This window comes from Archocentrus centrarchus, chromosome 12, assembly GCF_007364275.1.
Source record: "Archocentrus centrarchus isolate MPI-CPG fArcCen1 chromosome 12, fArcCen1, whole genome shotgun sequence".
NCBI classification, from domain to species: domain Eukaryota; kingdom Metazoa; phylum Chordata; class Actinopteri; order Cichliformes; family Cichlidae; genus Archocentrus; species Archocentrus centrarchus.
The window spans coordinates 2,693,951-2,806,016 of record NC_044357.1 but is presented as its reverse complement, the minus strand read 5'-3'; the positions used below and the strand labels follow the sequence as shown (position 1 = coordinate 2,806,016).

The 112,066-nt window shown below is 40.6% G+C and overlaps 5 protein-coding genes, 1 long non-coding RNA gene and 2 pseudogenes across 6 annotated transcripts in view; 2 read left to right on the top strand and 6 right to left on the bottom strand.

Annotated features, from left to right (window-relative positions):
• Positions 1–23,168: 23,168 nt before the first annotated feature.
• Positions 23,169–24,833, bottom strand: LOC115789699 (proteinase-activated receptor 1-like; annotated as a pseudogene).
• A 6,916-nt stretch (positions 24,834–31,749) lies between these two features.
• Positions 31,750–32,872, bottom strand: LOC115789698 (proteinase-activated receptor 1-like). The gene is given in 2 exon segments (XM_030743216.1): positions 31,750–31,798; positions 31,800–32,872. Coding segments are annotated over 2 exon segments (1,122 nt in total).
• A 16,778-nt stretch (positions 32,873–49,650) lies between these two features.
• Positions 49,651–51,074, bottom strand: LOC115788924 (uncharacterized). The gene is made up of 2 exons (XR_004020651.1): positions 50,982–51,074; positions 49,651–50,155 (listed from the first exon to the last, which is right to left on the bottom strand). It is a non-coding gene; the product is annotated as an uncharacterized LOC115788924 (long non-coding RNA).
• Positions 51,075–60,986: 9,912 nt separating this feature from the next.
• On the bottom strand, positions 60,987–64,828 carry LOC115789697 (proteinase-activated receptor 1-like). Its single transcript, XM_030743215.1, has 2 exons — positions 64,822–64,828; positions 60,987–62,155 (listed from the first exon to the last, which is right to left on the bottom strand). The coding sequence occupies exons 1-2, from the start codon at positions 64,826–64,828 to the stop codon at positions 61,062–61,064; spliced, it is 1,101 nt and encodes a 366-aa protein (XP_030599075.1). The 3' UTR covers positions 60,987–61,061.
• Positions 64,829–68,832: 4,004 nt separating this feature from the next.
• Positions 68,833–78,373, top strand: LOC115789696 (piggyBac transposable element-derived protein 4-like). The gene is made up of 5 exons (XM_030743214.1): positions 68,833–69,484; positions 69,586–70,421; positions 77,175–77,236; positions 77,991–78,141; positions 78,257–78,373. Exons 1-5 carry the CDS (start codon positions 68,833–68,835, stop codon positions 78,371–78,373), a joined length of 1,818 nt encoding a protein of 605 aa, XP_030599074.1.
• A 1,943-nt stretch (positions 78,374–80,316) lies between these two features.
• Positions 80,317–82,909, bottom strand: LOC115789667 (proteinase-activated receptor 1-like). The gene is made up of 2 exons (XM_030743174.1): positions 82,690–82,909; positions 80,317–82,244 (listed from the first exon to the last, which is right to left on the bottom strand). Exons 1-2 carry the CDS (start codon positions 82,763–82,765, stop codon positions 81,052–81,054), a joined length of 1,269 nt encoding a protein of 422 aa, XP_030599034.1. The 5' UTR covers positions 82,766–82,909; the 3' UTR covers positions 80,317–81,051.
• A 7,260-nt stretch (positions 82,910–90,169) lies between these two features.
• LOC115789695 (craniofacial development protein 2-like) lies at positions 90,170–104,020 on the bottom strand (annotated as a pseudogene).
• Positions 104,021–110,250: 6,230 nt separating this feature from the next.
• The window catches only part of LOC115789486 (proteinase-activated receptor 3), a 3,035-nt gene continuing 1,219 nt past the window's right edge, over positions 110,251–112,066 (top strand). Inside the window, exons 1-3 of the mRNA XM_030742922.1 lie at positions 110,251–110,411; positions 110,620–110,804; positions 111,301–112,066. The exon at positions 111,301–112,066 is cut by the window's right edge and continues 1,219 nt beyond it. Of these exons, the coding sequence (XP_030598782.1) occupies positions 110,738–110,804; positions 111,301–112,066 (833 nt within the window). The 5' untranslated portion in view covers positions 110,251–110,411; positions 110,620–110,737. The remainder of the gene's footprint in view (positions 110,412–110,619; positions 110,805–111,300) is intronic.

Genomic DNA, 112,066 nt, shown 5'->3' with positions numbered 1-112,066 from the left:
CCGATTGATCAGTGATCAGCGGATAAAACATCGGTCAGCACTTTTTACAGTGACATTTAAGCTGCCTGACTCCCCAAAAATGACCAAACGAAAAGTGGAAACAGGGATTTTACAAACAGGTGGGAGGCAAAAGACCTGAACGCTGACATCGGAGGTAAACCATCTGTCTCTTTGCCTCACTTGCGCTGCGGGGAAAGAGCGGATTGGTGGGACAGATACGGAAAAGATGAAGAGGGAGACCTGCACAGGTGAGCTGACAGTGCAGGACTGCGTCACACAGCAGGAAACGCTGCTGCAAAGTCCTGAAGACAGAACGCGTCATAAACACCGAAACACAGACAGGGAACTTTGTAAGAGGCAGTTTCAGTCTTTTCTGGAGTAAATAGTTTCTGAATTTGGTGACGCGCCTTATTACACAGGTGCGATGAGCTGCCTGAGGAAATCTGTCAGTTCATAGAAAGTGAAGGAAAAGCCTCAGCAGGGCTCCGGGATGAAAGGTGGCTGAGAGTCGACTTTTCTCATGAAGCATCATAATGTGTCCCTGCAGCTTTGGGGACTGGACCGCGTGATAACTTGTCTCCACCGCTGTGTTTGCAGCTGCGCTATTTGCTGATAAAGTGGACACACTGCGCAGTTTATGCAGCGTTTTTCCGACTGTGAAGCGCAGAAATTCACATTACAGTTTTTACCTGAAAAATTTGCAACTTTTCATCAGTTTGAAATATATTCATTTTTCCTAATGTGATTTTTGAAGGATAATATAATTTTATATTTTATTTAATGTGTTGAGGAAAAAAGCTGCTGTATTCTGGCCATTGAAATTTATTTTACTGATTTAAATAAATCCTGTTTGCTAAATGCAGTGACAGCAGAGATCCGAAAGTGAAGCGTCTCAGCCTGGCGCGGCGCCTTGCGATCAACCGCTAGCTAGAACACCACACACACACACACACACACACACACACACACACACACACACACACACACACACACACACACACACACACACACACACACACACACAAAACGCACCATCCGCATCCTCTCAACGTTTACTGTGTTCATGTGTGCAGATCACTTATTCATGGACTTATAAAATACAAGACTTCTATGACATAATTTACCGACTGTCTTTAAATGGGACAGGAGGAGGGGAGGTGAAGGAGCGCAGGGGCGCCTAATCAGCGCAGCGCCTCTGTTATTGATCATGTCATATGCACAGCTGTTAAATACAGAAAATGCAACTAGAGAAATATTTTCCCACATCGTTTTGGCGCCCCCCTCTTGTGCGGCACCCCTATGCATTGCATATAGTGCATACCCCCTTTTTGCGCCACTGGCTGTGGTAAATGAGCAGCAGGAGAAGGAGGCTCGGAAATGCACGTATGCTGTATAGTGTAGTTGGTCCTATGATGAGAACTGGATGGAATTTTATTTTCATATATAAAAATATATAAATTAATATTAATTAAAACTAGAGACAACAAAATCTGCAGTGTTACAGTGGTTACCACTCTCACCTCACAGGTAGAAGGTTTCTGATAACATTCGAAGCTGGTGACTTTTTTGAATGGAAGTATTGAAATAAATCAACCTTTTCATGACATTCTAATATGACCTGCACCTGTATATATTAATGCATGTATCTATGCATGTATGACTATTATGTATGTATATATATGAGTGTGTATATATATACATGTATGTGTATATGTGTGTATATGTATATTTAACAGTTAAAATGGTTTCTTTTAAATCCTGCTAAAATGCACCATCTGCTGGTCAAAAGTTATACTGCATTCACCCTTAGGAGCAAGCTATTTTGGGTAATCATCAGAGCCGCGAGGATCACTGATGAGGTAACATATCTGTCTATGTCTGATAAAGAAATATGATTATCGTACTTGTAAATTATCTTTATATTTTTCACTTATGAATATTTTTGGAACTATGTTTATTGTAGTTCACGATAGTTCTGCCATTCTGTCATTAATGTCGTGCTTTAGAAGTGTTTAGTTTGTGTTAAAACATGGTGGGAAATTCCCACTGCAGTAACGCTATGGCTCCTCCTTGCAGAAGGAGCGCTTGTTTTTCTCAAAGGAGACACCTTACCTTTGTGCTCATTGTGTGAAAATGCAGATGCAGATGGAGAATTGAAGACGACTGGCAGAAACACAGGTTTCCAAATTCAATTTTTCCAAATTATTACATTGTTGTTGATTTGTTAATAAAGATATATATGATGCAATTATCTAATCCAGAATTATCCTTTATGTTCAGAGCACAGCAGAGCAGGCTCGAGTCCGGCCTGTCACCGATTTGCTCGCCTGTCTTCCCCGTATCCTTACCCCATTTCCTGTCTATCTCCACTTGATAGAAAAAGCCGCTGTGGCCAAAAACAGGAAAAGAAAAAAAATAACAATCAAACAACCCCCTGTGAGCAAATACTTTGTGGCAAGGAAAAACTCCCTTTTAACAGGAAGAAACCTTCAGCAGAACCAGGCTCAGGGAGAACTTTAAAATAACAGCTAAGAATCAGTTAAAATGTTAATATGCTCAGTGTGACACTCAGTAAAAACAATAGTTACTTCCTTTGGCTGTTGCGCTTTGCTTGGAAATCCACTCTAGAAGTTTGTGTACGGCTGGATTTCAACATTGATTTTTTGCTGGATTTCCATGAATCAGATAGTAAATTATTGAATTTATTGCTCTTTTTAGCCTTATGACACTTCAGCATATTGGACGGTCGTCTCTGGCATTGAGATGATCCAAAGTAGTAGAGCAGGGGATCCAGGAGGCAGTTCAGACTTCCCAAACACAGGAACACCAAATAGAGCGTGTAGGAGCTATCCGGATGCATCCCTGTCATTTAATTGCAGGTAGTGTGCAAACAGTAGACAGTTTGTGGGCATGAAAGACAGCACAAATATCACCAGCACAGTCAAAGCCATCAACACTTGCATCTTGATAATGGAGGTGGTTTGGGTCACACATTGTACACTCCAATTATTAATAGTACTGTAGCGCTACCTGCTGGAAAGAAAGTTGCATAGACACTGGTGCAGAGTCCTCTTTGGTAAGTGAATTGTTTATTTCCAACATTTCTGAGTGGCTGGATTTCAGCACTGGTCTGGTGCGGGATCGCTGTCAATCAGATGAAGAGTGCTCTTTGTCATCTTATCTACTACATCCTTAGCATGTAGTAGTATAGCTGTCTCTGGCATTGGGAGGATCAGGATTACTAGAGGAGAGGAGGATCCAGGAGGCAGCTCAGACTTTCCAAATACAGTAACACCAGATCCGGTGCTTCCTGGTCCTCTTTGAGTTCCTAAATTGCAGGTAGCGGGCATGAAACACAGCACAGTTATCACCGGCACTGTCAAAACCATCACTGTTGGTTTTGTCCTTTTGTGTGAGCTTCCAGAACCGTGTTGGAAGAGGACACAGTAGAAGGTGAGGAAGTAGCTCTTTAGAAAGATGATCTTTTCTGAGGACTGGACATCATTGCAGGTGATTATGGTCAAGGTGAGCACCAAGACAACAAAGGATAATACTCACGTAACCCTGCCCCACCAAAACATCACTTTATTACACTGTGCTCTCACAAACCCCTAAACATGATACTCATCATGCCAATGAGTGACAAGGTATACATTTAACAAGATTTAAAAAATACACACACTAAGCATCAAGGTGCAATCTGTTTAAGATCACTGCATTAAATCATGGTGACTCCATTTAAAGATTTCACATGGGGAGCAAATGCATGAAGTACTGTAAGCAGCTCCCCAGGGAACCTAAAACTGAACCTAATTTACCTGAACACCCTGCTTAACGTATACTGAGTGGCCCAAACACAACATGCTTACTGCTGCTTGTGAAGAAGAAAACAAAACAAAACCCACACTTATTATTATTTCTCCTCTTTCAGCATAAAAGAGAAAGTTTCATTATTTCTCATGTAAAAATGGTCTGGAATGAATTTGCTTCAAGAACTGAACAATTTTCATAGAAATCACAGAAATAATAAAATAAACAAACGTCCTGTTTTCATCTCTGTCTAAAAAAAACAAACCAAAAAGCTGCTTTAGGGTTTTTAATGCTTCACTGTGCATGATACAGTTTCAAAAGCAACTTAGTCATGTTTTCTTACCATTACTGATGCCAAAGAAGGAAACGCACATAACAGAGCACACAGACAAGCTCTCAGAAAAATATGGTCAAAAGAAAGCTGGTGTTAAATGCTGTTAATCTCCATGCATATTCCTACTGTTACAGTAAGTGCCTGTTTCCGCTGCTGCTCACTGTCCAGCCAGCAGCGCATGTAATCATGCATTTTTGTTTCCTCCCAGCCTGTCAAAGACCCCACCCCCTACCCTCACATCATTCAAGAGCAGTTTGCACTTGGAGGCACATTCTTATGGGCTCATTTCACCCTTCTCATCACAGCAAGGGCCAGATCCACAGGAAGATGAGTCAGAATAATAGCTGTTATGCTTAAGACTGTTTTTTTTTTTTTGTTTTTGGACATGTTGATATATTAAATCCATATCTACATAAATATAAACAATAAACTATGCAGGTTATATATTTGGCATTTAGCCTGTGCAGGGCAAATCTATTTTATTTGTCTGCAACTTTCCCAACTAGTAAACACAATACAGATAAAAGGAAACTGAAGCTGCTCTTGTGTTTTTATGCTTATTTACACTTGTATTTCTTTTTTCTGTCTCAGTAATGATTAAAATGGTTGAAAACTGTTATTTTGACATGCTGTTCTGCCTGATTGTCATTTTTCAGCTGCATGCAACCATGAACTGGTACATCTCTTTTCAACCACATCTGAAAATATGAACAATTTTGAGCCCGTTTGGAGAATCACTGAACACCATATTTTCCTTTTGTGTGAAATTGAACAATAAGCAGGAAATCATAAAAATGATTTCAAAAACTTGAAGGGATTTCGCAGTATTTTTTTCCTTCATGGTTTCCATCATATTTTAGAAAAATCTGTAAAATCTTATCCACGAGGCGCTCAGCTCGGTCTTTACCACAGCAGACTGGAACAGCATCTGCACTAATATAGACAAGGCTGAAATACTTTACTCCCAAAGCACCCTCATCAGACAGCCTAAGGAACTGCTGGATGTCTTCTCTAAGTCCACAAAACACATGTAGGCTGGTGAAAAAACTCCTAGGTGCCCGCAAATATCCCTGAGAGGATCAAGAGCTGGTCCAGTGTGCCGTGACCAGGAAGGAAAACCACACTGTTCCTCCTGAATCCAACCTTCAATTAACAGACAGACTCTCCAGAAAGACCTTCCCAGGTAGGCTGAGGAGTGTGATCCACCTCAAGTTTTAACACACTATGGTGCATCTTCTTTAAAAGAGCGGGACCACTACTCCCTAACTACAGTCAGGGTATGTTCCCTGTCACAATCACAGAGATGCATCCCTCTCGTCCACTGGGGAAAACCCTAACTTATATGCACTTTGCTGCCACTTTCCCCACCATGTCCCTAAAGCCAGTCTCAGTCACAAAGGACCTTAATTGGCTGCTCCCAGATCCACAAAGCACTAGTTAAGGAAAATGTGTCATCATTTCAAATATACAAAGCTATAAATACAAAAAATGAAATCATCCATCCATCCATCCATCCAGCCACCCATCCATCCATTCTTATCCTGTTGAGGGTCACGGGGGGCTGGAGCCAATCCTGTTTGTGTTTGTTTGTGTGAGTGCGAATGTTTGTGTCACGAAATGTAACTTAACCTTTTAAAATTTTTAAGTAGTCATTAATGCAATTTATGCTCCTGCTCTACTGTACCTGCTCTATTGTCCTTACAAGTGGAAAGTAACTAAAGATTAAAGCACTTGCAGCGTTATTCAAAAGAGTCTAACTTCTCCTGTCAGTCCAGGAAAGGCGGCCCGCGCTGCAGCAGTGTGGTCTTTCTTTTAGAAACAGCACTTTGTTGTTACAGCACTGAACCATTATCCATGCATCTATTTCTTCCACTTATTCAAGCCATTCATTATCTGATGCACGTCCCACTCATCTGACTCTAACAACTCTGACATTTTTACCTTTGTCAGAACTAGAATGTCTTATGTTGCATGATTGTTTTCAGTCAAATCCCTTTGAACTTATTTTAAAAATGTATGGAAGACCAAGGCCAGTCACTGCAGTGGTGTAGGATTGCTTTTCAACTGAAAGCAAATATGTTTTCAGAAAACAAAAAAAATTGATACACACACACACACACACACACACACACACACACACACACACACACACACACACACACACACACACACACACACACACACACACACGAATCAGCTTGCTGAAAAAAAAAATCAGCCAAGCAATCCTAAATGCCAGTGAAACATTTAAGGTTTCTAAAAGTATAACTGTATTATACTGGAAGCAGCCATGTGGTATCCAAGTGTATATACACATACAACACAGGATTCAATACATAACACTGTGGGTGACCAGTGTGGTAGCTGCTAACAGCAGACCACACAGAGGAGGAAGCCACTGATGAATTACAGGTACTTACTGTGACAGGTTGCGGGTTCTCCAGTCACAGGCCGTCTCAGGCTATGCCACCCTCTTAGTGTGCATCTGTGCGCAGTGGCTCTTTGTGATATTATTGGTTGTGTGACTCACCCTGAACACAACAGCAGCACAGGGTGCACTAGCGTGTGGCTGTTAATTACATAAATAGTCCTGTTTCAGCCACAACTTTATGCACAGTGATGGATCTGGGCCTCAGGACTCTGTCTGGGAGGTGCATGAAGCTGTGTGCACAAGAAGAGTGTTTACCGCTTTGCTTTGCATCTGCATCTGCACGCTAAAAATAATCCACCAATCCAGTCAGGACAGCATTTTTTTGAATGTAAAATATTTTTATTTGACCTTCTCAAAATGTGTTTCAATAACAGAAATTGTCATCATGGTGAGTTGGAATACTATTCACAAATAGGAATTCATTCAACATTATAATTTTCAAAATCAAAATCAGCATGTCATCATAATCCGAGAAAGCAACAAGCCTCTTTCACAGTCTGTCCGCTTGGCCACGATCAAGCAACCTTAGAGACAGATTTTTGTACATATTTGGGTGTTGAAATTTCAACAAGCAGTCATCCATTAGTGATACGAAACTGAGTCTGAGATGTTAAGCCTGATGTGACCAAACAACAACCGTCGTACATCATACCGAAATACATTGAAAGTAAAGCATAACAGAAAGGAAAGAGTCTGTAGTTAACACATAAAACAAAGATCTCTTCAGAAATACTCGACAAATATCAGTATATCATTCTTTTGTTATACAAACCAAAACCGATTGTTTCTCTTTTTTAATTTTTTTTTCATGGTAACACATGATCGTTGATGGTATTTTGGCAACATGTGCATTTCAGGAGTTAACAGAACTATTATCATAACATAAGTCACTGGACATTACGCATCCTTGCCCCCACCCCACCCCACCCCCATCCCATCCCACCCCCAACACGATGTCTTTATACATGATGTTACATGATAAAAAGATGATGAAATCATTGACATATCAATGGCATTTACATAGTCCGCAAACTCTTTGTTTGCGGCTAGAGATCGGAAATGACTTCTCACTGACTCTTTTATTAGCTTTTCATTCTTTTCCATGCCTTTAGATGATCCTGCAATTCAAGACTGAGGTGAATTCAGTCCAATCACACGCTGAAAAAACAAAAACAAAAAGTTTTAAATATCAAAATGTTTCCCCAAAGCAAGGTAAATAACTGGGGAAAAAAAACTAGCTGTTATTATTTTAGCTATAATACTTTGACTTGAAACTGAATTGACCTCAAATCGGCAATAAAACCCACCTAGCTTCAGAGCTCAGTCTGAGTATGTAGTCTTCAGTAGAAAAAACTACAGTGTCACTACTTGTTTTGCTGGTTCTGCACCACATCTGAATTAAATCAAGAGTTCTTAGAGGCACCTGAAGTGGTACAAATATGTGCTCATCAGGGTTAAGGTATCGTCAGTTCCTTATTAAGGTATATTTTCAGTTCATCGTCAAGTTCTCAGGAACAGAGTACCCGGAGAAGAGACCAGACCATTGATCACGCAGGTAATGATGCTTGGAAGCCCGACTCGACCACTTAGGCCTCAGGACTTTTTTTTTTCCTTGTTCTTTTTCTTTATGTAGATTTGTCGTAACATACATCCTGGGCCTGCGAAAGTATTCCCAAATGAGAGATGCACGCTATAGGAGATATTTAAATCCCAACATATACTGCATGAGAGACATTACTAGCTTTATGCAAACTTTAGATACAAAAAGAGCATACTGTTTCTCTCAAATAATCACACACATATAAAAAGCAAATAATAATTCAGCAATGCATCGAATCCTTCTTGGTAAAGCCCTCATATTGCAACAGACAAACACTGATATAAGCTGTCTTAATAGAGACATTTACCATTGGATCAGCAGTTTGCTGCAGTATGGTCAATGTATGATGGCTGATTGTTTGGCGGAAACATAACTATTGATCTCAGAATGACTGAATTTTTGCGCATGTGCCTGACGTGTCCTCGGACTGTGTGGTAGGTCGAGGTCAACAGATTCAGCAGAGTGAAGCTGACTGTGGTAGGTTGGATTCTAGTAAGTGAAAGAGATTTTGCATCTGGACTGCGGTAAGTCCACACAGGCTGCTGTCAGAAGCAGAACCCCGGTGGAAAGACCACACAGATGTTCGAACAACAGTTTAAGAACCAAGCAGCATGACACTAGTGTCATTTCCTAGAGGTTACCTCAGTGGGTCTATCAAAGGTTAAATGACAAACATGAACTGCACTGTCTATACATAGTGTCCCAGCTGTAAATGCCTAAAATGCCCCCCAAAGTAAAAAGAAATTGTGCAGCATTATTCTGTAGTTCTATAGTCACATACATATTTTGCACCAGCTGTCCTGGCTTTGTAGATGCACGACGGCTCTATGTACACAGCAGACGGTGACCGTGGAGAGTTTTGCTACTGTAGTCGCTGTGCTAATGTGCCTGCTAATGTTTCCTTGTTTCGCTAATCCCATGTTCAACATGACCCTGCGCCCCACAGTTTGAGAAACACTGCCCTAACCTAAGATGGAAAGCATGACAATCGTTATACCGCAATGCTACCATGTTAAACATAACATCTCTGATAAACGTGAGGTCTGCTGTAGCATGGCTGTAATCAAGTCCATTCCCTCCTGCTAAATTGGACCTTTACTTGTTCTCAGTTGTAATTGTTACAATGACTCAGATACAGCAAATATTTGGTTATTGTTTAGATAAGTGTAACCCTGATGTCATAAATAGGCTGCCAAGGACATTCTGGTTTTAGGGATTTAGTGAGGCCCATTCACACACCTATCAGGTCATAGTGTTTGTGGGATCCATGGTAACTAAATTATATCACTTTAATTTAATTACATTTATTTATATATAAAAAGCATATATAACATGTCCCTGAACACGAGCTCAGTCCCCTTCTTACCAATCATTTCAGCTTTAGGCCACAGGCTGAGAACAATAAAGGTTTAGTTTGGCAGGAGGAAACTGACCTGTGACCCAGAGCTGAAATGACTGCAGGAAGACAGGCTGAGCTGATGTTCAGTGACACGTGTCACACATGGTGTTTCATAGGTTCACGGGCTGAACAGATGCAATAAATGCCATTAAATATGTGCATATGATTCAGTTACCGGGGTCCCCCACAAACACATCAGACCTGACAGGTGTGTGAAGCCAGATGACACACATCAATTAATTAAACTGCAGGAATGTCTTAAAGACATTAAGGCCTGGATGACCTCTAACTTCCTGCTTCTAAATTCAGATAAAACTGAAATTCTTGTTCTCGGCCCCACAAATCTTAGAAACATGGTTTCTAACCAGATACTTACTCTGGATGGCATTACTTTGGCCTGCAGTAACACTGTGAGAAATCTTGGAGTCATTTTTGACCAGGATATGTCCTTCAATGCACATATTAAACAAATATGTAGGACCGCTTTTTTGCATTTGCGCAATATTTCTAAAATTAGAAACATCCTTTCTCAGAGTGATGCTGAAAAGCTAATTCATGCATTTATTACTTCGAGGGTGGACTATTGTAATTCGTTATTATCAGGCTGTCCTAAAAGCTCCCTGAAAAGCCTTCAGCTGATCCAAAATGCTGCAGCTAGAGTACTGACAGGGACTAGAAAGAGAGAGCAGATTTCTCCCATACTGGCTTCTCTTCATTGGCTCCCTGTTAAATCTAGAATAGAATTTAAAATCCTTCTCCTCACATACAAGGTCCTGAATAATCAGGCCCCATCTTATCTGAAAGACCTCATAGTACCATATCACCCCAACAGAGCACTTCGCTCTCAGACTGCTGGCTTACTTGTGGTTCCTCGGATACTTAAGAGTAGAATGGGAGGCAGAGCCTTCAGCTTTCAGGCCCCTCTTCTGTGGAACCAGCTTCCAGCTTGGATTCGGGAGACAGACACCCTCTCTATTTTTAAGATTAGGCTTAAAACTTTCCTTTATGATCAAGCTTATAGTTAGGGCTGGATCAGGTGACCCTGAACCATCCCTTAGTTATGCTGCTATAGGCCTAGTCTGCTGGGGGGTTCACATAATGCACTGTTTCTTCTCATTCACCTTAGTTGCTTTGTTTATACTCCACTCTGCATTTAATCATTAATTGATATTAATCTCTGGCTCTCTTCCACAGCATGTCTTTCTCTCCCCTCAGCCCAACCGGTCGCGGCAGATGACCCCCCCTCCCTGAGCCTGGTTCTGCTGGAGGTTTCTTCCTGTTAAAAGGGAGTTTTTCCTTTCCACTGTCGCCAAGTGCTGCTCATAGGGGGTCGTTTTGACTGTTGGGTTTTCTCTGTATTATTGTAGGGTCTTTACCCACAATACAAAGCACCTTGAGGCAACTGTTTGTTGTGATTTGGCGCTATATAAATAAAATTGAATTGAATTGAATTGTATGACCGCAACTCATTAAATCACTAAAAGCAGGAAGTGCTTGGCAGCCTGTTCATGTTTTATTGTTCTCAACAAATCCAACATGTACAGTGATGTGAAAAAGTATTTGCCCCCTTCCTGATTTCTTTTTTTTTAATCATATGTATCACAGTCACATGTTTCATTAGCAAAATAAGCCAAGAGCAAAAACCACTGGTTCCTAACTTTACAACAGGCATTAGTGCTGTGATAACACACATTTATTTAATGAGGTGGCCTGTTTCATATTCAGGTGCTGGTTTTCATCACGTGCTGTGTTTCACTGACTCAGTCCTTCAGACTGACTCGGTCACTGAAGTCGATGGTCATCCATTAAGAGTTTACCTGTCAGTACCTGCACAAACAGTACCTGCAGAAACAGTACCTGCACAAACAGTACCTGCAGAAACAGTACCTGCATGGCAGTGTCCATTGGTCAGTAAGAGCTGTTGTTGCTAGGCAACATGAGCATCTGACAATACTGTTCTATGTAGGCGGGGCTTGTTACAAATTTCAAAACACAATGTTCAGTAGAACTCTGATGTCATCACATCGCTTAGTTTCAGCATTTTTAAACAAGACAGACAACACAACACAGCAGCCAGCAGACAACACAGCAGCCAGCAGACAACACAGCAGCCAGCAGACAACACAGCAGCCCAACAGACAATACAGCAGACAACAGACAACACAGCAGACAACAGACAACACAGCAGCCAGCAGCCAACAGACAACACAGCAGACAACAGACAACACAGCAGCCAACAGACAACACAGCAGGACAACAGACAACACAAGCAGAAAAGACACATCTCAGCATCTCAAATAAAACAGAAATTAATCACAGTGAACGCACAACAACAAAATACTGGAAGAACACAGCTTCGACTGTGAACACCTGAAAGGTAGCTTCATTTCCTCTTTTACAAATTTCTTCCTTTGATTAAAACTTTTCTCAGTTGATTTGGCCCAATTCTCACAGCACAAAAGTGATTTTCACCACTCTTAATGCAGTTCTCCAAACAGTTAAAGCATTTTTCATAACTTATACTCACCTGTGCAAAAGGCAACATGGCGTCAACTACTATATAGTCCATAAAGACATGCTACATACATTCAGCAGCCACTTTATTAGGTACACTTGTTGGTTGCTCGACCTCAAAAAATGTTTGAGGTCATTTGATTGAAACACTAACACAATGCTGGACAGTATTTAGGAAAATGAGAGCTTTAGAGTTGTGAGTGACAAAAGTGTGAGAATTGCTCCAAATCGATTGAGAAGAAACTGTAACAGCACTTTAAAAAAAAAGAGATTTTCATGGGAGGCTAATAATTCTGTCCTGATCTGTTGCTTCATTTCTTGGTGGAAAAGACGCAATGAACAGGCCAAACTCCAGAGCAGGACTGGTGAGCACCTCGCCCTTCACAACCGTCTCAGAGCTTATCGTGCTGCGCGAAGCCTTTTATTCCCTGCAGGTGGAAAACTACAAGCTCAAAGAAGATGTGCAACGAGTTCAACATCAACTTAAAGAGGAAGAAAAAGGGAAAATGGAGGCAAAGATGGAAGTAGAGAACATGAAAGAAGGAACTGAGAGCAGTAAAGAAAGAATTAGAAGAAGAAAGAAAAGGAAAAGAGCATGTGGAGAAGGATGCAGATGATCTCAAAAAGAAGCTACAGGAAGTGGAAGAAGCCCTAGAAGAGGAAGTCAAAGGAAGACTGGAGGCTGAAAATGAAAATGGGAAAATAAAGGAGGACTTGTTAGAATTATTCAAAGCAGTTGAAGAGGAGGAAAGGGAGGTGCAAAAAACAAAACATGACTGTGAAAATGCAAAGAACGAAGAGTTAAAGGTGAAGAACACATTAGAAAAAGAGAGAAGAGAAAGAGAGTGGGCAGAGCACAAAAAAGCCCTAGAAGAGGAAGTCAAAGGAAGACTGGAGGCTGAAAATGAAAATGGGAACATAAAGGATTACTTGTCCGAATTATTCAAAACATTTGAAGAGGAGGAAAGGGAGCAGGCAGAGGACGAAACCACAACTGCGAAGCGGAAACTGCGGGAAGTGCAGTGTGTGCTCCAAGAAGAAATTAAAGAAAAGCTGATGGCCAAAAAAGACTCAGAAGATCTAAAAAAGGAATTATTGGCCACAAAACAAAAACTAGAGGAGGAAAAAATAGAAGTTTCTATAAATACAAACATGCCCAAGACTGAAATGACAGCAAAAGACTGTAAAACAGCTCTCAGACAGCTCAAACTAGAACACAAAGCAGCCAAGAAGAATGTGAAAGTGAAAGCAAAAGAGGCCAAAAAGAAACTGAAAGGAAAAGTGAAAGAGGCCGAGCAGCAGCTGCTGAACACAATGAAAGAGCTGAAGAAGCAGAAGAAATCCACTAAGACATGAGTCCACTTCCTCCTTCTCCTCCTTCCCTCTGTCTCCTCACCCCCCCCCCCCCCCCTCATCCTTCCCTCTGTCTCCTCATCCTCCCCCCCCTCTCCTCATCCTTCCCTCTGTCTCCTCATCCTCCCCCCCTCATCCTTCCCTCTGTCTCCTCACCCCCCCCCCCTCTCCTCATCCTTCCCTCTGTCTCCTCATCCTCCCCCCCTCATCCTTCCCTCTGTCTCCTCATCCTCACCCCCCCCTCCTTCCCTCTGTCTCCTCATCCTCCCCCCCTCATCCTTCCCTCTGTCTCCTCATCCCCCCCCTCCTCATCCTTCCCTCTGTCTCCTCACCCCCCTCCTCATCCTTCCCTCTGTCTCCTCATCCTCACCCCCTCTCCTCATCCTTCCCTCTGTCTCCTCATCCTCCCCCCTCTCCTCATCCTTTCCTCTGTCTCCTCAACCCCCCTTCATCCTTCCCTCTGTCTCCTCACCCCCCCTCATCCTTCCCTCTGTCTCCTCATCCTCCCCCCTCTCCTCATCCTTCCCTCTGTCTCCTCACCCCCCCCCATCCTTCCCTCTGTCTCCTCATCCTCCCCCCTCTCTTCATCCTTCCCTCTGTCCCCTCACCCCCCCTCATCCTTCCCTCTGTCTCCTCATCCTCCCCCCTCTCCTCCCACCACACCTTTCTCTTTAACACCCCTAACCTTCCATTTTTCCTCCCTCCCATTCCCTCTATCTTTCCCATCTCCTTTTTGACTTGTTTCAAGTTATATTTCCTCCCATATTTTAGTTATTAAGTTTCCTTTTTTAGTGATTGAGTTTCCTAAATTTTAATTGTTTAGTTTCCTTTTTTAGTGATTGAGTTTCCTAAACTTTAGTTGTTAAGTTTCCTTTTTTAGTTGTTAAGTTTCCTTTTTTAGTTGTTAAGTTTCCTTTTTTAGTTGTTAAGTTTCCTTTTTAGTTATTAAGTTTCCTTTTTTAGTGGTTAAGTTTCCTTTCTTAGTTGTTAAGTGTGATTGAACTGTGTTGTGTTTTGATGTCTTCATATAATAAATGAATACAAAGTAAACAAAAGAGGTTTCTGTCAGTATGTACAACAGGACGAGAGGAAGCACTAACTCATGTTTTTGTGTGTATGTCCTCATGGCTTCATTAATGGTGTACAACTCATTTTATTCACAGTTGTGTATCACAGAAGTTACATGTAGAGTGCCCCACAAAAACTTTTGAAATTGCATTTTTTCACACAAACATCATTTAATTCTTCTGCTTCATTTTCAAACACATTCATCATAAACCACCTCAGATAGTAAAGAGACTCGGGACCGGATCCATCCTGATGTATCACAGACTCTGTAATGGATCTGCAAACTGGGTCCGGATGGGAGTCCATTCGCACAGCGGGATGAATCCAGAATGGACCAGATTTATGGATCAGGATCGCTCCTTGTAGTTTGCTGCACAGCTGGTTATAAGCTACCGTTATGGCAGCTAACGTTAGGCTCGAGTGTCCTAAAAACCCGCTTTGTCTCCGATACAGTTTGATTAAATCATCACTTTGTGTTACACGACAGGTCACTTGGGAAAACAACAGATTTGTGTTCACTCAAAGTTTTTGTTTTATAAAGAAATCTTTATTTCACATCATTTCATTCAGGAGTAAGAATAAAACTCCCCACTCCACAGAGTAGGTCTGGGGACAATTTCACTGCAGCCAATCAAAGCATACGAGGTGAATAAACCCCTTCAATGATATTTAACTCTAATTAGCATCACACTAAATCTCCAAAAACAATTCTCCACGGCAAGAGCAGCTAGAGGCTCACAGGTGTGCTGCAGGGAGACAAATTTACAATATTAAAGGTTTTATTAAAGAGACATTTAAAAACAATTGTAAACAGTTTTACTGATACACACTAAAATACCTGGTACCTCGATCTGCCCCTCTATTGACTACCAGCTTCCTCTACTACTGCCTCTACACAGATCTGAAATTAGGTCATCTATAAATACACAATTTCACAAAAACATCTGTAAGACATAAAACTTGAAACCTTCAAATATTCATGCCCAGGATTATGCCGCTCACATGGAGTGAGGTGTGCACCCGCCTCACGCCACTGGCCTGATCCCACTCGTAAAACTGTTTCTACGTGCAGTTGATTGTATATTTACCCCTGGAAGCACTAATTAAAGGCACAACCCCCCCTTTTTCCTTCAGTACCAACTGCCACGTTCGTATGAGTTTATTCTCCAAGTGTCGCAGGTCAGTGATGATGGATCTTCTTCACCGCTAACAGCAGCAGAAACACCAGGGCTCACTGACAGAGAGGTCAGGATGTCCTCAGCAGCTCACCTCAGTATCACTGGCACTGCTCAGCAGAGCTTCACTCACTTGTATTGAACTCCTTTTCCAAAGTTTTCCAGCCTCCTCCAGAGTAACATCTGGAAGCTTCTCACCGGCTCACTGACAGCTGAGTTACTGACAGCAGCACTGACTACACACAACATTTAAAGGAGCTTGTTGCAGCCCATCAGTGTGATGTTCACTGAACAATGACTTCATAAAGGAAATGGTCATAAACTGTGGCAAAAGCTTCACCTTAAGCATTTGAACTTCAGCAACAGTTGAAGACATTCAGACATCAGTTTTAGGCAATTAAGCTCAAACTCATTATTTACATGAACCAAACTAAGGAAACCAGTCAGACTGTCTTAAATTCAAGTTTGGAGTTATGAAACATCCTCATAACTCCAAACACAAAAAGAGTGCAAATGTGCGGGAACCACTGAGAACTGTGTTTGACTCACCGAGTAAGCTTCTGTTTGGATGTTTCTAATTTTGAAAATATTGCACAAATGCAAAAAAAGCGGTCCTACATATTTGTTTAATATGTGCATTGAAGGACAAAAATGACTCCAAGATTTCTCACAGTGTCCCTGGAGGCCAAAGTAATGCCATCCAGATCAATCAATCAATCAGTTTTATTAAGTCTAAAATGACCCCTTTCAGGGAATGAGAGTACAGTTAACAAATGTTTTAACCTTTAACCTCTCTTCTGCCTCTCTCCTCCTCCTTCTTCCATCTTTCTCCATCTCTGAGTGAACTTCTCTCTCTCTTTTCTCTCCCTGGAAACACAGCAGCTGTTCTTTAAGCTAGCAGACACACTGTGTGACAAACTGCACACAAACAGTTTTTGTGTTTGCTGATATTTGAAATTACCTGCAACACGTTACTTGGGTCAATGTCACCAAAAAGTGCGTTTGGGACTTTGTAAATCGCCCCCAAAAAAGTTTCAATTTCCCAACTAATTTCATATCCATTGTATCAAGTTGACCTTTGGCTGTTGTAAATACATTTGGGCCAAAAGTGGCCCAAATGTGTTTGGCAAAGGTGGGCCATGTGCGTTTTTTCATATGTGGGCCACTTCAGGCTCACATCTATTTTGTGCGGGCCGGAAGAATGCCTACAGTGCCAGATTATTGCCTGAAGTGGGCCACTTCCGTATGCTATCTGGGTGGTAGCTGTGGACTGTGGATGTGGTACAGATGGGTGAAAAATGAAAGGAAATTTAAATGTTTTACTACTATACTGAGGGTGGCCCTGTTATACTGTATACTGTACATTTGCCAGCATAGCACAGTTCATGTCCACTTATTCAATTAGAAGGACAAGTCAGTGCAAACAGTTCTTCTCAGTGAGCATGCAGTATTCCTGTAAGGAAACATTTCTATCCTGATGTGAGTTGTCTGTTTCAGGAGGACACACCGGAGTCACTAAATCGTTTGATGGCCTTTGTTACTAATTCTCGACCCATGTGAATGACTCATGAACTCAAGTGGTTCTTTGCTGTCACCATGTGAAATTGGGCGCAAAGAGGGAAGAAAAATCTCCCTGCGATTGCTCAGGTTGCTAGCAGGCTGCTGGAGTCAACTTTGCCACTGACTCACTCGCTTTATTTGCTAAGCAGTAGTGAAAGTGTAAAAAGAGCAATGCAAACCAGAAATGTGGACCATTTGGTTTCACAGTAAAAGTTGAGCCTCTTGACACGTGTTGGTTTCAGTGGTAAGGAGTGACTTTTACTTTGAACGCTCTCTGTTTCTGGTTTCCATTCTTTTTCAGGTTTTACTACTGCTTGTTGATGAATAGTTGATGAATGTTTTCAGACAGTCAGCACCTGCCATGCAAACTACAGGTGACCAAGGAAATCTGCATCCAACCAAAGCAATTACAGAACACTTTTGGTGCAACACCCTCTTTATGGCAATTTCACCCAGTGACAACCAGCTGCCTCCAGTAACTACTTGCCAACCAGTCAGCTAATACACATTTTTCCCTAGCAACCAGACGCTTCCAGGGGGTCACCGATTGGTCTCTAGGTCTGTGTGACTGATGCTTAAACTGTTCTAGAAGTGGTGGCTCACACACACACACACACACACACACACACACACACACACACACACACACACACACACACACACACACACACACACACACACACACACACACAGGTGTCAAATTCCAAAAACAGTAGTGAACGTTTTAATTCACTGGTCACAGACTTGAAATCTACTTGTTTGCATGTTTTGACACAAAAACATTTCGTTTGTTTTGGTGTCATTTGCACAGGTGAGTCTGTGCCATGAGAAACTGTTCTGAGGTCTGCATTAAGAGTGGTTAAAATGTTCCTGATGTGAGGATGGCATTAACTGTTTGAGGAAAAGAACTGTAAAACATCCAGCAGCAAATTGCAGAGGGTGTAGGAGTGACGATGTGCAGGAACTCATCCCTGGAGCTGCATAAATGCTTCCTCTGTTTTGGGCACTCAGATAATTGGATGATGACTTAAAGTCTACAAGATTATCACTTTTGGAATAAATTAGTTTCAGATAATGAAAAGCATGCTTTGTTTGACCCTGTGGGGATAGTTTGGAGAGAAAGCATTATTGTTTTTACTTCAGTTATATTAATACAGCTACTTCTCTCTGCATACTAAAATCTTCCTTCCTCATACAGGACAAACCTGCCTTTCACTTTGCTGTTTTGAAGTGCCGTCCTCTGTCCTCATTCCAGCACCTTACTAATACAGAAGCACATACATGGATATTAAACTCCCACGACTTTAACTTGTATTATCATCATTGTCAGCAGAAGCAGTGGGAAATGTCAGGGTCATGTGATCTCCTGGATAGGCAGATGATTACAATCTAAACAACGAGCTCACACAAGCAATTAAACAAACACTTTAAACACATGGAGACAAAAAAATAAAGTCAGCTTCTGTCAGAAGCTGAGAACATGAGGACACTTTCATTATTTTACCTGCAACTTTTTGAATATGTCTGAAACAAGAAATAATATCTGATCTCATCCCAAAGGTTCAAAAACAGTCTGGCTTTTATCTGAAAATGGAATCTGTTCCAAAACCAATGATCCTGAAGACCTTTCCATTTTCTCACTGCCACAAACACAGGAAGCTGGATGTTTACATCCCAACATCAGAAAAGTGATTTAATGTTCAATAAAATGTGTTCAGATTTGGCAAATTGATCATTCACCTCATAAAACAGGACACACAGCTCTCCTCTATGTGAGCTACCTTGATAAGTAAAAGGTATGTGTATCGGTATTGGCAATACTGCCCCTGTATTCACTTGCCATCAGATAGATACCAAAATTTGCAGTCTGACATACCACCACACACCAGACCACAGGAATGTGTCTCTGAGAGCAGACTGCTCTGATTGGTGGGCGGGGGGTTCACATCTGGATGTGACCAGCAGGAATTTTGAGCAGAAAAAAAACACATTATACTCGCTGTGGTCAGGGGCGCAGCTATATACTTTCTGAGGTGTATGCGGACACATTTTTAGGCCTGTAGTTACATTTCTCGAAGTGCATGTCATTTTTCTTAAAGGCCTTTCACAGCTCCACTGGTGCTGAAAACTAATGTTTGACTATGGCTTTCTGAATACAGCTATCGATTATTTTCAGAATCGAGTATTGTATCGATTATTCCATCAATTATTCAAGTAATTGGATAAGAAATAATTTTTCGTACTAACAATTCATCTGCCCATTTTAACGTACTGCAGTTTTTCTCTATGTCACGTGTCAGACTCAAGGTCTAAGGGCCACTTCCGGTCCACGATCTAATTTTATACGGCCAGCAAGATGATGTCATAGCTATTATTAATAGGCCGCGGGTAAATGTGCTCCCACCACTTATACTACAAATTCCACGCACTGCAGCAGCTGCAGGCAGGCCAACAACTGTGCGCTAACCCGTTTTCCCTATTGCCTATTGATCAGTGATCAGCGGATAAAACATCGGTCAGCACTTTTTACAGTGACATTTAAGCTGCCTGACTCCCCCAAAAATGACCAAACGAAAAGTGGAAACAGGGATTTTCCAAACAGGTGGGAGGCAAAAGACCTGAACGCTGACATCGGAGGTAAACCATCTGTCTCTTTTCCTCACTTGCGCTGCAGGGAAAGAGCAGATTGGTGGGACAGATACGGAAAAGATGAAGAGGGAGACCTGCACAGGTGAGCTGACAGTGCATCACTGCGTCACACAGCAGGAAACATTGCAGCAAAGTCCTGAAGACAGAACGCGTCATAAACACCGTAACACAGACAGGGAACTTTGTAAGAGGCAGTTTCAGTCTTTTCTGGAGTAAATAGTTTCTGAATTTGGTGACGCGCCTTATTACACAGGTGCGATGAACTGCCTGAGGAAATCTGTCAGTTCATAGAAAGTGAAGGAAAAGCCTCAGCAGGGCTCCGGGATGAAAGGTGGCTGAGAGTCGACTTTTCTCATGAAGCATCATAATGTGTCCCTGCAGCTTTGGGGACTGGACCGCGTGATAACTTGTCTCCACCGCTGTGTTTGCAGCTGCGCTATTTGCTGATAAACTGGACACACTGCGCAGTTTATGCAGCGTTTTTCCGACTGTGAAGCGCAGAAATTCACATTACAGTTTTTACCTGAAAAATTTGCAACTTTTCATCAGTTTGAAATATATTCATTTTTCCTAATGTGATTTTTGAAGGATAATATCATTTTATATTTTATTTAATGTGTTGAGGAAAAAAGCTGCTGTATTCTGGCCATTGAAATTTATTTTACTGATTTAAATAAATCCTGTTTGCTAAATGCAGTGACAGCAGAGATCCGAAAGTGAAGCGTCTCAGCCTGGCGCGGCGCCTTGCGATCAACCGCTAGCTAGAACACCACACACACACACACACACACACACACACACACACACACACACACACACACACACACACACACACACACAAAACGCACCATCCGCATCCTCTCAACGTTTACTGTGTTCATGTGTGCAGATCACTTATTCATGGACTTATAAAATACAAGACTTCTATGACATAATTTACCGACTGTCTTTAAATGGGACAGGAGGAGGGGAGGTGAAGGAGCACAGGGGCGCCTAATCAGCGCAGCGCCTCTGTTATTGATCATGTCATATGCACAGCTGTTAAATACAGAAAATGCAACTAGAGAAATATTTTCCCACATCGTTTTGGCGCCCCCCTCTTGTGCGGCACCCCTATGCATTGCATATAGTGCATACCCCCTTTTTGCGCCACTGGCTGTGGTAAATGAGCAGCAGGAGAAGGAGGCTCGGAAATGCACGGTCAACAGTGGGAACGTGTGGAGAGACTGATGACCTTTAACATTTTTCTCGTTTATTCACTTCAGTTTTCACCAGCAAGCAGAATGTTTCCAGTGTTTGTGACAGCTTCTCTGTGCGTTGTGTTGTGTGCTACAAAAAATAGCAGTAAGAAAACTTTCTATTACAGTTGAAACTGGCATTCACTCCACAATGTTTAAAACCTTTATTGGGTATAATGGAGATTAAAAATGGGCATTTGTTCATTTTATTTTGTCAACAGAAAAAAATTATTCAGTTTCTAAAAAACAAAAAATATATCAGATGCTTTTTTTTTCTCTTTTGCAGTGAAAACTGTATTTACATAGAGTAAAAGACTATGTAAATACAGTTTGCAAAAGACTTGAGCCACCCCTCTTTCTTTATATCTTTCAAGCGAAATGGATAATAGGTACATAATGTATTAAAACGTGCAAACATATATGACACTAGAGTACATAAAGCAAGACAGAGCTGAAGGAGATCCCACAGCTCTTCTTTGGCTGCCTTTTGTTCCATTTGTTGTCAAGATGCTCCCACACTGCTTCCATAATGTTGAGGTACGGGTTCTAGAATTCAAATATGGATTCATCACTCAATAAGTTGCCATTGATTTTCAGTCCAGTCCTTGTGTAATTGGAAAATTTAATTATTTTCTCTCCATTTTCCTTGCTTGAGAATAGCTTCTTGACAGCCAACCTTCCACTGAGACTATTTATGATATTCAGCAAACGGTAGATAAGCTGAAGGGCCATTGTTTTCTGAAGAGCTACGGCTCGAGATGACTTTAAAAATGAAAAGAAAGTCTGACTCCTTGGAAGCAAAATCTAAAGAAATGAAGGCTGGCTCAAGATTTTTGCAAAATGCTGTATAGTGTAGTTGGTCCTATGATGAGAACTGGATGGAATTTTATTTTCATATATAAAAATATATAAATTAATATTAATTAAAACTAGAGACAACAAAATCTGCAGTGTTACAGTGGTTACCACTCTCACCTCACAGGTAGAAGGTTTCTGATAACATTCGAAGCTGGTGACTTTTTTGAATGGAAGTATTGAAATAAATCAACTTTTTCATGACATTCTAATATGACCTGCACCTGTATATATTAATGCATGTATCTATGCATGTATGACTATTATGTATGTATATATATGAGTGTGTATATATATACATGTATGTGTATATGTGTGTATATGTATATTTAACAGTTAAAATGGTTTCTTTTAAATCCTGCTAAAATGCACCATCTGCTGGTCAAAAGTTATACTGCATTCACCCTTAGGAGCAAGCTATTTTGGGTAATCATCAGAGCCGCGAGGATCACTGATGAGGTAACATCTGTCTATGTCTGATAAAGAAATATGATTATGGTACTTGTAAATTATCTTTATATTTTTCACTTATGAATATTTTTGGAACTATGTTTATTGTAGTTCACGATAGTTCTGCCATTCTGTCATTAATGTCGTGCTTTAGAAGTGTTTAGTTTGTGTTAAAACATGGTGGGAAATTCCCACGCAGTAACGCTATGGCTCCTCCTTGCAGAAGGAGCGCTTGTTTTTCTCAAAGGAGACACCTTACCTTTGTGCTCATTGTGTGAAAATGCAGATGCAGATGGAGAATTGAAGACGACTGGCAGAAACACAGGTTTCCAAATTCAATATTTCCAAATTATTACATTGTTGTTGATTTGTTAATAAAGATATATATGATGCAATTATCTAATCCAGAATTATCCTTTATGTTCAGAGCACAGCAGAGCAGGCTCGAGTCCCGGCCTGTCACCGATTTGCTCGCCTGTCTTCCCCGTATCCTTACCCCATTTCCTGTCTATCTCCACTTGATAGAAAAAGCCGCTGTGGCCAAAAACAGGAAAAGAAAAAAAATAACAATCAAACAACCCCCTGTGAGCAAATACTTTGTGGCAAGGAAAAACTCCCTTTTAACAGGAAGAAACCTTCAGCAGAACCAGGCTCAGGGAGAACTTTAAAATAACAGCTAAGAATCAGTTAAAATGTTAATATGCTCAGTGTGACACTCAGTAAAAACAATAGTTACTTCCTTTGGCTGTTGCGCTTTGCTTGGAAATCCACTCTAGAAGTTTGTGTACGGCTGGATTTCAACATTGATTTTTTGCTGGATTTCCATGAATCAGATAGTAAATTATTGAATTTATTGCTCTTTTTAGCCTTATGACACTTCAGCATATTGGACGGTCGTCTCTGGCATTGAGATGATCCAAAGTAGTAGAGCAGGGGATCCAGGAGGCAGTTCAGACTTCCCAAACACAGGAACACCAAATAGAGCGTGTAGGAGCTATCGGATGCATCCCTGTCATTTAATTGCAGGTAGTGTGCAAACAGTAGACAGTTTGTGGGCATGAAAGACAGCACAAATATCACCAGCACAGTCAAAGCCATCAACACTGCTCTTGTTCTCCTGCTTGATGTTACTGGAGTGTCATGTTGGACTCTGCTCAGTGTCCAGATGATTTGAATGTAGGACACGACTGTGATGAGCAGAGACAGGAAGAAGAGGACGCAGCAGAGGATGAGGAAGTAGATCTTCAGCCAGTTGATATTTTGTTGGGACTGGACATCATGACAGGTGGTGATGTTTACTGAGGTGAAAAGTCTGGTTGGAGGTGATGAGGGGCACTGAACCAGAAAAGGACAATAACCACATGGTTACACAGGCTATGATTGTGTTCCTTGGGCTCCTCCAAGCCAGAGAGTCAATGGGAAAAACTACAGCAAGGAGCCGGTCCACACTGATGCAAGCTATGAGAAGAACAGAATAATACATGTTCCACTAAAAGGCAGCAGTGACCACACGGCACATGACTGAGCCAAATTTCCAGTTGTTGCCTTCAAAGTGGTAGGAGATCTTGAAGGGGAGCATCAGTGCAAAGAGCAGATCGGCAAAGGCCAGGTTCACCATATAGATTGTTGCTGGCTTCTTAGGACGGATCCCCCGAGCAAAGGCCAGCAGAGCATAAATGTTAATGGGCACGCTGATGGAGCAGACCAGTGTGTAGAAGGAAGGTAAAAGGATGGTGGACACGGAGCAGTTAGAAACACAAGTGCGGGTTCTGAAATATTTCTGTGTGTTTCATTTGAATTATCAGGTGGAAGAAAACCTCCTCCAGTCGCTCCATTTAGTGCAGTTTCATTGTCTGGAGTGCCTTAAAAGAGGGGAAAAAAAAACAAAAACTTGTCAGTGTGATCCAAGATACAGCAATGGAAGGGTTACAGCTTAAATTGATGGTCAGATTTTTGTTGTTTTTCCCTTTTTGTTTTGCCTGTTTTTTACTATTCAGCTATCTTAATACATTTTTGTAATGGCTTAATCTTTGCAGTTTCAGATTATACTTCAAATAAATTAGTTGCAGCTCATTTTCAACCACCCATCCATTCTCTTCTGCTTATCCTGTTCAGGGTCACAGGGGGCTGGAGCCTATCCCAGCTGTCATCAGGTGAGAGGCAGGGCCAACACAGAGAGACAGACAACCAGTTCCATCTATGGGCAATTTAGAATCACCAATTAGCCTAACCCCAGTAACTGCATGTGTTTGGACTGAGGGGAGAACATGCAAACTCCACACAGAAAGGCCCAGGCCTAGCTGGAATCAAACCTAGGACCTCCTTGCTATGAGGCAGCAGAGCTAACCACCACTCCACCGTGCTGCCCTCCTTTTTGACCAAAAGCATCAAAAGCATGGCAAATTTTCTCTGTTCCAGACTTCCTGAACAAGAGTTTAATGCTGCGAATGTCATAATTATTTAATAATTGGTGGAGAACAAAAGAAGTCCCTGAAAGATGCAAAATAAATGTTCAAGTGATTTTTAATAATGTACACACAGAATAAATACCAATAAATGATAATCAGTGGTTTATATGGAATTTAAAATGAATTGAAACAAATGATAGAAAAGTCCATCACAGATTCTCAGAGAGTGCAGCCACATCTTTAAGCATCTTGTCCACCGACACAAAACTTGTAAGCAGGAATGTTTGCCACAGTTTTATTATTTCTGCTCAATAAACATCTGAATTAAATTTGTTATAAAAGCCGAATCATTTTTTTGACTGAACGAAGCCAAAATTATAAAATCATTTTCAATTTTCAGTTGTAACGTGTCCATAAACAGGTTTTTAAGTCTGCTGTTGGTTTGAGTAAAAAAAAAAAAAAACTTTAAATTATCTCACCATTATTGCCTGCAGGAAAGGATCACCCACATAACAGAACGCACACAAACGGTTCTGGATACACTGAAAACATCGTCGTTAAGATAAAGCTGTTAAATGCCTTCAATCTCTGAGCTCGTTCCTACTGCTGAGAGTGCGTTTTCCAGCTTCCTTCTGCTGCTGCTTACCACCCAGCCTCTGGATGCAAACCTGTCTTGCCCAAAGTTCTTCTCCAAATGTGCTCCTCCACTAATCAGAGCAGCAATTTGTGCATCCTCACTTCCTCATTGAGACTCCTGTCTTTGTGTCCCTCCTACCAGAGAGACAGGAGGAGAGAGAAGTCGAGGGAACAGACATCAACCAGCAGGAGATTTGCTTGTCATGGAGCCTAATTAAAAAAGTGATGTCAATTAAATATGAAGTGTGGCCATCATGGCTGGTGATAACCACAACTTAAAGTAAGTTATTATATCTATGTATCTGCTTCATGGAGGTCTGTAACTGTAAACTCCTGGAATGATGACGGGACAGAAGTTCAAAACAGAAAACTGAAACACGTGTTTGTCTTAGAAAGAAAAATATGATGATTGTTTTCTCTGTGTGTAAAAACAGAGTTGGATTCATTCATCCAGAGCTCATATCCACTTGGACAGTAACCAGCAGAGAACCAGATTCAAACTAATTTCCTCATGAATTAAATATTAATTACAATGATCTGTTTCTTATTCTTCTCTCTTTTTTCATCACTTTGATGTGCAAGCATTTAAAGTATAGAACAGTAGTAAAATTGACTTTTATGATTTACTCGTAAGTGATCCTTTAATTGGAAAAGGGCCTTATAATTATGATGACATGTAGGTCTTATCAAAGGTATAACAACTCTGTGATAGGCCAGGAGGCACATATCTTTTTAAGGGGCCCTCACCACCATGTCTCACTAAGCAATCACACCATCTCAAATTCTCTCTCTCTCTCACACACACACACACACACACACTGTAAACACAATCTCATTTTACATCACAATAATCAATAATATCAGTGGCGGCTGGCTTCTTAAGACGGATCCCCTGAGCAAAGACCATCACGGCACAGATGTTAATCGGCACACTGATGGAGCAGACCAGTGTGCAGAAGGAAGGGAAAAGGAGGATGGACATGGGACCAAGTAGACAAGTCCACACCTGCTCTGAAAGTCCTTCGTGGGGAAGTGTTTCATTTGAATCATTGAGAGTGATATAAGAAAAACCTACTTGAGATACTAGATTTGCCATAGTTTTATTATCTGGAGTGTCACTGTGCTCCAATACAGCCATGGAAGGTTTACAGCTGAAATTATTGGACAAATTCTCAGTTAACTGAAAGGAAAGCATCAGTTATGAATCAACAGATTTTATAAATGAAAAGAAATGCAAGCAATTTATGGCTGTCAGGTTTCCAGTGTGAAGATTTGTTTTTGTGCCTTGGTTATTATTCAGTTATCTTAATATCAGTTTGGCTATGGTTAATTTTTATGATTTTCTGAAAGTTTACAGGTCAAAAATTCTAAATCAGCTCTAAATCACTTTGACTTTGTCATTTTCAAACAAGTCCTAAAATCATCAAATATTCCCAGTTTCCAACTTTGTGGAAATGGAAAACTGGTGAAAATTGGGAATTTTAGGAGAACAATTTAAGATACTGAAAGGTGTAAACTGAAGTTTCATCTTCTTGTTTTGTCCAGTTAATCACACAAAACTTAATAATTTGATAACTCAATGACTGGAGGTTCGTCTCCTGTGTTTCTGATGCTGCGCTATCCACAACTCCATCCAACTTTTCAGGGTCCACAAATGTGATGGACCCTGGAACTTCATCTCAAATATATTTTAAAAGAAAATGCATATTACAGTTTGAATTTCAGATTAGCCATCAGACAGAACATCAACTCAACAATCGTTTAAACTTTTATCAGAGAAAAAATGTTCTCTGAGCTTCTCAAATATGAGAGTTTGCTGTGTTTCCCTGAAACATTAGTATCACTGGGTTTGGTGCTAATCTTAGTATAGAGTAGTTTAATATTCATATTTTAAAAAATAGGCCTACATTTTCTGGCATTTCTCTCTTATCCCCTGTAAAAAATATGGACATTTAGTTTGGTAAAAAAAACTGAATTATTCTGGCAGCTGGGGTGCCAAAAATATACAGCAAAAAATCCTTTCAAAATATCCGATTTTGTTTTACAATAACAGCTCTGAAATAATTAGGACACACTTACAGTACTACCTGTCATCATTTCATTGTAACAGTTTATTATAATTGTAACAGTTTATAATTTGAATAAATGAAAGTAGTGTGTTCTAAAAGACTTTTATTGAGCCGTACAAAAAACAAACAAAGAAACAAAAAAAAAAAAACAGAATTAACATTAAAAACATGTACCAGTTAAACTAAGGGTACCCTCAATTTAGAGTCACACTGAGCATGACCAAGCTCAGCATCCCTGGTACTGCAGACACCTGTAGATATTTGGACGCTTTGACAGCAAAGTTATGTTTCAGTCCAGGTGCAGCTGACAACAGGTGCCGTTCAGGTTCACTGTGAAATAAAATAAATTATTAACCACCCTCAAGAAAAGATGGCAAAAGGCCAGTGGTCTTTTCTGCTGGAGAACTGGTGCCGGGAGAACCACCTTCTGCTCAACGTCAGCAAAACAATGGAACTGATCGTGGACTTCAGCAGGAAGCAGCAGAGAGTACCCACCCTTTTTGGAGTCGCTGGGCCGGGTGCTCAAGGGTGCGCCATCTGGTGGCTCCATCATCCTGGTGGGAGAATTCAACGCTCATGTGGGCAATGATAGTGAAACCTAGAGAGGCGTGACTGGGAGGAATGGCCTGCCCCATCTGAATCTGAATGGTGTTTTGTTATTGGACTTTTGAACAAACCACAGTTTGTCCATAATGAACACCATATTCAAACATAAGGATCTCCATAACTGTATGTGGCACAAGGACATGCTAGGTCACAGGTCAATGATCAATTTTGTAATTGTATCACCAGATCTGTGGTTGTATGTTCTGGACACTTGGGTGAAGCTGAGCTGTCAACTGATCACCACCTGGTGGTGAGTTGGATCAGGTGGTGGAGGGAAGAAGCTGGACAGACTGGCGCACCTAGTCATCTAATCGGGTTGTGAGGGTGCACTGGGAACACCTGGCAGAAGCCCCAGTCCACTAGATCTTCAACTCCAAGCTCCAGCACCACTTTGGGGTGGCTGTGGCTCAAGAGGTAGAGCAGGTCACCTACAAATCGGAAGGTTGGCGGATTGATTCCTGGCTGCTTCGGACTGCATGCCAAAGTATCCTTGAACAGGATACCGAACCCCAAGTTGCTCTCCGACGCAAGTGTTGGAGTATGAATGTGTGTAAATATTAGACATTAAAAGCAATTAGCTTAGTTACATATGGAAGTGCTTGTATGAATGCGTATGAATAGAGTAGAAAAGTGCTATAGGCCTTTGCATATAAAGTAGTTTACCACAGGTAGAGTGTAATGGTACCCACCTCTACTTGGCTCTAAGTGTAGGTAATTGAAGCCAACTCCACTGGTGAAAGTTTTTCTAAGCTCCATGCCCAGTACATGTGAAGTTAAATGATGCAAACCAATCAGAATGTTTTAAAAAGGGTTAAATTTCAGTCCAATAACATGTTGGAGTCACTATCAAGCATGATTTGTAGGCGGGACATCATTTTCTGACACATTGTCCAAGCAGCACATGGTGTGAGAAGAAGGTAAGAATAATTGCCCTAGTAATCATTTAAAATGACATAAATCCTAAATTCAAAAAATACAGGAGTGTTTATGATGTTGTAGAGAGGGATTTTGTCAGGTTTTTAAAAAATCTTTTAATTTTGTATTTTCAGAAATTCAGTTTTTCTTTTCGTTGCCTCAGGGCAACGTTGTGCAGTAAGGGGTACTTTTAGAGGGAGACTTATAGGCTTAGGCTTAGGGCACCTTAGGCTTAGGTAAGGTAAGGCAACCCAAACATTCAAAAAAAGTGGTACCACTGCCTTTACTTTGATATACATGGCAGTGGTGACATGCTGGCTGCTTGGACTGCACTGAGAATGGGATGACAAAAAGTGACCGCATGCATGTGTATGGATTCAAATCCCAAACTGCATGAAGTGTGTGCAGTTCTGTGCAAATCAAAAAAAGAAAAGCAAGAGGTGGGACATCTCAAAAGTATGAGGAGAAGAGGAAGTAGCAGGGGCCCATGGCCCCATTCCTAATCATGATATCTATCTGCTTGGACAGTTCATCACAATGGCCAACAATATGTGAGAACAATAAATTAGACTTATATAGCACTTTTCAAGATATTCAAGGATGCTTTACAATTTCATGCACTATTCATTCACACCTCAACATATACAGTGGTGGAAGGCTACATTAGTAGTGCTTCCAATTTGCCATAGGTGCAAATTGCACCTAAGGCCTCTCCAACCACACCACACAACCACATTGACACTTACGCACTGTGGGTTAAGTATCTCTACAGCATGCGCTCAGACGGGGACTCAAACAAGCAACCCTCTGGTTGCGAGGTGAGCACCTACCCACTTCACCACTGCTACTCTCAGTGCATAAAGAAAGATGGAGAGTTCCTGGGTGCACAGGAACACCAAAAGCAGTGTGTATAAAATGTAATGTGCACCTGTGTTTACAGCATACAAGAACTGTTTTGTGAAGTTTCACACACAGAATGACAGTAATGTTTCACAACATGAGTGTCAACATGGCATGACAATGGGCCATACAAACCTGAGCCTATATGTTTCAAGTGTTTTTCAGTTCCTTGTTTCATCATTTGTTGATATTTTTGGAAACACTTCTGGTGTTTTTATTGCTCTGTAACACTTGCCTTATGATCTACAGGGGTTGGACAATGAAACTGAAACACCTGTCATTTTAGTGTGGGAGGTTTCATGGCTAAATTGGACCAGCCTGGTGGCCAATCTTCATTAATTGCACATTGCACCAGTAAGAGCAGAGTGTGAAGGTTCAATTAGCAGGGTAAGAGCACAGTTTTGCTCAAAATATTGCAATGCACACAACATTATGGGTGAAATACCAGTGTTCAAAAGAGGACAAATTGTTGGTGCACGTCATATCATGGCATTCCCTTGGCCCAATACTTGTGCTAGATGGGCGCATCACTGCCAAGGACTACCGAACCATTCTGGAGGACCATGTGCATCCAATGGTTCAAACATTGTATCCTGAAGGCGGTGCTGTGTATCAGGATGACAATGCACCAATACACACAGCAAGACTGGTGAAAGATTGGTTTGATGAACATGAAAGTGAAGTTGAACATCTCCCATGGCCTGCACAGTCACCAGATCTAAATATTATTGAGCCACTTTGGGGTGTTTTGGAGGAGCGAGTCAGGAAACGGGGGGACAGTTCCTGGGTGCACGGGGGTCTGAAATATAAAAAAAATAGTTTTGGCAATTAAATGGCCCAAAGTGAAACAGTAAATGATGTCAAATAATTTTCAGCATGTACCATCACAATGTGTGCAGTAGTTGTATATAGTATTTATGTTGTGTATAAAGTATGTAGTGTTTATGTTATTTATATTGTGTATTTACATTAGTGTAATTGCTGCTGCTGTAACAAAACAATTTCCTGCAAGGGATCAATGAAGTTCTATTCTATTCTATTCTAAATATCATGGTGTCAGTTCATCAAATCATCAAAAGTGAACAAAAGCTTGAATTAAACAACATTAATTAATGCAGAATTTCAGCCAACAGGGGGCAGTATCTACTTATGAGGGAAAATAAGCTCAGTGCATCTCAGTACTTTCACTTATCCTGCTCATGGGGAGGTTGGAGTCTATTCCAGCTGTCATGGGGCGAGAGGCCTGTATAGGTCACCAGAGAGACAGACAACCATTCACAGCTATGGGCAATGAAGAATCACCAATTAACCTAACCCCACTGACTGCATATCTTTGGACTGTGGGAGAAAACCCACACAAACACGGGCAGAACATGCAAACTCCACACAGAAAGGCCCGAGTAAGGTGGATTCAAACCCAGACCGTCTAGCTGTGAGGCAACAGTGCTAACCACCATGCCACCATGCTGCCAGCTATAAAACTCAATTAAAAAAGAGAAAAAAATCTCTAAAGAATAAAAATGTAAAAACATGGTTTTTAAAGGGCAAATGTTAAAAATAATTTTTTTTTGTCAAGATACAAACTGCTTAGAAATGGATTTATCTTCAAACATGTATACACAAAATCACAGAAAACTTCAAACACTTTCCTTCAGTTGAGTGTAACACCTGAGTGAGTGACATATTCTAGACCATCTACTAATAAGTTAAGAATTAACTAAAATATCAGCCCAGTGTGAGAGTCAGTCAGACCAGTAGTTTCTTGTTTTGGGATTGAAATTAGAAAGAGACCACTTTGGTAACTTAGGAGTTCATTTCAGAGCTTTCAGCATTTTTTTCACTTTTTGGATTTTAGGATTGGTTTTAAAATGAATCTCCATGAATCAGATGAATGAGTGTTGTCATTTTTGTCGCTGCGCTCGGTAGCCTCCTTACACCTCAGCACGTTGGATAGTTGTTTCCGGCACTGGGAGGATCCAAAGTAGTAGAGCAGGGGGTCCAGGAGGCAGTTCAGACTTCCCAAACACAGGAACACCACATAGAGGGCGTAGGAGCTTTCGGATGCATCCCTGTTCTTCTCGAATCCTTCATTTAATTGCAGGTAGTGTGCAAACAGTAGACAGTTTGTGGGCATGAAGCACAGCACAAATATCACCAGCACAGTCAAAGCCATCAACACTGCTCTTGTTCTCCTGTGTGATGTTCCTGGACTATCATGTTGGACTCTGCTCAGTGTCCAGATTACCCGAGTGTAGGACACCACTGTGATGAGCAGAGGCAGGAAGAAGAGGATGCAGCAGACGGTGAGGAAATAGACCTTTAGAAAGGTCATCATTTCTAAGGAGTGAACATCATGGCAGGTGGTGATGTTCAACTCAGTGAGGGGAAAAGTCTGGTCAAAGGTGGTGAGGGGCACTGAGCCAGCAAAGGATAATACCCACATGGTTACACAGGCTATGATTGTGTTCCTTGGACTCCTCCAAGTCAGAGAGTCAATGGGATAAACTACAGCAAGCAGCCGGTCCACACTGATGCAAGTTATGAGAAGAACAGAACAATACATGTTCCAGGAAAAGGCAGCAGTGACCAATCGACACATGAGTTCGCCAAATTTCCAGTTGTTGCCTTCAAAGTGGTAGGAGATCTTGAAGGGGAGCATCAGTCCAAAGAGCAGATCAGCAAAGGCCAGGTTCACCATATAGATTGCTGCTGGCTTCTTAGGACGGATCCCCCGAGCAAAGACCAGCAGAGCATAAATGTTAATGGGCACGCTGATGGAGCAGACCAGTGTGTAGAAGGAAGGTAAAAAGATGGTGGACATGGAGCCGGTTAGAAACATCTGTGCCTGCTCCGAAAGTGCTTCATTATAAGACAAATCTGCCCCAGATGCTCCACTTGCCATAGATTTATTGTCTGGAGTGCCTTAAAAGAGAAAAAAAAAAAACTTCTCGGTGTGATCCTAGATATAGCAATGGCAGGGTTACAGCTGAAATTAATGGTCAAATTTTTGTTGTTTTTTCCTTTTTTTTTTTTTTTTTTTGCCTGTTCTATACTACATAAAAATACAAATACAAATAAATATACAAATATTTATTTGTGATGCATAATTTTTGCAATTTTAGTTGTAGCTCATTTAAAAACCCGGCAAATTTTCTGTTTCAGAGTTTAATGCTTGAAATTTAATAATTCTTTAATAACTGGTGACACCTGAGAGGATTGAGAGAACAAAAGAAGTGTCTGAGAAATGCAAAGTAATTAAGTTATTTTTTAACAATGTATACATGCAATAATTACAAATAAATTATAATCATTAGTTTATTCAGAATTTAAAATAAATAGAAATAAATGATAAAAAAGTCCATCACAGATTCCCAGAGAATAAAACCACATTTTTAAGCATCTTGTCCAATTAGCGAAACAAGACTTGTAAGCAGGAATATTTGTCTCATTTTTATTATTTCTGCTTAATAAATGTCTGAATTGAATTTGTTATAAAAGCCGAATCATTTTCTGAGACTGAACGAAGACACAATCACAAAATCATTTTCAATTTTCATCTCTAACATGTCCATAAACAGGTTTTTAAATGTAGTTTTAATTTAATAAAAAATGACTTTAAATTTTCTTACCATTATTGCCTGCAGGAAAGGTGCACACACATAACAGAACCCACAGAAAAGGTTTTGGATACACTGAAAACATCGTCGTGAAGATAAAGCTGTTAAATGCCTTCAGTCTCTGAGCTCGTTCCTACTGCTGAGAGTGCGTTTTCCAGCTTCCTTCTGCTGCTGCTTACCACCCAGCCTCTGGATGCAAACCTGTCTTGCCCAAAGTTTTTCTCCAAATGTGCTCCTCCACTAATCAGAGCAGCAATTTGTGCATCCTCACTTCCTCATTAAGACTCCTCTCTTTGTGCCCCTCCTACCAGAGAGACAGGAGGAGGCAGAAGTCGAGGGAACAGACATCAACCAACATGAGACTTGCTTGTCTTAGAAAGAAAGAAAAATATGATTGTTTTCTCTGTGTGTAAAACATCCAAAGCTCATATCCACTTGGACAGTATCTGAACCAGCAGAGAACCAGGCTAAAACCAATTTCCTCACAAAAATATTAATCAAAACATTCTGCTTCTTATTTTCTTCTTCTTCTCTCTTTTTTCAACACTTTGATATGCAAGCTTTTGAAGTAATTAACTTGTAATTAGTTGCAAAATAAATGGCATTTACGATTTACTCATAAAAGTGACCCTTTAATTGGATAGAGGCCTCATAATTATGTTGACATGTAGGTCTTATCACAGGCATAACAACTCTGTGATAGGCCCACAGGCACGTTTTAAGGGGCCTTCACCATCATGTCTCACTAAGCAATCACACATCTCAAATTCTCTCTCTTTCTCTCTCATCCACCCACCCACACACAAACACACACACTGTAAACACAATCTCATTTTGCATCGCAATAATCAATAATATCAATAGCAAAATTCCAGTCTTTGATCAGTACCATGGACAACATGTGCTATTAGTGGTCAGTGAAAACAAATGTTTATGATGTAGTACAGGGATCCTCAAATCAAATGGCTGAATTACCTCCTTGCAATGCAGTCATGGTCTCCAGAGTCCTGCTAATGACTTCTATATTTGACTCAGGTGTGTTGAAGCAGAGACACAACTTGAGGATTTGAGGATCCTTGCTGTCAGGCAGGATCATGAGTTTGAGGCTGGTGATGTTGAGTGTTTCAGTGTGTATGTCCTACAAGTTGGATGTCAGATGACTGGGAAAGTACAACTGTAACTGAGCACTCAGAGGGCTTTATATAACACATTTGTATTTACTGAATTGAGAAGTGTAAATAAGCTGCACACTAGACATACCATAAATATAACAATTTAAATAGAAATATAGCATCAAGTAGCATATCGCAGAATTAATCTTCACAACAAGGTGAAAGTGTTGAAATAACACTGCACAGCAGACAGAAATAAGACTGCATAGTAGAGAAACAACAAAATCACATGCCGATGATTTACTGGAAAAGAATGTGTGTTCTGGTCTGATGTTTTGTGTCTACAGGACCCAGATGAGGCCGTTAACAGGTGACAGTGAAGGGCACAGAAGAAAGAACTGATAAGCTGCTACATGCTTGCATATTTCAATAACTGTGTAACTGTGTCAAGTCTGTGTATAAAAGTTGAACTAAGATAGAGAGCGGTGTCAGACTTGTGTGAAGCTGCACTGACTGCATCAGACAGCTCGGACAATTCTGAACCAGATTAATCTGTAAACTGTTTGAAATGGCTTTATTAAATTTAATAATGGGACTCCTTATTCCTGTTTTGTGTCATTCCTGTCGATAAACGAACACGCAGAAACCTAAAGGCTTAAGCAGCAGCACACACTCTTATTATTTAAATTCCTTCATTACCCATCCACACAAGCACTTCCTTGTACAGCTAAGTGCTTTCATCTAATATTCACACATCTTCATACTCTAACAGTTGCATCGGAGAGCAACTTGGGGTTCAGTATCTTGCCCAAGGATACTTTGGCATGCAAACTGGAGCAGTGCCCATGGTCGACCTGCCAGTTCTGGAATTCTATGGCAAATGCCAATCGAGCTTGGGGTCAGCCATCCAGAACAATGAACGGTGCACAAGCGAAGTGAAGAAGAGAGTGCAGACAGGGTGGTTTGGATGGCAAAGGATGTTGAAGATGGAGCTGCTGGGCAGGAGAAAAAGAGGTTCATGGATGTAGATAAGGAGGTCCTGCAGAGGGTCAGTGCGAATGAGGAGGATCCTAGAGATAGGATGAGATGGAGGCAGATGACCCGCTGTGGTGAACCCTGAAGCGAGCAGGTGAAAGAAGACTTGTTTCTTTTAAAAATCGTGTATAATTTTTTTTAAGTAAAAATACATGTCCCACAACTTATAGAATTGTTAATGGTCCACTTCAGATATTTAATGTAGTACTGTTGTAATTGTTTTTCAGTCATGTTGTTTCTTCTTGATTGTGGAGGATGCATAATTTGTTTGAGTAAAGATTTCACTAACAGGCCATCATGACTGAATTGTATTAAATAATGATGATGTTGGGGTTTTTATTTTTTACTGCGATAATGTGTTGAAATGACATTTAAAATCTTTTTCCTGCACTGCAAAAAAAAGTCTGTAAAAAATACAGTGGAAAACTGCCAAATGGCAACAGTAATAGACCATAAAATCGAAAAAAGGTGTATCTCCGTAGCAGAAACATTTAATCACCATAAATCAAGAACCAAGATATAACTTTAATTTTAACTGTCAAAATATGTTGAAATCACATATTTTCACTATTATAAAAATAATTTCTGTCTAAATTATACATATTGCTGAATTTTACATTTAACTGTATTTCCCAGGTTGACTGAAATTTAATCAGGAAGTATTTCAAATAATAGTTTCCCTTTTTTGTTTGTGTTTTCAGAAAAGGAAATGCAAAACATTATATTGTTGTCTTATTCTGTGTGTATCAACTGTGTCTGAACTGTAAACTGAATAACTGGATTGCCCACGGCCATTAAAACCACAAGAACAAGGTACTAGCACCTAATGGAATACCCTAAAAACAGAGCCAAGCTGAAACTAACTGAGCTGAGTAGGTACTAGTGGAAAAGCGGCAGTCTCTGATATCTCCATGCTGTCAGCATGGAGATATCAGCTCTGTAACTAGAGCTCTGCTAGCATTATAGAAGGTGAGCAGCATAAACTGAGTGTATGTAATTGGCAGGTGATTTGAAATGTTTCAAACAGCTCAACAAACTGTGCAGTTTGGACCACAGTCTGTGAGCTAAAATGTAATAATTGTTATTCAAAGGTTACATTAAAATATTATGCAGTTTAGTGCAGGCTAAAGTAGTTAATTTGAATTATTACGGTGATGCGGTGTGTTGGACTGGTGCAGAGCAGGCTGTGGTGTTAATGGCCAATGTTTGCAGGCATCCGTTTAAATTTAAGGACTGGACTGGTACTTGAGTGCCTGAGTGTTTCTGCTGATCTGTCTGCTTACACCTTGTTGAATTCAGTTATATCCACAAAGAGCAGTAAACCAAAGTGCAGCAGCAGATGTCAGCTGATCAGTGTGTAAAATTCTTGCCATGCTGCATCGCTGCTACACCAGATATTAGGTTTACCCCATCTGCCAAATCTCATGTTAACCCCAGGACATAGTGTATCTGCTCCTGTTAACGTTTGTGTCTAAGACAGCTGTTTACACTTTTAAATGGTGATAGTTAAAGATTTTTTAAAATTATTTTGTTTGTTGTTATTTTATTTTTATCATTTCTTTATTTATGCTTTCTGTCTGTATTTTTGTGGCATGCCTACTTTATTGAACAGTGGCAGTAGACAAACGCTAAACACAGCAGACAGAGGGGGATGATCTGCAGCAAAAGGCCCAAACTGGAATTGAACCTTGGCCAGCGTGACATGTGGTGCATGTACTATCAGGTGAGGCCCAACTGTTTATGGATTTGAGTGTGAAATGTATTAGGATGTAATTTGCTACATGTGCAGTGAACAGAGTAAAAGTGTTGATACCTCTCTAACTTAGGAGGATTTTGGTCCTGTTAGTCCTCTCTTCTGACCTGCCAGTGGTTCAGATGGACTTTATCAACCACTTTGCTGTCCTACCAGTCTACCTGTCTGATCAGAAACCAGTCTTGTCAAGGATAAATAGAGGGAAGTGGTTGCACAGTTCAGTGTGTGTTGATTTATCAACAGAATGCTTTAGATGAATCTGCTTTTGTAAGCACTGTGTAGTCATTTCATGTTCAATTTCTGCATTTGTTGATGTTTAGCACTGCAGAAATCCAGGACCTAAATGATGGGATTAACATCTTGCCAGTGTCAGCCCTTTGGGTCCAGTTGTCCTGGACTTTTCAATATTTCACAAATTTTCAATCACCTAATAGAATGTTGATATTTTATTCCTTAATGGATACTTAGCTGGGACTAATGGATTGCTGCCTCCTGGTGCAGTTTGTCCACCTACTACAGTTCCACTGGCTGTGGTGGGGGCACTGCATCTGTTTAAAAGAACACCTCTGTACTGTCCTTTTTACTGCTTTATTTCTAATAAACATTTATGTCAGTGATTTCTCTAATGTCTATTCATTTCTTTTTTTTTGATGATGTTTATTTGTTTTTGGATTCTTTTTTCATTTCTGATAAATGTTCACCTCAGTAATTATGCTAACTGCTAACTCATAACTCTATTTTTCTGATCAGCATCACATGTCCACATTACTGAAGCTGCAGTATTTTTTGCAGTTTGACTGAACAGTTTCAGGTTGGCTTCGGAAATTAATATTAATGCAGACATTTACCGCATTCTTTCTCTAGGAGGACCTTCGTGACTTTTGCATTAAAGACACATTCAGGGTATGTATGTTATCTAACTGAAAATTTGTTTAATTAATTTGTGTATGAACTATAATATTATCATATTAATACTGCTTTATTTTATTTTGTTATTCTGGCTGCAGAGAGGATCCTGCCAGTCCACAGCAAACACCTGATGACTAATGGGGGTACTCAGTGGGGGACCACCTCTACAACACAGATTGGTTAATTGAACAAGAACAACAGAGTGAGAGGCCCAGAGTGAGAGAGAGGCCAGCCCAGGCCATGACAAATAATACAGATAAAAATGTTTAAAAGCATATTATTTTTTCTCTCAGTGTAATCCTGTTTGCTTTCAGTTTGGTCTGCATGTGGTTATTAAAACACGTTTACCCAGTCAATCCCTGTTACACTGAAGAGTTGAACATTTATAATTTTCTGGAATCTTTGGTTAGTAATGTAACACTTTATCACTTAGCTTAATTGCCCAAAGTCAGTAATTTATTTCCCAGCTAATGGCTCAGATGCTCAGGAGAGGTTCCATTAGTGCCAAACTGCTCATTGCCTCTGGCTCTCTGGACTCTTGGCTTTTGGCCGTGGGGGCTCCATCTGTTGTCTCCCTCCTTCCTCCTCTGGGGTGTGCACGCGGTTGCCATCAGGATGTATTGCCTCAGGTCTTCTGAGCTCCTAGTGGGCTCTGGATGGCCTGAGTCCCCTGGGTCCTTCCTTATTCACCTCTGGATCCCGGGGGGCATGGTTGCAGTTTCTTGCCCTCATTATTGAGTACATTGCATGACATAGGCGCATACACACACATTACTGCAAACAACAAAACTGTGTGTATATGTATGTGCATGTGTGCGTGTATGGATGTGTTAGTGTGTGTATATCTACTTTGATTATTTTTTTCCTTTCTTCCCTTTGTCCCCCCCCTTTCTGCCCCCTCCCCCCTCCCCTTGTTGCCTGTCAGACCTGGCATAAATAACTACATAAAAAAATAAATAAATAAAAATACAAACATTAACAAGAAGTGAATTTACCAATCCTGGTGTTCTCTGGCAAATGCCAAGCGTCCTGCACGGTGTTGGGCTGTGAGCACAACCCCCATCTGTGGACATCGGGCCCTCGTACCATCCTCATGGAGTCGGTTTCTAACCATTTGTGCAGACACATGCACATTTGTGGCCTGCTGGAGGTCATTTTGCAGGGCTCTGGCAGTGCTCCTCCTGTTCCTCCTTGCACAAAGGCGGAGGTAGCAGTCCTGCTGCTGGGTTGTTGCCCTCCTACGGCCTCCTCCACATCTCCTGGTGTACTGGCCTGTCTCCTGGTAGCGACTCCAGCTTCTGGACACTACGCTGGCAGACACAGCAAGCCTTCTTGGGTTTTCCCATTTATACCTACATATTCCAGGCATAGCTGCTCCTGGTGTCACATGCTACCCAGATCTTTATTCCATATTTCCCTTGTTTGCTTGGAATGTACATCTTGAAGGAACAGCAACCTCTGAAAGGAACCAGGCTCTCATCAACTGTCACCTCAGGGCCTGGATTGTACATAAGTGGTAGGCGCTCCACTCACCTGTCCCAAATTTTCCTGATGACAGCCAGTTTGTCTTTTCGCCAGCGGACGGGTCATGTATCTGTGTTATCAAATCAAATAATTCTTGAACGGACATGAAACTGTTGTGAGGACATAGTTGCCTGGAATAAAGGCCTGCCAGACTCTGCATCCCATAGACTTTTTGAAGCCTCATTGTTTAAGTGATTTACTCCTGCTAAAATCAACAGAACTATGTAGGCTTGGAGGGATGAAGACCAGAGCAAGTGTCCACTCTTGGACTGGGATGTCTCCTCAGGTGCCTGTTCTTCAGGTGCCCCTCCCTCTCCATCTGTTGACTGGTCAGTCTCCTCAAAGTCTGGATCAAAATCTGTGTTGTCTTCCACTTCTGAGACATCTTCCTCTTTCTCTGGTTCAATTTCAGTGCCCTGTTCATTATGTTCAAAAACCTGGACCAGAACCTCTTCAACAGAGAACTACTTGGTCAGTTGCCTACTCATTGTGCTCAGAGTAAAAGGAGTGCAAGGCAAACATCAAGCTATATATGGGGTCTGTGTGAAGATGATACATTGATAAGTCTGGAAGGTGTGGTTCACCTGGGGGATAGGCACAAAAGCATGGGAAAGAGATGGGTTCACATAACGGACACCCGTCTAGTGTGTGAAGATATGATACATTGTTTCATCAGGAAGTTGGTTCACGTGGGAGGATCGGCACATAAGCGCGGGAAAAAGATGTGCATCCGCAAAAGACATTGTTCAGTCTGAAATGTGTGAATGAGTGAGTGAGTGAGTGAGTGAGTGAGTGAGTGAGTTGGGGTAGTGTGTATGGGGATGTTTTCTGTATGATGGATGAATACAGTTGGGATACCCATTCATTTCCTATGGCGGTCAATTTTGACCGGGAACACCACATGACTGACACACGAGATCAAATGAGTTTTTATGGAAATGAGTTTTTATGAAGTTTTAAATATACTCATGGTATATGTTTGCCCTTACCATCCTACATTCATTTGCCTGAGAAATCTGTCTTAGACTGGAAAATAAACATAACTGATTAATGGTACAGAAGCTCATAATGTTTGGTGTCATCGGGAACTTGGTGTTCTCACTGGGCAACGATCAGCCACTCATGGAGACTACACAATGATAGAAATAGAGACTCCGAGGTCAACTGAACACCCAGCTGTTGAAATTCTCTGTTTTCCACATTTCTTGTTTTGTATAATGATGTAACCAAGATAGATAAGCTGTGACTATATGAAACTCTGAGCTGAAGAAGAGTGTGTGAGCCCTTCATATCATATCCAGTACCCTACTGGGCATGGTGTGCAGTCCTGACCCAGATTAATTTGATTAAACTGTGTGACAAATGGCTAATTAAATTTAAAAACTGGACTCCTTATTCCGTAGCTTTGTGTCATTCCTGTTTGATAAACGAACACGCAGAAACCTAAAAGGCCTAAGCAGAAGCTCATATTTTTTCAAAGTTCTTCAATTGATGACGGCCAACGTGATCGAACAGGAATGTTTTTGATTTTCAGATGTTTTTATTTGTGTTTTTTGAGTTTCTTGGGAATAAGAAGTGAATTTGGCCACCGAAAATATAACAAAAATAAAATCCTTAAAAAATATATATATATAAATGCTGGTACCTTGTTAACATTGTTTTTGTGATTGCAGTTTGTGGTGAGGACTGACTGGCTGATAGAATGACTGACGACACTTCAAAAGTAAACGGTCATGTAAAATAAATTTTGTGTAAACTCCCAAGCACAGATATTAAGCTGAAAGCTAAGTTTAAAAGAGAAACGTCTCCATCTTAATGAGGTAAAAGTTGATGTTTGGGTCAGACACTTTGTTTGATTCACCTGACCACAGAAGTTCAGAGAATTCATTAAGCAATCCCAAAATTAGGTCATTGGGGAAAAAAAAGTCTATAACAATAATATACATTTAGAGAAACTGATGGATGCTTGAATGTGTTTCTGTGTTTGTGTGTAAGGAGGCCTCCATGTGTGAGTGTGTGTGGGTGCATTTAGATTGGCATGTGTGTGGGTCAGAGTATGAGAGGAAGAGAGGGAGAGAAATAGGAAATAAGGACAAAATATTTTGAGATAAATTACTTTGCAAATGTATGGTGTCATTTGTTGTTTAAATAGGAAGAGAGTTTAAATGAATAGGACAATTTTCCAGTGGTCATATTAGCTCAGGGTTCTCAAACTCCAGGCCTCGAGGGCCAGTGTCCTGCAGGTTTTAGATGTGTCTCTGCTTCAACACACCTGAGTCAAATATAGAAGTTATTAGCAGGACTCTGGCAAACTTGACTGCATACTGAGGAGGTAATTCAGGCATTTGATTCAGGTGTGTTGGATCAGGGACACATCTAAAACCTGCAGGACACAGCCCTTGAGGCCCAGAGTTTGAGACCCCTGTGCTAATGTGTGTGTGTGTGTGTGTGTGTGTGTGTGTGTGTGTGTGTGTGTGTGTGTGTGTGTGTGTGTGTGTGTGTGTGTGTGTGTGTGTGTGTGTGTGTATGAGAGTTATAGCCCTGTAAGTTTTTTTCTCTTCAGGCCCTGATTTAAACCTATGATGTCTGCAATTCCAGATGAAACCACAGACCGTTTAGGATAAGACCCCATCAGCCACAACGCTAATGGGTCCTCTGAAAACACCCATCTTCAAATCCTGCCTTTTCTTTTAATGTCAGCGACACTCCTGTACATGTAACAGCTGCTAGCATGGCTGTAACCCTGTCCAGAAGTAATTTGTCCTAGTACAGACATGCAAACAAACCTTTGAGGAACTTCCTGCTATAGTTCATGTGTGAAGGTCCTTGTTAAGGAACATCAACTGAAGTGGAGCAAATTATACTCAGGTGGATAAGTCACATGAACTTAAAGCAAAGTTAAAAAAAAAAAGCCTCATTTTACCTTAAAAGCACTTAAAGGGCCCTCCGCTCACATTTCTCTTTTGTCTCCTCTCTTTTTTTCCCCTCTTCCACTCTTTCCAGTGCTGCGTCTTTCTCTCCTCCTGTTCTGGTGCAGCTTCCCATCATTGTCTCAGGATCTCTTGAGGCATTTCCCTCACCTGTTGCAGCATCTAATTACATACCTGATTCCCATCTTCTCATTTTGGCCACAATATTTAGAATGGCCATTTTCCTCTCCACCCTCGCTTTATCATTAAGCTTGTTCTGGTAGTAATGTCAGTTTCACTTTAACCCAATTTGTCATTTCATCTCCAAATGATTACCTAGTCTTCTCTTTGTCTCCAGGAGATCCTTGGTGTGTCTACCATTCTTGTTACTGCTTTGTTGGATCCCCTTTGCTCAGAATAAATTGGCTTTGGACTTTAAAGTTAGTTATGGGCAGATGAAGCCTGGAAGCTTTCCATCCAGCTGGTTAAAAAAAAAAAAAAAAAAGGTTCATTTCTTAAAGCTTCATGTGCACGCAAACACCTTCTGCTGGTTAGAGCCTTTATTTTCATTTCTTCTATTAGTGATGGCCTCAACAGTGTTGTCATGGGAATAATCAGTGCAAAGATAAGAAATAAAAAGACCTTAATTTGATTCTGTGTGGTTCATTCATTCATTTATCTAATATGTTTTTGATTTTCAGTCAATGTTTAAATAAATTCAGTACTACGAGATGTTTATGTTAAAACTGTTTTAGTGTTTTCAAAAGATGGAACTGTGATTGTGTTTATGAATACTGGGGTGATGGAGACTTCCACTGTGCTTAGACTGTTTGAGTCTAAGCACAGTGGAAAAATCTGTTTAGAAATAACCTCTCTGGCTTTGGAGAAAATCCTTTTACATGGTACTGAGGAGGCCGGGCTGCACAAGTAAAAAAAAAAAACGTACTTGTTAATATCATAATAGTGACACATTGGGATGGCTGTGGCTCAGGAGGTAGAGCAGGTCACCCACTAATTGGTAGGTTGGTGGTTTGATTCCTGGCTTTGTGTCAAAGTATCATTGAGCAAGATACTGAACCCCAAGTTGTTCTCTGGTGTTAGAGTATGAATGCGTTTGAATGTTAGACAGTAAAAGTACTTAGTTTAACTACATATGGAAGTGAATGTAAACGTGTTGTATAAGCACTTTGAGTGCTCGTTTAGAGTAGAAAAGCGCTATACAGCAATCGCTGGTTTGCTTTTCGCGGACTCGTTGTTTCGCGGGTTTTCAATCAATATTAGTGTAAAATATTTATTGCGGTATTTTTGCTGTTTCGCGGGTTTTTGCGGTACTCGTTCTTCACATGCGTAGTACGTGTTGTACAGTAATGTATATATTTGGTGTATAAGTGTGTGGGGAGGGTTTATAAAAACTTAAAATAGTGTATAACTACTAAAATAATGTATAAGTATTAAAATAAACATAGCCTCCCTGCTTCGCGGATTTTCACTTATCGCGGGTGGTCCTGGAACGTAACACCCGCGATAAGTGAGGGATTGCTGTATACTGTAAGAACTAGTCCATTTGCATTTCTATATTTACAGGTATATTATGTGTAATACCGTACTGGGCGAGATGAGCTCAAAGTGTTGCCATACAGGGAAAACACTTGTTGTCTATCTCCATATTTGGGTGTTTCTGTCCTTGAGTAAACATGGAAGAGGTTACTAGAAGCTCAGTTTGTTATAACACACTGACTCACAAGTGAAAAATACCAGCCACGCTGTTGTAGCTGCCAATAAACTGTGTCCCTGTTTTTAAATAGCCTCTCGATTGCAAACAGAGGACCAAAGAAGAGATATTTTGGCTAATGCCTTCAGGAGACATAGGAAGAAAACATTTATATGTATTATTTTTCTGTATTATAAAACACAAACGCTCTGAGTAATCCCATTTACTCCATATTAATATAAACAAAGAATGAAGTCACATAATACGATTGATTAGAGGTTAGATTGCTTTGCTGTTTCCTGGCAGCACATTCTGAGTGCTGTTTTTTGTTTATGAGGTTAAAGTTTAGTACCAAGCTGGTCTGGGTTGAGCTCACTGTGGTTATTAAATTATTCAACATTACAGAGAAGAGATGGCTCTTCACAGTTTTCAGTAATGTGAAACTTTATCAATTAGCTTGTCAACAATGTCAACAAGAATGGGTACAAAGTCATTCTCAGCAAATTACCTTAATTTCCCGGTTAATGGTTCAGACGCTCACGAGACTTCAAGGGGTCTAGTTCCCTGTTTTCAATTAGTGTCTAACTGGTTCTGTAGCACATCAACATTTTTATTCCAATCTGTGTCGTTCTTATGATGTGTTTGTTTATTTGTGAAGGAAGAAACCTGAAACACTTAAATCAAAAAATTAACATTTAATTAACATTTAATATATTAAAGAATCAGAAGCTATAACACATGCGGGACTCAGAGTTCAAGAAGAGACAGGCCTGTGTGTGCTCTGTCTCCCTCCCCTTCTGAGCTAATGTTCCTCACTAACCATAACATTTTTATGCTTTTACTAGCTGGGCGTTAACACACTGTAAAAAAAAGTACATAAAAATGACAGTGGATAACTGTGAAATGGCAACAGTAATAGACTGTAAAATCAAAAAGGGTGTATTTCTGTAGCAGAAACATGTGATTACCGTAAATCAAAAAGCAATACATAACTGTAATTTTTACTGCAATAATGTGTTGAAATGACAGTGAAAATCCTTTTCCTGCACTGCAAAAAAAAGTCTGTAAAACTAACAATGGAAAACTGTAAAATGACAACAGTAAAATCGAAAAGGGTGTATCTCCATAGCAGAAACATTTAATCACCATAAATCAAGAACCAAGATATAACTTTAATTTTAACTGTCAAAATATGTTGAAATCACATATTTTCACTATTATCAAAATAATTTCTGTCTGAATTATACATAATGCTGAATTGTACATTTAAATGTATTTCCCAGGTTGACTGAAATTTAATCAGGAACTATTTCAATTAATAGTTTCACTTTTTTGTTTGTTTTTTCAGAAAAGGAAATGCAAAACATTATATTGTTGTCTTATTCTGTGTGTATCAACTGGGTCTGAACTGTAAACTGAATAACTGGATTTAGATTTCATGATACAGATTTTCTTTTCATGCACCTCGTGAGTGGTCCCAAAATATTCAGCTTATTACAGAGAAACCTGCTAATATAAAATGAGACTGAGAGATACACGCATGCATCACACAGACAGTATCCAATCAGCAGCTTCAGACTGAGCTATGACTGAGCAGTTTCACTCAGAGGTTAGCGCCTTTTCTGCCCTCTCTGTGGGATAAACGACATTACTACATGATGGTACATCATCCTGCTCCTGGGTTTACTCCAGTTTTGTGTCAACCTTGCAACAACTAATTATGTCACCATGGTAAGGTAAGTTACCTTAACAGTATTGATACTATTAGCAGCAGTGAAGACCTGAGCCAGCATCATGGATGTAAAGCCAGAGTTAACTTTAACCAATATCAGCTAAGGAAATGTTCAGCTTTAATTTTGGGGGAAGTTGTTTAAGACATTGAAATGTTGTGTTCCTCATGGCAAACTTAATCGAAATGAACTGTTTATTTATGTGCATTCGCTGACATGTTGTAATTAAGGAGAAATTTAAGGCTAATTTTTACCGGAGGCATAATCAGGGTTAAAGTGGACCAGAACATCTTCAGTTAGTAAGTAATCAATCTGAAAGGCAGTTTGATACTTAATACTGTACAGAGGTCAATTTTGTCTCTTTTCCATGAATTCAGGCACTGAGCACAAAAACATCAGCATGCTGGTGGGTTTCAAAAATGGCAGGTTTGATTCTTGTGAAGGAGTCGCTTGCATGACTCATCTAGTGACATCACTGCCTGGCCAATCAGTGGCATGCAGTCTGTTGATGCCACATTTTCTACATTTTCGATCAACTTGGCCCACCTGGAACCGCAGCTGAGTAGGTACTAAAAAAGTATGTGCTAGCACCTCCTGGTCCACACTCCAGTCCAGTGGGTGGCGGTAAAGCACCTATAAGCTGGTTTGCCCACGGCCATTAAAACCACAAGAACAAGGTACTAGCGCCTAATGGAATACCCTAAAAACTGAGCCAAGCTGAATCTAACTGAGCTGAGTAGGTACTAGTGGAAAAGCGGCGGTCTCTGTAGCTCTGTAACTAGAGCTCTGCTAGCATTATAGAAGGTGAGCAGCATAAACAGAGTGTATGTAATTGGCAGGTGATTTGAAATGTTTCAAACAGCTCAACAAACTGTGCAGTTTGGACCACAGTGTGTCTGTGAGCTAAAATGTATTTCTATGTGTCTAAGACAGCTGTTTACACTTTTAAATGTGATAGTTAAAGATTTTTAAATTATTTTATTTGTTATTTTATTTTTATCATTTCTTTATTTATGCTTTCTGTCCGTATTTTTGTGGCATGCCTACTTTATTGAACAGTGGCAGTAGACAAATGGTAAACACAGCAGACAGAGGGGGATGACCTGCAGCAAAAGGCCCAAACTGGAATCGAACCTTGGCCAGCGTGACATGTGGTGCATGTACTATCAGGTGAGGCCCAACTGTTTATGGATTTGAGTGTGAAATGTATTTGGATGTAATTTGCTACATGTGCAGTGAACAGAGTAAAAGTGTTGATACCTCTCTAACTTAGGAGGATTTTGGTCCTGTTAGTCCTCTCTTCTGACCTGCCAGTGGTTCAGATGGACTTTATCAACCACTTTGCTGTCCTACCAGTCTACCTGTCTGATCAGAAACCAGTCTTGTCAAGGATAAATAGAGGGAAGTGGTTGCACAGTTCAGTGTGTGTTGATTTATCAACAGAATGCTTTAGATGAATCTGCTTTTGTAAGCACTGTGTAGTCATTTCATGTTCAATTTCTGCATTTGTTGATGTTTAGCACTGCAGAAATCCAGGACCTAAATGATGGGATTAACATCTTGCCAGCGTCAGCCCTTTGGGTCCAGTTGTCCTGGACTTTTCAATATTTCACAAATTTCCGATCACCTACCAGAATATTGATATTTTATTCCTTAATGGATACTTAGCTGGGACTAATGGACTGCTGCCTCCTGGTGCAGTTTGTCCACCTACTACAGTTCCACTGGCTGTGGTGGGGGCACTGCATTTGTTTAATGCCATCCTCAACATTTTAACCACTCTTAATACAGACCTCAGAACAGTTTCTCATGGCACAGACTCACCTGTGCAAATAACACCAAAACAAACAAAATGTTTTTGTGTCAAAACATGCACATAAGTCAATTTCAACTCTGTGACCAGTGAATTAAAACTGTTTACTACTGTTTTTGGAGTTGGACAACTAGTGTGTGTGTGTGTGTGTGTGTGTGTGTGTGTGTGTGGGGGGGGGGGGGGGGGGGGGGGGGGGGGGTGTTCTGACATATTTGCTTTCAATTGAAAAGCAATCCTACACCACTGCAGTGACTGGCCTTGGGCTTCCATACATATTTAAAATAAGTTCAAAGGGATTTGATTGAAAACAATCATGCAACATAAGACATTCATGGTTCTGACAAAGGTAAAAATGTTAGAGTTGTCAGCGTCAGATGAGTGGGATGTGCATCAGCACAATGATAATGAATGGCTTGAATAAGTGGAAGAAATAGATGCATGGATAAGGGTTCAGTGCTGTAACAACAAAGTGCTGTTTCTAACAGAGAAAGACCACACTGCTGCAGCACAGGCCTGTTAGACTCTTTTGAATAACGCTGCAGGTGCTTTAATCTTTAGTTACTTTCCACTTGTAAGGACAATAGAGCAGGTACAGTAGAGCAGGAGCACTAACTGCATTAATGACTATGTAAAAATTTGAAAAAGTTAAGTTACATTTTGTGACAGAGACACAAACTTTCACACTCACACAAACAAACACAAACAGGATTGGCTCCAGCCCCCCGTGACCCTGAACAGGATAAGAATGGATGGATGATTTCATTTTTTGTATTTATAGCTTTGTATATTTGAAATGATGACACATTTTCCTTAAGTAGTGCTTTGTGGATCTGGCAGCAGCCACAATTAAGGTCCTTTGCGACTGAGACTGGCTTTAGGGACATGGTGGGGAAAGTGGCAGCAAAGTGCATATAAGTTAGGGTTTTCCCCAGTGGACGAGAGGGATGCATCTCTGTGATTGTGACAGGGAACATACCCTGACTGTAGTTAGGGAGTAGTGCCCCCCCCTTTTAAAGAAGATGCACCATAGTGTGTTAAAACCTCAGGTGGATCATACTCCTCAGCCTACCTGGGAAGGTCTTTCTGGAGAGTCTGTCTGTTAATTGAAGGTTGGATTCAGGAGGAACAGTGTGGTTTTCCTTCCTGGTCACGGCACACTGGACCAGCTCTTGATCCTCTCAGGGATATTTGCGGGCACCTAGGAGTTTTTTCACCAGCCTACATTTTGTGGACTTAGAGAAGACATCCAGCAGTTCCTTAGGCTGTCTGATGAGGGTGCTTTGGGAGTAAAGTATTTCAGCCTTGTCTATATTAGTGCAGATGCTGTTCCAGTCTGCTGTGGTAAAGACCGAGCTGAGCGCCTCGTGGATAAGATTTTACAGATTTTTCTAAAATATGATGGAAACCATGAAGGAAAAAAATACTGCAAAATCCCTTAAAGTTTTTGAAATCATTTTTATGATTTCCTGCTTATTGTTCAATTTCACACAAAAGGAAAATATGGTGTTCAGTGATTCTCCAAACGGGCTCAAAATTGTTCATATTTTCAGATGTGGTTGAAAAGAGATAAGATAAGATAGTGTTTATTTGTCAGATGTACCAGTTCATGGTTGCATGCAGCTGAAAAATGACAATCAGGCAGAACAGCATGTCAAAATAACAGTTTTCAACCATTTTAATCATTACTGAGACAGAAAAAAGAAATACAAGTGTAAATAAGCATAAAAACACAAGAGCAGCTTCAGTTTCCTTTTATCTGTATTGTGTTTACTAGTTGGGAAAGTTGCAGACAAATAAAATAGATTTGCCCTGCACAGGCTAAATGCCAAATATACAACCTGCATAGTTTATTGTTTATATTTATGTAGATATGGATTTAATATATCAACATGTCCAAAAAAAAAAAAAAAACAGTCTTAATTAAGCATAACAGCTGTTATTATTCTGACTCATCTTCCTGTGGATCTGGCCCTTGCTGTGATGAGAAGGGTGAAATGAGCCCATAAGAATGTGCCTCCAAGTGCAAACTGCTCTTGAATGATGTGAGGGTAGGGGGTGGGGTCTTTGACAGGCTGTAAGGAAGCAAAAATGCATGATTACATGCGCTGCTGGCTGGACAGTGAGCAGCAGCGGAAACAGGCACTTACTGTAACAGTAGGAATATGCATGGAGATTAACAGCATTTAACACCAGCTTTCTTTTGACCATATTTTTCTGAGAGCTTGTCTGTGTGCTCTGTTATGTGCGTTTCCTTCTTTGGCATCAGTAATGGTAAGAAAACATGACTAAGTTGCTTTTGAAACTGTATCATGCACAGTGAAGCATTAAAAACCCTAAAGCAGCTTTTTGGTTTTTTTTTTTAGACAGAGATGAAAACAGGACATTTGTTTATTTTATTATTTCTGTGATTTCTATGAAAATTGTTCAGTTCTTGAAGCAAATTCATTCCAGACCATTTTTACATGAGAAATAATGAAACTTTCTCTTTTATGCTGAAAGAGGAGAAATAATAATAAGTGTGGGTTTTGTTTTGTTTTCTTCTTCACAAGCAGCAGTAAGCATGTTGTGTTTGGGCCACTCAGTATACGTTAAGCAGGGTGTTCAGGTAAATTAGGTTCAGTTTTAGGTTCCCTGGGGAGCTGCTTACAGTACTTCATGCATTTGCTCCCCATGTGAAATCTTTAAATGGAGTCACCATGATTTAATGCAGTGATCTTAAACAGATTGCACCTTGATGCTTAGTGTGTGTATTTTTTAAATCTTGTTAAATGTATACCTTGTCACTCATTGGCATGATGAGTATCATGTTTAGGGGTTTGTGAGAGCACAGTGTAATAAAGTGATGTTTTGGTGGGGCAGGGTTACGTGAGTATTATCCTTTGTTGTCTTGGTGCTCACCTTGTTGAAATGACCATAATCACCTGCAATGATGTCCAGTCCTCAGAAAAGATCATCTTTCTAAAGAGCTACTTCCTCACCTTCTACTGTGTCCTCTTCCAACACGGTTCAGGAAGCTCACACAAAAGGACAAAACCAACGGTGATGGTTTTGACAGTGCCGGTGATAACTGTGCTGTGTTTCATGCCCGCTACCTGCAATTTAGGAACTCAAAGAGGACCAGGAAGCATCTGGTGTTACTGTATTTGGAAAGTCTGAGCTGCCTCCTGGATCCTCCTCTCCTCTAGTAATCCTGATCCTCCCAATGCCAGAGACAGCTATACTACTACATGCTAAGGATGTAGTAGATAAGATGACAAAGAGCACTCTTCATCTGATTGACAGCGATCCCGCACCAGACCAGTGCTGAAATCCAGCCACTCAGAAATGTTGGAAATAAACAATTCACTTACCAAAGAGGATTCTGCACCAGTGTCTATGCAACTTTCTTTCCAGCAGGTAGCGCTACAGTACTATTAATAATTGGAGTGTACAATGTGTGACCCAAACCACCTCCATTATCAAGATGCAATTAAGGCACCTGTGTCTGTACTGGGCCACAAGCGACAACCATTTTAATACAGATTTATGAAATATGGGGGAAAAAATGAGAACTGTTAGTACTTGGAATTTCTCAGTCAGTTCCTGATTAAACTTCAGAGTATGGTGAGGTGTACCAATTTATGGGCTGTATCCATACTCAAAGACGACTCTACTGCTAAGTTAATTTGGAATTGGTACATGCTGTCATATTTGGGTGATATCTCACTGAAATTAGATGAAAATGTTTCAATACCTCAAAACAGTCCCCTGAAGTTCTCATTTTCTCTGTGTTAGTGTCTGCAGTATATCAGAGGAACACAAACAGACATTTTGGTTTAGGTTTAGCTTAGGCACAGGTAGAAAATGGTTACACTTATTACTTACGAAAACAAATAATGTCATGGCTTAGGAATAGAGAGGACCCAAGATGCAGACTCATCTGGATCGCTTACAGTGAGTTTATTTACAGTGCAGAAAGACAACAAAGGGTGATAGCAGTGATTGGCTGGGGACTCTCTGTGGCTGCTCCAAAAAGGGCTCCTAGGACTAGGATTGCCACCTCTCACAAATAAAAATAAGGGACGCCCACCACGGCTTCTCAGGGCCATGACCAACACGACCCAAGTTGCCCAAGTCACATTTTATGTTGTTTTTTTTTTTTTTTTGTAAAGGGGTGATCAAGAAAGCAATTAGCCATACATAAAATGAAATACTTTTTTAGCAATGAAGACTTTATTGCAAAAGATTGCTTCATGTAAAGTGCTGTTAAATAAGGCTACATTGCATGCATCCCTATTTAACTGTTTGAGGAAAAGAACTGTAAAACATCCAGCAGCAAATTGCAGAGGGTGTAGGAGTGACGATTCGGGTATATAAACCCAACTTTATTTGTTGGATTTGCAGGAACTCATCCCTGGAGCTGCATAAATGCTTCCTCTGTTTTGGGCACTCAGATAATTGGATGACGACTTAAAGTCTACAAGATTATTACTTTTGGAATAAATTAGTTTCAGATAATGAAAAGCATGCTTTGTTTGACCCTGTGGGGATAGTTTGAGCATTGTTTTTACTTCAGTTATATTAATACAGCTACTTCTCTCTGCATGCTAAAATCTTCCTTCCTCATACATTTACCGCACACTTTTTTTTAGGTAAACAGAGGTCCTGTTCCAGGAAGCAGTTCTAGCTTACGACTCTGAGTGTAACCGAGAGTTGAGGGAAACTTGAGTTTCAGAAAGAGAGTTAACTTTAACTCTGAGTCAGTTACCATGGTAACAGAGGCTGTGAATTAAACCTGCTCGCTGTCAACAAATAAAGTTGGCTTTATGTACCAGACTCTTCCCTCCAACATCCTCTGAAATTTGCTACTGGATGTTTTACCTCAAACAGTTGATGCCATTCACACATCAGGAGCGTCATTCTAACCACGCTTACTCTTGTAAGAGGTGTCTCAACACGGAAATGTATTCAGTGTGGCTGTCTCAGTCCTCGTGAACATAAACGCACCGAATGAATGAGTCCAACTGCCGACAACTTCCCAAGTCCCTCCCTCCACATTTGTCTTTGTTTCGAGGACAAACCTGCCTTTCACTTTGCTGTTTTGAAGTGCCGTCCTCTGTCCTCATTCCAGCACCTTACTAATACAGAAGCACATACATGGATATTAAACTCCCACGACTTTAACTTGTATTATCATCATTGTCAGCAGAAGCAGTGGGAAATGTCAGGGTCATGTGATCTCCTGGATAGGCAGATGATTACAATCCAAACAACGAGCTCACATAAGCAATTAAACAAACACTTTAAACACATGGAGACAAAAAAAATAAATTAAAAACATCAGGGCAGCCAGCCTCTGTCAGAAGCTGAGAACATGAGGACACATTCATTATTTTACTATTTGAATATGTCTGAAATGAGAAATAATATCTGATCTCACACCAAAGGTTCAAAAAACAGTCTGGTTTTATCTGAAAATGTAATTTGTTCCAAAACCAATGATCCTGAAGACCTTTCCATTTTCTCACTGCCACAAACACAGGAAGCTGGATGTTTACATCCCAACATCAGAAAAATGAGCATCTCATATCTGAGAAAGAAAGAAAGAAAGAAAGAGGGTGGAGCAATTCAAATATCAGTAATATCGATATCGACACTGGTATTGTATCGGATCGATACTAACAGGATTGATGCTTTAGTTTGTTTGTCTCTTGTAAGTTCAGTACGTTGCAAGCATTCATCAGAAACGAGACATGTTTGAGTAAGCACTAAACTTTATCCTGGAGTGAGCAGGAGGAAGGAAATCCCTCAGACCCCCCATCATGGAGACAGAAACCACTGTCACAGTGCTTTCAGAATTACCAGGAAATTCATACAGTGGTGAAAGTGATGTTTCAGTCATGACTGATGTCAGTTCTTCAGCATTAGTTAATGTTGAACGATTATTCATCATCATTGCTGTTACTTCAGCAGACTATAATCAGATGGTCGAATAATATAAACCCACTGAATTGTGTTAAATGATTTTATTGAAACTGAAAAAAAAAAAACCTCAAACATGAACTATGAAAAATGTCTGAATATAATAACGGGACGGGACAGAAGTTCAAAACAGAAAACTGTTTGTATTAGAAAGAAAAATATGATGATTGTTTTCTCTGTGTGTAAAAACAGAGTTGGATTCATTCATCCAGAGCTCATATCCACTTGGACAGTAACCAGCAGAGAACCAGATTCAAACTAATTTCCTCATGAATTAAATATTAATTACAATGATCTGTTTCTTATTCTTCTCTCTTTTTTCATCACTTTGATGTGCAAGCATTTAAAGTATAGAACAGTAGTAAAACTGACTTTTATGATTTACTCATAAGTGATCCTTTAATTGGAAAAGGGCCTTATAATTATGATGACATGTAGGTCTTATCAAAGGTATAACAACTCTGTGATAGGCCAGGAGGCACATATCTTTTTAAGGGGCCCTCACCACCATGTCTCACTAAGCAATCACACCATCTCAAATTCTCTCTCTCTCTCTCACACACACACACACACACACTGTAAACACAATCTCATTTTACATCACAATAATCAATAATATCAGTGGCGGCTGGCTTCTTAAGACGGATCCCCCGAGCAAAGACCATCACGGCACAGATGTTAATCGGCACACTGATGGAGCAGACCAGTGTGCAGAAGGAAGGGAAAAGGAGGATGGACATGGGACCAAGTAGACAAGTCCACACCTGCTCTGAAAGTCCTTCATGGGGAAGTGTTTCATTTGAATCATTGAGTGTGATATAAGAAAAACCTACTTGAGATACTAGATTTGCCATAGTTTTATTATCTGGAGTGTCACTGTGCTCCAATACAGCCATGGAAGGTTTACAGCTGAAATTATTGGACAAATTCTCAGTTAACTGAAAGGAAAGCATCAGTTATGAATCAACTGATCTTATAAATGAAAAGAAATGCAAGCAATTTATGGCTGTCAGGTTTCCAGTGTGAAGATTTGTTTTTGTGCCTTGGTTATTATTCAGTTATCTTAATATCAGTTTGGCTATGGTTAATTTTTATGATTTTCTGAAAGTTTACAGGTCAAAAATTCTAAATCAGCTCTAAATCACTTTGACTTTGTCATTTTCAAACAAGCCCTAAAAATCATCAAATATTCCCAGTTTCCAACTTTGTGGAAATGGAAAACTGGTGAAAACTGGGAATTTTAGGAGAACAATTTAAGATACTGAAAGGTGTAAACTGAAGTTTCATCTTCTTGTTTTGTCCAGTTAATCACACAAAACTCAATAATTTGATAACTCAATGACTGGAGGTTCGTCTCCTGTGTTTCTGATGCTGCGCTATCCACAACTCCGTCCAAATTTTCAGGGTCCACGAATGTGATGGACCCTGGAACTTCATCTCAAATATATTTTAAAAGAAAATACATATTACAGTTTGAATTTCAGATTAGCCATCAGACAGAACATCAACTCAACAATCGTTTAAACTTTTATCAGAGAAAAAATGTTCTCTGAGCTTCTCAAATATGAGAGTTTGCTGTGTTTCCCTGAAACATTAGTATCACTGGGTTTGGTGCTAATCTTAGTATAGAGTAGTTTAATATTCATATTTTTAAAAATAGGCCTACATTTTCTGGCATTTCTCTCTTATCCCCTGTAAAAAATGTGGACATTTAGTTTGGTAAAAAAAACTGAATTATTCTGGCTGCTGGGGTGCCAAAAATATACAGCAAAAAATCCTTTCAAAATATCCGATTTTGTTTTACAATAACAGCTCTGAAATAATTAGGACACACTTACAGTACTACCTGTCATCATTTCATTGTAACAGTTTATTATAATTGTAACAGTTTATAATTTGAATAAATGAAAGTAGTGTGTTCTAAAAGACTTTTATTGAGCCGTACAAAAAAACAAACAAAGAAACAAAAAAAAAACAGAATTAACATTAAAAACATGTACCAGTTAAACTAAGGGTACCCTCAATTTAGAGTCACACTGAGCATGACCAAGCTCAGCATCCCTGGTACTGCAGACACCTGTAAATATTTGGACGCTTTGACAGCAAAGTTATGTTTCAGTCCAGGTGCAGCTGACAACAGGTGCCGTTCAGGTTCACTGTGAAATAAAATAAATTATTACCCACCCTCAAGAAAAGATGGCAAAAGGCCAGTGGTCTTTTCTGCTGGTAGTATGAGGCGAAACAAGCACTCCATTCAGGTTGTGCAGGCAGTCCAGCTCAACCAGAATGGCGATTCCAGTTGAAATTCTAATTTCTTTCTTCCAATTTCAGTTTTTCTACACGGTGAAGTGTCTGTTGTGTTCATAAGATCTTGGATTCAACAATAAAACCTGATCTAAGCTAATGCATTATGGAGCCCTGGATGAAAACAAGGACACCAACCAAGGTGGACCAAGCTCAGGTAATTTATGTTAGGGTGCAACAATACAGCACTAACATAGAATTACATGGCACATTCATTTATATTTATATGGGACTCATTCATGACATCTGCAGTTGAATACTGCCTGTTTTGGTCATTAGGGGAGAACGATGATGTGGATGAGGCCGTGGTAAATGTGGTGACTGAGGAGACCCAGCCCTTCACTCTTGTGGAAGGTTCAGAAAGCTTGTTAAAGTTTTGAACCCTACCGATGTTCTACCCACAAGACAGGTGTGGTTGTGAGTATATGAATCATTTTTCCCCATTTCCCCATATTTGCCATTCCAAGAGTGTTCTCTTCTTTCCTTGAGCTTTAAAAGCTGTGGTGAAGGACAGATATAAGGAATCCAAGGGGAAAGCCAAAGTCATTGTGTCTGCAGTTAGTTTAACATTAGATATGTGGACCTGTTTCAGCACTGATGCATATCTAGCTGTGACATGTCATTTTATAGACGCAAGCACCTCTGTCGTTTTGTTTGTTGCTTGTTTGTCCAATGACACTAATTTTATAGGAGAGGCAGAAACAACTGCAGCAGCAAATGAGCTAGCAAGCAGTGAAACTAATTCAAGATGTGGATCTTGTTTGTGTCACAGACACAAACACAAACAATCGCTCCATCTAGCTCCTTCTAGATTCTGCTGTCAGCCACCAAGCACAAAAATGTTTGTGTTGGTTAAAGCGTGGCAGTTTCTCTCATTGCCAGGTTTCAAAAATGGCAGGTTTGATTCTTTTGAAGGAGTTGCTCTTTTGACTCATCCAATGAGCCACTCCCTGGCCAATCAGGGGCATGCTATCCATTAAATTTTTGGCTCAACTCAGCTCACGTGAAACCCCATGGCTGAGTAGGTACTTAAAAAGTACCTGGTACCTGGTAGTACCACGTAATGGAAAACCCTAACCCTCGAGTCGAGCCACATAGGTATAAGTGGAAATTACAAGTGGCTCCATAGTGTAGTGGTTCAAGTGTTTGGTTGGTTTGAGTTGGGGAAGAGACAGTAAGGGCATCTGGTATAAAAATCAGCCAAATTCACTAACTTCGTGACCCCTCATGAATAACGGAGTAGCTGAAAGCAGTTTTTTTATTGTTACTTTTTCTTTTTGTTTCTTTGTTTCTTTTTTTTTCTTTTTTTTTTTTTTGAGCAACTTCCTCATCCACATTTCATACCAATTATTCGTGATAATGAACCACTGGGCACATGTGGGCCCTGAGTGAGCAACCCACTGTGGGCCCCGGTACTGGCGTGAAATGTGGTGCACGTGTGGGCCCTGCACTGTGAGGCCTGGGTGGGGCCCCAGGCACTCTGTAATTTGGAAGTAAAATCACTAATTGTATCAAAATAAAAATTAAAATAAAAACAGAAGCGGCAACACAGGTGGCATATAGAGACAAAGGAAAGACGCCTGTATACTAAAGAAAAAATGGAGTCAGAACAAAGCAATAGGGAATATATTTATATTTGTCTAGGATAAAAATGAGGCATTACAACTGTGTAGTTAATAGAAAAGAACAGCACAGGACGGTGTGAGAAATGCCAAAAGAGAGAAACAGTAAAATATGAAGTAGGAAACATCAAAAAGTAGGAGAGAGCTCACACACACTGCATGACATAGAGGTGCTTCAGTAAAGTACCATCAGTCACAGACTGATACCACCTCGATACAGACTGATACCACCTCGATACAGACTGATACCACCTCGATACAGACTGATACCACCTCGATACAGACTGATACCACCTCGGTGCAGACTGATACCACCTCGGTGCAGAACAGAACGCAGTAGGAAGTCCTTCCTGCCGGCAGCAATCAGACTCTTTAATGTGAACCACTAACCAGAACGCACAGTTGTATATAGTATTTATATTTATGTTGTATATCTAGCTCTTATATTGTGTGTATAATATTCTTTGTCACACAGTATTTATATTGTGTATAAAGTATGTAGTGTTTATATTATTTATATTGTGTATTTAGGGCAGCACGGTGGTGCAGTGGTTAGCACTAGGGTTTAATATTTTTCCCGAAAGTGACATGAATCAAATCCCGGGAAACGACGAGCCATTTCCCGGGAATCCCGGGAAAAAAGTTTATTTATTTTTTTATTTTAATTAGGCCTTCTGTAGCCTGTGTCGGCCTTAACCTATTGTGATATTGTAGAGGTAGCTTTCCAGCTATGTCCTGTTATGCCCAGTAGGGGGTAACGTCGGCTTGATTAATGCAATAAAACCTACATCTCGGCATTTGAGTGCTCGAGCTATGCGGTGTTGTATCGTTCCTCAACACTCCCTTAACAAATATAATTCGAATATTCCTCCATTGTACATGGAATTATAACAAGCGATTTTACAACTGCTGGTGCAAAACAATACGGTTCATCTCCACAGCATTGATAAAGGCTCAGCCACGCTGTCGTGGCGACATCTGTTGCGCTATATCTCCACCAGTGGAACGCTGTAATAGTCATTGAAAAGTTAACTACCGTACTACACTATAATATGGCATAACACAGGGCCTTGAGTAATGCTCCACGACTTGGTCATTGCCATTCTGGCAACAGCAAATTTATAACACCGTGTCTGAGGGTTAAAGTAGGTTCGCTGTGAATCGTCTTTTGAAAAACTGGCCAATCCTTATAGCCTAAAAAATATACATTTTACTCAACTCCATTTTAAAAGCAAAATATGTTAAAGCAATCTATTTCATGATAATTTCTTCACACATTAGGCCCGTATCCTAATTCATGATTGTTAGTAAGCGGCTGCAAACGAGGAAAAGAAACACTCGAAGTTAAACAGATATTTCTTTATTGTTCAGGGCAGGCATATTTTATAGGCTATATAATGCAATATAACAATATATAATATAAAATTATATAATACAAAATACCTTAGGGTAAACACATTGCCTACGATTTCAACAAATTAAAGAGGAAAAAAGTACAACTGTGTAATACCTCTATTAAAACGCTTGAGATGAAGGCTGAAGCCTTAAACGGAGGCTGAACGTGCCTGAAATGAAGAGAAATGCTTTTCGCATTAAACGAACCCTTCTCTCAATATTTCCTTAAATTTAACATTCTGAAGCTTTCTTTTCTTTCTGAAAGTCAAATCGACGCGCGCGACTTTTTTCCCGGTTTCCCGTCTAACGTTTCCCGGGAAACGGGAAATGGTTCTGATCGCATTTCCCGGGAATCCCGGATCCCGGGATTAAACCCTAGTTAGCACTGCTGCCTCACAGTTAGAGGGCAGCACGGTGGTGCAGTGGTTAGCACTGCTGCCTCACAGTTAGAATACCATCTGGAAGGCCTGGGTTCGATTCCACCTTGGCCCGGGCCTCTCCCTCTCTCTGTGTGGAGTTTGCATGTTCTCCCCGTGCTTGCGTGGGTTTCCTCCGTGTACTCCGGTTTCCTCCCACATTCCAAAGACATGCACTTACTGGGGTTAGGTTAATTGGCTAATCTAAATTGCCCATAGGTGTGACTGAGTGCGTGAATGTGAGAGTGAAAGGTTGTCTGTCACTCTGTGTTGGCTCTGCAACAGGCTGGCGACCTGTTCAGGGTGTACCCTGCCTCTCGCCCTATGACAGCTGGGATAGGCTCCAGCCCCCCCGCGACCCTTAACAGGATGTGCGGAAGCGAATGGATGGATGGATGGATGGATATTGTGTATTTACATTAGTGTAATTGCTGCTGCTGTAACAAAGCAATTTCCTGCAAGGGATCAATAAAGTTCTATTCTATTGTATTCTAAATATCATGGTGTCAATTCATCAAATCATCAAACTAGAACAAAAGCTTCAATTAAACATTAATTAATGCAGAATTACAACCAGCAGGGGGCAGTATCTACTTATGAGTGAAAATGAGCTCAGTGCATCTCAGTACTTCCACTTATCCTGCTCATGGGGAGGCTGGAGTCTATTCCAGCTGTCATGGGGAAGAGGCCTGTATAGGTCACCAGAGAGACAGACAACCATTCACAGCTATGGGCAATGAAGAATCACCAATTAACCTAACCCCACTGACTGCATATCTTTGGACTGTGGGAGGACACTGGAGAAAACCCACACAAACACAGGCAGAACATGCAAACTCCACACAGAAAGGCCAGAGTAAGGTGGATTCAAACCCAGACTGTCTAGCTGTGAGGCAACAGTGCTAACCACCATGCCACCATGCTGCCAGGTATAAAACACAATTAAAAAAGAGAAAAAAATCTCTAAATAAAAATGTAAAAACATGGTTTTTAACAGGCAAATGTTAAAAATATCTTTTTTTTCAGTCAAGATACAAACTGCTTAGAAATGGATTTATCTTCAAACATGTATACACAAAATCACAGAAAACTTCAAACACTTTCCTTCAGTTGAGTGTAACACCTGAGTGAGTGACATATTCTAGACCATCTACTAATAAGTTAAGAATTAACTAAAATATCAGCCCAGTGTGAGAGTCAGTCAGACCAGTAGTTTCTTGTTTTTAGATTGAAATTAGAAAGAGACCACTTTGGTAACTGGGGAGTTCATTTCAGAGCTTTCAGTAGTTTGTCACTTTTTTGGATTTTAGGATTGGTTTTAAGCTGAATCTCCGTGAATCAGATGAATGAGTGATGTTTTTGTCGCTGCGCTCGGTAGCCTCCTTACACCTCAGCACGTTGGATAGTTGTTTCCGGCACTGAGAGGATCCAAAGTAGTAGAGCAGGGGGTCCAGGAGGCAGTTCAGACTTCCCAAACACAGGAACACCACATAGAGGGCGTAGGAGCTTTCGGATGCATTCCAGTTCTTCTTGAATCCTTCATTTAATTGCAGGTAGTGTGCAAACAGTAGACAGTTTGTGGGCATGAAGCACAGCACAAATATCACCAGCACAATCAAAGACATCAACACTGCTCTTGTTCTCCTGCGTGATGTTCCTGGACTATCTTGTTGGACTCTGCTCAGTGTCCAGATTACCCGAGTGTAGGACACCACTGTGATGAGCAGAGGCAGGAAGAAGAGGATGCAGCAGAGAGTGAGAAAGTAGACCTTTAGAAAGGTGATCTTTTCTAAGGCATAGACATCATGGCAGGTGGTGATGTTCAACTCAGTGAGGGGAAAAGTCTGGTCAAAGGTGGTGAGGGGCACTGAGCCAGCAAAGGATAATACCCACATGGTTACACAGGCTATGATTGTGTTCCTTGGACTCCTCCAAGACAGAGAGTCAATGGGATAAACTACAGCAAGCAGCCGGTCCACACTGATGCAAGCTATGAGAAGAACAGAACAATACATGTTCCAGTAAAAGGCAGCAGTGACCACACGGCACATGAACCAGCCAAATTTCCAGTTGTTGCCTTCAAAGTGGTAGGAGATCTTGAAGGGGAGCATCAGTGCAAAGAGCAGATCAACAAAGGCCAGGTTCACCATATAGATTGCTGCTGGCTTCTTAGGACGGATCCTCCGAGCAAAGGCCAACAGAGCATAAATGTTAATCGGCACGCTGATGGAGCAGACCAGTGTGTAGAAGGAAGGTAAAAGGATGGTGGACACGGGGCCGGTTAGAAACATCTGTGCCTGCTCCGAAAGTCCTTCATGATAAGACAAAGCTGCCCCAGATGCTCCACTTCCCTTAGATTTATTGTCTGGAGTGCCTTAAAAGAGAAAAAAAAAACTTCTCGGTGTGATCCTAGATATAGCAATGGCAGGGTTACAGCTGAAATTAATGGTCAAATTTTTGTTGTTTTTTCCTTTTTTTTTTTTTTTTTGCCTGTTCTATACTACATAAAAATACAAATACAAATAAATATACAAATATCTATTTGTGATGCATACTTTTTGCAATTTTAGTTGTAGCTCATTTAAAAACCCGGCAAATTTTCTGTTTCAGAGTTTAATGCTTGAAATTTAATAATTCTTTAATAACTGGTGACACCTGAGAGGATTGAGAGAACAAAAGAAGTGTCTGAGAAATGCAAAGTAATTAAGTTATTTTTTAACAATGTATACATGCAATAATTACAAATAAATTATAATCATTAGTTTATTCAGAATTTAAAATAAATAGAAATAAATGATAAAAAAGTCCATCACAGATTCCCAGAGAAAAAAACCAAATTTTTAAGCATCTTGTCCAATTAGCGAAACAAGACTTGTAAGCAGGAATATTTGTCTCATTTTTATTATTTCTGCCTAATAAATGTCTGAATTGAATTTGTTATAAAAGCCGAATCATTTTCTGAGACTGAACGAAGACACAATCACAAAATCATTTTCAATTTTCATCTCTAACATGTCCATAAACAGGTTTTTAAATGTAGTTTTAATTTATTAAAAAATGACTTTAAATTTTCTTACCATTATTGCCTGCAGGAAAGGTGCACACACATAACAGAACCCACAGAAAAGGTTTTGGATACACTGAAAACATCGTTGTGAAGATAAAGCTGTTAAATGCCTTCAGTCTCTGAGCTCGTTCCTACTGCTGAGAGTGCGTTTTCCAGCTTCCTTCTGCTGCTGCTTACCACCCAGCCTCTGGATGCAAACTTGTCTTGCCCAAAGTTCTTCTCCAAATGTGCTCCTCCACTAATCAGAGCAGCAATTTGTGCATCCTCACTTCCTCACTAAGACTCCTCTCTTTGTGTCCCTCCTACCAGAGAGACAGGAGGAGGCAGAAGTCGAGGGAACAGACATCAACCAACATGAGACTTGCTTGTCTTAGAAAGAAAGAAAAATATGATGTTTTCTCTGTGTGTAAAACATCCAAAGCTCATATCCACTTGGACAGTATCTGAACCAGCAGAGAACCAGGCTAAAACCAATTTCCTCACAAAAATATTAATCAAAACATTCTGCTTCTTATTTTCTTCTTCTTCTCTCTTTTTTCAACACTTTGATATGCAAGCTTTTGAAGTAATTAACTTGTAATTAGTTGCAAACTAAATGACATTTATGATTTACTCATAGAAGTGAGCCTTTAATTGGATAGAGGCCTTATAATTATGTTGACATGTACATCTTATCACAGGCATAACTCTGTGATAGGCCCACAGGCACGTTTTAAGGGGCCTTTACCATCATGTCTCACTAAGCAATCAAACATCTCAAATTCTCTCTCTTTCTCTCTCATCCACCCACCCACACACAAACACACACACTGTAAACACAATCTCATTTTGCATCGCAATAATCAATAATATCAATAGCAAAATTCCAGCCTTTGATCATCTGCTGTTAGAGATCAGTGAAATGCAAATGCTTTTGCTGTAAAGTCCCACCTTCTTCTTCAACTAGGTTACCACAGGCATAAAGCAAATTTAGCCTTGTTAAAGTAACACGGTAACACCTCCAATATGAAACAAATGAGACAGAACCGTTAGCCACAGGTCCCCAGGACTGAAGGGAAGTGATGCAGGAACATTAGAGGCAGAATCAAAATTGCTCTGCCATGGTGTAGAAGTGAAATGGAGCAGGTGTAATCTTGAAGAAAGAGTATGTGAATACTGTTCTGGAGGTGAACAGAGTGTCAGGCAGGATCATGAGTTTGAGGCTGGTGATGTTGAGTGTTTCAGTGTGTATGCCCTACAAGTTGGATGTCAGATGACTGGGAAAGTACAACTGTAACTGAGCACTCAGAGGGCTTTATATAACACATTTGCATTTACCCATCCACACAAGCACTCCCTTCTACAGCTAAGTGCTTTCCATCTAACATTCACACACATTCATACTCAGACAGTTGCATCGGAGAGCAACTTGGGGATCAGTATCTTGCCCAAGGATACTTTGGCATGCAGACTGGAGCAGCGCCCGTGATGGACCTGCCAATTCTGGAATTCTGTGGCAAATGCCAATCGAGCTTGGCGTCAACCATCCAGAACAATGAACAGTGCACAAGAGAAGTGAAGAAGAGAGTGCAGACAGGGTGGTTTGGATGGCAAAGGATGTTGAAGATGGAGCTGCTGGGCAGGTGAAAAAGAGATTCATGGATGTAGATAAGGAGGTCCTGCAGAGGGTCGGTGTGAATGAGGAGGATCCTAGTGATAGGATGAGATGGAGGCAGATGACCCGCTGTGGTGACCCCTAAATCAAGCAGGTGAAAGAAGACTTGTTTCATTTAAAAATGTTTTAGAATTTTTTAAGTACTAAGACGTCCCACGGTGAGCACCATGACTTATAGGATTGTTAATGGTCCACTTCAGATATTTAATATAGTACTGTTGTAATTTTTTTCAGTCATGTTGTTTCTTCTTGATTGTGGAGGATGCATAATTTGTTTTCCAGTCTTTGCAGCCAAGAACAGAGTAAAGATTTCGCTAACAGGTCATCACGACTGAATTATATTAAATAATGATGATATTGGGGTTTTATTTTTTACCCACAGAAGAAAATGACAAATGTTTAAAAGTAAACTCCAGGAAATAAATTAGTGCCATTAATGCTGCCAGGAAACAGGAAAGCAATCTAACTTCTAATCGTATTATGTGACTTCATTCTTTGTTTATATTAATATGGAGTAAATGGGATTACTCAGAGCGTTTGTGTTTTATAATACAGAAAAATAATAAATATAAATGTTTTCTTCCCGTGTCTCCCGAAGGCATTAGCCAAAATATCTGTTCTTTGGTCCTCTGTTTGCAATCGAGAGGCTATTTAAAAAACAGGGACACAGTTTATTGGCAGCTACAACAGCGTGGCTGGTATTTTTCACTTGTGAGTCAGTGTGTTATAACAAACTGAGCTTCTAGTAACCTCTTCCATGTTTACTCAAGGACAGAAACACCCAAATATGGAGATAAACAACGAGTGTTTTCCCTGTATGGCAACACTTTGAGCTCATCTCGCCCAGTAAGATATTACACATAATATTCCTGTAAATAATGAAATGTGAATGGAATAGTTCTTATATAGCACTTTCCTACCCTAACCGAGCACTCAAAGCACTTATACAACACCTTTACATTCACCCATGCACTTCCATATTTATCTATTTTTTACTATCTATTTATCTACGTTTTTACTGTCTAACATTCACAAGCATTAATACTTAAACACTTTCATCAGAGAACAACTTAGGGTTCAGTATCTTGCCCAAGGATACGTTGACACGAAGCGAGGAATTGAACCACCAACCTTCTAATTAGTGGGTGACCTGCTCTACCTCCTGAGCCACAGCCATCCCAATGTGTCACTATTATAATATTTACAAGTCAGTTTTTTACTTGTGCAGCATGGCCTCCTCGGTACCATGTGAAAGGATTTTCTCCAAAGCCACAGAGGTTATTTCTAAACAGATTTTCCCACTGTGCTTAGACTCAGTCAGACAGTCCAAGCACAGTGGAAAAAGTATTATATCTTAATGAAAATGAATGAAGTCTCCATCACCCCAGTATTCATAAACACAATCACAGTTCCATCTTTTAAAAACACTGCAACAGTTTTAACGTAAACATCTCGTGCTATTAAATTTATTTAAACACTGACTGAAATCAATCAAAACATATTAGATAAATGAATGAATGAACCACACAGAATCAAATTAAGGTCTTTTTATTTCTTATCTCGGCACTGATTATTCCCATGACAACACTGTTGAGGCCATCACTAATAGAAGAAATGAAAATAAAGGCTCTAACCAACAGAAAGTGTTTGTGTGCACATGAAGCTTTGAGAAATGAACCTTTTTTTTTTTTTTAACCAGTTGGATGGAAAGCTTCCAGGCTTCATCTGCCCATAACTAACTTTAAAGTCCAAAGCCAATTTACTCTGAGCAAAGGGGATCCAACAAAGCAGTAATAAGGATGGTGGACACACCAAGGATCTCATGGAGACAAAGAGAAGACTAGGTAATCATTTGGAGATGAAATGACAAATTGGGTTAAAGTGAAACTGACATTACTACCAGAACAAACTTAATGATAAAGCGAGGGTGGAGAGGAAAATGGCCATTCTAAATATTGTGGCCAAAATAAGAAGATGGGAATCAGGTATGTAATTAGATGCTGCAACAGGTGAGGGAAATGCCTCAAGAGATCCTGAGACAATGATGGGAAGCTGCACCAGAACAGGAGGAGAGAAAGATGCAGCACTGGAAAGAGTGGAAGAGGGGAAAAAAGAGAGAGAAGGAGACAAAAGAGAAATGACTATATATTGTTTTGTTCCAGCACCCAGCCTTCATTTTGGATGTGCGTGTCCTTTTTTCTTTTTTCAATGCATGAACACTGCCAACACTTCAAAATTCTCACAAAATTAACAGCTCATATGCAAGTATGTCATGGTGACAATACAAAATGGCATCTCCAGAACTGTCTGTCCCACTCAGAGGAACGAATCCATTTCTTAAAGGTCAGGGTTGTACAGCTGTACCTCTGACTGAATCATTTCTTCCTGCAAAAATGCCAGACATTGCCATTATTTACAGCCCAGCACAGAAGCATATACATGAATATACATGCATATACATTACCGGGAAATCAAGAAAATCTGGGCGGCCGTTCGACATCTGCAGAGGCTGCCGACCCAGGTGGCTGTCCAGGGCCGTACAAACTCAGACTCAAAGCCTGTTGGACCTGAGCCGTAAAGCTGGTGAGTAGCCCAGCTGAGAACGTGCTCGCAGGCGAGAGGGGTTTGATCTGGAGATAAAGTTCGGTTCTGCACGGTGAGGACGGTAACTAACAAATTTGGAATATTGGATTACTGAATGGGTTCCCCAGTGAGACTGAAGGCTGTTGGAAAAAAAACAAGCAGCCTGTTCCAAAAACAACATCTGCATTATCAGGAATTCGGCTCCCTAGCCGGCCTTGGGCTGGTAATCATAGCTCTCCAGGGCTATGTGTGACGGTCACTCTCCCCCTCAGCCCTCTCTGTGATTTGTGAAGCTGGATCTGGTGTACCTCGGCCGCTGATGAACTTCCATCACTATCAGCAAACTGTTTTGGCTAGGAGCTGGCATCTGGCTCCACAATGCCCTGACCCTTTCGTCTCCGTCTGCATCCCCTCCTGCCCCCCTCCCTTCCCCGACCATATTGCTATCCTAGCTTTAAATGTGCAAATATGCCTTGCTAAGGTGGTTTATTTTGGACCCTGGTATGGTGCTCGACATGAGCACCATACCAGATGACTCTTTTTTTAACCTAACTACCCCATGATGTGTGTTGTTTCCTTTTCTGGGACTGATAAAGGTAGCGCCGGCAACGGCTGCACGACCTCAGACACCTGTCCCCCCTGTTTGCTTCTGTTTTATGTATTTCTCTTGGATGGGTGTTCTGGGACGCAAATTTCATTATATGTTTTCATTATATGTTTACATATATATGACAATAAAGTCTTCTTGATTCTTGATGAAGCCTTAGTTCACAAAGCGCGGCAGAAACACAGGCTCGTTCTTAAGCATTTCGCCGTTTCATTGTAACCGACACCAGCACTGGCACGAACACCTCGGCGGTGGAAACGCCTGGTCCAGATCTGGGAGGAGATCCCCCAGGATATCATATGTGTCCTCTCATTAGGAGCATGCCCCAATGTTGTCAGGCATGCATACAAGCATGTGATCTAACAAAACATTGAATTTTCTTCATAAATGTAAACTCACAATGAAGAGTTGATTAAAATGTGAGCTTTGTGTGACTGAACTAATAGGTTCACATTTTGGCTGTTGAAATTTGCTTGGAAATGAATGACTATCAGTCTCTCACCCTTAGTTGTGCTGCTATAGTCCTAGGCTGAGTGTTTCTTTTCATTCACCTCTTTTTTTCTCTGTTTATACCCCACTCTGCATTTAATCGTTAGTGATTATTAATCTCTGTGTCTCTTCCACAGCATGTCTTTTGTCCTGTCTCTCTCCCCTCACCCACAACCGGTCACAGCAGATAGCTGCCCCTCCCTGATCCTGGTTCTGATGGAGGTTTCTTCCTGTTAAAAGGGAGTTTTAATAAAACAAAAACCATTTAACAAATAACATTCACAACTACTGTTAAGTAGGTTATACTTAACTTAGAATTCTTATTGAATATCAACAAAATTCACTTTAACGCAATCATAATAATAGCACGAATTATAACACTGTTCAATATTATAGCTCAGAATATCTCAGATTCAGTTCAATAGTTCAATTCAGTTCCAAAAAAGGGAAAATCCAGAATCCTGCTGCCATAAAGCAGCAAAACAGGAGGACACCAAATTGTCTCTCTATGAGTAATATCAAACTGTGTTCTGTTAATCCGGTTGCTGTAGTATTTTTAACCCTCCTGTTGTCCTCGGGTCAAAATGACCCGCCACTGTGTTAAAACCCCCCAAAAAATCCACTAAATGCTATTTTTTAACTTGAAATTTTATGACTTTTCCTGGGGAGGAATGGGGAGATGGGGAGGAATACAACCCAGAGCAGGATGAATCATCTTCAGAAGAAGAAGAAAACCCTAAAGCTGAAAGAGAGACTTTCCTTTCAAAAAATGGCAAAATAACATGGTCCTCAGCAGCATATGACCAACACGGCAGGCATGCAGAACAAAACGTCATAAAGATGACCCCAGGACCGACAAGGTATGCTGTTTCTCATGCCCATGACATTGTCTCTACATTCTACCTGTTTATCACACCAGCAACAGAAATCCTGGAGATGACAAATCTGGAGCGTTTTCGCAAATATGGAGACAGCTGGAAAAAGATGGATGAGATTGACCTGCAGGCCTACTTAGGGCTGCTCATCTTAGCAGGTGTATACAGGTCCCGAGGTGAGGCTGCAGCTAGTCTATGGGATGCAGAGAGTGGAAGGCCAATTTTCCAAGCCACAATGCCACTCAAACTCTTTCACACCTACTCAAGACTGCTACGATTTGATGACCGTGAATCACGACCAGCAAGACGTGTGACAGACAAACTTGCAGCCATAAGAGAGGTATGGGACAAGTGGGTGGAGCGGCTGCCCTACCTCTACAATCCAGGGCCTGACGTAACAGTGGATGAGCAACTGGTTCCATTTAGAGGTAATCTGTTTTCATATTTGTAATAAAAGTGATTTTCACTATTGATTTCTTTGACTGTTTTCTGTGACACTGATACTAATCACTGATGCTAATGTCTAAAGGTCGTTGTCCTTTCCGGCAGTATATGCCCAGCAAGCCAGCAAAATATGGGATCAAGTCATGGGTGGTTTGCGATGCCAAATCAAGCTATGCTTGGAAAATGCAAGTCTATACTGGGAAGCTGACCAGTGGATGCCCAGAGAAGAACCAGGGCATGCGAGTTGTGCTTGATGTGACAGAGGGACTGAGGGGTCACAATGTGACATGTGACAATTTCTTCACCTCTTATGAACTCGGACAGCAGCTCCTGAAGAGGAAGATCACCATGGTTGGTACAGTTCGAAAGAACAAGCCTGAGCTCCCACCTGCACTGCTTGCGTCAAAGGAGAGAGAGGTCTTCTCCTTAAAGTTTGCCTTCACGCCCACCACCACTCTAGTTTCCTACCTCCCAAAGAAAAACAAGAACGTAGTTCTTCTGAGCACACTGCACACAGACGGTGACATTAGTGATCGTGAGGACAGGAAGCCAATCATCATCCTAGACTACAACCGCAACAAAGTAGGTGTGGACAACCTAGATAAGGTGATTGGAACATATAGCTGCAGAAGAATGACTGCCCGCTGGCCCCTGGTCATCTTCCACAACATCATTGATGTTTCCTCTTACAATGCCTTTGTGATTTGGAGAGAGATAAACCCGACCTGGATGTCTCGTAAGCAGAACAAGAGGAGGGTGTTCCTGGAGCAGCTAGGAAAGGCACTTGTAACTCCACTCATTGAAAGAAGGAAGCATGTCCCCCGCACAGAAGCCTCAGCAGCAGTTGTGAAAGCTATTCAGAGTGCAGGAGCTCCTGATCAACCTGAGAATCCAGATACCACAGCCACTTCCCCAGCGAGGGCAAGTAAGAGGAAGAGATGTCAGTTCTGCCCTCAAAAGAAGGACTGTAAAACACATACTGTGTGCTGCAGGTGTAAGAAATATATCTGCAAAGGCTGTGCACTTGCATACTGCCCTACATGTGCTAATTAGTTGAATGGGTTTTGTTATTTTTATACTTTTGTATTGTACATTGTCTTAAATTGTTCACTGGACCAAAAAAAAGAAACTGAGTCATTGGGATGAATAAAAATGCATTCAAAACTCCTTTTTGCACATTTTTTTCTTTAGTAAGGTCATAGAAATTCAAGTGAAGAGGGAAAACTCAGGTATTCACACATTTTGTGGTGAATGACAATATGCAAGATGAAATTTGGTGTTTAAAATTCAATTAAGCTGCTTATATTGGGGGTTTATTGAAGACGGGTCATTTTGACCCGGAGGACCAGGGGTGTATACAGAAAATGAGGACATCAGGAGGGTTAAACTCAAGTCTCATGGGTCAGGCTTGCCATCCGATGTCCTGTGTGTTGTAGTCTCAACAGTCGCCGGTTTTCCTTTTGGTGGGAAATCCTCTGTCTTTCCAGAGAAAATGTTTGATGCACACAGCTATGTCACTTCTCTGGAATCGCTAATTCTTTTCCTTCCAAACGCTAATTGTGTTTAAGGGAATGGGGGGGCACATTAAGGGGGCATTCCCACAATTCACTTTTTTGTGCCACATTAACTGGCAATCATTTGCTTCTGAATGTGAATAAGTCCAGAGAGGTGGTGATCAATACTGCGGCGTAGTGATTAGCACTGTTGCCTGATGGCAAGAAGGTCCTGGGTTCAATGTGTGGAGTTGCATGTTCTCCCTAGTACAAAGACATGCACTGAGTGGGGTTAGGTTAACTGGTGATTCTAAATTGCTCACAGGTGTGAATTTGAGACTGAATACTTGTTTTAGGGTAATGGTAAATTAACTTGTCAATAGTTTTACATCATCACTGCATACAACTGTGAATACTGTGGCGTCTCTGAAAAGGAAAGCTTCAAATCAGAAGTGCCTGACTCTGTGATATAATTCACAAATGCAGAGCTTAAAGCAGATAACACGTAAGCTGGAGAGGGAATGGTGTCTCACTAACTTAGAAGATGCTCATTTAGCATGGGAAAAGTTTGTTGCTCTATAAAAAAGCCTTCCATAAAGCTAGGACATCTTACTACTCATCATTAATTGAAGAAAATAAGAACAACCCCATCACTTGACCCAGCTGTCTTAGCTAATTATAGGCCAATCTCCAAAATTCCTTTTCACTCAAAGATTCTTGAAAGAGTAGTTGTAAAACAGCTAACTGATCATCTGTAGGTTTATTTGAAGAGTTTCAGTCAGGTTTAAGAATTCATCACAGCACAGAAACAGCATTAGTGAAGGTTACAAATGATCTCTTTCTTACAGCCTCTGACAGTGGACTCATCTCTGTGTTTATCCTGTTGGACCTCAGTGCAGCTGTTGACCATAACATTTTATTACAGAGATTAGTGCGTGCCATAGATATTAAAGGCACTGCACTACAGTGGTTTGAATCATATTTATCTAATAGACTTAAATTTGTTCATGTAAATGGGGAGTCTTCTTAATTATGGAGTTCCACAGGGTTCTGGTCTAGAACCAATTTTATTTACATTATGCATGCTTCCCTTGGGCAGCACAAAGCATTGCATAAATTTTCATTGTTATGCAGATGATACTCAGCTTTACCTATCCATGAAGCCAGATGACACACATCAATTAATTAAACTGCAGGAATGTCTTAAAGACATAAAGGCCTCGATGACCTCTAATTTTCTGCTTCTAAATTCTTGTACTCAGCCCCACAAATCTTATAAACATGGTGTCAAACCAGATACTTACTCTAGATGGAATTACTTTGGCCTGCAGTAACACTGTGAGGAATCATGGAGTCATTTTTGACCAGGATATGTCCTTCAGTGCACATATTAGACAAATATGAGCGCTTTTTTTGCATCTGTGCAGTATTTTTAAAATTAGAAACATCCTTTCTCGGAGTGATGCTGAAAAGCTAATTCATGCATTTATTACTTCTAGGACTATTGTAATTTGTTATTATCAGGCTGTCCTAAAAGCTCCCTGAAAAGCCTTGAGCTGATTCAAAATGCTGCAGCTAGAGTACTGACAGGGACTAGAAAGAGAGAGCAGATTTTCCCATATTGGCTTCTGTTCATTAGCTCCCTGTTAAATCTCAAAGACCTTATAGTACCACATCACCCCAATAGAGCATGTCGCTCTCAGACTGCTGGCTTACTTGTGGTTCCTAGGATACTTAAGAGTAGAATGGGAGGCAGAGCCTTCAGCTTTCAGGCCCCTCTTCTGTGGAACCAGCTCCCAGCTTGGATTTGGGAGACAGACTCCCTCTCTATTTTTAAGATTAGGCTTAAAGCTTTCCTTCTGGGGTCCCTGGAAGGCTTAGTGGTGAGCCAGCGCCCACACACATGTGACACGTTGCGGTGTGGGTTCGAATCCCAGCCTGTCACTAATTTGCCTGCGTATCTTTCCTCCAATTCTTGTCTCCCTCCACTGCTGATAAAAGCTACTGTGGGCAAAAAAAATCTTTAATTTTTCATAAAGCTTATAGTTAGGGCTAGATCAGGTGGCCCTGACCCATTGCTTAGTTATGCTGCTGGGGGGGCTCCCATAGTGCATTGTTTCTTTTTATTCACTTTTTTTACTCCGTTTCTACTTCACTCTACATTTAATCATTAATTATTATTAATCTCTGTATTTTATCCTGGCTCCCTCCCCTCAGCCCCAACCGGTCAGGGCAGATGGCTGCCCCTCGCTGAGCCTGGTTCTGCTGGAGGTTTCTTCCTGTTAAAAGGGAGTTTTTCTTTTCCACTGTCGCCAAGTGCTTGCTAATCCACTCTCCTTCTCCAAACTGACACAACGTGTGGGAACTGTTGGAATTTGTTGGGGGAAATGTAGATAATTCGACTATGATCTCTATATCTCAAATGACCACGAACAGCAGAGTCTGTGCAGTTTATTATAATGCGCACAATTCGCCCGACTCAGTAGGAGCCTACACTGTAAACCCAGATTTTGATTCCATTTAAAAATACTCAGTTCATATTACTTAAAATTGCCTAGAATCTGAACATTACTTGTTAATGCTGAGTAGACTGTAGACTTTTTGATTGTCTATGTTATTGTAATCATGTGTTTGAGTTCAAACAACTTAATATCATCAAGTTTTGCACCTGCTTAAAATCTAGTTTATACCAGTTTAAACAGACTGGATTAATGAGCAGCAGCATGGTGTCATGATAGTTAGCACTGCTGCCTTACAGCTAGAATGTCATCTGTGTTCAAGTCCACCTTGGCCCAAGCTTCTTGCTGTGTGGAGTTTGAAATCGCAGATATTTGGCCCTTTTGTTTGGTTTTTGTTCACAACTCTCTCTCATATAGTTTTTTATTGTTTCATGGACAAATGTTATTTGTAAATGTTAATGTACCAGTGTTCAGCAGGGCTGAGTTTTATCATGTTTGTTTATTTACCAAATTTAAACAGACACAGTTCAACACTGTAAAAAATATTTGTGTTACTGGGCGGCATGGTGGTGTGATGGTTAGCACTGCTGCCTCACAGCTAAAATAGCTATTTAATAGTCTGGGTTCGATTCCACCTTGGCTCAGGCCTCTCCCTGTGTGGAGTTTGTATGTTCTCCCTGTGTCTGTATGGGTTTCCTCCCACAATCCAAAGACATGCAGTTACTGGGGTTAGGTTAATTGGTTATTCTAAATTGCCCACAGGTGTAAATGTCTGTCTCTCTCTGTGTCAGCCCTACAACAGGCTGGTGACTGGTACAGGGTGTATCCTCCATCTTACTGCCTTGTCAGCTGGGATAGACTCCAGCCCCCACCCCCCCCCCATGACCATGAAAAGGATAGGGGAATTGATTGATCAAAAGACATTTTATTTTTTCATGAACTATAAAAGATTAGTTTGGTCAATTAGAACAAACAATTTAGTTCAATTGGAAATGGAGTAGTGCTTACTTAACAGGCTGAGTTAAATAAATGGGTGGTGATTGCTTAAACTAAGTATCTTCGATTACTAAAACTCTGTTATTAGTACATTCAACTTAGATCTTTCATTCCATTCCAAAATGTCTCCAGTACAGTGAACATAGACCCCTGCACTTATTCAACTGTTTCATTACTTAAAAAATTTAAGGCAACGAGTTACCTTGTTTTTTTTTAAATAGATTCAACTTATCCAGGTTTACAGTGTAGATACTAACCTCTCACATTAACGGCATTAGTGTGATATAATTTCACCACAACCAATCATCAACAGTTTGATAACATGGAATAAAAGGGGACTGAGGACATTTCTTGTGTGCCTTCGCGCTCAATTTTTAGCTAGCTTGTTGAGGTGGGGAGGGGTGGAAGCTATGACTTACTCTGAATTACAATAAACTGGATTAAATTGAACATACTGCCAGTAAACTTGTTAGGTTACACCACGGTAAAGTAATACAATATCCAACTGCTTGAACAACATAGATATAAAGTGTTACTTTTTAAGCCTCTTACCTTGAATAAAACTGCATTCGACGGGCAGTAACACACTTCAAACAACAGTTGTGTGGTGCAATTCCCTGCTGGGGCGGAAGTGTACGGCAGTTAAAAGCAAATAGTTCCCAGAGTTCCCATTGGGTAGAATTTACTAATTATTTGACATTGTTGACCTTACTGATAAAATATAATTAAATTCTACTCAGTAATTTTGAGCTGAAAGTATTTTTTGAATAATAAGTAAAATGCAATTAATAAATAATTAAACAATTATTAAATCAGCATAATACACACAGTCATTTTTTTCATGAAAAAACTACTAATATTTATTTTGTAAATATTAATTTAGCCCAGTCACACTTGTTAGAGTGTAGGGGGTCATTTTGTCTGTTGGGTTTTCTCTGTATTATTTTAGGGTCTTTACCTATAATACAAAGCGCCTTGAGGCGACTGTTGTGATTTGGAGCTATACAAATAAAATTGAATTCATTTGAACTGAATTGTCTGTGTTAGCCCCGCGGCAGGCTGGCGACCTGTACAGGGTGTACCCTGCCTCTCGCCCTATGACAGCTGGGATAGGCTCCAATGACAGGGTGGACATTTTTGGATTAATTTAGTATCTAAGAAGCACACGGTGGATCAACAGCTACCAAAGTAATTGGTTATTGAAGGAGACCACATGCTGTTTTCAAAATGTAGTTAAACGTTCTGAAAACTTTTTCTATTAATCAGCTTTTCCTCTGACAGGGTGGACATGTTAAGGTTAACCACACCTAACTACCAACATAATTACATGAAAATTAGGAAATATAAGTGTAGCTGCTCACTGCAGCTGCCACAGTTGTTTCAACCTCCATTGAAGAAAGACAGATTCAGGGTGTTGATGTTACTGATTTCATTAGTTGGTCTCTTAAAGGGGCAATTACTCCATGATGACAGGGGGGAAAGTAGTTTAAAAATAGTAATAAAAATAGAGACAAAATTCAAAATGGTTTGGTTTACCCAAGAATTTGGTAAGAGTAATAAGAACATTTAAAATGTATTTTCATTTTGTGCCAATTACTGCCTTATTACACTGCTTGAAAGGAGCAGACAGCATGTGGGACATAGCAAAAACAGATACATCCAACCAAAGAAAATGGTATAAAATTAGCGAAATTCATTTTACTGATGTGTGTGTCAGTGTATCCACATTTTGAAACATGTTAACAATAATTTATTAACAATAATTTATTGATTCTGATGAGGACACCAAAAGGTACTTTATACTGATATTGACCCGTATAACTGGGTAACTGCATGTGTAACAGTGCATTATATTTGACTGTGATCGTGTTATATAACAAAGTGCAAAATAAGAACTATGGCTTGGTTTCAGTTAATTCAAAAATACAACACTTTTAAAGTTATTTGACTTCTTTATTTAAAGGTAAGTATACCTTGTTCTCACATATTACTTGTGTGTAGTTTAGTTCTGTAGGATGTATAAGATGTTAGTCCCATTCTAAGAGAAATCAAACCTCCTACGAGTGTGTGCCACAGGATCCCAGGCAGACTTTGTCATTCTTTTGTTCGGACAAACAACACATGGACCCCCCCCCCATTATTGACATGGATGTAAGTAAAGGTATCAGAGAAGAACTTGAGCGTACCGTTGAGGGGCTGGAGTGGGAGGAGCTGGATTCCATGCTCGAGGGTGCCATAAATGACCTGTTGAATCCAACAACAACTCCTCCACCTCCACCTTCATTCCCAGCTCGGCCACCCACCTACCCTCAGCCAGCAGCAGACAGTCCTCCTGCAAATGTGCAGCATGCTCCCCAAATGACTGCTCCCCCCACCACAGAGCCAGCTGAGCTGTATAGTTAGCCAGTGACAGTCAGCCAGGGACAGGTAAGACATGCAGAGGTAGTGACAGGTGTCAATAGTACTTTTATTGATAAAGGTACTTAAAACTGTTGAATGCTTCAGACCAAATGAAAGAAAAAAAAAGTCTGCTGTCACCTTCCTTGTATTTATTAAGGCACATTATGATTATTCACCTTTCAGTCCTCCAGATATGTTTTCATCTCACAGATTCGCATGTTCACTTTCAGTGTTTGTCTCAAAGAGAGGGTAAATACTGCCATCTGGTGGATAGATGATACTATTGCATCTTGTGTGATCACCTGTTGTGTGGTTTCTGTTTCCAGTGCAACAGCATAGTCCAGATTCCTGACAGCATGCTGCAGTACCTGCGTCCTGTCGGCGTACTGTAAATGAAACACACGAGTGAACACAGCTGCTGAACATCTGTATCTTCATAAACTCTCTTATCTCATATCCCTCTCTCTGTATCTGTGTAGGAACAGTGTGTTTGTGTGTGACTTCACCATATCTGCTCCTCCACTCAACACACCCACTCCAAATTAAAAATACTGTTTTTGAGTGGGACTGGCTCATGATCTGCAGCTGTCTGTCTTTTATCTGCAGATGCCTACATTAATTATTGGAATCCAGGGTTAATACAGGAATCCTAGAGTTCAATTTACTACCTTTTACTACCTATTTTACTACCTCTACAATACTTTTACTACCAGCACAAAATCGAGCAGCAGCCTTTTTTTGGGGTAGTGGTGGATTCACAGCACTAAGCCATGTACGATAGCCCATCTCTCACCGAAGACAAAACTTTATCCCACTTACTTGAAGGTGTAACTGTGACTTTGTCTTGACTACGACCACATACACATTAATATTCCAAACACATTTCAAGAAGACTTAGGAAATTTGTTTTTTAAGAATATAAACAAAATGCAATGAAATTCAAGTTTCACAAGCCGATGATTTATTTTCATTGCCGTTACACCGTTCCAGGTCTAATTTATATTTTTTCTTCACACTTTACAAAATGCCACTCAATCACAATGCCTCTCAGAATTCTGACTTTTTACTCAGAATTCTGACTTTAATCTCACAATTTTGACGTTTTTCTCAGAATACTCTTACTCTGTGTTTCATGCCTGTAGAAAGAGGAAGCATCAGGACAAGCAGGAAGAGCAGTACATTAAAAAGCCTCTAAATGCCTTCATGATCTTTCTGAAGGAGCAGAGGCCAAAGGTGAAGGCAGAAATGAAGATCACTGGGAGTGCAGCTGTGAATGCGGTCGTGGGAGAGAGGGTAAGCATAGATTTATGCATTTGTTAATGTTTTATACTCATGTTTGTCTTCCAGCTGTCCTGTAGTTATGTGTAGTAGCAGTGTGGATGCTGACAGTGTGTTCTTCTGTCCACAGTGGACGTCGCTGTCAAAGGACCAGCAGGCCACATATTACGAGCAGGCTGATCAGCAAAAAATGCTCCATGCTCAAAAGCATCCACACTGGTCCAGCAAAGACAATTACATATGTTGAAAGTGAAAACTGAACTGGTTTGTGATTTTTTTCCTTTGGATCATTAATTAGTTAAAACCCAGAATAGAATTGGGCAAAGTTTATAGGTAAATAGAAAATACTTTATCAAATAAAAGTTATTATTCTCAAACAATAGAACATTAACAAGACAATTTTCCCCATACACTGATGTCTGGATTTTTATTTTTCGTAAATGAAATGTGCAAAATCATCACTCAAGAATAAATGAAAACTTTTTTTTTCCCCGAGTGTTCAGAAAGTATAATACAAAAATGTAATAAAAATATCCCTTCATTCACTAAATTTCCGGATTTTTTTCTTAAATAAACAAGCTGTACAAAAAAAAAAGGAATTTGGTTTAAATGTTTTATAGCAAATTCCTTTTTTTCCCAAGAAAAATATGTTATGTGTCACGTGACGGTATAACGTCCAATCACTGTTGGGAGGGGAGGAGCAAAGTGTGCCCGCTCTGTGCTGTGACAGGAGTGGCACTTAAACAGACGATCAGCTCTCAACTTTGGTGAAAACGCAGCACTGCATACAGGAGAGAAACTGAAGCTTAAGTATTGCTCTCATTACACTGGTATTAATCAATACCAATACCAACGTTGGTATCAGTATTATCGATATTTGGATTGTTACTGTCTTACTGTCTTGTCTGTCTTACTGGGGTTAGGTTAATTGGCTAATCTAAATTGCCCATAGGTGTGAATGAGAGCATGAATGTGAGTGTGAAAGGTTGTCTGTCCCTCTGTGTTGGCCCTGCAACAGGCTGGCGACCTGTTCAGGGTGTACCCTGCCTCTCGCCCTATGACAGCTGGGATAGGCTCCAGCCCCCCCGCGACCCTTAACAGGATGTGCGGAAGTGAATGGATGGATGGATGGATGGATTGATCTTAGGGTTGCCACCCATCATGTAAAATACGGAATCGTCCTTTATTTTGCAATTAAATGTTGGGTCCGCGTTGAACCGATATGGGGGTCCCTTATTTTCATTTGTGAAAGGTGGCAACCCTATGCCACCTTTCAGATCAGAATTTTGCATAAATAAAATAAAAGCATGGATCCATTATGCCCTGCAGTCTAAACTTTTGATACTGCTGGTGCTTTAATATTGTACCACCTGAGTATTTAGCTCCTTCTAGCAGGATAACGCGCCGTGTCTCAAAGTTCAGGTCATTTCAAACTGGCTTCTTGAACATAACAGTAATGCCCTCAGTCACCAGATCTCAATCCAACAGAGCACCTTTGGGATGTGGCAGAATAGGAGGATCTAACAGATGCATGTCTTCAGGAGACAGGTACAACAGTGAGTGTCTACAGCCATCTGTAAACACATTGGAGGCTTTATATTTTATGCTCATGGTTTGGGCCTGCATTTCAATCAGTGGTGTTGGGGATCTTGTCAAAATTGATGGAATTACCATCCAATTCAGATCCACCAAGCAATACCATGTGGAAATTATCTGATTGGCAATGGCTTCATTTTTCAGCATGACAATGATCCCTAACATATTACTAATGCAATTAAAGCACCTGGATAGAAAATCACAAAATGGAACACTATCACTAATGGATTGGTCTCCCCAGAACCCATAACTCAACATTATGGAAGCAGCGTGGGGGCATCTTGACAGCAAATGGAACAAAGGCAGTGTGTCCTACAACTGTATTGCATTTTCATGTTTGTACATTTTAATAAATCGCTGTACCCATAACCCATTTTCCCAGAATAAAAAGATGGGGGGCGGTTCAATATTTTTGCACAGTACTGTACATAAAGAGAGTTTCTTTGGGCTGTGCATGATCAAAATGAGTTCTTCTTCAAGTCACCTCTGCGTTGATAAGTGAATCATTTCTTTTTGCAAAAATTCCAGACATCCTGCTTGTAGCCTTCAAACATGACTTTTAAAATGCTGCAAATCCAAATATGTTTCAGGCTGTACAAACAAGACACTTTAATGGGTTGGACTGGTAGAGCAATACAACACTACTTACAGGAGAAAAAAGGACATTGGTTCAATTTCTGTGAACGGATGCCTTTAAAAGACTAGAAATTAGGCAATACACACTTGTCACCAGGAGAGGGCAGCATGAAGCAAACAATGATGTAGTTGTTTCTTTTTCTGCTTTAAAATCATAGACTATTAAAATGTGATCATAGTGTGAGTCAAAATATTTATTCAGTGACAAAATGCAGTAAAAAATGAAAATAAAAGTGCCACATAAAAAAAGACATGAGCAACAGCTGTTCACTGGTGCTACAATAAACACTTGAAAATAAGCTCAGCAAGCATGCACAAAACAGACTCCTACATTAAATACTTACATACAGTAAGCCTTTATACATGCAGTGCAAAAGCAGAAATATTTCAGTGCATGAAGTGTTGCTCTGACAAGCAGAGTCTTATCTAAACTCAACTCCCTTCATCATTCAAAGGGCGCAACTGCAGATGTGTCATCGGCCATCTGTAGTTATGAAACCAGGACCAAAATGCTTCTGTTGATATGATGGGTTCAGTTACCACCCATTCATTCTGACTGGAAAAGAAAGATATCCACAGAGAGCTACTGTAAACCCTATATATTAGCTATTGTTTCATAACTTTGAAGAAAAAAAAAATCAAAGTTCAGAATCAGTTAAAAATGTCATCTCGGTGAGAGTTAGAGGAGTAGTTTTAAGAGTCCACTTTAAACGAAGAGCTGATTTTGGAACTTTGTGTACAGCTGGATTTCAGCATTGGTCTGGTGCTGGATCTGCATGAATCCAATGACGAATGGGTGATATAATTGCTCTTTGTAGCCTTATGACACTTCAGCACATTGGATAGTTGTTTCTGGCACTGGGAGGATCCAAAGTAGTAGAGCAGGGGGTCCAGGAGGCAGTTCAGACTTCCCAAACACAGAAACACCAGATAGAGTGCGTAGGAGGTATCAGGTGCCTCCCGGCTTTTCTTGAGTCCCTCGTTAAATTGCAGGTAGTGAGCAAGCAGGAAACAGTTTGTGGGCATGAAACACAGCACAAATATCACCAGCACTGTCAAAACCATCACCGTTGCTCTTGTCCTTTTGCGTGAGCTTCCAGGAAGCCTGTGCTGGATGCTGCTCAGCGACCAGATGACTCGAGTGTAGGACACCACTGTGATGAGCAGAGGGAGGAAGAAGAGGACGCAGCAGAGGATGAGGAAGTAGATCTTCAGCCAGATGATATTTTGTTGGGACTGGACATCATGGCAGGTGGTGATGTTCAGCTCACTGAGGTGAAAAGTCTGGTCGGAGGTGACGAGGGGCACCGAGCCAGCAAAGGATAATACCCACATGGTTACGCAGGCTATGATTGTGTTCCTTGGCCTCCTCCAAGCCAGAGAGTCAATGGGATAAACTACAGCAAGGAGCCGGTCCACACTGATGCAAGCTATGAGAAGAACAGAACAATACATGTTCCAGTAAAAGGCAGCAGTGACCACACGGCACATGACCGAGCCAAATTTCCAGTTGTTGCCTTCAAAGTGGTAGGAGATCTTGAAGGGGAGCATCAGTGCAAAGAGCAGATCGGCAAAGGCCAGGTTCAGCATGTAGATTGCTGCTGGCTTCTTAGGACGGATCCCCCGAGCAAAGGCCAGCAGAGCACAGACGTTAATGGGCACGCTGATGGAGCAGACCAGTGTGTAGAAGGAAGGTAAAAGGATGGTGGACACGGGGCCGGTTAGAAACATCAGTGCGTGGTCTGAAAGTCCTCCTCTGGGAATTGTTCTGTTAGGTGCCTGACCACCTGAAGAATGATTTAATTTGCCATCTTCATCAACATAGTCTATTGGTTCATCTGTGACTGAGTTGTCAAAATGTATGAAGGTCCTCGGTCTCTTAGTGACTGAAGAGAGAAAAAAATGTGTCAGATCAACAGAAAGACAAGCATATTGATTTAGTATCAAATGGTTTCAAAATGAACTGAAGTACTAGTTCTTTACAAAAAGAAAAATCACACAAAACAAAAAAACTTTCATTTTCAATGCTGACAAATTTTAAATTGCTAATTAAATCATTAGTTTAAACTCTGGATCATTTTCAAGCCAGAGTATTGAGAAAATGCCAAATATACATTTTTATTCTGCAAACTGAATATTTAGTAGTTTTGGAAGGCTGAACGAAGAAAACACTGAAATACGTAAATTGATCACTGATTTACAACCATTAATGAGATTAATTAATTAATCTTTTTTTTTTTTTTTTTTTTTTATCTAACATTTCTAACATACGCAGTAATAGTTTTAAACATACTGCAGTAAACGCCAGTTTGCACTACAAAGTTTTCTTACCGTTAGTGTTGGCAGTCGGGGCAGCACCAGCACACAACGCAACGCACAGGAAAGCTGTCACACACACTGGAAACATTCCGCTTTGCTGGTGAAAAATAATCACTAAACGAAAAAGAGAAATGGTTGAAATGTGCGCTGTTAAAGGTCGTCAGTCTCTCCACACGTTCACACTGTTGACCGCGCGTTTCTGAGCCTCCTTCTGTTGCTGCTCGTCTACCACAACGCGTATAATGTGGTTTGTTTCCGCCCAAATTCCGGCCGGTCACATCCAGACGCGACCCTCCACCAATCAGAGAGCAGTCTGCTCTCAGAGACACATTCCTGTGGTCTGATGTCACCTTTCCCGACACAGAGAAGACCAGATCTAATCTGTGAGGAGCAGCATTAATCACAAGAGCTGTGGTACAAAGTGTTTCAAATAAAGCATTTAACAAAAGACACAATATAAATATGGCAAAATTGTTTTGTTTTCTTCTTTTTTGATAATTTAGATAGATGATTCACCAGTTGCTTAAAGTTTTAAAGGTAAAAAGAAAGCATAAACTCTCCTGTGAACCCACAAAGGATGGCTACCACTGCAGTGAGCAATTTCCTGTTTCCTGGACACACTTTGAATTCTGCCTGTGAGCTGAGGAAAGTAACAATGATAATGAGCTACAATAATCTGGCAGTGAAGGCACAACAGCAACGTATTTATCACCATCTTTCTTTCTTTCTTTCTTTCTTTCTTTCTTTCTTTCTCAGATATGAGAGGCTCATTTTTTCTGACATTGGGATGTAAACATCCAGCTTCCTGTGTTTGTGGCAGTGAGAAAATAGAAAGGTCTTCAGGATCATTGGTTTTGGAACAGATTACATTTTCAGATAAAAGCCAGACTGCGTTTGAACCTTTGGGATGAGATCACGTGTTATTTCTTATTTCAGACATATTCAAAAAGTTTTATAAAATAAAGTAAAATAATGAATGTGTCCTCATGTCCTCAGCTTCTGACAGAGGCTGCCAGTCCTGATTTTTTTTTCTCTCTTTTTTTGTCTCTATGTGCTTAAAATGTTTGTTTGCTTGCTTATGTAAACTTGCTGTTCAGATTGTAATCATCTATCTTTCCAGGAGATCACATGACCATGACATTTTCCACTGCTACTGCTGAAAATGACGATAATACAAGTTAAAGTCGTGGGGGTTTAATATCCACGTATGTCCTTCTGTATTAGGCAGGTTTGTCCTCGAAACAAACTTTTTTCTGTGAGATAAAAAGAAAGTTGTTGAGGGAGGGACTTGGGAAGTTGTTGGCAGTTGGACTCATTCATCCGGTGCTTTTATGTTCATGAGGACAGCCACACGAAACACATTAGTCACAACGATCTGATTCTCATTTCTTCTTCTCAATTTGATCACAGCCATTTGAACGTACTTCCGTATTTATGGTGAACATAAAATCCTCAGTATCTGCAGTTTGTGTGTTGGAATAGTTTAACATTTTGGTATAAATATACTTGCTATAACTATAAAGACCCAACGAGAGTAGTTTAGTATAATGACTGGAAGGAGGGACGGGCGTCTGCTTCAGTCTAATTGTGATAAAGTCCACAGAACCCCTACCTACACCAGTAAAGCTCATTAATTATATCCTACATCGTTTTCTTCATTATGACTTCCTTACAAAAGAAAGGGGCCTTTTAATTATGCAAGATATATGTCAAGCTTATGAGACATATGTTCATGTTTTTCTGTTATGTTCTGGCAGGCCCGAGGTTCTCTGCTCTTTCTCTTTCTCTCTCTTGAGTGAATTTTCCTCACATTTCCTTGCTGGTCCGCCTGTGGGTGGAGTGTCTGTTTCCCAGGCTTATCCCCCCACGCATGTTCTACATTAACTGACTGGCTCACAGCATAATAAGGACCAGCTTGTGTTGCTACTCTCTGTCAGACTGTTATCATTGTTATGGTGGCAATTAATTTTTTTGTCCTGTTACCTTCTTTGCTGTTTGCTGTCCAATTACCTGTCCGGAACTTGTGTGAAAGGAAAAAGATCATTTTGTGTTAATGAGCAGTGAGTAACCCAGAGCTAGAGCCAATAAACAAATGTGAAGTAAAAAGTACTTTTTGGAAAGTCTGGAACTGGAAAGACTCAAGTAAAGTACCTCGAAACTTCACTTGTAGCAAACGCTCTTCTCTATCTAAAAGTAATGAACACTGTTCTTATATTATGTTACAACTCTGAACACACCTGTCCATTAATCATGTGAAGTTCTGTTTGTGCCTGTTTCGTATTCACACCAGATCGAACTTCTGCTTCACAGAATGCTGCGCCTCTCACAGCAGCACCTCAAAGCCATGAGCTCCAACCACATTCTTCTAAACTTTGCTTATCAGGAAGGTCTGACTGTTGAGGGCGAGCGCTCGTGTTAAGTCCTCGTGTTTCATTGTCACTAGTTTCACTTTAATGTGAGGTGAGGTGAGATTAAACTAATCATAAAATGAAACGAAACAAGTTGTTTTGCTAACATTTTGGAATTATCACAAAGATCTACAGGAAACAGTTGTTGATGCTGAAGGGGGGGTTCAATGAGTTCTTAAATTTTTCCAGCCTGCTGTATAAACTTTTTACTTTTTGTGTGTCCATTAAGCACATGACCAGTACAATGAATGTTATATGGAAAGTACTTAGATGCAGAAAGTACTTGGCTGGATGTGTGTGTAAATGGGTGAATGAGACATGAAGTGCTTCGAGTGCTCATGTTGAGTAGAAAAGTGCTCTATAAGAACGATATAATGATGATTAGATAATCTGTCTTGTAGCTCTGCGTTAGTGTAGCTCAACTGCAGCAAATTTCTGTTTCTTTAGTTGCTCGATGCGCTTAGTAGACAGCCCCTTAGTGTGTCAGCCTGCTGTTTAGTGTCAAGCAAGATTCAAGCAGAAAGTGGTTTTGCTAAAAACAATACTTCCTGCCATCATAAATCAAGTGCTGTGAGAGTGAAGCAAAATAATGGGAAACTCTAAAGAGTACAAAGCTTCAAAGAATGGAAAGATACTTCTCTGCAGGTTCGGAGGACAGTGCTTCAAAACGGAAAACTCAAAAATGTGTTTGTCTTAGAAAGAAAAACGTGCTGATGATGTTTTCTGTAGGATTAAAATAGATTTGCCAAAAACTGAGGAAATGACATGAGAAAAAGTGGGTGTGAGTCATTGGTCTCATTCATGCAGAGCTTTTATATCTACTGGGACAGTCAGGCTAAACCTATTTCCTCACAGTGATACGAGTCACTATGATCTTTATCTTATTTCTTCTTCTTTACCTATTGTTTTTTTTATTTTAATTTGGCTAAGCCAAGGTTGGACGATGTCTTTATGTTCAAGTCAATTAGGATTTTCTTTTTACTGTTTCTACAGTATGTTGTGTTGATGTAACGTATCCTTTTCACTACTGCACAATAAAAATAAACAGGTTAGTTTAACTTGCCCTTACCTAAGTTTATGTGATTTAGTAACAACTGTTAAAGCCAGTGTTAGAGTGTACCTGGTTGATTAACATTTAAAATTAAGATGCTTCTATTGCATAACTATAAAAACCTAACAAGACCTTGAACTGAGCAGCATGGCAGTAAGTTTTTATTCTGGTGAATCATGATTATCTAACTAGAACTTCCTCATGACTTCCTCAGAATAGCTGGTGACTTGATCATTTTTTACTGTGTAAACAACAAATAATTACTGGTAGCAAAAATTTGGCAGGCGACACTAAAGTAAACGGACTGGTTCATAAATAGCTGATTTCTACTCTGCATGAGCACTCAAAGCACTTTATGCAACACAACTTCACCCATTCACACACGTTCTGCCTCTAAGTGCATTTTATCTAACAGTCCAATGAACACATCGTGAACAACTGGGGGTTCAGTATCTTGCCCTTACGTTAGCATGCAGACTGGAGCAGCCAGGAATGGAACCACCAACCTTCCGATTGGTAGGGATCCTGCCCTACCTCCTGAGCCACAGCCACCCTCAAAGCACTCCAGCTGTGTGGCATTGCTTTTGAAACACAACAGCCAGATTGTGAGGAAAGTTTTGGCATTTGTACAGTTCACTTCTTCTCTGACTGCAGGCAGTTTGACGTTGTGCATGCGAGTGAATATATACAACCACTTCCTCATTCCTCTAATATTTGACCCTGTTTTGTAGGTGGCTCAGGATCTATTGGTGGCATCTCCCATATACATATATTCAGGCTGGTAATTATTTTTCACAAGACATTTGAAGCATTATTGCAGCGAGGCCTAGTGTCCTTCTGGGTACAATAAAGAATCCTAAAAAATGTTTTTCATAGGGAGTGAAGGAGCATGTGAGAGCAGTTGTGTGAAGACATTTTTTTTAAACAAGTGAATCTACAGTATAATGAGGCAACAGTTTTGGCTTGTTCAGGATTCCATATAGTCAAAGATGACAAATGAAGAGGACAGCCCCCCCCCAAAAAAACCCAAGACAAACAAAACACAACCTGTACTCCCTGAAAACCATCGTCATAATAGAAAGTGTAGGCTTTTGCTGGCAGTTGAAGTTCCCATTGTATGACAAAGTACTATATGGGCCCTCATTTTCCCAGTTATATTTGTTGTCATAGTTACAGTATTAAATTATTACAACTCTTCATAGATGACCAGCAATGTGTTACTTTATTGTCAAAAGCAAAAGCAGGAGGTGCCTCAACAAAATCCATTCAGCTGCCATCAAATGAGACTGGAGATGTTCACGGTGAAGACTTAAAGGACCTCTAAGATCAATACTTAAGTTGCAAATTAAATATTTAATAACAGATAACATTCTAGTGGTGCTATGTTGATTAAGTCATTGCAGATTTTTGTAATAAGGTGTGCATTGGTCCCATTTGTTCTGACTCAGTGCATGCTTAAGTCTCTCTGTGTTAGGTTGTTGGTGGGTCCAGAGCCAGCTGCACTGCTGTAGCACATTTCACTTTAGATATCCAGTCCGTCACATGTACGTCTTAAGTGCTCTGAGTGCTTGAAGCTTAGCTCTTTACATTTCAATAAAAATGTGACTGAAGAAGGAAGAGATCGGTGGTGACCGAGTAGTTTAAATGCAGGTGGAACCCTTGACGCCTTCTTTTACTCAAGAACATTTGCTTTCCTTTTAACAAAAATAGATTGAGCAAAGAGAAATGCTTCTGAAGAAGTAGATCTAGAAACATCTGCACACAATACCACAACATCACTTTATGCAAAGACTGCAAATATGAGGAAGTCACAAGGAAGTTATGACTAGTTAATATCTACTGTGACATTCAAAATTCAAAACAGCATTGCGGAATATGATTATGTCCCCTGAAGGATGTTTGGCATGCCCTATTGGGTACATTAACTAATATAGTATTTTTTCATGAGTGCATTTGTCTGGACACCGCTGTATGGCAGGCAGAATTAGGACCCCAATGCAGGACTTGGAAACAGGAAATTACTTTCTACAGCTTTATTGCCAGAGTCACACCAAAACAAGATCAACCTAAATAACAAAAATAAAAGCTAAGAACACAAAATCAACAACATAATTAGTTGCTCAATCTATTTAGTGTTGGGCAGGAAGTGAGCAGTTTGTTTTCAAGTGCTTTTTCATTGCTGAAAACAATGTATCAGGTGATCCTAAAACAATGAATGCTGTGAGAGTGAACCAAAACAAAAAGAATGAGCTATAAAGCTCCAAAGAATGGGAATGTAACTCTCTCTGGATCCATGACCGCCAGCAACTATACTTCCTATACAAGTCAGTTTTATTATGAGAAAAAGCACAGCTTGGTATACACAGTGCTGGACATTTTGTTCCTGCAGCCTGCAAAGCTCGGGGAGTTTTCTAAGGCAGCAGGATACAGACTGTGGGAGATAAGGTCAAGACTGATGTCATTGGCACACTTCCTGCTTTCTGCTGTTTTAAGTCTGTTAGAGCTCAACCTAATGTATTACTGTTGAAGTATTTAACATTTGTCTTTGTTACTCCATATATATATATATTTGCAATTTGCATTTTGCATAATTTGCAAGTCCCATAGACCCAAAACACGCTCAAGGCTTAAATAGCAATTGCCCAGCAAACATGCCCATGTGGGCCCACACTGTGGGTATATGTAGGTGAACTATGGGCTCCGTGTGGGAGCAGCAGTTTTGCATGTTGTAGGCACACCCACTCGGGACCTGCATGGGATTCAATTTTCAATTCAGTTTTATTTAATGGTGTCCAATCACAACAAAGCAATTGCCTCAAGGTGCATAATAATGTAAGACCCTACAATAATTACAGAGAAGATCCAATAATCAAAATGGCCCACTTTCGAGCACGCACTTGGCAAGAGAGGGAAGGAAAAATGATCTTTTAACAGGAAGAAAGCTCCAGCAGAACCAGGCTCAGGGAAGGTCAGCCATCTGCCATGACTGGTTGGAGTGGATGTTAAAATCACCCACTATAATTATTTTATTTGAACTGGGCACTAAACCAGATAATAATAATAAAGAAAATCTGAGCTGTCAGATAGAAACTGAGTAGGTGGGTGGGTTTGCCCTGCCCACAGAGCTCAATATAATGGAAATTAAACCGGATTTTATTGATATACTGCAAAAGAGCTCAAGAAGTAAAAGATATTGTCATGACCCTTGGTCCACTGACCAAGCGTTTTCTGTTGGATTTGGATTTGAGTGTTGTTCATTTCCTGCCCTTGTGTCATGTTCATGTGTCCTAGTCCTGGTCTTTGTGTTTGGTTACTTCCTGTTTTATTTTGGTATGTTTTGGTTTTTGCTTCCTGTGTTTCCCTCCCAGGTTTTTCCCATTTGCCCATTACCTGCCGTGTATATATTGTGTGTGTTTTCACTTTGTCCTTGTTGCAACATCTTCATTGATTTTCCCTGTTGTGTGCCTCTCTGTCCAAGTCAAGTTATCAAGTGTGTTTTCTAGTTTATATTGCTGGCCTGGTCCAGTTCTGTCATGTGTTCCAGCAATAAAGCCGAGTTATTTGAGTTTACGTCTGTGTCCGGTGCCACAGCAGTTCATGACAGATGTGAGTCCATATTTAATTTTTTAACACAGACTAACTTGTTTAGTTTTTATTTTCCTTCCCTTGAGAGCAAGTGGCTCAATAGTATAGTGGTTTATATATTTTACAAGCAAGTGATCCCTGGTTTCAGCATGGGAGAGGGACATATATCCCTTGGGGTTTGTCAGGAGGGGCACGTTGTGTAAAAATCTGCCAAATCAACTATGTGGTGACACCTTGTAAATAAGGGAGTGATGGCTAAAAGCAGCTTTAAAAAAAAAACTAAAAAAAACATTCTGGACCACACTCCATGCAAATTGGTGGCAGTAATGTACCATTGGGGAACCAATGGGCTCTGCACCATGGGATCAGGTACCGGCATGAAATGTAATGCACATATGATTACTGCTCAGTTGGGCAGACCACACCTAGAGTGTGTGTATACCAATGCTTAGTGTGGGCAGCCCACACTGTGGACCAGTCAAAAACACAGAGGTAAAGAATATCACTGAGCAGACTGTGCAAGACCTGATCTGTGTAGCCAGTGTCTCAGCTGGTCCACAGGGATCCACACACTCTCTGTTGAGCACAAAGTGTCCACTCATCTGCTCATCTTACTCTAATTACTGTGAATGCTTCAAAGCATTCACAGAATTGTTCTTCTTTTCTTTCTTTATTATCTTTTTTCCTCTTCTTCTTAAATCAAAGCCAAGACATTGAACTATTCATGGTGTATTTTTCTTTTCAGTATCTTTTATAGTTTTTTTGTCAGTTCCAGTTTAAAATTGATGTACTTTTTTCATCCTTTTGAGAGTTTATGATGTATGTGTGTTGTGCTGGCTAGAGTGGGAGCCTAATTAGTAAAGTGGGAGACTTCAAACTGTTCACCTGGAAAATTTATTTTTAAACTGCCACTGTGTCCACACTGTTCACATGACAGCCATCATTTTACCATCAAAGCGTAGAGCCGCTTCTCTACTTTCAAACAATGTGTCTCTACACCCTGACAAATGTAACATTTTTAAACTGTGAGGCTTCAAGCAGAGGGAGTACCTTCCAACTCCTCCATTAGCCTCCATAGTAATTTTAAACTGCTCCCATGGTCACACTTTTGAGCCCTACAATTACAATGTGTAGGAGCATTATGATTGGCAGATCTCTGTTCAGCATGTATGTGGTTGAAATTTGGAGGACCTGAGGTAGCCCCCTTGTAGAGCTTGTGACCATGTATGCAGTGAGGTAAGAAGCAGGCAGTGCAGGTTTGAGTCCTGCTCTAATCTAATTTTTGAAGATTTTTCATTTAGTTTTCAACTTTAAATCTTTTTTATATTCAATATTATTATATTCATTCTTCCTACAACTTTCTGCAGTTTCGTTCTCCTTCATGTTTAGGAGAATCATTCAGTGTATTTCAACGTTTTCAACAGGATTCCCAAATGTTTCAGCAATGACACCAATTCAGCTCACAGAGAGAGACACATGCAGAATATTAGATTTTACCATCTGTTGAACTACAGCTGTGAAAACCAAAAACAGCAACCAGATATACATTACAACAGCTTGAAAACATTACTGAATGGGGAACGTATTGTATTTTTGAAGTACGAGAATTAAGAAGCTGTCTGGCAAAAAATATCATGAAGCACTTTCAACCCTGAGAACATGCTTGAATTAAAAATGAGAGAGAACAAATGGGGAACTGGGCAGGCACCGAAGCTTTTTGCCGCAGTAAGAGTAGTACATGATTTCAAACTGCTTGGACATGTGCAGCTGGCCACGAGACACTGCAGATAAGAAGCGGATGCAGGAAACTGATAATGAGGCGTAGCTTTTTCCTGACCCTCTTCAGAAGTTAAAAAAGGTGCAGAGAGTCACTGTAAAGTCATGCCATCTTTCTTGTTTCAAGGCTCTTTTCACAATCATTCATTTCCTTGGTTGACTTTAATCATCAGTATGTGTTAAACTGACAGAAGTGCTAATGTCAAAAGAGAAAGTACTTTAAACAATCTTATACAGAAGAAAGATGTTTGTTTTTTTTTTATATTTATTTGTTTATGATTTTCATCTGGTTTTCTTTTTGGGTTTTTTTGCAAAAGGTCCTCTATTCTTTGAATTTTATGCATCGTACCTCACATTCACTAACCACGTAACCAAAAATTAACTTGGCAAACAAGCACATTTCCCCCTAACTACTGTGACACAACACAGTTTTGACATATTACTATGAACAGCACATTTTTTTCTTCACCTTGCCCCCTAGTGACAGTACTCAGTCCTCCACAGTAAAGTATTGGGGTTACATGGTTTCTTTCAGCTTGGTTGAATAGGGTCATTAAATATTGGCATTAAGGCTGTAAAATTTATAGTTTTGTTTCCCCTCACCAACATGTTAAATCTCAGAGGCAGGGGAATTAATCCAGTTAGTTCTATCCTTAAAGAGATGCTAGGAAATTTCTGCTTTAACTTTTTATTATGAAATCTGTTGTAATTGTTCTTTGGAATAGGCACAGGAAAATGGCAACATCAATATATAGATTCCCACAGAAAGAGTGTAAATGTGTGCGAACCGCTGAAAACTGTGTTCAACTCACAGAGCAAACGAACTGCTTCACTTTCTGTTTGCATCTCTGGATATAAATCACCGCTTCATCTACTAGTCCAGTTTTCAGGAAATTAAAAAAAAACAAAAAAACCATCTGGTACCATAAAGTCCAGCATTAAAATGGGTTTTGTTTACATAAAGCAGCAGGAGGATCGTTGGACAGGGACAGCAGCACACCTTCTTGAGCGTCCGCTGCAGGTTGAAGGCTTCAAGATGCCATCAGTGGCAACTCTCACTGCATCTGCAATCACACAAGCAGCAAACAAACTTCAGTGACTCTCCCTTAATGTCAGCAGCAGCCTTTAAGCATAAAGTATGTCTGATTTATAAAAATAGGTAGAAAATGCCTGAAATCATCCTCCTAAGTATAAATATTATAACAACACAGTAAAATGGCCCAACTGAATTTGGACTGATGTCTGGCTGCTGTCTTGTACATTTTAAAAAGCTTTCCACTGCATCAGCATCAGTGGCGGGGATGCCAGCAGGATCAACAAATTGATTCACACATGGTAACCATCACTGGTCAGAATTTGGAGGCATTTGAGTCAGAGAGGGACAGACCCAAACGTATATTGTGAACATGATGAGCAGCTAAAGAGAAATGATCATTATGTAAAGCAAAATAACATGCACCAAACTGATGACCTTGATGTTCCAGTTAACCTTTATGAGGTAATGTTGAAACAAAATGGCATCACCGAGATGTTAGTCAAACAACACAGACTGTCGCATCTGCCCCAAAGAGATTTTTCAGTCCTTAGTGGTGACCCATTTGAGTTCATACTATTTATAAGAATATTTGACCATAACATTCATGGCAAGACTGATACAGAGACAGGTTGTATTATCTTGAACAGTTTACCAGAGGTGAACCCAGAGACTTGGTCATAACAAGGTCATTTGATTGAGGACTGTAAGAAGAGAGCATCATGTGAAAACTGCTCCAAAAGACATCATGTTCAGAGAAGCATGTCTGATAGCCCTATGACGAGAGATGCAACACACATTTCAGGCACAAGTTAAAGAAAAGCAATAAGATAATAGAGACTTGTGCATTCATGGACAATGGGAGCCAAGCCACATTCTGCTCAGAGAAGCTGATGAGACAGCTTGACATAGAGGGTAAGAAAACAACAATCCTACTGCGCACCATGGGACCGGAAAAGTTGGAGACAAGCCACCAGCTTTCAGGATTAGAAGGGTGTGGTTTGAATGAGAACATTTATATTGACCTACTTGTCATTTAAACTCATGCTGACATTCCTATGTCTAGAGAAAACATTCCTACACAGGAAGACTTCAAGAAGTGGCCACACCTTTAGCAAATCCAGTTGCTACACATAGATGCAGACATTGGACTTTTGATAGAATGTGATGTGCATAAGACTATGGAACCATGGGAGGGCATTCATAGTGAGGATGATGGTCCATACGCTATTCAAACAGTACTAGGTTGGGTTATCAGTGGCTCTCTCTGGAGACATTGTTGCTCTACTCCTTTGGACAGAGAGCTAAGTGTTACTGTGAATCGCATCTCTGTAACTAATGTTGAAAATTTGTTCAGCTATGATCTTCCAGAGAAGGCTTGTGAAGAAAAACAGGAAATGTCACAAAGACGTTCAGTGTTTGGTCTCTGTTAATGAAACAGTTAAACAAGTTGATGGACATTATAGCATAGGTCTCCCCTTGAGAAGCAAAGCCTTCAAAGTCTCTCCTTGTGCTCATAGTATAAAAAGTTTTTTGAGTTGTGACCTGTTTATTGGTAGGTCAGCGGGATTTTCTTCTGTGTGTCGCTCTCTTTTTGAAGGGAAAGACAGCTTGAAGCAGCTTGTTTTTATTGGTGGATTCAAATTCAGACACGCAGCAGGTGGTTCAAATATAGGAAGTTGGTGCTAATGTTGATTTTTTTTTCCTGCAGTTAAGCTTGTTCAGCAAATTTAAGTTCAATTTAGACACCTCATTGAGAATTTGAGATGCTTTTCAATTAATTTATTTTTTTTTTTTTGCCTTTTTCAGCTGTTTAAGCTGATTCAGCAAATTAAGTTTCAGCTATTTTAAGCATTTCTAGGCTTTGCATCTTAAATCTTCCAGCTTTCAGCATTCTTCAGTTGATGGAGGTCGTGGTGGTGACAGTGCTGCCCCCCCCCCCCCCCCCCCCCCCCCACACACACACACACACACTTTTTTATGTGTGTATTACCTGTGCTTCCCTGGTTCTTGTGATTTTTCACTCAAGGGTGTGGTCATCACGTGTCTGGGTGATTTAGTTTTCTTTCTTTCTTTCTTTTTTTTGGGGGGGGGTTGCCCTCCATTACACTGATCCCTGTTCCCAATAGGGTTCCAGCTGCTGATGCCTTTGTGTGCTTCTCCTATCTTAATGCTTTTTTTCCCTAAAATAAAAATGGTATTTTTAACAACATCAAACCTCATCTTTTGCCTAATCCGTGGGCGAACCCGTGTCAATGTCAATTATCCTGTCTCTGATTTGTAATTGGTTATTCCCTCTCACTCACCACAACTCCTCGGTCACCACAAGTGTCAAAGGCAGCAGCGAGCTCAAGTAGAACTAAAAGTGCAACTCTCAGTAAATCACTGCTGATCTTTAGGTCACTGACTTTTGCAAGACATGTTTCAATGCTATGATCGGACATGAACCCTGATTGATACTTATCATACAGACTGTAAACTGCAAGGTATTTATCCAGTTGTTTGTAAACATTATAACATTATTAATCCCTTTAGGAAGATTCCATCAGGGAAATATAAGTTCCAGTAGCAGCTTTTACAGGTAACATACACTGTAAAAAACAATCAGGTGGTTCAAAGTAAAAGTTCAGCAACAAGTTGCACAGCTTTTTTTGAGTTTACTCAACAGACAGAGAACTTTATATTGGCATTTAGTTGACACAACATGTACATAGTTCAAAATCTTTAGCTGACAGAACTTTATCATTTAGACTTTTGAGATGGCTCAACTTATTTATTTCTCTAGGGTCAGAGTTTCCCAACTTTTCTCCAAGGTGAAATATTGAGTTGGTGCAGCTTATTATAGTTGTTGGGTCAACTTAATGTTTCTCATCGGGGTCCAGTCGACCCGGCTGTTATACTATTTAAAATATGACGTTAGCTCAGTTTGTTGCAGTTGTTGGTCTCACTCATTGTTCTTCTCTCACAGCAAGTTGGCCTCACATAATATTAGTGTGGTTACTCCAAAAATTAAATACACAAATATTTAAAAACCTTTATTTACTAAATATACATTATATGTTTTTTATTATATATATTTTTTATAAATCACATTAAAATCTCTATAATACTTCTGCATTTAATTTTTGAAGCACTCTACAAACGTTGGAAATAGCTCTTTTTTGGTTTTACCTTTTTAACCATCCATCTATTCTCTTCCACTTATCCTGTTCAGGGTTGTGGGGGTGGAGGGGGAGCTGGAACCTATCCCAGCTGACACAGGGCGAAAGGCAGGGAGTTGTATGATTGTTGGGGCTTCTCTCTTGTATTCACAATAACAGTTATACTGCAAGGTAAAGACCTTGCAGTATAACTATTGTCAATTGTTGAGAGTTGTGGATATCAACTTTTATAGAATTAGATATACGCTCATATATTAGCGCTTGCCTGATTGTAAATTTGACAAACTAAACAGTCATCCTGTGACTGAACATCTATCAGCTATCACAATAAACAGCATCTTTTCTCAGAATATATTGTAGTTTATGAATTGGTTTATTGTGTGTTCCACTGAACTACTAAGCAACTGAAACAGCCACGAATGTTAACATAGAGAAAACAGTGTTTGTTGAAGCACTCTGTTCACTATCGGTGCTAGCCATTTTGGTACCTTAGGCAAACTGAAGGTCTAGCATGTGATCAGTCATTTAATACAAACATCAGTCATACATATTTTGATTATAGAACAGCCATTTTTGGTATCTATGGGTAAACCTGATGAGAATGTGTCCCAGCAGACCTGAGTGTTTTTATCTAGCTTTTCCCTGACACTGAGTAGAGACTGAGAGAAGATATGTGGGATATGATAAATACGTATGTTTGAAAAGAAAACCAAATAATTAAATAAGGTTTGCAGTGCTAACAAAATGCAATTTCAAAACATTTTTTGTGGGGACGCTTCATAGGATCAGTAAAATACTGTGATAAACAACTATAAATAAAATGAAGCGATGAGGCCATACACACAAAAATCACAAGTTAATTCTTCCTGTACCCTCTCATCCTGCTCTACATACTGACTGAAACCACTGTTTTTAGTTTGCATTTATTCTGCATATAAAGATAACAAAAACAACAATGATACAGTTCAATAGCACTACAAAATAAATTGTAGTGCTAAAAAAAGTCAGTTCAAAAAAGTTAACAAGTAATGAGTTCAAATATTCAAAAAAGTAAAATTGTAAAATGTTCAAATAAAGTTACAAAGTAAATGGTAAACAAGCTACAATAAAGTTAATAAAAATTAAAAGTCTATAGATGACAGGTCAGCATGCACAGAATCAGAATCAGAATCAGAATCAGAATCAGAAGGTTTTATTGCCATATGGGTGAACAGGTTCACAGCATTAGGAAATTGCTGCGGTACTTCGTGCTTACAGAAAAAAAAAACAAATAAGTATAAAAACTATAAGACAATATACAAGTATACAAATTGCAAATATACAGAGATATTAGAGCTATAACTATAGCACAATATTACAAAATTACAAAGTATATAGTGCAGAGACTAATTAAAAGATAGAAGAATATAGACTATATTCCACTAATATGTACATCAGTGCAATCAGACAGGTGCATAGACATAGGGTCATCAGCGTTTGTGGAGGGTGGTGGTAACAGTCTTAGGGTAATTGTTCATGAGTCCAACAGCAGAGGGGAAGAAACTGTTCTTATGGCGGGAGGTTCTGGTCCGTATGGACCGTAGCCTCCTGCCTGAGGGGAGAGGGTCAAAAAGTCTGTGCCCAGGGTGAGAGTGGTCGGCTGTGATCCGACCTGCACGCCCCAGTGTCCTGGAGGTGTACAGGTCCTGGAGAGATGGGAGGTTACAGCCAATCACCTTCTCAGCAGAGTGCACAACGCGCTGTAGTCTCTGTTTGTCCCTAGTGGGGGCTCCAGCGTACCACACAGTGATGGAGGAGGTGAGGATGGACTCAATGATGGCAGTATAGAACTGCACCATGGTCCTTGCTGGCAAGTTGAATTTCTTCAACTGCCGCAGGAAGTACATCCTCTGCTGGGCCTTTTTGATGACAGAGGTGATGGTGGGCTCCCACTTGAGGTCCTGGGTGATGGTAGTTCCCAGGAAGCGAGAAGAGTCCACTGTGGTGATGGGGGTGTCAGTCAGGATGATGGAGGGTAGAGGGGCTGTGTGCTTCCTAAAGTCCACTATAATCTCCACTGTCTTCTGGGCGTTCAGTACCAGGTTATTGTGGCTGCACCAGGACGCCAGACGTTTGACCTCCATCCTGTAGGCCGACTCGTCCCCGTCTGAGATGAGTCCGATGAGAGTCATGTCGTCTGCAAACTTAATAAGCTTGACAGACTGGTGGTCAGAGGTGCAGCAGTTGGTATACAGGGAGAAGAGCAGAGGAGAGAGGACACAGCCCTGAGGAGTGCCAGTGCTGATGGTCCGGGAGTCCGAGACATTCTTCCCCAGCCTCACGTGCTGCTTCCTGTTCGTCAGGAAGTCAGTGATCCACCTGCAGATGGGATCAGGCACGTTCATCTGGGACAGCTTTTCTTGGAGGAGATCAGGGATGATGGTGTTGAAGGCAGAGCTGAAGTCCACAAACAGGATCCTGGCGTAGGTTCCCTGGGAGTCCAGATGCTGTAGGATGAAGTGCAGAGTCAGGTTGATGGCGTCGTCCACAGACCTGTTGGCTCTGTAGGCAAACTGCAGGGGGTCCAGAAGGGGGGCTGTGAGGGACTTGAGGTGGGACAGCACCAGACGCTCAAATGACTTCATGACCACAGAAGTCAGTGCCACAGGTCTGTAGTCATTTAGTCCAGTGATCCTTGGCTTCTTGGGGACAGGAACAATGGTAGCGGTTTTAAAGCAGACAGGCACGTGGCAAGCCTCCAGTGAGGAGTTGAAGATGTTCGTGAACAATGGGGCAAGCTTGTTAGCACAGTGTCTCAGGTGCCGTTTACACGAAGCCGTTTTCACTGGAAACGGTGTCGTTTTGATGCGTTTCAGCCTTTCGTTTACACGATGGCGTTTCAGAAACGATCCGCGTTTACACGAGGACATGTGAAACGATGAAAACGATGTAGTTCCCATGCCAGGCCACAAGTTGGCGTTGGTTTTCTCTTTGCAGTTTGTTTACGCAAGACGCGCATGCGTGGAGTGACACAGTAGGTAGTGCGGCAAATTGTTCATTACTTACAAAACGGCCAATGTGAGAGGTTTTGTGTGGACCGATGATGAGGTTGGATCGCTGCTGCACACAACGCTGAATTACAAAACGGTAAAAACACAGGAAAAGCATAAGAAGCACTCGTGAATCCGCGAGTACTGTTTATCAGTTTGCGCGTGCGCGAAAAACTGGCCGTCGCAACCATAGTGCGCATGTGCGAGTCGAGCGTTTTCAAATCACCCCGGTTTCAAGTGTTTACACGAAAACGCAAGCCGGTGCGTTTCTGAAACGCTCCACTCTGGACCCCGTTTCTGAAACACATCGTTTTCACTCTGTTGTCGTGTAAACAGAAGGCAGAAACGCATCAAAACGACACCGTTTCAAAATGAAAACGGTCTCGTGTAAACGGCACCTCAGTGTGGCAGGTGAGACACCATCTGGACCTGGAGCTTTGCGAGCTTTGACACTCCTGAACTGCTTTAGCACCTGGTCCTCCTGAATACAAAAGACTGTGGGGGTGGGGGAGGAGGGGGACTCTGGGGTGGGAGTCCTTGATGATGTGGGCTTCTCTGAGGTGTGGGGAGTGGGGGAGGTTGGGGGGTGAATATTTGTGTTGGCTGTATTGTAGTTGGGACTGGTGGAGGTGTGAAGGCTGCTGAACTGATCATCAAAACGACAATAGAACTCGTTCAGTCTATTTGCAGTTTGTAGGTCGTCTGTGGAGTGGGGGGTTTTAGGCTTGTAGTTGGTAATCTGCCTAAAACCTTTCCATACAGAGGCCGCGTCGTTCTCTGAGATCTGCTGCTGTATATTCTCAGAGTGATGTGATCTAGCAGTGGCCACTTCCTTGCTAAACCTGTACTTGGCCTCTTTGTAGCAGTCTTTGTCCCCACTTTTAAAAGCCTCCCTCTTCTCTATCCACAGCTGCTTCAGTTTGGGAGTAAACCAGGGTTTGTCACTGTTATAACTCACCCTGGTGCGTGATGGCACAATGCTGTCCTCGCAGAAGTGGATATACGAGGTTACAGTGTCCGTGTAGTCATCCAGACTGTCACAGGCAGCCCTCATTGAGTCCCAGTCTGTAGTTTCGAAGCATGTGCGGAGCTCCTCCACAGCCTCACGGGTCCACTGCTTTGTTGTCCTCACCACAGGTTTTGAGAGCTTCAGCCTCTGTCTGTACGCGGGGATCAGGTGGATCATGTCGTGGTCAGAGAGGCCGAGTGCAGCGCGGGGCACTGCGTGATAAGCCCCGCTTATCGTGCTGTAGCAGTGGTCTAGTGTCTTCTCCTCTCTGGTCGGACATGTGATATATTGTTTATATTTGGGAAGTTCCTGTCTCAGGCTGGCTTTATTAAAGTCCCCAAGTACGATGATAAGAGAGTCCGGGTATGTCCGCTCCATGCACAGAATCTGCTCTGTGAGCGCGCACTGGGCCTCGTGCACGTCCGCGTCCGGCGGGATGTAAACAGCGGCCAGTATGAATGAAGCGAACTCCCGCGGAGAGTAAAACGGTTTACAGTGAATGAAAAGATATTCCAGTGAGGGAGAGCAGTGCTTAGCAATCACTGTCACATCCGTACACCAGCCACTGTTTATGTAGAAGCAGACTCCTCCACCTGTAGCCTTGCCGGAAAGCGCAGCTTGCCGGTCTGCGCGGAGGAGATGAAATCCCTCCAACTGGAGCGCGCAGTCCGGTATCTCCTCACACAGCCATGACTCCGTGAAGCATAACACACAGGATTTGGAAAAGTCTCTATTCATGCTCCTCATCAGTATCAGTTCGTCCATTTTGTTCCTAAGTGAACGCACGTTGGAGAGGAAAATCCCAGGTAAGGCTGTGCGTAATCCACGTCTCCTTAGCCTCACAAGGACGCCAGCGCGCTTCCCTCTCTTTCGGCGTCTCACTTTCTGGGCCAGAGTGTGTAATAAATCCGCCGCAGATGCGACAAAAACAGGAAATAAATCCGAAGGTGTTGTGGACCTAATGTTGAAAAGCTCTTCTCTGGTGTAAGAATACCCAGAAGAGTGTCCAGACACAGAAATAACGCACAAAAACAAACAAAACAGAGCGCACCGAAGTACCAGGGCATCCATTCGCGGCGCCATCTTGGAAATAAACTTCCAACCAATCTTGCTTGTCTCTCCAGCAGCTTCTCTTCACATTTCGATCCATTGTGCAATAGGCCTCCTCTGCTTCCCTCCGGTCCCGATCTGTCTTTGCCTGATCTCGCTTGTATTTGATGTTTCGCCTTTAATCGATCAGCCTCCATGTGCAGTCCTGGATCCATCGCTCTTTGTATAATCCTCTTCTCCTGCCAGTGACCTCTTCAGCGCATTCGATGGTGGCGCTTTTGATCCCTAGCCATCATTCTTCTAGGGTTGGCGTGTCCGCAAGGGCTTCGAACCAATTTCGCAACTTGATTCGGAATCTCTCCGCCGTGATTCGGTCTTTGAGCTTGTTCACTGCAAACAGGCCGGATCGTGTTGTTTGCACTCGAAATTTTCCGCTAAGGAGGAAGTGGTCGGAGCCGACGTCTGCTCCTCTGTGGGTCCACACGTCCAGTATCGACGATTTCCACCGACTGGAAATGCAGATGAAGTCGATTTCGTTGAAGGTTTTTCCGTCAGGCGATCGGCACGTTTTCTTGTGGAGAAGCTTGTGGTCTAAGTACGTGTTGCCGACCGACAGGCTGTTGGCTGAGCAGAAGGAGAGCAGCCGCTTGCCGTTGTCGTTCGTTTCATCGGCAGATCCGTGAGGCCCAATAACGTGTTCGAATCCAATTCGGTGGTTGCTGATCTTGGCGTTGAAGTCTCCCATCAGCAGAATAAGGTCGTGTCGAGGGACTTCATCCAGTGCCGTTTGAAGTTGATCGTAAAAGGCGTCTTTTGCGTCGTCATTGGCATCTTCGATCGGGGCGTAAGTTTGGATGATAGCATCAAATACTCAGCAAATATGTTTTAAATATTTAAAACATATTTGCTGAGTCTCTGTAGAGCCGAGTATTCCTTTCACTTTAACTAGTAGTGACTTGATGGATTTCTTTACAAATAAAATTTTAGCCATTGGAGAAGAAAATTATTCATAACCATCTCAAAGATTTATCTTCATGTTCAGCTGCTTTCAGCACTGCTGGTATTTGTTTAGACTCTTTCGCTCCAGTTGATCTTTTGGAGTTAACTTCAAGAGTTACTTCCTCCAAACCAGCAACATATTTATTAGATCCCATTCCTACTAGACTGCTCAAAGAAGTCTTACCAATTATTGATGCTTCAATCTTAAAAATGATCAGTCTGTCTTCATTAGTTGGCTATGTACCACAGGCCTTCAAGGTGGCTGTAATTAAACCTCTACTTAAAAAGCCATCACTTGACCCAGCTGTCTTAGCTAATTATAGGCCAATCTCCAACCTTCCTTTTCTCTCAAAGATTCTTGAAAGAGTAGTTGTTAAACAGCTAACTGATCATCTGCAGGTTTATTTGAAGAGTTTCAGTCAGGTTTCAGAATTCATCACAGTACAGTGAAGGTTACAAATGATCTTACAGCCTCTGACAGTGGACTCATCTCTGTGTTTATCCTGTTGGACCTCAGCGCAGCTGTTGATACTGTTGACCATAACATTTTATTACAGAAAAAGAGCGTGCCATAGATATTAAAGGTACTGCACTACAGTGGTTTGAATCACATTTATCTAATAGACTCAGATTTGTTCATGTTAGTTGGGAGTCGTCTTCACACACTAAGGTTAATTATGGAGTTCCACAGGGATCTGTGCTAGGACCAATTTTATTTACATTATACATGCTTCCCTTAGGCAGTATTATTAGAAAGCATTGCATAAATTTTCATTGTTATGCAGATGATACTCAGCTTTATCTATCCATGAAGCCAGATGACACACATCAATTAGTTAAACTGCAGGAATGTCTTAAAGCCATTAAGGCCTGGATGACCTCTAATTTCCTGCTTCTAAATTCAGATAAAACTGAAATTCTTGTACAAATCCTAGAAACATGGTGTCAAACCAGATACTTACTCTGGATGGCATTACTTTGGCCTTCAGTAACACTGTGGGAAATCTTGGAGACATTTTTGACCAGGATATGTCCTTGAATATTAAACAAATATATAGGACCACTTTTTTGCATTTGCGCAATATTTCTAAAATTAGAAACATCCTTTCTCAGACTGATGCTGAAAAGCTAATTCATGCTAATTCATAATGCACTGTTTCTTTTCATTTACCTTATTTACTTTGTTTATACTTCACTTTGTATTTAATCATTGATTATTATTAATCTCTGGCTCTCTTCCACAGTATGTCTTTTGTCATGTCTCTCTCCCTTCAGTCCAACCGGTCGCGGCAGATGACTGCCCCTCCCTGAGCCTGGTTCTCCCGGAGGTTTCTTCCTGTTAAAAGTTAGTTTTTCCTTCCCACTGTCGCCAAATGCTTGCTCATAGGGGGTCGTTTTGACTGTTGGGTTTTCTCTGAATTATTGCAGAGTCTTTACCTTAAAATATAAAGCACCTTGAGGCGACTGTGTGTTGTGATTTGGCGCTATACAAATAAAATTGAATTGAAATTAAACTGAGTTTACAATACGCATTGCCTGTGCAGAAAAACTGAAGCTCTGGTTCTTCAGGTTGCATGCTATTGTACTTCTGTTTTCCTCCAGCTGGGGGTGATATAAATCACTTCTTTGCTTGTGTGAGATGCAGACACAGTCTGGGGTTGAACTTCAAACAGGCTGGTACCTACAATGAATAATGGAGTTTTTTAGAATGACAAGAAGCATTTCTTGAAGTCTTCTACTCTAAATCAGAAAAATTTAAATTTAAATTTAAATTACTGCCAAATTCAAATGTAATAATTCAGGAGAACAAAGTGAAGCTGTCAAGAACAATAGAAACTATGGATGAATGCAGTTTTATGCAGATGTTGTCCTCCCACTGATCACTTTACTCTGTGTTTTTCATGCAATCTTCTCTGAAGGGTTCAAGAGTTCAGTCTCTCTACGCATGCTGCTTGTTTCTGTGGTGCTCATCATGTGGTCTTTGAAATGCTGAACTAAGTGTCAGTATTATGGATTTTGAACTTTTTCCCTCCCTCCACAGAACCTGCTGTATCAGTGGCCTGTACACGCCATCCCCATAGCAGCCACTGCTCCTCCTGCTGCTCCTGCAAATCCAGTAAGCTCCTGTTCTCACACATACATGTATTACTGTCCTCTGTGAGTCTCAGCAGAAACATTCAGGCACATTATGATTATTCACCTTTCAGTCCTCCAGATGTGTTTTCATCTCACAGACTCGCATGTTCACTTTCAGCCCTCAGAGAGGGCAAATACTGCCATCTGGTGGATAGATGATACTATTGCATCTTGTGTGATCACCTGTTCTGTGGTTTTTGTGTTTATGGTGTAACAACATGCTCCAGATTCCCGACAGCATGCTGCAGTACCTGCGTCCTGTTGGTGTACTGTAAGTAAAACATACAAACACATGAGTGAACACAGCTGCTGAACATCTGTACTATCATAAACTCTCTTATCTCATATCCCTCTCTCTGTATCTGTGTAGGAACAGTGTGTTTGTGTGCGACTTCCCTTCATCTGCTCCTTCACTCAACACACCCACTCCAAAGTAAATTTTCTCTTCTGCTTTCAGACTGTTTTTGAGTGGGACTGGCTCATGATCTGCAGCTATCTGTCATTTATCTGCAGATGCCTACATTAAAACCCTCTCATGCATGAATTATTAAATTTTGATTACAGATTTTTTTATCCAATGATTTTAGGGTTCCATAAGGGTACAAAAACATACTGAGAAAAAAATTTTTTTCTATCTCCATCCCCTAAGGAGATATTTTTTTGTACACTACAGTGTACTCTGTGCGCTTTCCTTAAAACAAAGAATTACATGGTAATTTGTTGAAATACTGTGTAAATCTTGAAATAATATCCCAGTATACCTGTATAATCACACCACATTCATTACTAGTCTTTCCTGCCTGTAGTATACCTAATTCTGCCTGGCAAAGGGTGCACTACATGCTTTATTCTTGACTATTCACTCGAACGATTCTAATTATTTCAAATCACTTTATTGTCAATTCATATCACTTTAGAAACACACACACACACACACACACACACCATCCCCTATCACAGGAGTGAGCAACTCCAGGCCTCGAGAGCCCCTGTCCTGCATGTTTTAGATGTGTTCCTAAGCCAACACACCTGAATCACATATAGAAGTCATTAGCAGGACTCTGGAGAACTTGACTGCATACTGAGGAGGTACTTCAGCCATTTGATTCAGGTGTGTTGGATCAGGGACACATCTAAAACCTGCAGGACACCGGCCCTCGAGGCCTGGGATTGCCCACCCCTGCCTTATCACCATGTAAATAGTCACTGAACTCATACTCGCACCCAGTAAGAAGTTACAGAACTCTCATTCTGTAGTCACATCCTCATCACTGCCACTATCACCACACTCTTCCTCACTTGATTCAGGAAACTGCCAACTCTATAACTATGTACTCCTGTCTCTTGAAGCTCTATAAAATATAAAGAAACAAAACATTTTCAATGCATAAAATATGCATTGAAAGTGCAAACATTCAGTGATGACTAGCTAGAACACAGTGGAAATAGCACATGCACATGGCCATGTAGACATGGCCAGTGCATAATGGTCACTACAGTGTACACATGGAAAATTAGTATTTTCTCCAAATGTAAAATCCAAATTGAGATATTTCTTGGACATTATGTTACCTAAGATGCTCATTAGTCTTATTTTATTTTTTTTACCTTCAGTGGATTCTTTTTATAGAAGGTAGACGCTGGGACAGCTAAGGTGCCTGATCTCTTTTTGTCTCCATCAGCCATCTTGGAATCAATGACCCCTGTAGCCCTCTCAAAGGATTTTCAATGGGGTTTTTTTGTATGAAAGGGTGAAATAGCACTACCTGCTGTTGACTATGTGGAACAGTGCCCAAGATTTTATGTATTTGAAGAGATAAACAACTTTTAATCAGCTGTACACTGTAGTGTCACCCATGCATGAAAGGGTTAATTATTGTAATCAGTCTCCTTTAATGGAGCTTTGATTCAGCTATACAGCTTTACTCATGTTTTTAAAATACTTTCCTCACAGTTGTAGACAGTTGTACACAGTGGTAACATGTACTCTTACTGTGTTTTATGCCTGTAGAAAGAGGAAGAGTCAGGACGAGCAGGAAGAGCAGTACATTAAGAAGCCTCTAAATGCCTTCATGATCTTTCTGAAGGAGCAGAGGGCAAAGGTGAAGGCAGAAATGAAGGTCAATGGGAGTGCAGCAGTGAATGGGGTCATGGGAGAGAGGGTACGTGTGTAACTCTGCATATGTTTATGCATCTGTTAATGTTTTATACTCATGTTTGTGTTCCAGCTGTCCTGTAGTTATGTGTAGTCCACAGTGGAAGTCCCTGTAAAAAGACCAGTAGGCCACATATTACGAGCAGGCTGATGAGCAAAGAAAGCTCCATGCTCAAAAGCATTCACACTGGTCCAACAAGTCATACATATTCACATCACTGCACTGAAGCTGATGAAACACTGTCACTGCACACTTGTATCAGCTCATGAAAAGTCTAATGTGTTTGTTTTTAGGGCAAAAAGAGGAGGAGAATCTGCAGTTCCACCTGCAGCACATGTGAGAGCGGATTTCTGGGAATCACAGGGATTTTTTTCCATGTGAAATGTGATGAAAACCGGACTAAAATGGAATCTTACTGGATCAAATCAAAGACTGTAAATTCTGTGCATTTCAACAGATGACAAATGTTTGTGAAATATTTTTGCGCCTCACTGAGACTTGTTTAGCAGTTTGAGTGACACTGAGTATTGAAATTAAAACAAGAGAAGCCTGCTCACTCAGACCTTCAGGTGAAGGTCAAGGTTATTACAGATGTTCAAAAACACTGTCAGTGTTAGCACCATCACAAAACAAGTGTCCTCCAAAACAACTGACATACAGAACTGACCTCGCTCTGACTTTCATATAAATTTTGAACTTATTGTTAATTTTTTGGAACTTTTTTGAACTGAACAATTTTGAATAACTTTTTTGAATATTTGAACTTATTACTTGTTAACATTTTTAAACTGACTTTTTTTTAGCACTACAATTTATTATGTAGTGCTATTGAACTGTATTATTATTGTTATTTTTGTCCTCTTTATGTGCAGAATGCAAACAAAAAAAAAGTGGTTTCTGTCAGTATGTACGAGGGGGTTCAGGAAGAACAGGAAGGCGAGGTACAGGACAAACAATGGGTACAGGAAGAACTAACTTTGTTTTTTGTGTGTATGGCCTCATCGCTTCATTTTATTTATAGTTGTTTATCACAGCATTTTACTTATCCTATGAAGCGTCCCCACAAATATTGTTTTAAAATTGCATTTTGTTCATCATTTCCCTCATATTTTCTCGCAGTCTCCACTCTGTGTCAGGTGAAAAGCTAGATTCGTGTGGCAGTTTCAGTTGCTTAGTAGTTCAGTGGAACACACACAATAAACCAATTCATAAATTACAATATATTCTGAGAAGATGCTGAGTTTATTGTGATAAACAGTCACAGGATGACTGTTTAGTTTGTCAAATCTAGTACAAGGCAAGCGCTAATATATGAGCATATCAGATAAAAGAAAATCCACATTTTATTCTATAGTTTGGGGAATTTTATTAATTGCACTGTTATCAAGCAGAATAGAATGGATGGATGGAGGATTATTGATAGCAATTACTACTGCAATCTAATTCTATAAAAGCCAACATCCACAACTCTCAACAATTGACAAGTTATATTGCAATATAACTGTTGTTGTAAAAATCCCCAATAATCACACAACTCCCTGTGAGCAAGCACCCGGGAACAGTGGGGAGGAAAAATTCCCTTTTTAACAGGGCGAAACCTCCAGCTGAACCAGGATCAGGGACGGGCCACCAGAGATGTTCACTGCCATCATTTTATGAAATCCTGTCTGTTCTTAATATGTTTTCTTTTTTTTCTTGGTGTTTTTTTAAATTTGTAAAGTAAAAGGTTTTTAAAATGAAATGTTTGTGTGCTTAATTTTTGGAGTAACCACACTGTAATATTATGTGAGGCCAACTTGCTGTGAGAGAAGAACAATGAGTGAGACCAACAACTGCAACAAACTGAGCTAACATCATATTTTAAATAGTATAACAGCTGGGTCGACTGGACCCCGATGAGAAACATTAAGTTGACCCAACAACTATAATAAGCTGCACCAACTCAATATTTCACCTTGGAGAAAAGTTGGGCAACTCCCAGTTTCTGGGAAACTTACTCCACACACACAACACTATTAGCAAGGACAGAAAGTGACAGAGGTTTATCACTCCGCCAGCAGGTGGAGTGGCAGATGACGGCCTCTTTCTCAGATCACATGGGTTACACAAGACTAACTGAAGAATGACTGCTCCCAGATCATCAGAAATTACAGGTGAGAATGTGAACATTGTGCTTGTGGCAGTGATTTGATCAGAATGCGAGGCAGTGCTAGTATCATGATTACTAAATTTTGATGGACTTAAGAAGCAGACAAAACAAAGGTAGTCAATTAAATTTAGTTTATTTACAGTGCAGGCAAAACAGATACAGTGAATCAGGGCAGGTACATAATTAGACTGGCAATCAGGGAGACACAAAAGGGAAGGAGAAGGAGAATTAGTATGACTGATTTTGGCTGGCTGTTACACTGCACCTTATGTAGTTCTCACTGTGCAGGCAAACTGTGAGGGACCCCACAACCGTAAATCTAATTTGCGTGTCGAATGCAAGCTGCGAGACACAGAGGAGAGCAGAATGTAAAAATTCAGGTATTAATAGGACAGTCCAATATGGTCCAAAAAACAGCAGACAAGTACAAAAGGGAACAAGAAACTGCTGGAAAAGGTTGAAAGTTGGACCTGGGCAAGAGAATGAAGAGCACAGATTTTAAAGGAGCCCTGAAAATGCCACCCATCAATGAGAAGGCGCAGCTGGAGTCTGAAGTGAAATCGGCTGACACTGACCACAGTGTCAGCCAATTTCATACAGCTACCAAAAATGCCACGCTTCCATTCAAAGACAGCTCCCATCAAAAAAAAAAAAAAAAAAAATATATATATATATATATATATATATGACGCCCATCCCGCGTTTCTTAATGAGGTTAAGAAAGCATTGTGTGATATTCCAAAATACACGTTCCTTTCAGCATATATGAGTTTTTCTTTTACGCTTCTTGGAATGTTTTTATTTTGACAAGGAACCAAATCGATTTTCTACATGAAAATGAAAATTTGAAAAATGTCACAAAAGTAATTTAGTCTTGTAACACTCAAAGGTTGAGATTTTGAATTTCAGTTTTTCCCCTATAAAGGGTTAAAAATGAAAGATGATATCTGATGACACCCGTATTCTCGGTAACTGTGTAATTGCACCACATGTAGCCACATGTTGTGGTGCAGTTACGGTTTCACAACATAACTGAAACAGGTCTATAACAGGTCCTTACACTCATATTTTGACTAAGTAGCAAGGGCACTGCGTAGCTTTATATTTATCATTTATTTCCATACATGGAGTTTATAGGTTCGTTAAAATTAACATAGACCATCGCTTGTTATGAAATAGAAATGGAAAGGAACTCAATGGAGCATTAAGTTTCATTATGTCAGTTACAACACAAAGCAAGAGGCAGTTGCTGCAGATGGACTGCTGTCTTTTGAAGAAAAAAAGAAGGGACATCATCCTTTAGTATGACTGGGGGAAAAAAAGTGATTTCTGCCTATTTAATGAATATTATTTCCAGACAGGATTGGTGATTTTTGTGTTTTCTTGGGTCAGACGTGCAACCAGTGCAGGATGACCTCTATCACCAAAACCTCTCTTTTCACAGGTCTCATCAAATGTTAACATTTTGTTCTATTTTTGTTGACTACAGTGGGCAGCATTTGCATTTTGCAGCTCTCTCTGTGAGTCATTTGTTACATTTTTAGCTTGACGTCATGGGCAGGAAGTTGAGATCATCTCTGAGGTCGCCCAGATGCTCATTCTGAAGATGTTTTTTTTCTCTCCACTGATAAACAGATAAGACAAAAACAAGACCCGGGGTCACATCTGCGATCAGCTGGGTGCTGGAGTCTGAACTAATAAATTGTTCTTTGATAAAAGCGAGGAAAACACTCAAACACTCCTTCAACCAGCACGTGTCCTGGTATCTTAGGACACATTCAAGCATATTAAGTTTCCCGTAAATATAAAAGCCAAATTAAAATAACGTGCCAAAAGCACAAAACTGGGACTGCAGTAACAGTCACCTTCTGAAAGGTTTAAAACAAAAATATATACCTGTACACAAATATCTGGAGGGAAGCAGAGACAAAACAGGGCTGCTCATGTTCAGGCTTGCTTATCATCTTTAGACAGACATTTCCGTCCATACCAGTGTGGCCACTGTCTGTCTTACCTCACCCTCACCCCCCAACCACAGGCTGGAACAAATGCACTGTTGGGAAAATTGTGTGAAAACTTACTTTTTGAAATTTTTCTCTTTTAAGACAATGTTGTAGTCGACCTTCACAGTTAACTGGATACAGAAAAACTGCGCTGGAAGTTCTTAAAATACTGAGAAATCGAGAAAAGAGGTAGGTAGACATTTGTTTTTGGCAAAGATACTTCAGCAGTTAAAGTGTTTTTTTCAGTAGGAAATAGAGGAGACATTAGAGTAGTATCATTTCACACTGTATTCACATGGTATTTCATACTGTGTTCAAACAGAAAGCAAAGTTGTTCCTGTCAAATGCTGTGTGGGATGTAGATGTGTGATGCCTTTTTTTTCTTTTTTCTTCTGAGGAAGTGTGAGTCCTCCCACAGAACCAAACCGAGAAGCAGACTCGTAGGACAGAAAAACAGCAGCTGAAAACAGAAGAGAGACTCTGCAGTGACTCTTGAGCTCAACAAGAAGAGAAACATGGGGAAATTACTTCTGGCTTTCCTCGTTGTTGTTCTCTGTGTAAGCGGAACGCAGCAGCAAAAAGGTAAGAGACGTTTGCCAAAATTTAACAACAGCTTTAAGCAGCTGTTCGGAGGAACTTGACAGTTAATCTAAAAGAGCGGGTGGTGTTGTTGTTGTTGAGCGAAGGTGTGCAGAAAGGGTGTACAGTGAAAACTGGTTAGAATCAGACTAGTTTAAAGCAGCAAACCACAGCTTACTGTGTGGCTATACTCTCATTATTAATCCGAACAACACATCACAAAACTGTTCAGTATAGAATGGCTTCTACTTTGAATAGTTCATTGCTTGGTGTGTGAATATTCCTTATGATTTTGGGGCTGTGAAATTCAGGTCGGACAAAAGTGTTTTGAGAGCATTTTGCTGCAAACAAAACAAAATATCTAAATTACTAAAGAAAGTTTTAGTACACTGTACACAGTACAGTACATTTGAAATCTAGTTTGGTAAAAATTAGATTTGAGAATGATTTATGTTTTGAATAAACTGCATTGAGTTGCATTTTTGTGTTTTTGCTGCAGAGAAATGGAGACAAAGAAAAGAAAACCGCTCCATGGTTGTTGTTCCTGTGCCCAGAACATTTAATGGGGTCCTAGTCATTCAGCCGCAACCCGTCCTAAATGGGACTCGGGCTCCCCTTTTAACTTATTCTCCTCCAGCTCTGCAGTCACTCAGCAACAGCACAGTGGGCTACCTCCGTGGCACTCTGAGCACTCGGGTCATCCCCATCATTTATATGATGGTGGTTATTGTCGGGGTTCCAGCCAACATCAGCATCTTATCCTTGCTGGCGACTAAAATTCGAAAGGTATCTTCTGCCATCCTCTACTGCAGCCTGGCTGTCTCCGACCTCCTCCTCCTCCTCTCCCTCTTCTTTAAGGCTCACTACCATTTCCATGGAAACCACTGGGTTCTCGGAGAGACTGCCTGTCGAGTGGTCACAGCATGTTTCTATGGCAACCTCTACTGCTCGGCCCTGACGCTGGCTTGCATCAGCATAAAGCGCTACCTGGCGGTGGCGTTCCCGTTCAAGTACAAAAGTATGCCCAAGAGGATGTGCACTGCCTGGGTGACCCTGGCACTGTGGGGGGTGTTCGGTGCCGCCATCATCCCAGAGCTCCTCGTCCAGCAGAGCTACTGGCTCCCTCAGCTCAACCGCACAACCTGTCACGATGTGCTGCCCCTGGACTACAGCTCTCATGTCTTTCTGATCTACTACAACCTGATTCTGACCGTGCTCGGTCTTGTGGTGCCACTTGTGGTTACAGTCGTGTGTTTTGTCCGAAT

What these genes read in the sequence shown, in the direction of transcription:
- LOC115789696 (XM_030743214.1), top strand. Translation starts at nt 68,833, where the DNA reads ATGACTTTTCCTGGGGAGGAATGGGGAGATGGGGAGGAATACAACCCA. An exon ending in GCAACTGGTTCCATTTAGAG is followed by an intron (nt 69,485 to 69,585) that starts GTAATCTGTTTT and finishes TAATGTCTAAAG; the next exon opens with GTCGTTGTCCTTTCCGGCAG. An exon ending in CAGCCACTTCCCCAGCGAGG is followed by an intron (nt 70,422 to 77,174) that starts GCAAGTAAGAGG and finishes TTCTGTTTCCAG; the next exon opens with TGCAACAGCATAGTCCAGAT.
- LOC115789667 (XM_030743174.1), bottom strand. Translation starts at nt 82,765, where the DNA reads ATGTTTCCAGTGTGTGTGACAGCTTTCCTGTGCGTTGCGTTGTGTGCT. An exon ending in CCCGACTGCCAACACTAACG is followed by an intron (nt 82,245 to 82,689) that starts GTAAGAAAACTT and finishes TTCTCTCTTCAG; the next exon opens with TCACTAAGAGACCGAGGACC.